This window comes from Cnephaeus nilssonii (assembly GCF_951640355.1).
Source record: "Cnephaeus nilssonii genome assembly, chromosome: X".
Lineage (NCBI taxonomy): Eukaryota > Metazoa > Chordata > Mammalia > Chiroptera > Vespertilionidae > Cnephaeus > Cnephaeus nilssonii.
This window is the reverse complement of record NC_137071.1, coordinates 11,072,914-11,217,092: the sequence shown is the minus strand read 5'-3', so window position 1 is coordinate 11,217,092 and position 144,179 is coordinate 11,072,914. Positions and strand designations below refer to the sequence as shown.

The following is a 144,179-nucleotide window of genomic DNA, read 5'->3' as shown; positions in this document are numbered from 1 at the left end:
CTTTTTGGTTTTTGAATTTTCATTGACATTTGCATTTGGATATGCCAGAGTCCCAAAATCCTCCACCTGTCAAAGACATGCTGATTAAATGCAGCCCATGAAGAAATTTCTTGTAGCTCTATATATGCAGTTTGCAGAGTGTGTCTACGCTCATTTACAAAACAGTCATATGTGGGAGTCAGGGAACCCACATTCCCCATTTTGTTCCCTTCTTGCTGATGATCTTGAGTTACTGATGCTAAGGACCTCTGCATAAGTTGTATGGGATGCCTCTACTTTGTCTCTGAGCTTACTTTTTATCGGAAAGAAGAGGTAGTTATAAGGAAGAAGCCAGAATTCTTTTCTGCTGTGAGAAGGGCACCAGGAGACAAGTGACCGCGATTTAGTATGGGTGGAATCAACACAATGACTGTGCTGCAAGGTGGTACTTTGTTCGAGGATATGATTTCACAAACAAAGCAAAGATTCAGTAGGGCTAAAGAGAAAACTAACAGAGTCACAAATAACTTGAAAACAGAAGTATCCTGGCTATACTTCACTGCAAAGACACATAACAAAGAATAATAATATATCACAAAAGGTTTAGATATTTACCTCATTTGATCTACCCAACGACACCAAGAGATAGGCTGAACAAAACGTTTTATTGAGTTTTTGTTAATGAAAAACCAAAGCTTAGAACACTATGAAAGCTCATTGAGCTTTGCAGTGGTAGTGAGTGGCAGAACTGAGGTTCTCTGTACCCTGAAACTACATCTCTCTCTCTCATAAAAGTCACCACATAAAGATACTAAACAATTGAGTGAATTCAATTGAAGCAACTTTTACTGAATGTATATCCAAAGCAGAGTGCTAGATGCCATTGGGGATAAAAAGATAATTGAGCTGCTCTTTCTGTCTTTAAAGATCTTGTAAGTTTGAAGAGAAAAAAGTGACATTCATTCAAATAACTGTATTCAAAGGCAGTGCATGAGGGATTATGCAAGTGACTTGATTTATCCAATTTTTAAATAATACAAATTAGAAACCCTATGTATGTAATGAGATCCCTTTGGACATAGAAAAATGGCATAATTTGTACTCTATTCACACAGATGCCAGCTCATCACAATAAGAATGATGCTTTTATGTCTGAAAATGAGTGGGACTAGGGCTTAGTTTGCTGTGCGTTTAAACTAAGTCTAGTCCAGCATGGTGAGTAGCTCCCATTGAAATCCGGCATAAATATTTAGAGAAGAACTTGGATTAGCTGCTACTAGATATTGTTATCACTGTATAAAGACTGAGTGCTTGAACTGAGTGGCTTTGAAATACAAGTTCGTCCTTATTATGTAAATCAGGACTCAGACTTCTCAGCTGTTTTCTCTGAGTATACACAAAGCTTGACTGCAAGGCTCAATGAGCATTCATAGTCTTCTCCGGCTGTCTTGGCAACATGAAGTCCTACAGAAGCCAATAGAATATGTTCTGCATTTGCCCGGAACAGTAAAAAAAATAAAAATAAAAAAATAGAAAAACAAAAGTATACTTATAGATGTTAATTAAGATAATGGGACAGGGATTTTGATGTGGAATCGTCTCGAATGTAACGATGTGATATCTTATTTGACTCAAGTTTAGTTTTCTAAAATAGGGCCTTATTAATGAATTTTAAACCTTTATTACATAAAAAGGCTCAATAATTTACTATTATTAAAATAAGACTGAAAATGGATGCTTGTGCATTGCAGTCCAGGGCAGGGATGCTGGTTTCACTAGCATTTCCTATCATTCAGCTTGCCACCTTAGTACTTGGCTTCCATCTGGAAAAGAGGGCGGCCATAACTTCAGTCTTCACAGCCCTGTTCCAGACAGTTGGAAGAAGGAAAGATACTTGATTCCACTTGAATCAGTCCCCTTTAAAAAGTTTCTAGAAGACCCACCTAGAAATGCTCTATTTCATTGGCTGCCACTATTGATAGTAGGCTGAGAATTGGAGGCTTCCTCACACCCCCATTTCCCCCTCCCTCCTCTATCTCTTCACACTTTTTCCCAAGTTCTTCTTTCCTTTGTTGCTACCATCTATAAAACAAGGAACAACAAAATGACAACAAATACATACCTACCAACAAGTAAATGTAAAAATCAATTGAATAAAAAATCTGATGAACAGAATGGACTGATGAATATAATAGAATTAAGGACATAGAAAGGGAGTGGACTGACAATTCTCAGGGGGAAGGGGGTCTGAGGGGTGCGGGAAGAGATTGGACAAAAATCTTATACCTATGAATGAAGTTCAAATAAGACTGAAAATGGATACTTGTGGGTTGCAGTCTAGGGCAGGGATGCTGGTTTCACAGGGATGCTGGGGAAAGGGCATGGGGTGGGGTGGGGAATCAGGTGGAGAGGAGCTATGGGGGAAAAAAAAGAGAAACACCTGTAATAATCTGAACAATAAAGATTTATTTCAAACAAGGTTTGTTATGAGGAAGAAGATTGGATAGGCAGTAGGCAACTAACAATCTCTGCTACAGATAGACTTTTAGAAAAGAAATTATACTTCTAAACATTAACAGGTAAACTTTATTGTGACCAAAGATATATATGCTCTTACCATATGTCTTGGAGTAACCTTGCTTTTCCTTCTTAAAAAATGTCCTCCTTTTTTCTCTACCAGCATGGTCACATTTTATTATTACTACACTTCAGGGATATTTTTCCTGTCCTATGACTGACATCTCCCAGAAAATGAATCCCTCAGTTTTGCATAGTTCTTTGTTGTTCACAAAATACATTCAAATTTATTGTCTAATTTTCCCTCTCAACAACCCTGCTATCCAGGAGCTATCAGGACAAAAATTATCATTCCAATTTTATAGCTGGAGAAACAGCTTTAGAGAGTTTTAGTGGTCTGTGCAAAGGCATTCAGGTAATACGTGTCAGACCTGGGATTTGAAAAAAAAAATTGTTTCATCCTTAAAACCATCTCTCTTTCCATGACAACAAGTTATACCATTTTTGACAGGGTTTCCAGGTGGCTTGTCCCAATTACTTTCTCTGAGTCTCCAAGTTGTAACTCTTCATTGCTGAGTTCCCTCAGCTTCCTGAGAGTCCACATTATTTTCTCGTAGACCATTTCATATCCTTTTGTGACCCAACTAAAGACTGTGGTCAGCTAACCCTGAAAATGGGTTTTTGAGTTAAATTTGGAGGGTTGATTTTTTCCCTTAAGAACTTGGATTTCCTCCAGCTATTTGTGTATATTGAGAAGTTCCTAGGGACAGGACACGTAAGAACAAGGTATGGGTGAAAATTATATTTGTGCAAAACTCCTGAAATAAGGCTTGGTCAGGGAAATTGCTAGATGGGCTGATGACCTGTGTCATTTCCTGTTGGCATTTTCCATGGAGATGATTGTGTTTCAAAGGCTTTCACTATGATAGAGGGTTATGTTTCTTGCTGAGGAGAACAGAAAACTATTAGACTGATATCAGACCAAAGGTTAGAAATAAAATCAATCTTCCCAAGCCTACTCAGAACTGTCTTCCAATTCCCTGAATCTTTCTTGTGATCAGAATATTGGCTTTATTTATTTATTAAAAATATATATTTATTGCCCTGACCGGTTTGGCTCAGTGGATAGAGCGTCGGCCTGCGGACTGAAGGGTCCCAGGTTCGATTCCGGTCAAGGGCATGTACCTTGGTTGAGGGCACATCCCCAGTAGGAGGTGTGCAAGAGGCAGCTGATCGATGTTTCTCTCCCATCGATGTTTCTAACTCTCTATCTCTCTCCCTTCCTCTCTGTAAAAAATAAAAAAATATAAATATATATATATATATATATATATATATATATATATATATATATATATAATTTCAGAAAGAAAGGGAGAGGGAGAGAGAGATAGAAACATCAATGATGAGAGAGAATCATTGGCTGGCTGCCTCCTGCATGCCCCCTAGTGGGGATCGAGCCCACAACCCAAGCAGGTGCCCCTGACCTGGAATTGAACTGTGACCTCCTGGTTCATAGGTTGATGCTCAACCACCTAGCAACACTGGCCAGGCTAGATTTGACTTTTAATAAAAGATGTGAGGATTGACATACATAAAATATTTCTATTTTAGAGCTAGTTAACCATATGGTTTCTCTTCATTGTGTTCATATATATTTTTCATCAGTGATCTATTTGGTAACTCCGCTGGAACCCCCAGCAGGATTTCTTCCCAGGTGAGTACTGGAGATCCCACTGGTTGCTGGAACTGAGGGCTCCCAGGGCTGAAATTGGGACCTTCTTTTTTTACTTGCAGCACTGCCAAGAATTTTCCTGTGGAGTCCATTCTGGGCTCCAGCAATCCCCGTCCTTCCACCTAAGTTGAATGAAGCATTTTTGTATGACAGGAGGAGGAATCAAGCGTGTTTGTATGGCACAAGAAGCATTTGCTGCTTCTTGTCTAGGCTTCTTTGTAAGGCATGCATTTACTGGGTGAACCTGATCAGGTTGGGTGGCAAGAGACCTCCAGCCGTCCTTGCCTGGTCTCCGAGCCCTTTGTCTGATCCACTTTGGGATGAGAAACATTGCTTTGCTATAGTGGTGTTTAAAAAACACACAAAAAGAAACAGCGCAGGGCATTCTGAGGTTTCTGTGGCTGGACAGACAAGGAGCATGGTGTGAAGCTCTTGTCTGTGGGTTTTGCGTGCCTGTAAATATAGTACGTAGAGTGTTTCTGTTGATTGCTGCTTTGTGTCTCTTTGTTGTTTGGATTAATTTGTTTAAAAATGGGGCACATCCCACTTGTCTGGGGGCCCCAGCTGCTTGTGGCAGGCTGAACCCATGGCATGGATTACAGGAACTTCCCAGCAGCTGTTGGGAGAGTTCTTTATCTTGGGGAACCTCCCTGCTCTCCCTCTCAAGCTATCATCCACGTAGCTAGTGAGAGTTTTTGTCTGTTTGTAATGCCACTTTGGTTACAGATGTTCTTTGCTTGCTTTCTTATGTTTGGGGGACCTGGTTTGATCTTCACTGTTTTATGAACACTGAGAATCCTCTGTCTCTGCTCTTTGGGGTTTGTACTACCCAGACCTTGTGAAGGTCATTTGCTATGCAGGTTGGTGTGATGAGATTCTAACGCTAGTCTCACAGTCCCTTCTTTTGAGAGTATTCATTTATTTTACTTTAGAGGTTGTTTCTGTTTCTCTTTTAAAAGGGGATAAAATCTCTTTTTTTATGCAAGATTTCATGTTGTTATATCATAAGGATTCTACTCAGAAAGAAAAATATGGGAAATAAATCTTTTAACCCCCCCCCCCACTTGCCTTTTTCTCCAGCCTCCTAAACGTTGTCAAGGTCATGTTATACCTGTTACAAAATTTGCTAAGAAAATGCCTTGAGTAATAATTGACTTTAAAATCATTAAGATATAATGAATAGGTAGAACTAAAATGAAGGGTTTTGATAAAGTTTTATAATATAATTATATTTATCTAAACACTAGAGGCCCGGTGCATGAAATTCGTGCACAGAGGTATGTGTCCCTCAGCCCAGCCTGCACCCTCTCCAATCTGGGACCCCTCAAGGGACGTCCAACTGCCTGTTTAGGCCCAATCCTAAATGGGCAGTCGGAATCCCTCTCACAATCCAGGACTGCTGGCTCCCAACTGCTTGCCTGCTTGCCTTCCTGATTGCCCCTAACCGCTTCTGCCTGACAGCCTGATCACCGCCTAACCACTCCCCTGCCAGCTTGATTGATGCGTAACTGCTCCCCTGCCAGCCCCTAACTGCCCTTCACTATAGGCCTGGTCGCTACCAACTTCCCTCCTCTGCAGGCCTGGTCACCCCTAACTGCCCTCCCCTGCAGGCCTGGGTCCCACCCCTACTGCCCTTTACTGCAGGCCTGGTCGCTACCAACTTCCCTCCTCTACTGGCCTGGTCACCCCTAACTGCCCTCCCCTGCAGGCTTGATCACCCCCAACTACCCTCCCTTGCAGGCCTGGTCCCTCCCAACTGCCCTCCCCTACTGGCCATCTTGTCATGGCCATCTTGTGTCCACACGGGGCAGCCATCTTTGACCACATGGGGCAGCCATCTTGTGTGTTGGAGTGATGGTCAATTTGCATATTACTCTTTTATTGGATAGGATAGTTTTCCAAAGTCTTTGTTAACTTATGTAATTTAACACTTTGAAGTCTTGCTGAGTTAAATAATAAAAATTATTAAATATCTAGGTATTTTGAATTAATAGGATACTGAAGTATTAATTGATCTGAGTTTGCCTAGTTTGGGCTTCTTATTGCAGAGAAGCTGGAGAATGGATTGAGCTGTGTTAATGAATGTATCATACATTTTATTTGAAATATATCTCTTAAAAAGGTGAATGTATTGCTAAGCTGAGGAATGTTAATTACTTGTCACCTAAAAATTGTTTCTAAGAGTTAAGAATTCTAACTAATTGGAAAGAAGTTGTATGGTTTTGGTAATAGAAGGCATGAGGTATGGAGATGCATTTTAAAGGAAAAAAAGAAAGTGGGTTGTTCTGAAGCTAGTTATTTCTGAATGGGTGAGAAGGTTTGGGAAAGTCATAGAAGGATTGTGAAGAGAAATATTAAAAGGAAAATACAGATATACTGAATAATAAATCTAATGAGATAAATGAATCTAAAGTAAACTAATACAGAATTTGTTTGGTTCTTTTCCAGTTTGTTAAAAGGGAAAAAGTTTTTCCTGAATTTACCTATGAAAAAAAAGGTTTTATATATTATTAAAATGGTTATGGTATGTTATTCAGGAACTTGATTACTTTAAAGCTCATCTTCTTAATAATAAGAATTGAAGTTTTACTAGCCTATGTTGTGTTTTAATATCCTTGGTTGACACTTTAAATTATTTAATACTGTTTACTACTAATAATAATATTACTAATATAATCTTTTGGTCCAATGTAGTTGACTACCTTCCCATGGTTTGAGTTTTAAGAAACTTTTTCTTGACCTAGAATTGGCTTTAGGTCATTTTAATAGGCTCTGTGTCTGTGTGTGTCATACAGGCCTCAGCACCTGAAGACATCACCAGAAATGTTTTAACTGCAGTTTTTCAGGTTGTCACTGTGTGATTTTATTTCAGCAGAAGCCTTACATCTGGAAATCTTCTCAATTGTTTTATAATTTACTGTATCCATTAATCCTTATGTTTTATGTTCTGTTTCATAGAATGTATGCCTATGTCCCTGCTTAACTAATTACTTACTCAGACAGTATGGGCCTCACTGTAAAAGCTATCTACATCACTGTGTCCTAAAAATAAGACTCAATGGTTTGGATTTATAATTGAGTCAATGAAATATGGGTGATCTATCGGCTTCACTTAAAACCTCCCTCCCCTATTTGGCTCCCTCCTTCACTTGTCAGACAGGGAGGACTTCAGGACCCCCCCACCCCATCAGCAGGAAGCAGTTACAAAAGAGACCCAATGCCCCTTTCCCTGGAAGAATTCAGAGCCAAAATCCATAAGGGGAAAATATAATAGGTCAGGACTAATACAGTCCGATAAGACACCTTCCATATAAAACTAATCTCCTATATATGAGGTGATGATACTAATGGGGGAAAATGGTAGTGGGGAAGGGCACGTAATAAGAATAGAGCCACAGCCTAGCTGGGTGTAGCTTAGCAGTTGAACGTCGACCCAGGAACCAAGAGGTCACCGGTTCGATTCCCGGTCAGGGCACATCCCTAGGTTGTGGGCTGGATCCCCAGTGGGGGGTGTGCAGGAGGCAGCCAATCAATGATTCTCTCTCATCATTGATGTTTCTATCTCTCTCCCTCTCCCTTCCTATCTGAAATCAATAAAAATATATTTAAAAAAAAGAATAGAGCCACAGTTGTCTAATAATCATTCACCTTACTAGCTATACATAAGTTTTCTTACAGACCCTGGGAAGCCAGAGGATGAAACAAGGCTGTAAAAAGATAAGATGCCTCGATGGGTCCATTACTCAGAAAAGAAATACATTTTGAGAACAGACCAAGGACAGGACACGCTTTGATTTTGTTGCTGTGCCCGGACCCTGACCCCCTCTGGGAGTTCTTTCTCTGGATCATTGACCATTATCCAGTCCCAGGAAGGGGCTGAGCTATTTGTGACATCATAGATTAGCTACCTTGTTATCAGACTTTGAGCTCCTGCAGGCGGAACTGCAGACCCTCCCTCCCCTTTCCATGTTACACTTGCAGCTCGTAGCTGCATGTAGCTATCTTCTCCCTCGTGTGTATATAATCAGCCAACTGGCAGGGAGGGTCAGGACAGATTTTTGTGGATGACCTGCTGCTCTCCCATCCTGCTGGCAGTATTGGAATAAATGCTCATATAGGATTCAACCCTTTCTCTGCTTAATTGACTCAAGTAGTGAGAGACAGCCCAGACCCCTTGGTTGTCCAGTTACAATCTCACTCAAGATAAAAATATCTTCATTTTTATAACTCCTAATACCTAGCACACGTCTGAGCATAAACACTCAAGAAATTACTGTTTTTGTTTTATTTAAGCAAACAGTGGGTATACACACACACACACACACACACACACACACACACTGAGTGGCCAGATTATTATGATCTCTGAACACATAATAATCTGGCACTCAGTGTATATCCTATATAATAAAAGGCTAATATGCAAATTGTCCTCTCAACCAGGAGTTTGACCAGCAGGCAGGCTGGCCAACCGCCCATGTCCCCTCCCCATGGCCAGGCTGGCCGGACCCCACCCATGCACTGGGCCTCTAATATATATATATATATATATATATATATATATATATATATATACACACACACACACACACTGAGTGGCCAGATGATTATGCGTTCAGAGATCATAATAATCTGGCCACTCAGTATATATATATATATATATATATATATATATATATATATATTCATATCACAGAATTGTCTAGGCTATGTCACATGCCAAATATTAAACTAAATGGTATATTTTTCCTCTATCATATCTTTGACACCTTAATATGTTACTGATGATAATTGAATGTTTTAGAATAGCTTGATTGTGTGCATTCTTGAAAAAATATAATTCCATTTGAACATTTTATTGGCAATAACATTCTTTTAATTGTCCATCCACGATTTCCCTGAATAAATTATACAAAATCTGAATAAAGAAGGATTTTCATTCATAACGTTTGTTATACTATTACTTGATCTAGAAATGAGAGGCTTGGTTATCATTTTTATCTCTTAATGGATGATTGAATTGTTTTTCTTAAGGCACAAAAGATGCCTTTATTCTTTAGATTGCATGCGCTAGATTCAGAAATCCCTTTTGTTTGTTCTACAAATACAACCAAGAACAAAATATGAATTGAACAGGAAGATACCTCTGCAGTTTGGGGATCCACGGCAGAAGGGGAAAGGTTGAGTGGAGCAAATATTCTGGCCATGGCTTTGGTAGGTTGCAGGAAGCCTGAAAGTTACTTGGTAGCTTTTCTTTTCACTTCTCCCAGCTCTTTCCAGTTGTTTTGCGAGAGGGAGATAATTGCTCATTAATGTTTGTTGTCTGCTCTGTGGCTCCCTGCTGAAATCACTACAGGTGGAGAAGGATGGCCTTCATCAAAGCAAGCCAGAGAAGCTCCCAGGAGAGAAGCCAAGGTGTTAGTTCCTGAGACCAAATGGTCACTGTCCTCTTCATTTGCTCTTCCCCAGCAGGCTGCTCTGCAGGTCACCTGGAAAATGCACTTTCCTCCTTAGATCTAGTCTGAATGTACTCACAACCGACACTATAAAAATGGCATGCCACATATACATAATTGCCTGTGTCAGCTGCCAATTGATTTTGTGAGTGACCAGTCAGCTTCTGTGACTAGAGTACAGAGTAAATTATAAATTCAATCGAGGTTACTGGTTGATTTCTCCTTTGTGGTTACATATTGGATCACCATCAGGCCTGAGTTGTCAGACCCAAGGACAAGTGCCAAGAGAAGAGATAATAGAGTATTGCAGGAAAACAGAGTAGCTAAGATGTTCTCACAAGTGGGCAGAACATTGTGATAGAGAACCTGGAAAGAGATCAAATCAAGCAGAGTACAGATTTCCAGCCAGTTTATTTTTTATTTTTATTCTTTTATATTTTATGGATTTTTTTACAGAGAGGAAGGGAGAGGGATAGAGAGTGAGAAACATTGACGAGAGAGAAACATTGATCAGCTGCCTCCTGCACACCCCCTACTGGGGATGTGCCCATAACCAAGGTACATGCCCTTGACCGGAATCGAACCTGGGACCCTTCAGTCCGCAGGCCGACGCTCTATCCACTGAGCCAAACCGGTTAGGGCTCTAGCCAGTTCATTGAGCTTTACCCCAGAAATAGCCAAAGTCAGTGGGGTGGGAGCTAGTAGGACAGCCTCCTAGAGGACCTACAATGTTAGGATGATTATCAAAACAGGGATGAAGGCAGGTGTCCAGTTATCAGAAATTGAATATTAGTATGGGGACCGAGGCAGGGTGAATCAAAGAGCTCTAAACTTAATTCAAATGACAGCTGAACCTGTCTGTAATAGTACCTTTTGCACCTAGGACTTGGGAGAGGGCTTGGTCTTCATATGGCTATCAGTGACCCTTAGCTGAAGATGGAGGAGGGGTGCAACTGTTGGGAATCATAGCAGTCTGGGCTAATGGCACTGCAAATAGGTGCCCTTAGCCATAGGGATATGGATGAGCATGTGTGTTGTTCAGAGATTCTCAAATATGACCATGTCACAGATCAACTGGAGGTTTTGTTAAAACAGACTGCTGGGCCCCACCCCACGAATTTCTGACTCAATAGACCTAGTGCCAGAGAATTTTCATTTTTAACATGTTTTAAGGTGATACTGTTGTCCATGTCCCAGGGGCCATACGTTGACAATCACTAGTGTAGATCAATTCTATATCAGTGAATTAGGAGAACAACTGAATGATACTTTTTGGACTCTGGTTTATGAAAGCAGACAAGGCCCTTGTGTTTTTCTTTTCTTCTTAAGAGGACATTAAAATGATGGTAAAGAAATAAGCTCCAATACAGAAAAGAATCTCAAATTTCTGGAAGAAACAAATGTATGTCATCTAAAAAAGATGGCAATTGGTAGATAAAACAGAATGGAAAGTAGCAGCCTAGGAAATAAGACGGGATCTTCATCATTTTTTTAAATGATCCTTGGAGAGCTTCAGGCTCAAAGTTAGTAGCAACATTGGGAAGTGGAAGTTAGAAAGGCAATTTTAAAAGGGAGAGGGGCGTGTAGGAGGGGATTACATGAGACAGTGCCTAGAGAATGATTGTGCCAATTTGCTTCCTATAATCCAACACACTGCCCTCAAAATGCTCAGCAGGAAGAGGGTAGGGTAGGTCATCCAGCATTTTAGTCTTAGACAAAAATGAAAACAAACCAAACAAAAACATATAAACCAACCACAAAGACTTGAACGACTTTTATTTAAGGAAAATGAACAAATTGCCTGGGAAGAAATAGCACTATTGTAGTGGATGTATTGTGGAGGAATGTATCCTCATTCTTGAGTCTGGGGGCCTTCTAAAATGAAGTCATCCAGTTAATATACCCCAAATATGTACAAAAAGGTGTTTATCCAAAGAGGATTGTAACGGGGTAAGATTTACATGTAGTTTAGCAATTGATTTTAATTATGAAAGTATAATCGAAGTCCACCAGGCATGTACAAAAACAGCAACAGATATGAGACCAATTGACCCTAATAGAAACAGAGATAGTGCTAGAAACAGAGTAACGTAAAGAACTCTCTAGATGATATCTTCAGAGTGATAGGAAGATAGTGAGTATAACCTAAGAGCAGAAAAAATATGGAAAAGGAAATAAAATTAAAGAATAAGAAAGAGCTCTTGGAGAATAAGCCTGTGATTGCCAACATGTAATTTTATTTTATTATATTTTATTGTTAACGCTATTACAGATGTTCCCCAATTTACCCCCACTTTACCTCCCTCCTCCCAGCCCCTGTCCCACCTCAGGCCTTCACCGCACTATTGTTTGTGTCCATTCCATTGGTTATGCATATATGTACACTGAGTGGCCAGATTATGATCTCTAAACATATAATAATCTGACCACTGAGTATATATATATTAGAGGCCTGGTGCATGATTTCGTGCATGGGTGGGATCCAGCCAGCCTGGCCAGGGGGAGGGGACATGGGCGGTTGGCCGGCCTGCCTGCTGGTTGAACTCCTGGTCGAGGGGACAATTTGTATATTAGCCTTTTATTATATAGGATATACACGGAGTGGCCAGATTATTATGCATTCAGAGATCATAATAATCTGGCCACTCAATGTATATGAGTTCTTTGGTTAATCTCTTCCCATCTTCTCCCCCGACATCTCTCCCCATCTGAGAAATGTCAGATATGCCAACATGTAATTTTAAATGGAAGTTTAAGAACATGAAATTAATGAGCACTCTCAGAATAGAGAGAAAATATGTAGAAAATAAGGGAGAAGTTAAGCAACACAAAGGATCCATCTGGGAGGACTAGCATCCAGCTAATAAGAGTTCTATAAAGATAATGAAAAACAAGTGGGAAGAAACAAAGACACATTAGAAGAACACTTCCTAAAACTGAAGAAAAGGATTGTTTATCATGTTGAAGGAATGCAATGATGTTGAGTAAAGGAATAAAAAAGACAAACGTAATACATTATAAAGTGTCAGGATACGGCTGATTAAAAAGATCACAAAAGCTTTAAGGTTGGGGCAGGATTTTACATGCAAAAAATATAGAATCAGATTTGCATTCAATTTCTCTATAGCAATCTGGAAGATAAGAGACAATGGAGAGATGAATAAAAGGCAAAACCATTTTAAATTTAGAATGGTATACCCTGCCAAGATGACTAGAAGTTAATACTACCCAAAATTGGAAGGAGGGTAGAGTGAAATACATTTTTTGGTAGATTTGAAAGATAATTCCCAGAAAAAATATAAGTTAAACCTATTATAGTTTGCTTCTGGAGAGTGTATGTGTATGCCAGGGAGTAGGAGGGATTGTTGCTTTTCATAATCCTTCATATTCTCTTTTTTAAAAAACCAAATACATATATTACTTTCCCAAAATTAAAAGGGACTAAGCAAAATCCAAAAGTCCTTTGCCACTGAAAGGGAACTGCAGCTTTAAGATAACATGCATGATGAACACACAATTTTTATTATGAATTCTTCCATTAAGAAAACATTGGCTGAAATAGCTGCCCGTTTTAGAAAAAAATATGCTAAGAATTATAGTGTGGAACTGGCTGCATATATCAGCAGCAACAGTCCCAGTTCTTTAAACCCCATCTGCTCAGCAGTATAGGAAACCAGGAGTCAAATTAAAGAGCGGTACCTTCTTTTCTTCCTATAATAAGTGGGCTCAAGGCTTACTATAATTTTGAGAACTCATAAAATGTGCAAATACAGAAGAAAAGTATTCCAATACAGAGTACCAGTACTTAAAAGGAAACCACAAATCAATAAATTAGCTTTTTTATATGCCAAAAGAAGGGAATGCCCCACCATATGATAAAATTGTACATATCCTGAAACATAGAGTATATTGCTCAATAACTAGTGCAGTTTTAGAACAAGTAAGCACTCTTTAATCTCGTTTCCTTCTGTGACAGAAAGACAGGATTGGTAAATGAAAGAGAGGCCAAAATGGTAATTTCAGTTGACTGAAGGGGAAAGCGCATAGATATGGAGGGGAATGTTGTGTGTGCTAAATTACTATGAACCGGTACCAATTTTCCTGAAGAATGTCATTCACTTAAGAGCTTATTAATACACTGCTATCCCCTAGAACAGTGGTCAGCAAACTCATTAGTCAACAGAGCCGCAGTTTGCCGACCACTGCCCTAGAAGAATTAAGTGAGAGTTTGAAGTTATAAGTTTGGAGATAACTGGTTTGATAGCCTTATCTGGGACTTGTGATGGAGTAGAGGATGTTTCTTAAAAGGGCAATTGGAAAAGAGCCGAGTGGGAGGGCAAGAGTGAGCAGAAACCTTTGACAACATCTGTAGGTAAAGCTATACATTGGCCAGTTCTGTCCCCAACTAGTTTTGACCAGTTTGACCCCATTGGGTTTTTTCCATATTAAACGAACTACTGCAACAATAATTGAATTGGCACATGTAGGCACAGATATCAGAATTTAAAGCAAAGCTGGTATAATGGAGAAGTAGTGGGAGGAAAGGATGACTAGGGAAGGAAACAGGCCCAGAGAGAACAGGGAACTTCCCTCTAGATAAAAGGACATCTGGAGGAGGTATCTGGTTTCTAACAAGTAACAAACTGACCACAGCATTGGGAGATATTCTTTGATTAAAGTGTGTTTAGTTGAATGTTCTACAATTGATTATTTATTAAACATCAAGGATTGGGAGAACATGGATAGGGTTAATATTAAAACAAATAAAGTTAAAACCTATGAGGAGAGGGTGAGGTGAAATTCTTCAGAATAAAGGAGACAACACTAATAATAGTCTTCAAGAATATGCTGCAATCTTCCATGGAGCAGAGACCTTCTTTTCTACTGAGGACAAAACAGTAGGAAATACTCAGTTAAGACTTAGGAAGAAGCTCTGCGATTAAGGCTAACATACAATGGATAGCAGTTGAGCCTCTTTTGACACTTAAACAACATGGCAGATGGCATTCCCATCAATAACTCAAGTCATTTAGGATTGTCTAAGAACAGAGGTTCTCAACCTTTTTAATGCCGCGACCCTTTAATACAGTTCCTCATGTTGTGGTGACCCCCCACCATAAAATTATTTTCATTGCTACTTCATAACTGTCATTTTGCTACTGTTATGAATCATAATGTAAATATCTGTGTTCTCTGATGGTCTTAGGCTCTACAGCAGCGGTTCTCAACCTGTAGGTCGCGACCCACAGGAACCGCTAGCAGGGTCGCCTAAGACCATCGGAAAACACAGATATTTACATTACGATTCATTAACAGTAGCAAAATTATAGTTGTGAAGTAGCAACGAAAATAATTTTATGGTGGGGGGTCACCACAACATGAGGAACTGTATTAAAGGGTTGTGGCATTAAAAAGGTTGAGAACCACTGGTCTAAGAATCAATTGGTGATTTTTAGGTTGTGATTATATTAGGGTTCTCAAGAGAATGAAACAATATATATGTGTGTAGATAGACATAGATAGGGAAAAAGAGATTGATTGATTGATTATAAGGAGGGAATTGAATGACATGATTATGGAGACTGACAAGTACCGATATGTGCAGTTGGCAAGCTGGAGACCCAGAAGAGTCAATGATGTAGTTTAATCTACAGGCTGGCCAACTCAACACCCAGAAAGAGAGATTTCAGTGTGAGTCCAAAGGCAAGAGAGAATCAGTGTTCCAGCCACAGGGAGTCAGTCAGGACTATTTCCTTCTTACTCAGCCTTTTTGTCCTTTTCAGGTCTTCAAATTATTGGATGAAACCCACCTACATTTGTGATATTTCCCAGTTACTCAGATGCTAAATTAAGATAGGACATATATTGGGAATAGCAATAGATATTTCTATTAGGGAATATTGGAAATAATTGAATTAACATGCACATAAGAATGCTTCATTAAAAATATTTTATAAAATGTAAAGCTTCAGACAAATGTCAGTGGATACAATGATGTTAGGAAAGTAGATCAAATTATCTTCTGGCTTAGCCTAAGGATTTTGAAGGCATCTACAGAAATAGATTAATACAAAGAGCAAGTCAATGAAAATATTTACAATGGTCACAGAGTGATAGAGAATGATATAAAATCAATCATACCATTAAATGTGAACAAGAAAGGCCATCAGCTATAATAAAATACCAAATAAAAAAGACATGTAAAACTAATATGTATTTACAGATGAAGAAAATAATTGGATCATCTAAGGTCTATTCTATGAATAAAGAATATGAGACTAGAGGTTGATATTTTGGTATTAGAGAAAATAAAATTTTACAAGCAAATTGAGTATTACAATAAAAGATAAATTAACCCTAACCCAAATATTGAATTCTTGTATAACAACTATGGTACCACAAACATCTAAAAAATAACAAAAAAAAACTAACGCAAAATAAAAATCTGGCCCCAAATGGACAGAATTCTGATTGTCATCAGAGTTTAATCCTGCTCACATTTCACTTTTCTCTTTGATTTTTGTATTTTTCTGCCACTGTCTGGTCACTTGATACTACACTCACAAATCCACCACAGTGTGTTATTATTCCTTTTGTCTAGTCCTGAAACTCAGGAGCCCTTGTCCACAATTGGTTTCTATGTTTACTATCATAACAAGACAAACTAACAAAAAGACTCAAACTAGGAATTACATTATTCAGTAATGGGGAAAAAATAAAACCTTGTCTTCATGTATAGAAAAATATATTTGATTTTTAAGTCTATGTAACTTTTTTAATAGAAAATAGTCACATATGTGGACACAGGATGCTGAGGTAATCTATCCCATTTTAAGATAAGTACAATTTTTTAAAGTTGTAAAACAGGGTACCCACATAGAAATAGAGTACTCTATAAATAATTCTTGAGTCAGGAAGGAAATCCAGTACAATAATGGCAATAAAATGAAAATATCAAAATTAATGTTTCAATAGATTTGCATAAATGTATCTCATGTTTATGCCAATTTATCATCATGGAAAACTTCAGGGAAATACCTTTGTTTTATAGAAGAGGAAATAGGCCCTAGCCAGTTTGGCTTGGTGGATAGAGCATCAGTCCATGCACCAAAGGGTCCTGGGTTCGATTCCGGTCAAGGGCATGTACCTCAGTTGCAGGCCTGATCTCTCGCCTGGTTGGGGCACATGTGGGAGGCAGCCAATCGATGTGTCTCTCTCACACTGATATTTCTCTTTCTCTGTCTCTTCCACACTCTGAATGAAAAACCAATGGAAAAATATCATCGGGTGAGGATTAACAGTAAAATAAATATATTTTTTAAAAAAGAAAAGAGAATAGGCCTAGATAGTCTAGGTACTTATTTAGAGAGTACACTCTTTCTCTAAAGTCACAAAGACCACGAGTAATAGAACCAAGATAAAATTTCAGGTCTGTTGATCATAGAGACTGAATGTGAAACAATGCTTGCCAAGGGCTGGGAGTAGGGGAATCAGGGAGGTATTAGTGGAAGGACACAAAGTTTCCTTTATGCAAAATGAATAAGTCCCAGAGATCTACTTTATGGCTCAGCATAGTTAACAGATCTTATGTTGTGTGCTTATCACACACAGAAATAAGACACTGGGAAGAAACTTTTGGAGGTGATGAATAGGTCTGTGACATAGATCATGGTAATAATTTCACAGGAGTATACGTATCTCTAAACTCACCAAGTTTATACATTAAATACATAGAGTTTTGTATATCAATCATGCCTCAATAAAGCATTTAAAAATATAAAAGAAAAAATTAGTATTTCAGCCAAAGCAGTAAATAAAGTTCTTTCTCACCGAATATGCATGCTAATAAAAATAGAAAAAAAAATATATGGGAATTTAGACTAAAACACAGAAAAATAAAAATGATAAAAAATAGATTAAAAAGTACAAATTGGTAGTTACAAAATAGTCATAAGGGTGTAAAGTACAGGGAATAAAGTCAATAATCCTATCTAATAATAGATAAATATGCAAATTGACCATACCTCCAACACATCCACAAGCCACGCCCACAAGCCACGCCCACCATCCAATCAGAGTGAGTATGCAAATTAACCCAAACCAAGATGGCTACAGCCACAGAGAGCAAGGTTTCCTAGGTAACAGAGGAAGCCAAGCTTTCTGCCAGCCGTTGCCAGGCCTAAGCCTCCACTCAAGCTACAAAGTTTCAATTATATAAGGTAAACAAATTCAAACAAATGGCGGCAGAATGGAGCTTGAGAGAGCAGGCCAGGGTTGCCGCTGGCAACAGGGGAAGCAAAGCTTTTCGCACACCCTGTCCAGGCCCACCTGCTTAAGGCAACAAAGTTTCAATTATAACCCCAACACAAATGGCTGTGGGCCTCGGAGGGAGCCCCAGGCTTGGCTCTGCTCCAGGCTACAAAGTTTCAATTGTAGAAGGAAAATAAATTCCAGATACCAGGGCCTCCGCTTGTGTTGCCAGGGGGTGTGGCCGGCCTGCAAACCACCACAGGCCCCTCACTCAGGCAGCCCCACGCCCCAAGGGAACCCCACCCTGATCAGGAACACCCTTCAGGGCAAACCAGCTGGCCCCCACCCCTGTACCAGGCCTCTATCCTATCTAATAAAAGAGTAATATGCAGATTGATCATCACTGCAACACACAATATAGCTGCCCCCATGTGGTCAAAGATCCTGCCCCCATGTGGACATAAGATGGCCACCACAAGATGGCCAGCAGGGGAGGGCAGTTGGGAGGCACCTGGCCTGCAAGGGAGGGCAGTTGAGAAGGACCAGGCCTGCAAGGGAGGGCAGTTGGAGGTGATCAACCCTGCAGGAGAGGGCAGTTAGGGGTAACCAGGCTGGCAGAGGAGGGAAGTTGGGGGCAAACAGGCTGGCAGCAGAGTGGTTAGGGGGTGATCAGGTTGGCAGGCAGAAGCAGTTAGGGGCAATCAGGAAGGCAGGCAGGCAAGCAGTTGGGAGCCAGCAGTCTTGGATTGTGAGAGGGATGTCCGACTGCCCGTTTAGGCCTAAACGGGCAGTCGGACATCCCTTGAGGGGTCCCAGATTGGAGAGGGTACAGGCTGGGCTGAGGGACAACCCCCAGTATTGTAATAACTATGCATGGTAGGCACAGGAAATATCAGGGGGACCACTCTGTAAAGTATAGGATTGTGTAACCACTATTCTATACACCTGAAACCAATACAAAATAATACTGAAAGTAAACTGTAATTGAAATATAAAAATAAAAAATAAGAAAAGGGAAAATTTACACAGAAAGAAATAAAAAAAAACTACAAATGGATTCATAAACAGTAGGCAATTTATGACCAAGCCTGACAAAATTTATACATCATTGGCTCAATTAAAAATATAAATTAATAAAATCACAAAAAATAATAAAGGTACTAAATAATGCCATCAAAAATAATTGAATGTGGAAGGTCTACCGCTAAAGTAGACACCAGATCCATATAGTTTACATGTAAGTTCTACCAAATCATTAAGGAATAATTTCCATATTATAGAACCTGTTTCAACATACAATGATTAGATAAAAACAACGATAATACTATTCACTGAGGTATGAAGTAAAACAAAAAAGCAGAAATTTGGGGAGTGGGAGGTGACGAATTCAGTTTTTAATATACTAAGTTTGAAAAGCTTGATGGACTTCTATTTGGTGATGTGTAGTGGGATATTGGCTTTTTATTCATTTATACATGAACTGTTTTTCAAAGGCTCTTTGTGTCAGGCACTGAATACAAAATAGTCTGCATCCACAAAATTATTATGTAATAAAAGAGACAGAGAATTGACAGATATAAACTATGCAATGCTAAAAATGCTGTTATGTCATAAAGGCCGGCAGTTTGTTGTAGTGAGTAGCAGGGGAGCCTTTCAGAGTGGCATCAAGGATATAATTATTCATCTGGCTTTAGAAATGGTCTTGGCACCTATTAATCATTAGTCTAGTGTATAGTGCCTAAAGACACTGTGGCACATGAGTCTGATCAAAACACCCAAATTAGCCAATATTTTGAGGAGAGCAGGCTCATTATCTGGTCTGTTCGTTCTAATTTTAGCAGAGATCTGGCTCTTGGCTAAGGGGCTTGGGATGAGGATCTAACCCTGGAGGGAGATTTGTCACAGTTAAGAAAATTGCAGAAATTCCTATTGTCTTAGTCTGGATTCTTCCAGAACAGTCTCTGGGACAAGTCTGCATGTGCAAGTACTTTATTTAGGAGGTGATCTCAAGCACTATGGTGAGAGATGGAGGAAATGGGATAGGGAAAGAAGGCAAAGCAATGAAATGGAAACCTGTGGTCAATTGGGCTCAGACTCTGGTTCTCTGAGAGACTGGAGGGAACATGTGTTAGAATTGATGGTGCCACTGAGGGCTGAGGAAGCTGGGTATTTATCCAGCAACTCTCATCTCTAATTAGTTGAGGGTGATATTATGTTAACTATGTAACACTTTTGTGCTGTCCCAGGAGCAGGCCCAGCAGGCTTCAACAGCCAGACAATGCCTATGGGCAGAGACACAGGAACTCATTGTAGGAGATCTCCAGGGTAGGCCCTGGGTATAGATCAGGCACTGACAGGTTCTGCAAGGCCCGTAAAAATATCTCCAGTCCTGTGTAAGGCTCCTGTTCCATTAAGGCAGAGATTCCAGAAACAGAAATCATGCCAGGATCTCTGTTTTATGAATGGTGAAGACATTGCTGGTGGTGGGATTGAGTTTTGAGGAAGGCTGCAATTTGGTGTGTGGGCCACACACATTTGTCTTAGGCACACCTCATATCAGATTCATATCTTTGAAAAGCCTGAGTCTCCTGACTCAGTGGATTATCCTATATAATAAAAGCCTAACATGCTAAGTGTCCGGTTGTCTGGTTGGCCATTCAACCAATCAAAGCGTAATATGCTAATGATATGCTAAGGCCGCTCAACTGCTTGCTATGATGTGCACTTACCACCAGGGTGCAGACAGTCTACCAGTTGACCAGTTGCTATGATGTGCACTGACCAGGGGGCAGACACTGAGACCGGTAGGTTAGCTTGCTGCTGGGGTTCGGCCGATCGGGACTGAGCGAGATGGGCTGGACATGCCCTGGAGCCCTCCTGTGGTCCCTCCCCGGCCCCAATCGTGCACCGATGGGGTCCCTCAGCCTGGCCTGTGCCCTCTTGCAATCTGGGCTGAGGGACATGCCCCCCTCCCTGAGTGCACGAATTTCATGCACCAGGCCTCTAGTAATTTAATAAAGGCCAGACATGTAATTGATTTGCCTTTGTATTTCCAGGGCCAAGTCTATGCCTGATACACATCCAGACATTTAATATGTGTTGAACTGAATTGGCTTCTGTAGTCTTGGTTAGGAACCAGATGGGACTATAATCTGCTAAGGAGGGGTTGGGAAAAACCCAGGATGACACGTTCTACTTATGACTACACACAGGGCTAAGCTGGCAGTCAGATTCATATATGACGGAAATCTTACTCAGAATTCTGATTTGCTAATGATTAGCAAAGTATATGTGGAAGAAACCTCAGCAAATACCACATTGATATCTGGGCTGCCCAAATCCATGGGGGCACCTTCCTAATCCCTTTTCCATGTCAGGATATGTTTGTAGTGGGAATAATGAAGACTGTGAGTGGCAAAAGTTAGCCCAGGAGCCCTGGCCTGGTGGCTCAGTTGGTCGGAGCATTGTCCCGTGAACCAAAAGGTTGTGGGTTTGATTCCCAGTCAGGGCACATACCTAGGTAGTGGGTTTGATCCCCAGTGTGGGAGGCAACCAGTCGATGATTCTCTCTCACATCAATCTCTCTCACTCTCTCTTTCACTCTCTCGCTCTCTTCCTCCTTCCCTCCCTCCCTCGCTCTTTCTCTAAAAAAAAAAAAAATCAATAAAAAAACATATCCTTGGGTGAGGATATAAAAAAAAAAAAGAAAGAAAAGAAAAAAGTCCAGGAAATCTACTTACTTTTGGGGTTTTTTATTTATAGATCTTGCTAGCCATATAGCCAAAAGGCCTCAGTAACTAACTTGCATTCTCCAGTCAGCACATACCTCCATAATCTGCAGCTAGTTATAGTAAACAATCCAAGCAGATCAGGTATACCCTAGGAAAAGGACTTCTTAGCTAAACCAAACTCTTCCAGGAATTTTAGCTAGTAAATTGTATCAATATAGTTATAAAGAGGTCTGGTTAAGATAAAATGGATTCAGATATCCCTCAAGAAGGAAAAAAAATCAAGTAATAGTTCCATTGTTAATTCTTCTCTTCCTACCATGGATCCAGAATTCTTCAATACAATTCCAGCATGCAGAATATGTTACTACGTTAGAATAATTTTCCACCTGGACTAAATAATTATCATCCTAGTGAAAATTAAGCTTGGTGAGATCAAGGAGTTCATTTCTTTTGTTCACCAGTACATCTCCACCAGTGCTGACAGCTGATCTCAACAAGTGTTTGTTGAGTGAATTCTTTGTGGTTTATCTTTATAGTTTACTAGGGGCCCAGTACACGAATTCGTGCACCTTGAAAGGAATTGTGGGCTGCAGTGGACACAGGGGTAGGTCTCGGCCCATCCTCCACGCCCCTGCCCAGCCCCTCCAGCCATATCCCCCGGTCCCCTTTCTGTTGGCAGCCCCGCTCTCACCACAGCTGCTCCCACTAGCTGACAGCGCTGGCCCTACTTGCACCTGCTGACAGCATGGAGCTATTGGGGCCAGCGCCATCAGTGGGTGCGAGCGGAGGCTTTGGCACTGGCTGCTGGTGTGAGCAGGGCCAGAGCTGGCAGTGAGTGTGAGTGGCGGCTTCGGCATTGGCAGCGGGTGCGAGAGGCAGCTGCTGGCCCCTATTGCCCCTCAGGAGCAGGGGGAGGTGGAGAAGCCCTGAGGGGCGATTGGGGCTGGCAACTGCCACTTGCACCCACAGGTAGTGCTGAGCAATCAGGGCCGGCGCTGGGCGCCAGTAGCGGGTGCAAGCAGTGGCTCTGGTGCTGGCAGTGGGTGTGAGTGCCGGGCAGGACTGTGGCACGCAAGAGCAAAGACTTTTCAGTAACCACCAGAGGCTCGCGCCGATGACAGCGACCAGTGTCCTGCCTTGGTCTGACACCCCTGCTCACCTGCTTCACCATCCCACTGAGGCTGACGCCTGCCATGTTCTGCACTCTGCTGCCTGCTGCTGATGCCCACCATGTTCCACATGCGCCCCCTGGTGGTCAGCGCACGTCCTAGCGACCGGTTGTTCGGTTGTTCTGCCGTTCGGTCTATTTGCATATTAGGGTTTATATATATATAGATGATACACTAATAGGTACAAAGAATACATCATTATCTCAGTGGAAGCCAAGAAGTCATATAGGAAAATATTAAACTAAAAATATTCACAGATTGTATTTAAAACTAAAGAATAACAGAAAACAATGAATTGATTGCTTTAAAAAGATAGAAGTTGGGATTGCCACATGAAACAACCCTCATTAGACATAGTATTGGAAATCCTAGCTATTGCTCCTTGTAAAGAAAAATTTAAGGACACATCTATAAAAAGGGATAATATATCACTTCTTAAAAGAAGCCAATTGTCTGTTTAGAATGTCCTAGGGTATTAACCAAAGAAATTATGATGGAGTCAACTGGTGCAGGAAAGTTGTAGGCTCTAAAGTGAACTCACTAATATTTATTTTACAATGATATATAAATGAAAGACAGCCTGAAGATGCAATGAATAAAGACTCTATTCACAATAACTTTAAAATGATTTTGGTAGTAACATAATTCAGGAAACATGGAATTTATTACAAAATAAAAACCTGTGGGAGATTAAAAATGACATACAAATAAGATGATATAACTGCAGTAGAGATGGCAGTTTTTCTAAGCTATTTTATAGACTTAATATAATCTAATACCTTCATAGGTTAATTCATAAATTTTGAAAGAAATAGTCATTATTTTCACCTGGAAGAATACATGGCTAATAATACTAATACATATTAAAAAAAATAAAATGGCCGAAACCGGTTTGGCTCAGTGGATAGAGCGTCGGCCTGCAGACTCAAGGGTCCCAGGTTCGATTCCAGTCAAGGGCATGTACCTTGGTTGCGGGCACATCCCCAGTAGGGGGTGTGCAAGAGGCAGCTGATCGATGTTTCTCTCTCATCGATGTTTCTAACTCTCCATCCCTCTCTCTTTCTCTCTGTAAAAAATCAATAAAATATATTAAAAAAAATAAAATAAAATGTAATGATGGTGGATGGTCCCCAAAAGAGTTAACACATGTATTTGAACTTCAAAATGTCTACTAAGGAGATAGATGTCAGAACTGACTGGTATCAAGTTGAATGGCAGCGGAGACTAGAGCTTCCTGACAAATATTCAAAGCATAATTTTTATTGGGGTGGGGTAATGGAAAAGTTCTGAATCAGGACAAGAATCGTGATTCTTGTCATAGCTCTGTCATGCATTGATGGTGTACCTTTGGGCATTTTACTTAAACTTTCTGAATTGTTTATTTTGTAATTTGCAAGACAAAATCTATCACAAAGAGTTACATATATTGTAGGAGACTGTGACACGCTTAATAAACCCACATGTAAACCATATTATATACATCTACAACTTATAAGAAATATATATGTGAAAAGATAGAAGCAACTGAATTATGGGAGAAGGATCACAAATTTAATATACTTGGTTGGGAAAACTGGAAGGCAATATAGGCATTCATTAATATAAATTCAAGACAAACCTCAAGCTATGGACTTCAATAAGTTTGAGTTGGAATGAAGAGTTAATATTAAAGAACATAAAAAGGTAGAGAATGCCATACTATATTTCCAGGTTATTCAGAGAGGAGATGCATTTCTGATTATTTGAGAAATGGAGATTTTGATTACAGATAAACTTAAATATATAAAATTAAATAGCTTTTGCCTTTTAAAAAGTAATAGAATAAACACAAAAAAGGAAGAAAAAATAGGGTGGGAGAAGCTCAATATGTGTCCAATGTGCCTGCTAAAGTCTCTGACTGCTCTAATATATATATATATTTATATTCATTCATAAAATTTTTCCTCTCCTAATAGATAGATATGAAGAGCTAATGTACATATGAGGAAATTATCCATGGGAAAAAAAAAGCTCAGCTTTAGTAGTAGTTAGAATGAAAATTTAAACATTTCAGAATACAATACACATATTAAACTTAAACTATCAAAGGAAAAATGCTGATAAAATAGAGAGGAATCAAGTTGGCAGCATAGGTAAATGCCTGTACTGACCATCTCCCACAACCACATCAAAATTACAATGAAATACAGAACAACAATCATTCAGAACTGCCTGAAAGCTGGCTGAATGGAAGTCCTACAACGAGAAGTAAAGAAGAAAGCATGTTGAGACTGGTAAGAGGGAGGGAGGCACCCAACAGGCTGGTCCGGCATCAACGTGTGTCATGTTTTTAATTGGGAGGAAGATTGTCCCTGTGGAGGCCGAGGTGAGGATCAAGGGGTCCCAGCCCCACTCCAGACCCCCCAGCCCAGGATTCACGAGCTGGGAAGAGAAATCCCCGTAACTATGGGCTGTAAAAACCAGTGGGGATTGGAGCTGAGAGACACACAGGCTGCTGGAGATTCAGCTGTTCCTTTTAAAGTGCCAGTGCACGAATACTCAGACTTGCTTCCTCTGAGCTCCAGTGCCAGGAGGCTCTGGGGAACCCAGGCATATATGGGGAGGAACTGGCCTATCTGGCATCGGGGCAGGAACTCTGGAGAGGCTTTCTCCCAGACAAGGGGTGCTCACAAGGGTCATTGTTTCTGTGCTGGGACCTCCCCTGTGCAAGGGCTGACTGGCTGCCATATCTGTTTGCTCTGCCCTAATGATTCCCTGAGACCCCGCCCCATCCAATTTACAGCCCCACCTAAGCTGTTTGCAGTAACTTTTCCATATGAATGGCCTGTCCTGGCTCAGGCTTCAGATTTTGCTAAAATCTCTCAAACAAGCTGCAGCTGGTGACAGCATGCCCCAAACCTATCAATGAAAGGCCCAAGACCCAGCACTAACACCAGCCTGCCTTGCTTCACAGCTTGGCCTCACCTCCTGCACAGCAGCTCTCCCACTGTAGTCACAGCTGGTCCTCACAGCCAATTTGCCTGGAGGTCAACTCCTCCCAGAGACACCAACAGAAATCAAGGTTCAACTATAATACTGTGCACACAGCCCACACAGGGGTGCACCTAGAGTGCCCAGCTCAGATGACTGGGGAGGCTGAGCCACTGGCCCCTATAGAACACCTACTACAGAAGGTCACTCTACCAATTCCAGAAGACATAGTAGCTCTATCTAATACATTGAAACAAACACAATGAAGCAGCCAAAATGTGGAGACAAAGAAATATGTCACAAATGAAAGAAATAGAAGCAAGCAAACTACTGGATAGAGAGTTCAAAACCATGTATATAAGGTTACTCATGGATCTTCATGAAACTTTCAAGGATCTCAGTGAGACTGTCAAAGACATGAAAAAGGACCAGTCAGAAATTAATCATAAACTAACTTAAAGAACAATTTACAGGGATTAAATAATAAAGTAGAGGACTCTGAGAATCAAATCAATGATTTGGAATATGAGGAAGCAAAAAACACCCAATCAGAAGAGCAAAAAGAAAAAAGAATCCAAAAATATGAAGATAATATAAGGAGCCTCTGGGACAACTTCAACATACCAATATTCCCATTATGGGGGTGCCAGAAGGAGAAGAGAAGAGAGCAAGATATTGAAAACTTATTTGAAGAAATAATTACAGAAAACTTCCCCTACCTGGTGAAAGAAATGGACTTACAAGTCCAGGAAGCACAGAGAGTCCCAAATAAGAGGAACCCAAGAGGCCCACCCTAAGACACATAATTAAAATACCAAGGGTTAAAGACAAAGAGAGAATCTTAAAAGCAGCAAGAGAAAAGCTATTAGTTACCTACAAGGGAATGCTCATACAACTGTCAGCTGATTACTCAACAGAAACTTTGCAGGCCAGAATTGAGTGACAAGAGTATTCAAAGTGATGAATAGTAAGGACCTACAACCAAGATTACCCAGCAAAGCTCTCATTTAGAATTGAGGGTCAGATAAGAGCTTCACAGAGAGGAAAAAACTAAAGGAGTTCATCACCACCAAACCAGTATTATATGAAATGTTGAAGGGTATTATTTAAGGAGAAGAAGAGGAGAAGAGTTGAAAAGATATGAACAATAAAATGCCAATAAATACATATTTATCAACAATTGAATGTAAAAATCAAAATAAATGAACAAGAGATCTAATGAACAAAAATAAACTGGTGAATAAAAAACAGAATCAGAGGCATGGAAGCGTGGAACAGACTGACAAATCTCAGAGGGAAGGGGGAAGAGAGGGTGGGAAAAGATTAACCAACGATCTTACCTATGGGCATGGACAGTAGGGTGGTGGAGGCCTGGGATAGGGCGGGAACTGGGTGGAGGGGAACACTGCGGGGGGGGGGGAGGCGGGGCATCTATAATACTCTCAACAATAAAGATTTAACAAAATAAATAAATAAAAAGAAAAAAAATGCTGTTATAACCAGTGTTAGTGGAGCATTGAAAACACCCTGCATTTAAATGATGGTAAGTTGCATATTTTTTAACATTTTAATATATTTGGGATCAGGATGCTTCTTATGATAGATGGCATCATAACATTGAGTCACTGTGGAACTGGAAGCATCTTTTACTGTATAAGTGGTGTAGAAAACAATGCTATACCTTACAACTGATGGTGCCTTAGGTTTGATTAAATCTGTTGGACATTACTATCTGCACTTTTAAAATAATTTATTTTATTTTATTGATTTTAGAGAGAGGGAAGAAGGGAAAAAGTGAGAAACATCAATTTGTTGTTCCACTTATTTATGCATTCATTGGTTTCCTCTTGTATGGGTCTTGACTGGGGATTGAACCCAAAACCTTGGCATATTGGAACAAACTGAGCTACCCAGCCAGGGCCACTACCTGCACTTTACATTGATTTTACCTTGTGGGCAACACACAGCCTGGTAATCTATTACAAGATTCATGACATTTGACCCTGGAACATATAATTTTGAAAACATAATCAGATGTAAAATCTCAAAAAGTACTAAATTATACACTAGTTGGATAAAATCACCAACTGTTTTGGGAATGAGAAAATCTGTGATACATTGATATAAGGAATGATGCACAAACATTAAAATGACCAACATATAGATAATGTTGATCCATGGAAATGTGTTTGTTAATTATTGAAATATAAAAAGAATATCAAAAATTATATAAACATTAGTTAAAACTAGTAAAAGTAATTTATATGTATAACATGCGAAGTAACTTGAAATTTATACAAATAAAATGTAATGTTCATAAGACTTTTTTCTCAGTCAGTTGAGTTCATAAAAATGCATTTTTACCAGATAGCCTTGCTTCCCTAGAGCTATATCTTTTAATATATCCATGAAAGTATTTAAATATTTTTAATATGGAGAAAAGCAGTACTTAAAATTTTTCTATATTTCTCTGGAGGCCAACTATTCAATTCAGAAACTCTAATATAAAAACAAATCTCAAAATTTTGAACACCTTGCAAAATTCCATGTTATAATAATAAAACTTAAATCTGTATCTTCCTTTGCTTCATATTTGGAAAAAAAATCTGAAAATTGCTTTGATTAAATAGTTAAAGTTGAGATTTTTCCTTCCCAATGTAGCTAGGACACAACCCTGTTTAAAATGTCTCTAAACTCTATTTTTAGATTTGAGGCAAATGGCAGAATTTACCATTTTCTGATGGTTTTGGTACCATTATAACTACTTTAGAACCCTAAAGGATTTTCCAGTCTCATTCCTGGTTATCATAACCACATCTGAAGTACCATGTGTTAAAAAGGATTTGGCTGGAACAATTCTGACAAATTCAGATAAACACACTTATTAGTAAGATAGTATAACTTTTTAGAAGCCTCTTATTGAACTGGTCCTATTGTCTATACATAGTTCATAATAAGATGAATTATTTACCCACATTAGGTGAGTAGTTCTCAGAAGTTATATTTAAAATAATAGTGTGATTAGAATGAGAGAATCCTAATGGATGAAATTAGTTACAAAATAGTCACAGGAATGTGAATAATCCTACATAATAAAATGGTAATATGTAAATTACCATCACTCCGCTACGCCCACGATTGGGCCAGCAGGAGGCGCAGGGGGCGGGACTCAGGGTGGCCGGGGTAGCTGATTGGGCCAGCAGGACGCCACTGGCGCCACGAGCTCAGCGTCTGTGTCATGGCTGCGCCGAGGCTTTCGGAAGGCCTGGTGCACCGGCGGACAGCCGGCCAGCTCCCCCGCGATCAAAAGCCAAAGCGGGGGAGCTGGCCGGCTGTCTGCTCCGGCACAAGGCCTTTCGAAAGCCTCCGCCGCGCCGGAGGCTTTCGGAAGGCCTGGTGCACCGGCGGACAGCCAGCCCACTGGTGCACCAGGTGCATGATTAAATCATGCACTGGGCCTCTAGTATGGTAATAATTATGTAGAGTGCCAGGTAGATACTGGGAATATTGGGGGAACACTTTGTAAAGTATATGATTGTCTAACCACTATGCTGTACACCTGAAACAATACAAAATAGTATTGAGTGTGAACTGTAGTTGGAAATAATTAAAAAAAATAAAAAAAATTAGAAATGATGTTTTAGTCAGCAATGCTGATTTGCTTCTAAGCCATATCTATATGTCTATGTCTATGTCTCAGAGAGACAACCTGGGGATACTTGTACAGGTTAAAGGCATATAAGTTTAGCCATCTTAGTGCCAGGGTTGGACCACTCTGAGGGATAATTTCATGTTTGCTTGATGCCTTCCACTGGTCTAATTAGGGGGGAGGGAATCCCTATGGCAGGCTGCCAATATTTGTCATCCATCCATCCATTCATCCGTCTGTCCCTTCTAATAGCACTTATAAGCCTCTGCTCTTTCTAGGCACTGAGCTAAATGCTGGGGATAAATATAAATATAAACAAGAGATGGTCCCTGCCATTGAGGAGCTCACGTGGGAGGGGCAAATAGATGACATCATTGCAGTAAAACAGGGAGTGTTAATGGAGGTGGGAACCAAGCATAGAGGATACAGAGAGGGAGCAAATATGCACTGTCTCTAACAGGGTGCTCTTGTGTAGAGATCTACTCTTTTGACTCTTCTATTAATTTGGGACATCATTGTCTTCTTGAAATACTGTTCTCACTTTGCTTTGTCTACCTAGACCCAAAGGTCAAAGTCCAGATTGGATTATATTTCCTTGTGATGCTTCCTGTGTGCCTGAAGCTTGTGTTATTTTGTTGCCCCTGTCTGGGCAGGAACTCTTCCAGATTTGTGGTGGTGGTATTTCTTATGAAAACACTTACCTGACATATACTAATATTTATTACTAGATGCCCAATGCACGAAGATTCTTGTAGAATGGGCCTTCCTTACCCTGGCTGCTGGCACAGCCTTTGCTCCGGCCTGGAGCCGCCTTTCTACCTTCGCTCCGCCCGGAGCCACCTTTCCGCCTTACCATGCTCCCCAGAGGCCTGGATTGGCTGGTGCGGTGCGAAATGCCTGCATCTTCGCCATGGTGATGACACAAGCATCCCACCCCTGGCCGCTGGGCGCCTGTGTATGCAAATTAACCCGCCATCTTTGTTGGGTTAATTTGCATGCTCACTCCTGATTGGCTGGTGGGTGTTGCGAAGGTACAGTCAATTTGCATATTTCTCTTTTATTAGTGTAGATTGTTCAAGTCATGTTGGGCCCAGATATCCATTTCTACCAGAAATGAAGAACTTTCCATTTTGTGTGTATTAAATATTGTATGTGGGTCATGTTTATGGTCACTATATTTTCTCATTAAAAGCCAGAAATATTACTTGACACAGTCTGCCCTTGAGTCGAATACCAATAATTTGGTCTACTTTATAAATTTAGTTTAGTTTTTAGAAATTTATCTTTATTGTTGAAAGTATTACAGATGTCCCCCTTTATCCCATTGAACCCACACCCTAGGGTTCACTCCTAAAAATTTTCTAGCTCTCATCTTTTCTCAGTAAATTGATTCAATAGCTGGAGGCAATGGTTTGCATGTCACTTCTGATGAAATATTTTCCAGTTCCTAATTGCTTAATGAGTATTTTGAATATTTTTGGAATGAGTGAATGAGAGTTTTATAGCATATGAAAGGAAGTAATGAAAAGATTGTAAAGAGTGTGGGTGTGTATAATCTACTTCCCAGTAAATGTGTTATTTTAGTTGTACACATTCATTTGGGGAAGCTAGTACAGCATTTATTCTCTGGGAGCATGGGTCTGATGTGGAGAAGGGTGAGTGACCCACACTAATTCTCCTTCCCTGGTGCAGACTTCCATTCACTCCTTAGATTGCCAGCACAAGAAAAGCTTTATCTTGCTCTGGCAATTGCCTAACAATATGAATGTCAGGCAATTTCATTCTTGGGGAGATTGTGACTCTGACAACTCTGTAATGTGAGATGCTCTGCCTTTGATCCCCTGCAAAGAATGATGACAACTGTAGTATATTAAGGTGACGCTGGCTGCTGGAAGACAAACCTCCAACTCGTATTGTATAATAACTGTGTATTTCTTATTCACAGTGCTGCTCATTAGCAGGCAGTTTAACTCTTAGTGCCGAAGGATCACGTGTAAGATGGCTTTTATGGGTCAAGCTTAGAAGTGGTCTGTGTCTCTTCTGACATTTTATTGGATAAAACTGATTTGATGGTGGCATTCACCTGGCAGAACAGCTGGGAAATGTAGTCTAGTTGGGTGTCTAGGAAGAAGAAATGTATAGTCAACTAGAAGTTTCTTTTAGACATAGAGACACGCTTCTCCAATTCAAGCCCAGGATAAATGAAACACTTTAACCTTTACAAAGAGAATTCAAATTTAGATCTGGAATTCTGGCATATGCTCCCTCATACTCAAAAACCATGTGATCGCATGGCAAGGGTTAATCACCTGCTGAAAAGTAGCATGAGATACAATCAGAACTATTTTGCAAGTCAGGCTTCCAGGAAATAGAGATTTGTTGAGAGACACAATAGGATTTTCCTATCTCACAACAGAGTGCCTGAGAAGCAACTCTCCCCAGCTTAGGTCAAAAGGGTAGCCCTTTGTTAATCAATATTCACTCAGAGCACCTTTTATACAGTGGTGGCTTTTAGGTTATCTCATTGTCCTCTGATGTCCTTTTACATTTTAATACATTGTGTTTTTTAATTGACTATCAATTTGTTTCTCTTTATTGTCTTATAAACATGGTTGCTTAGTTCTGTGCATTATGTATATGGGAAAAGTCAACATAGAATACCTTAAGGATAAAAGAAACCACAAGTAGTTTTTTAAAGGCCCTAAAGTAAATACCAATGCATTTTAAAGTTGGATGATGTCAAACGAGGGGGAAATTGCTTTATAGGCCACTGGCCAGGGCTTTCCAAGTTGATTAATACCTCACATTATTATTGTTGAACAATCATTAAAAATAGGCCTGATATAATGGAACTTCACTTTCTAGAATAATGACCATGTAATTCCCATGTTCAACATAAAGTTTTATGAAATCTGGACCACTGTGCAATGCCGGATGTCAAAGCCTTTTTGTGAATTTTTGCTTTCAGCCTTTGGAACTTGTTTTGCCTCCTCACTATACACATCAAAATGCTTTTTCTGTGACATAAAATAAAGTCAAAGAAGAAGCTACAGAGGAGTTGTAGTATTTTTAATAAACACATGAGAAATTAAAACCTTAGATTAAGTGATTGCAAGGGGGGAGGGAGGGAGGGAAGGAGGGAGAGAGAGAGAGAGAGAGAGAGAGAGAGAGAGAGAGAGAGAGAGAGAGACCCACCTAAGACTAGACTAGCCATGGCTTCATTTCTTCTTCCAAATCCTTGAAAAGAAGTGGGTATTTCTTCATAAACTGGGGTCAACAAAGAATGAGACATACTGTAACTCTAACCATTTTTCTTACTGAGAATATTTATTCAGAGTCAGCAAGAAGTTTCTGAAAACCCCGTGCTAAAAAATTTGGAAGTCTTAAGCAGGCTAGTTAATCACACCTTCTCTGATTCAAGTAAATCTCTGAATTTAGACTTCCTAAATCGTGATCTATTGGAATTTTGATGATTTAAGTTAGGAAGACACATAGCTATATGTAAAGCCCCAATAAGGATGGAGGAAAACACAATAAAGAATGAGGATAAAAGGAGAAATCCAAAGCACAGAATATTTGACAAGTATCTTACTGTTTATGGTGGCCAAGACATGGAAACAAACAAACTGTCCTTTGATACATGATTGGATAAGGATGTGGTACATAGAATACGACTCAACTGTAAGAAAAGGTGAAATACTGTCATTTGCAACAACATGATTGGACCTTGATAATATCATGCTAAGCAAAATAAGTCAGTAAGAAATAGGCAAGAATCATATGATTTCACTCATATGTGGGATATAAAACTGAAACTCAGAGACATAGACAATAGTATGATGTTACCAGAGGGAAGGGGGTTTGGGCAGGTAGTAAAGGGTAAAAGGGGCCAAATATATGGTGACAAAAGATGATTTGACTATGGGTTGTGGGCACATCATGCAATATACAGATCATGTACCATAGAAATGTACACTTGAAACCTATATATTATTAACCAATGTCACCCCAATAAATTTAACAAAAAATTAAATGAAAAGTATTTTACTACCTCTCCTGACAATTTTCTTTTCCAGTAGTTGGGAAGACATGGGAAACCTGCTATACTGGACTTGTTTTTAACTAGGTGCCAAAAGATGTTTGCCTCTATGTACAGAATGGGGAATTTGAAGGAACAGGATTGAACATGGTGTCTGAAAATCCATCAGCAAGGAAAGATGATTTTCAAAAAGCAAAGAAAAACACACATATAACTCATACAGAAACTTGAAAGGGGAATAGGGATGGAAGGGGTTGGGAGACTCTGAAAAATGAATTTCTAATTTCATCATTGTAAATAATTTCTTCAGGGAGGAAAAGGGGGAGGGGCACTTTAAAAAACTAATGAGGATGCCCTCACTTTTTGTCTGATGAGTGCACTTTAAAAATTAGGCTAATTATTATCTTTTTATTTTAAAACAATCTCAAACTATCAGAAAAGTTTCAAGTTCAGTAAAAAGAACCTTCATTCTGAAACCCTTTGAGAGTTAATTGCCAACATAGAGCTCCATCTTTCCTGAACATCTTAATGTGTATTTCTTAAAAGCAAGGACATTCTTCTACATATCTGCTGTACAACAGTCAAAATGATGAACAAAACACCATTAGCACTGACATGTGACTGCCATTTAAGCTTCACCAATTGTTCCAGTGATATCTTTATAGCAAAAAGATCTGGTTGGGAATCATGCAGTGCATTTAATTGTCATGTGTGTTTTCTTGCTCTGATGAGCCCAAATTTTAAAAGGACATTTTACCAAAGTTATAAGAAAAAATGCACAATCAAGGGCAAACTTTGTCCATCTAAAGGTGCATAGTGATATCTCATTATTGTTTTAATTTGCATTTCCATGATGACATATGATGTGGAGCATCCTTTTATATACTTACTTCACATTTGTATAGTGTCTTCAGTGAGGTATCTGTTAAGGCCTTTGACCCATATTTTAATCAGGTTTTTTGTTTTCTTATTGCTATGTTTTAAGAGTTCTTTGCATAGTATTTTGTACAACAGTCCTTTATCAGATGTGTCTTTTGCAAATATTTTCTCCTAGTCAGTGGCTTGTCTTTTTCTCTTAACATTGTGTTTCACAGAGCAGAAGTTTTTTAAATTTAATCAAGTCCATGCTTACTTATTATTTTCTTCATGTGTTCTGCCTTTGCTATTGTATCTAAAAAGTCATGGCCATACCAAATGTCAGCAAGGACTTCTATATTGTCTTCTAGGTATTTTATAGTATTGCATTTTACATTTAGGTCTATGGTCTATTTTGAGTTAATTTTTGTGAAGGTATTAGGTCTGTGGTCTAGATTAAAAATTTGTTTTGCATGTGGATGCCCAGTACCATTTGTTGAAGCATCTGTCTTTGCTCCACTGTATTGCCTCTATTCCTTTGTCAGAGACCAGTTGACTGTATTTATAGGGGTGTATTCCAGACTCTATTTTATTCCATTGATCAATTTGTTTACAAAATATTTTTAGTTACCTTCTATTCAACAAGAACAAAGAAGGAGTTCAGGAGAGTGATGTAATGATAACTCATAATGTGAAGCAAAGAGAACTGCATAACTTTGCAAATTGGAAAGGGTAACAAAAGCTCCATTGAGGGCAAACTGAAACCTCAGATATGAGATGATAATTTCAGAGTATTTCCTGATTTCAAATGAATTCAACTTTGTCCAGATGGATTATCTCTGGGAAACTGTCAGAATCTACATATGCATGTACATCATCACTGTTTGTATATTTTAAAGAATTACGAAAATGGCAGGAAAGCCTTAATTCTTGAATCATCATCTGTCTGGAGGAAGTTTCTAGTGAAATGTTTCAGGGCTCTGTCCACAATACTGAATGGTTCAACGTGCTTGTCAAATGTTTGTTGGAGAATATAGTTATTATTTTATTGTTGATTCTGGGATAAAAGACATACTGGCTGACAAAATGAAGATATAAAACTATTTTGACTATATAGAATGCTGGGTCCAAATTAACAAGATAAAATATTATAGGAGATATAGTCAACTGATTTTTTACAACTGACAAACAAGTGGTGAAATCTAGAATGATCTGTGTGGTAATGAATTCGTTTGGAGACATCTGTATGAACTCACATTTAGCTTAATATAGATTGATGCATTTGAAATATCTATAAATATGTGTACATACACAAGTTACTATACACACATATTTCCTTTCTCTATCAGCTGAGCAGACCTAGAAGCTATAACTCCCTGATAGCAATGAACACATCTCATGCCCAACTCTTGGTTTCAAATATCATCTACACTAATAAAAGAGAAAGATGCAAATTGACTGTACCTCCACAACACCCACCAGCCAATCAGGAGTGAGTATGCAAATTAACCCAACAAAATGGCAGGTTAATTTGTATATGCAGGCACAGAGCGAAGACTGAAGGCTCCACCCAAGCGAAGACTGAAGTCTGGAGACTGAAGGCTCCGCTGTGGCCAGAGCCTTGGAGAAGTGGCTGATTCTAGTGCTGGGGCAGGTAATGTACAGTATGAGCTTGGAGTATCTTATAGTGCCAGAACATATGAAAGTGCTTTAAAAAAAAAAAGCAAACAAATGAAAACAATGGCAATAATGATGGGAGAATGGGGACATGTCAAAAGAACAAAGGGGCCAACTGACAGAGCTGCCAATGGCTAAAGCTGAAACAATTTGAGCAACAAAATAAATAATATAACATTGGATTATAGCCCAAAATATAAAATAAATATCCAGGAGTCCAAACTAATATAAATACATGTTAAATACATAAATGAAAAGAGACAAATCTTGTGTGCTGAAGAATTCCAAATTTTTATATAGACACTCCCCTGTCAAGGAGGTGGAGTTTAAAACCCTGCCCATTAAGTGTGGGGTTGCACATCTGAGTTACTTCTAAAGATGACTGTAAGGAAAGTAGGGAAAAGAATAATTTTACAGTGAAGAAACATGACACTACGACAGCCAGGTAATCAAGGTTAGCATCACCCTGATAAGTCATATTGAAAACATATACTCTTGATAGGATAGGATGAGAATAATACTTTATCTCTGTGATTTTCCTCCCCAAAGCCCATTACTCAAGTTTAATCATGAGTAAAACATCAGATGAGTAAAACATCAGATGAGTGAAACATCAGATTCCCAATTGAGGGAATCATACAAAAGGCCTGAATAGAACTCTTCAAAGCTATCAAAATGATCGACAACAGGGAAATTCTGAGAAACTGTCACGGTCTAGAGGAGTCTAAGGAGACATGACAGTGAAATGTGATGTGCTTTCTTAGTTGGTATCTGGGACATAAAAATGGATATTAGGGAAAAACTAAAGAAATTTGAATAAAGTATGGACCTTATTATTTTTGTATCAATATTGTTTCATTCATTAGTTGTGACTAATGTATCATACAGATGTAAGATGTTAATAAGGGAAACTAGGTGTGGGGTATATAGGATCTCCTGTACTATCTTTGCAACTTTTCTTTAAATCTAAAACCATTCTGAAATACTAAAGTTTAATTAAAATGTAACCAAGATTAATACAAAATCCCTGATAATATTACTGATCATTATATTTATTTATTCATTTGTTCATTATTATGTTTCCTCTTTTAATACAGTTTTGTTTTAAAACAATCTCAAACCTTAAAAAAATGCACGTATACAACAGCAGGTTTTTGGCGTGTGTTATTCATTGTCTACAACAGTCTGGGCAGTGAACTGGTGAATGAATAGATTAAAAACCTGGCTGTTTTAATTAAGTGTAAGTTCTATGTAAGCCAATAGTGGTGTTATAAGACATGCTAACACATACTTAAATTCTGTTAATAGAAATATAATTCTTTAAATACAGGAAAGAAATAAATAAACCCATTTTACCATTGTCTCATCAACCAATTTTTGGAGCTATTTGTTCAATCCTGATTGTCACATTTTCACAGGGTCATGTACAAATTGAATTTGACCAAATAAGTGCAATCAATTGTAATGTGTTTAGAAATCGTCACTTGAAAATTAAGAGAATTGGGCATGATTGTCCGGAAGACCTGGGGAGAAGTTGATGTACTATAGACGTCTTCAAAATTTTTATTAATTTACATTCTTCAATAACTTTGATAGCCTATTATGTGCCAGGTACTATGCTTTGTCCTGGAAGTGAAATGAGAAAAAACATGAAGAAGAGAAATATTGCTTGGATACATTGCTATTGCCTCCTAAGAGCATTCCAACTGGTGGAATGTTTTGGTTGTGAAGACTTGATTTAATCTAAGGAAATATATTTTTAATAATAAATGCACTGTTAAAGAATATTTAACAGCTCATATTAGGTTCTCTGACACACTAGAAAATGCTTCAGCAGTGACTGCCTGGTTATCTTTCCTAAATCTCAGAGGAAAAATTCTTCATTAGGAAAAATAAATACTGAACCAGTTGCCTCTCTATTTGTAAATCGAAAGTTCTATGTTTCTAGAGGCTTGTGGGTTTTTTTGTGGATGATAACATAAGCTATTAAGTACAATAATCCTAAGACCCTACTTAGAAAATGCCACATTTTTCCTCCTGATGGAAATAGAATTCTTCAACAATATTTTCTTTGTGTGGCATTCTGACAGCCTCAGATGCATGAAGTATTTCAGCAGAGAGGAGATTAGGTTAACTACTGTTAAAATACTTTACAAGGAAGTGGAGGAGGTCCAAGACTTGATTTACAATCTGGTCTCCTTGGCATAAAAATAATGAAAGACAGAAAAAAGAAAGACATTGAAAATACTCTCTTCATGCTCCAAGTAGAGTTACAATCTTTCCTTCAAATGGGAAAGATAATGAAGAAGATCATGACTACTAGATTCCTGGAGCTTCAGTCCCTTCGACCTCCACTTTCACACAAGATGCCCCTGTTGGAATGGTAAAAAATACTAAACATTTACATAGTTATTTTTAAAAGAATTTTTGTGAGTAGTTGGGGAGTGAAATAGGACATATGACTGCAAATCTCTATGGTTAGAGAAACTTAAGAGTGGAAAGAGTGTGGTGTTTGGTGCTCTTTCCCTTTATATTGATAAGGAACACAGCAGTAAACATGGCAGACCCCCAGGAGTAACTGAAGAGGTTGTGTGTGTGTGTGTGTGTGTGTGTGTGTGTGTGTGTGTGTGGTGCGCGTGCGTGTGTGTTTCAATTAAGTGACTATTTACAGAAGGATATGCAGAATTAAGGGAAACAACAACGAATGGTCAAGTACTCAGTGTTGGTAACAGCAAGAAGCCATTGTCAACCCTAGGCCTGAAAGGGAAAGGGGAGGGAGATCTTACTAGAACAACTAAAAAATGTGACTATGCCTGCAATGTATGGGATGCACCAGCAGGGGGTCCCACCCACACTAACACTGCTGCCTCAGTTAAGGAGAGAAGAGTGGAAACAAGGGAAGAAGAATCAGAGTAGTCTGATAATGACATGGGCTTTGGACTTTTTAATTAAACCTCTTTTGTAACACATTAAAAAACTAAAGTCTGAAAATAAACAACCCTCATCCCACTAAATGATGTTATGAGAATACTATCTAATTAAAAAAATTACAGAATCTTGAAAGCAAAGGGGTGGGAAAACATATACTATGTAAATACCAACCCACTGATAATAGTTCTACTGTTATATAGGTTGTCCAAATTGGTTTTAAGGTAAAAGTATTATTAGATATGAATAAATTCAGTACATAGTAATAGAAGGGTGGGCTCATCATAAAAATACAGCTTTTTTATTTGTATGTTGCTAAAAGCATAGCTCCAAAATATATAAAGCGATATGTCTACAAATAACATTCTTTTAATAGTTTATCAATGAAGAAAAAAATTACTATATTCCAAACTGAAGAATGTATATTGCGTTCTTAGAAAATATATGTGATTTGGCCTCATATTAGACTACTAAAATGTATCAACAAATGTCAATGAATTGATATCTCATATTTAGAAACACCTCTTGATTACTCATACATGAAAGGAGAAATAATGTACATAAAGCCAAATGATAGTTATAATGCTAGATATCAACATTTGTGTCATGCAGCTAAAGCAATAGAGCGACATTTCTAACATTAAGTATGTACAGTAAATGAGAAAAAGTGAACTAAATGAAGGAAAAATAAAATGAAAGCAAAATAAAATAAGGAATAAAGATATAGTAGCCAAAAGCCATATATTGTGTTCTGTAAAAGAATAAAATTTACAAACCTCTGGTGAGACTGATGAAAAGAGAGAGAGAGAGAGAGGCTACAAATGTACAAATAAGCAATAAATCAGGGCCATAACTACAAATGCTAGCAAGTTTGAAAACAGGTGAAATGAATAAATTGCTAGCAAAAATATGACCAAAACTGAGTAAAAAAACACATCAATGGTCCTATAAGCATTTTTAAAAAGGTGAACCATACATATACTTTACAAAGCGATCCCCCTGATATTTCCAGTACCAACCCAGCACCATACATAGTTATTACAATATTATTGACTATATTCCCTTAAAAAAAGTGAATCATTACATGTAGAAACTCTTTCTGCCAAGTACCAAGCCCAGATGATCTACTAAACACTGCAGGAACTGATAAATCTAAACTTTCACAAATTCCTCAGCTCATTTCAGTGGGAGGTATAACCTGGCTACCCATACTAATAAGGATTGTGTAAGAAAGAAAAATTATAGGGCAACTCCCTCATGAGTATGGATGTGAAAACTGGAAACAGGTTATTAGTAAATGAAACCAACAATATACAATATTCATAATATGTCATGACTAAGTTGGGTTATTTTAGGAATACAAGGTTGATTTAACATTGGAAACATGTAGTTATGTAACTCACCACATTTAATATTTAAGGGCTGAAAAAACATCTCGGTAGATGCAGCAAACAGATTTAATACAATTCAACGATTCCTTATAAAACACTCTTAGCAAAATAGATATGAAAGGGAACTTCCTAACCTGATAAGGGGTACTGCAAAATATCAAAGGCTTGCTTAGTCATCATGTGTTGTCCAGATAAGACTGCGCACTCTCATTCAACATGATAACAGGGGTCCTAGGCCATGTATTTGAGACAGCTAAAGGAAGCTACTATAAGGGTTGTAATAGAAGAAACACATTTACTATTCTCAGGCGATATGATTTTGTACATAGAACCTACAGCCACTCTTTTGAAATAAACAAGGATGTTTGGCAGGGTAGCAGTTTCATTTAAATACACTGCAAGAAACAGAAAATAAAAGAATATGAATGGAAAGATAGCAAGTTTTACGTTTTCAAACTTAGTGAAGGGGCACAGGTGGCTAGCTCCCTCCCCCAAGCTCAGCTCTAGAGAAACCACAGAAAAGGAAGCCAGCATGGGTTAGAATGACTAAAGGAAAATTTGTGAGCAATCCCTGGGGACATGGAAGGCTCTTGGTTGGCTGCTGTAGACTGGAACTAAGGTCAGCAGATGCAGTGGTGGAATCATATTTTTGGGGGAGAGTTTTTAAGTTCTTTCTTGCCTCTCTCCCACATTGCGTGGAGAGGATTGGTGCTTGTTTCATTTCCCTGAGACAAAAATCAATAGTGATTGGTCAGGCTTGGCCTTTGTCTAGAACTGTTATAGCACTGCTGGGGGGTGAGGAACTGATGAAAATAATTACAACTCTGCCAGCATCTCTTGGGGGAACTCCTCCAATGCTCCCCTGTCAACTCATAGGACTACAGCACTGCTTCTTCAAAGTATTTACTATAGGAGAATATTTTTTAAAAATTACGTTTTATTTTTCAATTATAGTTGATATGTTATTTTATACTAGAGGCCCAGTGCATGAAATTCGTGCACAGGTAGTGTCCATAGCAGCTGCCAGCTGCCGACCAGTGCCTCCCTTCCCCTGGCTGCCTGCTGTGGACTCTGGCCGGGGCAGGCCAGGGGGAGGGGCCACAGGAGGTTGGCCGGCGGCCCCGCCTCCTGGTTGAACTCCTGGTCGAACTCCCGGTAGAGGCAACAATTTGCATATTAGGCTTTTATTATATAGGATTAGTTTTAGGTGTACAGCAAAGTGATAAGACATTTATAAAATTTACAAAGTAATCCCCCCCATAAGTCTAGTGGAGAGGCAACAATGGTGATAGTCAGAGGGAAGGTGGGATGAGTGGATGGCAGTGAATTAATGCACCTCTCCTTTGAATCTTTTATGGAATTACTATTGGATACATGTTGGACCTTCTAATTATACTCTCCATCCTCTAACCTCTAATATTTTCTCTTCATATCTCTGTATTGTTTGTACATTCTTTTTCTATTTTCTCTTTAAAATATGTTGTTTACCCCTCCTTTCATTAATTTCAATAAATATTTTTTATTTCTAGATTTTCTAATCAGTTCTTTTTCAAATGTGCCTTTTTGTCATAATTTTGTCTTTTTACTTTATGAGCTCATTATTTTATATATGGGTACTTTCAATTTTCTTTCTGGTTGCTAGTCTATTATCTCAAGTTATTGTGTTTTAATTTCTCTGTTGTGTGTTATTGCGAACTCTCACTGATGGTAATCATTTCCTATTGTGTTTTGTAACTTTGGATTGCAAACTAACATCTAGAGGGACTTTGTCTTGTCCTCCCCTCGCCCCCCGTGATGCCTGGGTAAAGGAAGCATTCATCCAAAGCAGTTTTGTCTTTGCTTTGGCCAGGAGCTTAGGGTGTCACCATCCTAGGACTAATGTTTACTGTGAATTTCTCAGATTGAGAGTTTGTAGCCTGTGTGGATATGAAAAATTAAACTTTCATGAGATGCAGAGCCCAAGCTGAGGGAGCTTCCCCCTTAACCTTCTGTATTGGTGGGCAGATCTTTCGTTGTAGATCCTTTTACTAAAGGTGCAGTCCTCCCAAATTCTTGTATTCCTTTGTCTCAGTTTCATCTTGCTCTTCACATGGACATTAAAATCCAGTCCCCTTAATTATTGGTGCCAACAAGCGCCACTACTTCCATTTGTTTACATTTTAGATATACAATAAATATCAGATGATAAGTGTATTATGGTTGATACAGGGCAGCATAGAGAGCAAATGAAGATATTTAGAGGAAAATATGACTCTCGGGTCTCTTATCCATCTATTAAATGCTAGAGGCCTGATGCATGAAAATTCGTGCAAGAGTAGGCCTTCCTTCTCCTGGCTGCCGGCACTGGCTTCCCTCTGGCACCCGCGATCCAGGCTGAATCCCTCCTCCAGCCGCCAGCAGGCACCTGGGACTTGGGCTGCTTCCCTCAGGTTGCCCACAGGCACCCGGGACCCGGCTGGCTTCCCTCCAGGAAGCTTCGTCAGGAAGGACATCTGGAATGACGGCCCAAAGACATCCAGTCTAATTAGCATGTTACCCTTTTATTATTATAGATATTACCCTTTTATTATTATAGATTAGTTCCTCACTCAATACACATAGGATTATCCCTGCAGTGTATTTCTTTCTGGGAGGGAGGTGTCTTGGGCAAATACCTTTAATTGTATACCCAGAGTTTGAGCACCATCCAGGCATATTAAATATAATACTTGGTATGAGTTCACTAAGCAGAAAAATGGTTTATTTTCTTGATAAATTCAGATATTCTAAAGCTGTTATCTAAGAGGTACAATTGTTTGAGTGATGTGAAAATTACATAGTTGAATTATTCCAAGGTAATTCAAATGCAATATAAAAGTGAAGTGTGTGTGCATGTGTGTATCTAAGTAATGCAGCCCAACTTTTCCATACTACTCTATATAAGTATCATAGGATTTGTAATGCCCAACTGATAAAGAAACATGCAGTTATAAAATTTCAATAATACAGATGAAATTTTTATTAGGGGTCATTTTATTTTTCAGGTGTAATTTATGCATTTAATAGTACTACTGCTATTAAAAGCATATCCTGTAGCATTCTACTATTTAAAAAATACTGTATATGTTATTTCAAGATGGTGTTTCTGTGATCCAATATTGCATATTATTTTGGAACTAAATTATTTATACTACATTATAATGGTAAAAAATATAGAACTATGCTCCGTCTAAGCTGTTCTTTTCTTTTTAGCTGTGTTTGCTTAACATTTATTTTTAGCAAGTCTATATCTTTATACTAGTATTCTGTTTATAAACACTTTTTAAAGTCACCTAAAGCCAGAACACGAAGCATTAAATCAAAATTATACCAAGGTTAGGACTACCGAGAGAAAAAAATGTTTATATCTAATTGAAGTGGCATTTACTTGTAAAATTTCTGTGCTTTATTAAATCATTTATAAAAATGTTAAAGTTTGGCTTGATTGCAAATGCCACTGAGATAAAACACACAGGTATATCACAATCTTCATTATTTCTAAGGTATTTATGACTCTAGAAAAGCAACCATGCTAAAATAATGTAGTTTGAGCCTGTGGTGAGTCATAGATTAAATGATGCCTGGGCTGTTGCCGATATATAGATTTTTATCAGATTTATAACCTCCTTTCTGTTTCTCTCTCAGATGAGTATATATTAGTAAGCAGGCTTTGTGTGACTATAGTTGTGATTCTGAATCATATCAATAAAGCTGTCCTGAATCGGTAGTGCTGTAGTAAGACTATTACTATGTAATTACCATGAACATCGATACCTGTTTCATTAGTGTATATGGAAATGACGAGGCTCTAGAAACCAGAACAAATATGTAAAATGACCTCTGATTTTTTTAGGGGGGGAGAGGGGTTGGGGAAGAGTATCCTCATTGGCCAAGAATCACTTTAGTGGGTTAGTGGTATGACTTGAAGACTGTGTTTGCAATGTGTGAATCAATGGCTTATTGCAGTAGTTATTTTAACACTTGCTGTTTCCTAATGGGCCTCACAGGCTTTACTTATAGACCTCTGAGATAAGTAAGATGAGATTGCTAAATTATGCCATCCGTCCTCATGGCAGCTGTTTGTAGTGATTCTAAATGGCAAATAATTTTGGAGGGAGTAGTTCCACTGAGAATTTTTAGTAAAGAAACATAGACTTTACTCTGCTTTCCTCATTAGACCAACACATCTTACTCTACAATGAAAAAAATCATAAAAAATGACTGCCTTGATAATGGCTAGGGTTTGCTCTTCTGTGAACCAAGGGTTTTGTGTTGGATGTTGGTTGGTTGGTGGATAAAAGAGCAATACAGCATTCTCTACCCTTTCCTGGGGGGGGGGGAAGGGGGAGAGATCAACCAAAGGATTTGTATGCAGGCATATAAGCCTAACCAATGGACACAGACACCAGGGGGGTGAGAGCATGAGTAGGGGGGTGGGGGTGGGGATGGTGGGAGTAAGGACACATATGTAATACCTTAATAAAGAAAAAAACAAAAAAACATAGACCTGCTTGAAAACAAAACAAAACAACAAACAAAAGCAAACAAAGTAGTACAAGTACGCTATCACTCCCACATTATGCATATTTATGCCCTGCTGAAAAAACGGTTATACACCATGAACTAGCGACCAGTGAGTAATTCCTTATTAGGATCCTGGGTCCATTTCTTCTTTTACTAAATCAAACCATTGATGCTAATGAGTAAAGATGAATGCTTCTGAAGTACTTAAGTCTTGCATTTCAGGAAAGGAATCCGTAATTATTCAGCTTTTTCAAGCACGGATGTCTATAAACAGGATTTATGTAATGCACTTTAGCTCATTAACATATGATAGCTTGAAAATTTTATATAACTAAATTAGAAAATACATGAAGGTAAAAAAAAAAAACTTAGAAGGATTTTAGGTACTCATATGGAGTAAGAACTAAAGGTCACCGTGATTGTTGTTTGCAATAGGCTGACTTTAGGATAATGTAGTTTTTGTCAAATTTTACACAAAGTAGATGTTTTCCCTTATTAAAACTCAATATATTAGAAAAGACTTCAAACAAATTAGGTATATTTTTTAAAAATCTAGATGCTGACTCATTTTCTTTTAAACCTTCCAACCTTTTCATTTAGAAAACATTCCCTTTAAAGGAAATTTCATCTTTGCTTTTGCTGTTTCAGAACAGCTTCATGTAGGTAGGAAACAGAAATTTGAACTGCAATAAACATATGGCATTTAGCAAGCAATTGACTTTTCAACCTGAACCTTAGCAGTCTCTTCCATACATGGCATTCTATTTTATTAACATAATTTAAAATAGGGCTGTTCTGGATTGGCATTTACGCAGATGAAAGTTCCCATCTAATGTACATGCAAATAACTGCTCATTTACCTATGTTATAGCTCTTAGTGACAGTCTTTATGATGGCCCTTCAGCCAGAAAATAGGGCTACAGCTCTTACAAAAATAGACAATTATGTACCCCGTCAGAAATCTTTGGGCTGGTGTCAGGACGTCCCCTCACTCAGCAGTGGGGACTCTTCAGGAAGCTTTCTTGATTGGTTGATATTATTCCAGGAACCAGCAGCAGCTCCCTCTCTCCCCCAGTTAGCTGCTTCAGATTCCAAGGAATTGACAATTTGTTTGCAGAGAGGAAAGGATTTTAACTGAACATTTTTCAATCAAAACTGTTTCTAAGTGAAATAAGTCAGTCAGAGAAAGACAAGGACCATATGAGTTCACTTATATAAGGAATCTGAAGAGCAATATAAATGAACAAACAACATAGAAACAGACTGATAGATACAGAGAACAGACTGAAAATTGCCAGAGGGGAGGGGGTTGGGGGATAGATAGAAGAGATAAAGGGATTAAGAAGTACAAATTGGTATTTATAAAATAGTCACTGTGATTCTTGTTTGTAATAGGCTGACTTTATTGATGATTGCCATTCTGACAGGTGTAAGCTGATATCTCATTGTGGTTTTAATTTGCATTTCTCTGATGATTAGTGACATTGAGCCTCTTTTCATATGTCAATAAGTCATCTGTAAAAATGTTATTTTGATATGCTATTTATCCTTTTATTTTTATTTTATTTTTATATATTTTTATTGATTTCAGAGAGGAAGACAGAGGGAGAGAGCTAGAAATATCAATGTTGAGAGAAAGTCATTGATCAGCTGCCTCCTACACGGCCCACACTGGGGATCAAGTCTGAAACCTGGGCATGTGCCCTGACTGGGAATTGAACCATGACCTCTTGGTTCATAGGTTGACACTACTCAACCACTGAGCTATACTGGCCAGGCTATCCTCTTATTTTTTAACATTTTAAAATTTGGTGTAAGAAGTGAGATGAGAGGTTATCTTTTATTTCTTTAAATTATAGACAGTTTTTCTAACATCATTTATTATATAATTCTTCCCTCAGAATATGAAAGACCATTTTTATCATACATAAAATATTATATATTTTAGAGTTTCTGAGCTTTCTATTCTAATTCCTTGATCCATGTATATATAAACTTGCAGTGGCTGGATTTTTAATTAGTGTGGTTTTGTGTTATAATCGATAGGACAAGACTATCCTTATTCTTGTCAAGCGAGTCTTGACTCTTAGTGTGCATTTATTCTTTGAACTCATCTGTAAAGTCATCTAGTCAATATAAGAATATCCTGTTTGAATTTTTATTGTAATTGTATCAACCTTACAGGTTCATTTGGGGAAAATTATAATTTTGAAACTATGAATACTCTTAGAGGAACACAGTATAATTTTGTATTTATTCAGTATTCATTTGTACTGCTAAATAAAATACTGTAATTCCTTTCATATACATTTTGCATGTTTTTGTTATAAAGATACTTTGTTACTCTCTCTTCCTAAGTTTTTTATATACTTTATTGCTAGGTAGAATTCAATGTTATTTTCACAATATTTTATAACTGGTATTTCTGGCATATGGGATATATTTTTTAATAAATTGTCACTTGCCACCCTACTGAGTCTCTTATTAGTTTTAATTGTTTTCAGATGATTCTCTTGGAATATTTGAAAGATAATCATATCATTTGCAACTAATTTCTGTTTTGTCTGTTTGCAAAATTGTATCTGTTGGTGCTTTTACTTATCATATGGCATTTTCTAGAACTTCCAAGGCAATGTTGAATAAAAACGATAATTGTTAGCCCTATATTCTCCATAAATTCCCTCTTTCACTTATTCAAAATATTTATTAAGTGCTTCTGTATTCTGGACTATAAGGTTAATGCAATTCCAGTAAAAATTTAAACAATATTTTTCATATTGACTAAATGACTTTAAAGGTCATTTCAAAGAATAACTGCACAAGGCCATAAGGGAACTTCACTGATTAAAACACAAAAAAATGTTTGCATTCATGCATGCATTACCTTCAAAGGAACTTACATTCTGGTGGCGTGAGACAGTCAACAAATAAACAATAAATACAGTTTTACCCATTAATAAGTGATACGGTTATGAAGAAAATACTATTAAGTAATGCAATAGAGAGAACTATGGACTGTGTGTGCTATTTTATAATTGGAAAAGACCTTTCGGAGGAGGTGACATTTGAGATGAGATTTATGAGAGGAAAAGCAACTACTGTATATGAAAAGCTAGTGGAAGAGCATTGCCAGAATGTGAGCAGCAAATGCAAGGACTCTGAGATAGAACCGGCATGTCCCGTTGAAGGGACAAGAAGGTTAGCGTGGCTGGAATGTGAATGGTGGCTGTGAAAAAGGTAGACTTTGGGGTCAAAAAAGTAGAGTGCAGGTGCTCTGTGCTCCTCTAACTCCAAAGGGAAGCCGCTGGAAAATTTGAAGCAATGGACATAAAATTTGGCTTTAAGAATGTTCTGGCTGCTGGGTGGAATGGACAATAGAGGATCGAGAATGGAAAAGGAGACTAATTTGAAGTTTTTGTTGTTGTCCAAGTGAGAGGAGTTGATAGATTACAATGACAATATGAGAAATGGTCAGACTCAGCATACATTTTGGCATTCATGACAATGGGATTTGCTGAGAGATGGCTAGTTACAGTTAATGAATGGCACGTTAGGGTGCAAATATGGAAGGTGCGTATATCTCTGGTCTAAGTCACTGGTTGGCCAGTGGCACCAATTATTGAGAAAGTGGAGACATGAGGAGGAGTGGATGGATATTAAGGGCAAAGGCCAATAGTTCTGGTTTACAAATGTTAAATAGTAAAATAGAAAAATCAAATAATCATGAGAAAGTTATGAATCATCAACATACAGATCTTTAAATCCATGTGACTGAGTGAGGTCACCCAGGGGGCCTACATAAAGAACAGAAAGAAGTAGGCAACATTTATAGGTTGGGAAGATAAGTGGAAATTAGTGAGACTGAAGAAAAACTATGAGCATCAGGCACTGTATTAGGCACTATGGATTTAGTCAATAGAGTGGTGGGCAAAACCCAACATGGCTTCTACTCTCATAGTGCTTATGGTCTAGCTTAGTCTAATTTTGTTTCTAATGCTGGTGGTAAAGCCTCTAATATTTCATGATTAAACATAATGATGTGGGTAGCTGTTGGTTTTGATAGATATGTTTTTAATGTCAAGCAAGTACGCTCCAATTTCTAATTTACAAGAAGATTTTACTATTTGAAAATCATGACTGCTTGTTGAATTTTATCATATGCCCTGTCAACTTTTATCAAACTGATCATACATTAATAGACATCCAAAAGTTAAACCAATTTTGCATTTCTGAAGTAAACCGATTCAGTCATGGTGAATTAATTTTAAATCCTCTGATAGACTGACTTTGCTATTAGTTTATTTAAGGTATTTTGCTTCCATGCTTGTTCGTGTTTTGGCCTCAGTTTATGCTACTACCCTTTATAGGGTTTGGTATTATGGTTTTGCTAACTTCATGAAATTGATACAAAGACTCACTTTTATTATTTTTTGATTCGCTTAAATTACACAGAAATTATATATTCCTTTAATATTAGATAATCTTTTTCTCCCAGAGAACATCTGGATCCCAATTTATTTTTAACCTATGAATATTGTTTAATTAAAAAATTTTTAACTTTTCTTGGTCAGTTTTGCCAATTTATAATTTTATATTTTTATTCTTTATTTTAATCTTTATTGTTGAAAGTATTACGTAGGTTCCCCTTTTCCTCCTATTGACTCCTTCTAGCCCACCCCTGCCCCCTGTCCCAGGTCTTCACCATCCTATTGTCTGTGTCCCTGGCCTATGCATATATGCATACACATCCTTTGGATGATCTCTTCCCACTCACTCACCCACCCTCACCCTCCCTCTGAGATTCCACAGTCTGTTCCATGTTTCTATGTCTCTGGATTTATTTTGTTCATCAGTTTATTTTGTTCATTCGATGCCACATATGAGTGAGATCATGTGATACTTGTCTTTTTCTGATTGGCTGCCAATTTATAATTTTATTTGAAAAAACATCATTTCATGAATATTTCAAAATTTTATTAAAATAAACGTGTTCATGTAATATTTAAAACCTCCATTCTTGTGTTTAAATCTTGTTTCTGACTTCTCACGTTGCATATTTGCAGTTTCTCTTGATCAGTATCATCTGATTTTCTTTTTAAGTTCTAGTTCTTATTTTATTTTTTCTAATTAAATTCTTTCTTCTTTATTTTAGTTTATTTTGTTGTGATTTTTCTAAATTGTTGAGTTGACTTCTTAGTTACTTTACTTTCAAATTTTTATATAGAATTAAAAGACCTTTAAGGCTTTGAATAGTTATCTTTGCTTATACTTTATACATTTCATATATGGGCTTCTTAGTGTCATTAATCTGTATATAGTTTATACATGAAGTTTGGGTTCTGGTTTAATTGCAATTACTCTAAATAGAATGTTTAATTTTTCAAATGACTATAATTCCCTTTTTTTTGGTATTAATGTCCAGTACATAAGTAATGTATGTAAGTTCTACAGTGATTTAAGGTCCTGTATGATCTGTTTGTTTTTTGTTAAATATTCCATACATTTTAAAAATAGAATTATTCCATGCTTATGTGATTTGCCAATTATTTACACAGGTATTTGAATTATCCCATCATGACTATGTTTTACTTTTAATTTTTTCTTTTAGTTTTAATATTTCACTTCAAATAACTTAAAATATTCAATCCTACTTTTCCAAATGGAACATTGTATTTAGTTCTGGATGTCATTTTTAAGAAAAGCAGTTCTAAAATAGATCATTCTATATAATAAAAGGCTAATATGCAAATTGTCCCCTTGACTGGGAGTTAGATCTGGAGTTCAACCGGGAGTTCGACCAGGGGGTGGGGCTGGCTGGCCAACTGCCCACGGCCCCTCCCCTCAGCCGGCCCGCCCCATCAGCCCCCCACATCGGGGTGGGCTGGCTGGTCCCCACCCATGCATGAATTCATGCATCTGGCCTCTAGTAATTATATAAAAGAGTGATCAGAGTGGTCAAGGAACCCAGGCATGTCTCTTGGTGACTAGTAAAAGGAAATAGAGGCATTTGGGTGTCAAATGAGGGTAACTGTTTTCCATATGGTAAGGTTGATCGGCATAACTTCAAATAGAGAACTGGAAAATATATGGAGAAATAAGGAAGCTGATTTTTGTCTCAGGATAAGGGCAATATTCTGGTTTCAAAATGGAATTGAAAGATCCTGGAGGTGGTGAAATTCCTATCACTGAGCTAGGCCAGGCCACGGTGAGAGAATTCAAGTGTTGGATCAAAGGTAGGATTTGAAGATCCTCTCTCTGTGTTTCTGAGGAGACTTGTTTTTCATCATTGTATATTTCTCATTCACACCTTCTCATGTGTAGATTATTACATACTTTAAAAGGCTTAATTTAGTATTGCTGGTCAAAGCTCTGCTGTCTCCTGTGTAACCTTTTGGGACAACAAACAAGGGCAGAGCATATACAGACCTCCTCCCTCTACCTGGTGTGTGTGATTGGCAGAATCTGAAATAGCAATCACTCTGATTGTGGAATTAAGAATAACAGCAGTAAATGGGATTTTAAAGACCATTTTAAATGGACTTCCCAGCCAGGCATATCATAGGCCTCAAAGCTATATTTCTCATTATAATGGTCAAATGCAGTTTATTTTAAAATCTGCCAGTTTTTTCATAGAATATGTTTTTCTCCTTACAGTATCTAATGTTTTTTAATCTTTTAAGATACTTTTTATTAATTTAAAGATTTTGTGGTGTATTCATGCCTTTTCATGTCACATCATGTTTTCTGCTTTTTTTTTTTGTCATATGAAGTTTTTCATGATGGATCATGTCCTCATTAAAAAAAAACACACAAACCTATTTCAACATCTTCAGCAGGAATTAATATGCCTGGGCTATTGAAACATGAGCAGAGTGAATTTCTGGTTGCTTTTTTTGTCACCCCTGGCGTATTACTGACTTAGGACTAATCTTTATATTACTATTTCAGCCTAGACAATCCAGCATCACTAGGGAGTACACATTTGGACTCTAAATCCATGTGTGACACCATCTTGAAATCTCACTTTCTCATGAAATATTCTTTCCATTTTAGAGTCAAAAGGCTGAGGCAAATTTTCTTGCCATTTTCCTAGGGTGGTGGAGGGGGGATTTTCCTTTTTGATATTGTTAGTATATAGAAATGTTGTATTTTTCATGAGCATTGCTAGGTGTTATTGCAAGAGCAATTTCATATTAGCCATACTGATAGTTCTAAAAATTGCAGGGACCTGTGTTTTTGGTCTGTTTCATTTGCTAAGTGGTGAGTTTATTATGGGAAATAATTTCTAGTCCTGAAAAATATGCTGGCTGATGGATATTTGATGTTTGAGGAATACAAAAAGGATACTAATATTTATTTATTTTTGCTTATTGTTTGTTGGGCAGTGTTCTAGATGCTTTCACATCTTATTGCTAATTCAGTTCTCATACCAACATTTCAACTGCGCATTATTATTCACATTTACTGTGAGGGAACTAACATTAATGGTCTGATTGGCTTTGGTTCATGCTGGCAACCAGTGCCATCTGGAATACAAACCAAGCCTTCTGACTCCAAGTCCAGTGGCTTTTGTTTGAGATTGCATTGTATCACATCCTTAACATTTATCTGTCATTAATAAAATTAAAATATGAATGTATCTTTATTATTGCAAAATATTCTTAAAGACATTGTCTATACTGTTGTTTGATTCTCCTTATACTATGGCCCTGGTAATAAACTCATTCAAATTGAATATCAGTAATGTATTTGTCTCTTATAAAATCTATTATAAAATGATGGTTGCCTACTTTGCCCTCATTTTTGGGAAGGATTTTCATGACTCTTGCCTAGGATAAAGTTTCCCTAGCTGGAGTTAGGTGCAGTCGGTGACAGGACAGATTTATAACTTCGGTGTTTAAGAGAAAAGGTATCTGTTTTCTGTGTCCTAGGTAAAGGATATCAGAAAATATATTTCAGAGAAAGTCTTGAACATAATACTTTAAGTATTTAACAGAGGAATACAATGCTTAACATAGCTTATGGGCTAAAACTTGGGAATCCATGAGGCATCATAGTTGGAGGGAGGGGGCCTTTTATGGAACACCTGCTGTTAAATCCAGGGCAGAAAAAAGAAATTTTACAAGCACCAAACTTTTAAAGATAAAGATTGTGTAACCCTCATGTACTTCATGCCTTGATTGACAGGAAGTTCAGCACTAAATTTAATGCTCAAATTACAATAAGTATATTAGGCCAGTATATTTGCAAGGAGGTTAAGTCAGTACCAGATCATGGACAAACTCATGGTGATAGACTAAGTAGTTAGGATTGTGTTCTGAAGTTGATGGGCAACCACTGAGGTGGTTGGTATGGTAATTTGTACTTTCAGAATCACTCTGTGTCATTTTGGAGAGTAAATTGGAGCAATAAGACCCAGAAATCAATAAGACCAATGAATAGAGTATTACAATAATCTTTTGGAAAGGATGTAGACTTGACCTATGGCATTGGCAAAGAGTCATAAAAATAGTGGATGGTGGGGGATGGGGTAATAGAATGGACTCTAGATTTTTGGCGTAGGCCATTTGGTAGATCTAGTGGCTATTTAAAAAGAATTAAGGAATGCAGGCAATGAATATGGATGACCACCCAAATATAAGCTAGGAGTGCATTAAAAAATCTTTCATTCTGATGATCCAAGGTCAAACGAAGAGAGAAAAGCCTTTCTCAAAATCTAATGTGCATACATAATAATAGGGGATCTTGATACTCTGGATTCTTAGTTGGTATGCATCTCTAACATTTTCTCAAGAGATGCTAATGCTACTGGTCCTCAGAACCAACTTTTGAGTAGCAAGGCTGTAGCCATCTACTGCACTCCAAATACCTAATCTTTGTTTTCACCTTCTTTGGTTCTCTTGTATTTGCTTGGTACCAAACCTTGGCTCTTAGTTCTCTTCTCTCAGTCCCTTTGATCAACAGCTGATTTTAAATGAGAATTTACAGCTTTACAATGGAACTCAGTTTGGTCAATTTTGTCCTTCTACTTAAGTTATAGATTTGGGAATCATTGTACATATATTGAAGCAGATTCTGTAGGTGTCCCGTCCATACATTCCTGGGCCTTAACATTGTGGTGCAGACTTCCAATTGTATCTTTATGACGATGGATTTTTCCTAGTGTCCAGAGCCTCCTCTACCCATGTATCCATGTTCCTAGCAAGCTAGAAGAGCCAGACCAGTAGCCCTTGACCCATGCCTGATGGGAATTGGTGCATGTATACTTAAAGTCCCTCACTTGTCAAATTGGATATCCCTAAGGCAAATCTTCTACATAGTTTCCTGGAATTCCCCAGTGGGCTTTATATCCAGTTACCCCTATTGGTAACTTGCTTGAAAATTCACCCTTTATTAGCTACTTTCTTTTCCCTATCTCACTTTTAAACTCCTCTATTGATGTTTCCCAGGATCACCTCCCAAATGCATTGCTTCTGTGGGGAATCCAACGACATGGTTGTTCAAACGGAGTGCATACATTAAATTGCCAGGAGAGCCCTAGCTGGTTTGGGTCAGTGGATAGAGCATTGACCTGTGGACTGAAGGGTCCCGGGTTCGATTCTGGTCAAGGGCATGTACCCTGGTTGTGGGCACATCCCCAGTGGGGGGTATGTAGGAGGCAGCTGATTGATGTTTCTCTCTCATCAATGTTTCTAACTCTCTATCCCTCTCCCTTCCTCTCTGTAAAAAAATCAATAAAATATATTTTAAAAAAATAAATCACCAGGAGAAGGTCTGTGGAGTGAAAGAGAATATATATGAGGAGGTAGGCATGGGAAATATGATGTATAGCTGTGTGTCAAATAAAATAAATTTGGAAAAGCAGAAGCCAGAGAGGTAGAATGGAAACAAGAGCAGTCTTACTTTGCAATTATTTTTTAAAATTTTTTAAAATTTCTTTATTGGTTATGGTATCACATAATTGTCCTCATCCCCCTATTCCCATCCCAAACCCCTCCCCACGTGTGCAATTAATTTTTTTCTGCTGAGCTCCAGACTTACATATCCCACCACCTTCTGGTCAACTCAGCTTGAACATTAAAGTTTCTATGAAGAAACCCAAGGGTTATCCTAAACTGTCCCCCATTACTAATCTAACAAACCACTAAACCCCAAGAAAAACTATTGCTTCGACATTCCAAATAGCTGTGAAATGCAGTCATCCACTTCTCTTTATCCTTTACTGCCTCCACCCTCATTGAAGCCACCATCAACGTGTTCCAAACTTTTCCCTCTGCCTCCTACTTTGACCTATTTCTCCATAAGAAAACTACACTGATCATGTTCCTCTTGCTGAAAGCAGTTCAAGGCTCTCCATTCCTTTCCAAATGAATCCCAAACTAGCTAGCCTGACAAACGTGCTCAGACATCCATCCTTTTCTCTTACTGCTTTGCTCCTGACACTCCCAAGCCCTAGCCATCCTGAGCTACTGAAAGTTATCCAAATTTTCTATTTTTTCTTTTTGCTTCTGCGCTCATGTGTATACTATTCCCTTTTATACAATTCCCTTTTCTTAAATCTCTCCTTAGATGACTTGAATAATTCTTCCAGACTCAGTTTGAATGTAACCTCCTATAGGAGTCTTTCCTAATCACCGAAGTTGGACTGGAGTCCCTCGTTATTACAGTATTTTTTTTTTTTTACTATTTTGTTACATTACCACTCTGCATTATAATTATCTGGTAACTACTTTATTGCTATTAGATTCTAAACTCCCTTGAGCTTAGAGACTTTAAAAATTAATTATTGTATTCCCTCTACACAATAATTTTTTGACTGAATGAATGAAACCATCAGTAGCTTCAAATGCTAGAGAGAGTATTCAAGCAAGATAACACTGAAATTAACTGAAGATACCTTCTGCAATGAGAAGTTTATCAGTGTCTTCAGCAAAAGCAGCTATATTTAAATATGTAGTATAGTATTTGTGAGGCTTTGGAGGTCAGTTTTGAATGGTGTATTATGATAACACAAGCCATGAATTTATTTGTTATTTTTATTGATTAATGTATTACATACGTGTACTTATCTCCCCCTTGCCCCCCACCCCCACCCCCTGCTCATGCCCTCACCCCCCCTGGTGTCTGTGTCCATTGGTTATGCTTATATGCATGCATACATGTCCTTTGATTGATCTCTCCCCCTTATCCCCATTCTCCCCTACCTTCCCTCTGAGGTTTGATGGTCTGATCGATGTTTCTCTGTCTCTGGATCTGTTTTTGTTCATCAGTTTATGTTGTTCATTATATTCCACAAATGAGTGAGATCATGTGATATTTATCTTTCTCTGACTGGCTTATTTCGATTAGCATAATGTTCTTCAGGTCCATCCATGCTGTTGCAAATGGTAGGGGTTCCATCCTTTTTAGTGCAGCGTAGTATTCTATTCTGTAGATGTACCACAGTTTTTTCATCCACTCATCTGCTGATGGGCACTTAGGCTGTTTCCAATCTTAGCTATTGTAAATTGTGCTGCTATGAACATAGGGGTGCATATATCCTTTCTGATTGGTGTTTCTAGTTTCTTGGGATATATTCCTAGAAGTGGGATCACTGGGTCAAATGGGAGTTCCATTTTTAGTTTTTTGAGGAAACTCCATACTGTCTTCCACAGTGGCTGCACCAGTTTGCATTTCCACCAGCAGTGCACGAGGGTTCCTTTTTCTCCGCATCCTCGCCAGCATTTATCATTTGTTGATTTGTTGATGATAGCCATTCTGACATGTGTGAGATGGTACCTGATTGTCATTTTGATTTGCATCTCTCGGATGATTAGTGACTTTGAGCATGTTTTCATATGTCTCTTGGCCTTCTGTATGTCCTCTTTTGAAAAGTATCTATTGAGGTCTGTTGCCCATTTTTTAATTGGGTTGTTTATCTTCCTTTTGTTAAGTTGTATGAGTTCCCTGTAAATGTGGGAGACTAAACCCTTATCAGAGATAACATTGGCAAATATGTTCTCTCATGCAGAGGGCTTTCTTGTTGTATTGTTGATGTTTTCTTTTGCTGTGCAGAAGCTTTTTATTTTGATATAGTCCCATTTGTTTATTTTCTCTTTAGTTTCCATTGCCCTAGGAAACAAAACCAGAAATGAAAGAGGTGAAATAATAACAGACCCCACAGAAATACAAAGGATTGTTAAAAAATACTATGAGGAAATGGACATATTCCTAGAAAAATACAACCTTACAAAACTTACTCAGGAAGATTCTAAACATCTCAATAGGCTGATAACTATGGAGGAAATTGAAGCAGTCATCAAAAAGCTTCCAGAAAACAAAAGCTTGAAGCCAGATGGCTTCACAGGGGAGTTTTACCAAACATTCAAGGAAGAACTAAAACCTATCCTCCTCAGACTATTCAAAAAAAATTCAAGAGGAAGGAACACTTCCAAGTTCATTCTATGAAGCCTGTATTGCCCTAATACCAAAACCAGATGAAGACAGCACAAAGGAAGAGAATTACAGGCCAATATCCCTCATGAACATAGATGCCAAAATCCTCAACAAAATTCTAGCAAATCGGATTCAGTCTTATATCAGAAAGATCATACACCATGACCAAGTAGGATTTATCCCTGTGATGCAAGGATGGTACAATATCCGCAAATCAATAAAGGTGATACATCACATAAACAGATTGAGAGATAAAAATCACATAGTCATATCAATTGATGCAGATAAAGCATTTGACAAAATCCAACACCATTTCTTGATAAAAACTCTCAGCAAGGTGGGAATAGAAGGATCATACCTCAACATAATAACATCCTTATATGACAAAGATACAGGCAACATCATATCAATGGACAAAAACTAAAACTGTTTCACCTAAGAGCAGGAACAAGACAGGGGTGCCCACTCTCACCACTCCTGTTCGACATAGTACTGGAAGTATTAGCCATTGAGATCAGACAAGAAGAAGAAATAAAAGGCATCCAAATTGGAAAAGAAGAAGTAAAACTGTCCTTATTTGCAGATGACATGATATTGTACATAGAAAACCCTACAGACTTCATAAAAAATTATTATACTTAATAAATGAATTCGGCAATGTAGCAGGATACAAAATTAACACCAAGAAATCTATGGCATTTTTATACACCAATAGTGAACTTACAGAAAGAGAAATGTAAAAAAAAAACCATTTACCATTGCACCAAAAAAATTAAGATACTTAGGAATAAACTTAACCAAGGAGGTAAAAGATCTGTAATCAGAAAACTACAGGGCACTGAAAAAAGAGATAGAGGAAGATATAAACAGATGGAAGAACATACCGTGTTCATGGATTTGTAGAATCAACATCGTTAAAATGTCCATACTACCCAAAGCAATCTATAGATTCAATGCACTCCCCATTATAATACAAATGGCATATTTCACAGACCTAGAACTAACTCTCCAAAAATTCATCTGGAATAAAAAAAGACCCCGAATAGCTGCAGCAATCCTGAGAAAGAAGAACAAGATAGGAGGGATCTCAATACCAGATATCAAGCTGTATTACAGAGCCACTGTTCTCAAAACTGCCTGGTAATGGCACAGGAACAGACATATAGACCAGTGGAATAGAATAGAGAACCCAGAAATCGACCCAAACCACTATGCTCAATTAATATTTGACAAAGGAGGCAAGGTCATACAATGGCGTCAAGAGAGTTTCTTCAATAAATGGTGTTGGGAAAATTGGACAGATACATGCAAAAAATGAAACTAGATCACCAACTTACACCATACACAAAAATAAACTCAAAATGGATAAAGGATTTAAACGTAAGACGGGAAACCATAAAAATCTTAGAGGAATCCACAGGCAGCAAAATCTCAGACATATGCCAAAGCAATATCCAAACCATGAAATTTTAATAAAATTGTTATGCATGGGGGAGATGTTTAGGAAATACTTCATGTATTCATTTTGGCCCAATTAGTGTTCAATTTGAGGTGGATGATAATGTCATGCTTTTTTTTTCACATTAAGAAACACATTTTCTGCAATGATCATTTATTTTGCAAATATGTATTGTTATCCTTTAGCAGATGGTCAAAAACTAAGAATCACTTAAACTAGGCAATTCTCCTCTCTTGGGCACTGCTAGTAACGTGACTGAGGGATATGTATTCATATATTCAGAGTGTGAGAATTCTTAGGCAGTGTCTCAGCATCAGTAAAGGATACCAAGGTTTTGCTTGAGGGGTCATTAGTTGCTGTGGAATTTTGAAAACATCCTATTTGGGGAGGTAACCCTAGCTCACTTCCTTTGGAAACATGGCACACAGGCTTGGGAACTTTATCCATTCTGTCTGTGGAGGTTTTCTAGCTTCCCGATACATAATATTAAAAAGAGGCCCCTAGAGTATGAATTATTATTGGTGTGAAGTGTCAAAAATGTGCACCATTTCAAGCATGCCTGAGGTATACTTCTTACCAATTTTACAGACACAGCTACATTTTATTCATGAAATTCCTCTTACAAAATGCTTGGAGCAATGCACACAAGTAATAAAAATGTTGGGAATATAATGAAAAGATTTTAAATTATCTAAAGGAAGGAAACAATATGTTTTTAACAGTTCTCAATCTACTTGGCTATCCTTATTTTTAAAAGATAGAACAAAAATGAATTAGAAAAAATAATCATCTAACAATCATTTCTATCATTTATATAATCTCATCAGTGAGGTTTTAAAAATATATATATTTTTATTAATTTCAGAGAGGAAGGGAGAGGGAGAGCGGGATAGAAACATCAATGATGAGAAAGAATCATTGATCGGCTGCCCCCTGTGGGGACTGAGTGGGCAACTGTGACCTCCTGGTTCATAGGTCAATGCTCAACCACTGAACCACTCCAGCTGGGTGGTCATTAGTGAGTTTTGTAAAGAACAACTTTGGCTCTAGTCTTGGAGATTGAGTAGAGATTTATCTCTTAGGGATATAATGACATCAGACTGAGATAAAATTACAAATAGACTCAAAGTAATAATAATTTTTAAAGCCAATTATAAGGATTTTGAATAGACATCAAATTATAGATCACCAGGAATTTAACTATATGAAATATAATGCTAAGTGTTTAGAGTTTCTGTCTTCTTGGTTTCTATGATAACTCTTTACAAGTGAGGTACAATTCATCAATTTATCCATTTTCATTCATTCAGCAAATATTAATTGAGGCCTACAATGTGGTAGGCACTGTTCTAGCTATAAGACGTACAGAAAACAAGCCAAAGTCACTGTCCTTAATGAATTTATAGTTGAGGCAAAAATATGAACAAATGAATAGCTATCTAATAAAAGAGTAATATGCAAATTGACCATCACTCCAACACACAAGATGACTGCCCCCATGTGGACACAAGATGGCCACCACAAGATGGCCAGCAGGGGAGGGCAGTTGGGAGGGACCAGGCCGGCAAGGGAGGGCAGTTGGAGGTGATCAAGCCTGCAGGGGAGGGCAGTGAGGGGTGACCATTCCAGCAGAAGAGGGAAGTTGGGGGCAACCGGGCCTTCAGGGAAGGGCAGTTAGGGGGGACCCAGGCCTGCAGAGGAGAGCAGTTAGGGGGGACCAGGCCTGCAGGGGAGGGCAGTTAGGGGTGACCAGGCCTACAGGGGAGGGCAGTTAGGGGCAAACAGGCTGGCAGGGGAGCAGTTAGGCTGGCAGGGGAGTGGTTAGGGGGTGATCAGGCTGGCAGGCAGAAGCGGTTAGGGGCAATCAGGAACACAGGTAGGCGAGTAGTTGGGAGCCAGCAGTCCTGGATTGTGAGAGGATCCCAGATTGGAGAGGGTGCAGGCTGGGCTGAGGGACACACCCCTCCGTGCATGAATTTCGTGCACTGGGCCTCTAGTGGTAAATAATATAATAATAGATAGTGATAATTACTATGAGGGAAAATTAAATCAGGTTAAGAAGATAAAGTAACATAGTAGAGGTGTGAGTATTATGTGGATAAAATGGCCAGGGAGTCATTTTATCCCCAAATAAATCAAAACATCCACAATTCCAAGGTATGAGTCAACAAAAGAAGTCTATTTAGAGGAAGTCAGAAATTACTATTTTGGTAGATTTCATGTTTGGTAGCATATTTAAATTTAGTGTTTTTTCTATTTTTTCCAGCTTTATTGATATACTAGAAGCCCGGTGCACGATATTCGTGCACGGCAGGGGGTTGTCCCTCAGCCCAGCCTGTACCCTCTCCAATCTGGGACTCCTGGAGGGATGTCCGACTGCCCGTTGAGGCCCGATCCTGGTGGGATCGGGCCTCAACGGGCAGTCGGACATCCATCTCACAATCCAGGACTGCTGACTCCCAACTGCTTGCCTGCCTGCCTTCCTGATTGCCCCTAACCGCTTCTGCCTGCCAGCCTGATCACCCCCTAACCACTCCACTGCCAGCCTGGTTGATGCTTAACTGCTCCCCTGCCAGCCTGTTTGCCCCCAACTTCCCTCCTCTGCCAGCCTGGTCACCCCTAACTGCCCTCTCCTGCAGGGTTGATCACCTCCAACTGCCCTCCTCTGCAGGCCTGGTCACCCCTAACTGCCCTCTCCTGCAGGGTTGATCACCTCCAACTGCACTCCCTTGCAAGCCTGGTCCCTCTCAACTGCCCTCCCTTACAGGCCTGGTGCCTCCCAACTGCCCTCCCCTGCTGGCCATCTTGTGGTGGCCATCTTGTGTCCACATGGGGGCAGGATCTTTGACCACATGGGGGCAGCTATATGGTGTGTTGCAGTGATGGTCAATCTGCATAGTACTCTTTTATTAGATAAGATAGAGGCCTGGTGCACGGGTGGGGGCCAGCTGGTTTGCCCTGAAGGGCATCCTGGATCAGGTGGGGGTTCCCTTGGGGCGTGGGGCGGCCTGAGCGAGGGGCCTGTGGTGGTTTGCAGGCCGGCCAAGCCCCCTGGCAACCCAAGCAGAGGCCCTGGTATCTGGGATTTATTTTCCTTCTACAATTGAAACTTTGTAGCCTGGAGCGGAGCCAAGCCTGCTGCTCCCTCCGGGGCGGGGCTGCAGCCATTTCTGTGGCAGTTAATTCAACTTCTATAATTGAAACTTTGTAGCCTTAAGCGGGAGAGCCCGGCCAGGGTTTGCAGAAAGCTTTGCTTCCCCTGTTGCCGCCAGCAACCCTGGCCTGCTCTCTCAAGCTCCATTCTACCACCATTTGTTTCAATTTGTTTACCTTCTATAATTGAAACTTTGTAGCTTGAGTGGAGGCTTAGGCCTGCAATGGCTATGGAAAGCTTGGCTTGCTCTGTTACCTGGGAAACCTTGCTCTCTGTGGCTGTAGCCATCTTGGATTGGCGTTAATTTGCATACTCACCCTGATTGGCTGGTGGGCGTGGCTTGGCTGGTGGGTGTGGCTTATGTAGCAGAGTGATGGTTAATTTGCATATTACCATTTTATTAGAGAGGATAATTAACAAATAAAAATTTTATATATTTAAGAGGTACAATGTGATGTTTTGAAATATCTATACATTGTGAAATTATTACCACAATCGAGTTTATTAAATATATATCAATTCACATGGTTACCACTTTTAAGTTTGTGTGGTGAGAATATGAGATGTACTCACAACAAATTTCAAGTATGCTATTATTAACTACAGTATTCTATTATTAACTAGAGTCACCATACTGTACATTAGATCCCAAGAATTTATGAATCTTATAACTGAAAGTTTATACCCTTTGATAAATATTTTGCCCCACTTAACTCCCAGCCACCATTATACACTCTGTTACTATGACTACAAATTTTACAATTGTTTTTTCTATTTCTTGAAAAATTCCATTAGAATTTTGGTAGGTTTTGCATTGAATCTGTAGATGACCCGGGTGGTATGGACATTTAAACAATTTATTTTTCCAGTTCATGAAAACAGGATGTCTTTCCATTTTTTAATGTCTTCTTCATTTTCTTTTATTATTGTTCACCTTAAGGTTATTCCTAAGTATTTTATTGTTTTTGATGCTATTGTAAATGGGATTCTTTTTTATTTATTTATTTATTTATTTTAAATATATTTTATTGATTTTTTACAGAGAGGAAGAGAGAGGGATAGAGAGTTAGAAACATCGATGAGAGAGAAACATTGATCAGCTGCCTCTTGCACACCCCCTACTGGGGATGTGCCTGCAACTAAGGTACATGCCCTTGACCGGAATCGAACCTGGGACCCTTCAGTCCGCAGGCCGACGCTCTATCCACTGAGCCAAACCGGTTCCGGCTGTAAATGGGATTCTTAATGTCCTTTTTTAGATAATTCATTGTTAGTGTATAGGAGCACAACTGATTTTTGTCCGTTAATATTGTGTCCTACAACTTTACTAAATTTTTCTACTAGTGATAACAGGTTTTTTTCTGTGGAATCTTAAGATTTTTCTATACTTATATAAAATTGTCATCTACAAACAGAGCTAATTTTACTTCTGCCTTTCTGATTTGGGTGCCTTTATTTCTTGCCCAATTGCTCTGGCCAAGACTTCCAGTACTATGTTGAATATAATTGACAAGATGGGGCATTCTTGTCTTATTCCTGATCTTAGAAGAAATGCTTTCAACTGTTCACCATCCTATCTAATAAAAGGATAATATGCAAATTAACTGTCACTCTGTCACAAAGATGGCAGCACCCATAGCCACAAGATGGCGGCGTCCAGTCCTCTCAGCTCCACCAGAGTCCCCCAGTCCTGGGGGGCTGGCTGCTGAGAGCAGGCAGTATAAGCGGCCTGGTGGAATGCTTGCTTTGTCACTGTGGCAACAAGGCAAGCATTCCACCCCAGCTGTGGAGGGCCTCTGGGCAGTGGGCACAGAGCAGCCGGGGGGGGGGGGGTGTGGGGAAGAGGGAAGAGAATGCTTGCGTCATCGCCCTGGCAATGAGGCAAGCGTTCCGCGGCCAGCCATGGATGGGTCTCTGGCCAGGCCAGGGTGCGGGTGGGCCTCTGGGCCGTGGAGAGCCTCTGAGCAGTGGGCACCGAGTGACCAGGCCCCGCAGAGAGCTACTGGTGCATGGATTTGTGCACAGGGCTACTAGTTGAGTACAATGTTAGTTGTGGGTTTGTCAGTTATGGCCTTCATTAGGTTGAAGTACATTCTTTCTTTACCTAATTTGTTGAGCATTTTTATCATGAAAGGATGTTAAATCTTGTTAAATGCTTTTTTTCTGTATCTATTAAGATGATCATATGATTTTTATTCTTTATTTTATTAATGTGGTATATTACATTGATATATTTGTACATATTGAACCATCTTTGCATCCCAGGAATAAATCTCACTTGCTCATGGTGTGTGATTTTTTTTTAACATGCTGTTTAATTTGGTTTGCTAGTATTTTGAGGATTTTTGCATTTATGTTCATCAGGAATATTGGCCTGTAATTTAAAAAAATTTTTTCTTTTAGTGTCTTTGCCTGGCTTGTCAGGGAAATCCTGGCCTCATTAAAATGAGTTTGAAAGGGTTACCTTCTCTTCATTTGTTTGGAGGAGTTTGAGAAAGATTGGTATTATTTCTTCTTTAAATATTTGATAGAATTTATTTTTAGAAAACCAGATTTGGACTGGATCCCAAACATTGGAAATAATGCATTAGAACTGAAAATAAATGAGGGACAAGATAAACTAATCTTATATATCCAACACACAAATAGAATCTATTTGAATATCATCATTAGCTAAAGTTAAATATAAAACATTTTAGAAGAATAACTAAAAGGGTGGATTGTGCTTGAAGATATTTTGGTACACATGCTATATTTATAATTTCCTAGTGGAGTAAATTTCTTCAGCTTGCCAAGTCTCAGTTTTATTATCTGTAAGATAGGTATTATAGCAATAGTGCTTATTTTGTAGGCTTGTTTTCAAGATTAAATGTGGATCAAAGAGCCTGATATTACTATGTTACTATTTTTTATTGGAGAAAGTAGTGATTTCTAATGATGTTTTACCACTTTGATTCTATTCATTTTGCATTATATAAGTAGTCATAGGACATAGATTCTTTTAAAATCACAATACAAATGAATGATAGGAAAATCTTTGCATTTTCTTAGCATAGTTGTAATTTTATGTCCACTCACTAACCACAATGAACAGCCATCATTTACTTTTTCTCCTAGAAAGGTGAATGTTGAAATGGGTAAGATAAATATTTCCTCTCATAGATTTTAAAAGGCATTGTTGATGTGTTGTCATGTTCACATATTGAAGCAACAGAACTTATTTAAGGCTTCTAAAGTACAATCTTCAAGTTGTCCCAGGAAAATGTCATTATTAGAACCTGGTCATCAGAGTCTTTTTCCCCCCATTGACCTCCCCCCGGCCTCCCCTACCCCCCAGGTACTTGCCCTCACCCCCCCCCCCCCAAGTGTCTTGCATCTATTGGTTGTGCTTATATATATGCATACAAGTCCTTCAGTTGATCTCTGTCTCGCGGAAATGTCATTATTATAACCTGGTCATCAGAGTCTTGACAAAGAATGCTGTTTTAGGAAATAAAATTTATATTTTTCGTCCATTATATAGCAAGAGGTTTCAGTTACCTCAAAGTTCCAATATTTCAATAGGGGTGATACCTATTTTCAAAAGGGGTTTCAATCATGATAATAGAAGCCTGGTATAGGAATTAATCAATGTGATAGAAATTATGGAAATTCTCAAAGAATGTGTCTAGGTTCTTTATTCGTGTTTGTTAAAATAATGGGAGGAATCACTTCCTGTAAAACAAACAGGCTTTATTTAATCATGCTTTATGTAACAATAACAAACATTTACCTTGCAGGTAAACATATTAAAAATAATGAAATAAGAATTGCATGCTATAGTTTGAGATATTATACCTCAGAAATGACAGAAACACATTCTTTATAGTATTTAACCTTTACATTTTGAAAATTATTGTTATATTTTTAATTTATTTTAAAATTTTTATTAAAGTTTTAAACACAGAAAAATATATTTCCACATATTCTATATAAATTATTACAGTAAAATGCATTGGCCATTTAGCTGTATCTTTGGGAAATTACCTCCATTTCTCAAAATAACATGTTTTTATTTCTCCTTCTTGATTTCCCAGATTTGAATATTACTGATTGACATTCCAGAGTGGAAAATGAAATTTAAATTTATTTTTCTCTATCCATACACATTCAGACTTCCTGTCATTCTCTCCTCCAAATATATAGTGTACATTAGTGCAACCTTCAGAGTTACATTAAAATATATAAACACTATTCATGACTGAGCTACATAATGCTATATATTGTGATTCTTTTTTCTGTTTCTTGCAAAAATATTTTTCCTTGAAGCTAATAATTGCCTTGTGTTATAGTTAGTTTTTCATGCACATTTCACTAATTCTGCTCCATTACCAACTTATCTGAATTTCCCCTTAATGTGTTCAAACACATTTTTGTGACATTCCAAATTGGACTGCTTACTTTCTGCAATACCTTTGCCAATGAGATCCATGTTTCCTGAATTGGATTTCCTCCTCTATCTTGGTTTACACCCTCCATCTTGGCACAACATGTTTTGTCAGCTAAATGAGAAAGGGATGATAGGAAATACAATTTTGAGATCTTGCACACCTGGAAAGGGTTTTATTTAATTGATGATTTGGCTGAGCACAGGATTATAGGTTGGATATTATGTTCCCCCCAAAGTTTAGAGGCATTGCTCCATTGCCTTCTAGCTTCTGTGTTGCTGTTAAAAGTACAAAATAGTCTGATTTCTGATCCTTTGTGAATAACTGGTTTATTTCTTCCATCTCTGAAAGCTTGTATATTCACTTTGTCCCAGTGTTGTTAAATACCATAGTCATGTTCATTTGGTGAGGGCCTGCTTTAATCTATTATGCTGGGTAGTTGGTGGAAATCTAGAAATCTGTCTGGAAAGTTCTCTTGAATTTTACTTTTGGATAATTTTCTCTCATTTTTCTTTCTGGGACTCTATTACTGTTAATCATGCTGAATGTTAAAACTCCTGACTTGATTCTCTACTTGTATTTTTCTCTCATTTTTTATTTCTATCTTTTGCTTTATATTTGGAAAAAATTTTGTCAACTTTGTCTTCCAATTTTTTAATCTAATATATATATATATATATATATATATATATATATATATATATATATATATATTTGATTTTTTTTACAGAGAGGAAGGGAAAGGGATAGAGAGTTAGAAACATCGATGAGAGAGAAACATCAGTCAGCTGCCTCCTGCCCACTCCCTACTGGGGATGTGCCTGCAACCAAGGTACATGCCCTTGACTGGAATCGAACCTGGGACCCTTCATTCCAAAGGCCGACTCTCTATTCATTGAGCCACTCCTGGTTCATAGGTCGATGCTCAACCACTGAGCCACGCCAGCTGGGCAAGAAGAATTTTTAAAGGAAAAAGTGGAGCTTAAACATAATTTATGTTGTCTGCCTAACCCAGTGGTCAGCAAACTCATTAGTCAACAGAGCCACAGTTTGCCGACCACTGGCCTAACCTATAGATTAGGTTAGGGCTAATCTAACACTTCATTTCATTTTCATTTTTCAGGATGAACCATCCAATCTCCTGCCTTGAGCATCAAAGCCTGGCTGCTGGAGCTGCTGGTCCGCAGAAGACTAGTAGTCTCAACAATCAGTAAGTGACTTTTTCTTTAATTCACCGATTACCTATATGCTAACTGTACCTTCTACCATGGAGTTCTTTTTTTGGCCTCACAAATTCCATCACTATCCTTTGCTACCCTCTGCTTTAGGAGTCTGACCCCTAGAGATATCATCAATTGGGATTGGGTTTGGCCAGTGGGAAGGACCTGACTTTATTACTGTATTAAAGGGAAACAAGGTGGCTCTTCTGTACAACTGCTGGTCTTGCTGGCTTCTAGGTACTGGATTGCTCCCCTCGCCCTTTCAGCCCTGTTGTGGGTATCCACGCTAGCTCCAGGCACATCCTTACCCCATGGATGTTAGTTTCCCATCACTGAAGTAAACAAAACAGAGATACTTAGTGTCATTCATAAAGCAAAAATACAGATACATTTTTCATTTAAATAATAAGATATATGAGTATAGAACTTGAAAATCTGTTAGCAGGTGTTTGGGAATGATTATTCATAAGGAAGGATTTATTTCTTTACATAGAATTCATCACAGAAAACACTAACTTGTTGTAAGTAGATTTGAAATAAGCTTTCTGTCATTGAAATTTAGTTTATGCCCAACTTTATACAGTATATCAACTGATTAAGGCAGGGAGGAAACTGAGAACAAAGAGGATTAGTGACAGTGGGCAAACTAAAGGGCAAATCTTCAAATTGAGTATGAGGGGTGGCAGATTTTGAATACTTCCATGGAAGAATGTATGCTGTCTAATGACTGTAGTTCTATTATTTTTTGTTTCAAAATTAGACTCTTGAATCCTTAGCTCAAATAAGTGGTTTTAGTTTCATGGAGAATAGATTGATGAGAATGCAGTTTTATAACTCTAGTGCATGCCTAAAATCTAATATGGCAAACACAGGAAAAACACAGCTTATCTTAACTTTAAGGCTCTTCAATTTATCATTACTGATTAAGAGCTGTCTGGATTGGCTCTCTTGGTCAGTCAAATTATCCCAAGAGCTATCTCATTACTGGGAAATGTTCACATGAGATGAGAATCTGTTTTATTCCTATGCATTACGGGCATTTCAGCTTTGCTTTTGGGTGGGGCTATTGGACGCTATAGTAGTACATCACTAACAGACTATGCCTTCAGTAACAAAGCTCAGAAGCCATATGTAAATTGAGTCATAGAAGAAGGAATTTTTATTTTATTTTAAAAATATTTTTATTGATTTCAGAGAGGAAGGGATAGGGAGAAAGAGATAGAAACAGCAATGATGAAAGAGAATCATTGATTGGCTGCCTCCTGCATGCCCCACACTGGGTTGAGATCAAGCCCAACCTGGGCATGTGCCCTGACCGGGGGAATCAAACTGTGAGCTCCTGGTTCATAGGTCGATACCATGAACCACTGAGCCATGCCAGCTGGGCAAGAAGAAATTTTAAAGGAAAAAGTGGAGCTTAAACATAATTTATGTTGTCTGCCAAGGATATTATCATTTATTAATCATTGCATGAGCCACATTTTACATAGTGATTAAATTCGGACTAACAAAAAGGTCCAATCTGTTTCAAGGATGTTTACTAAAGCAATTATTCTCTTTAAGTAAAATGTGTTAATAGGGGAAATCTCCTTAACTACTGGCATAGGAGAAATAATGAAGTGGCGGTTTACCTTAGAAATGTAATTGATGGTGAATTTTCTTGTTCAAGATGTCTATTAGAACCTTGTTATCCATGATGTCATCTACAAACCAGTAGCTTGGACATCACCTGAGAAATTGTTAAAAATGCATACTCTCAGGACCAATCCCAGACTTGCTGAATCAAAATCTGCATTTGAACAAGACCCTCAGGGGATTCATGTGTATGTTAAAATTTCAGAAGCATGAGACTAAAGCATCGTCTTTTTGGTCATTAAAACCCAACTGATACACTCTCAACTGGCTCAGGAGGATCATATTTTCCAGTGGTAGCAGTGCTTTCACAAATGGCATCCCACAGCCCTGGACAGGTAGCTCAGTTGATTAGAGCATCATCCCGATACATCAAGGTTGTGGGTTCAGTCCCTGGTCAGGGCACATACAGGAATCAACTAAAGAATAAATGACTAAATAAATAAGTGGAACAACAAATCTCTCTCTCTCTCTCTCTCCCTCCCTCCCTCCCTCCCTCCCTCCCTCCCTCCCTCCCTCCCTCCCTCCCTTCCTCCCTTTCTCTCTCATCAATAAATACCAATTTTTAAAAATGGCATCCCACAGTACAGAATTTTTGTTTTTCTTACAAGGGCTACATGGCAAAATTTTAACTAAAATATAAAGAACATACTCTAAGAAGGGATTATATGATATGAGATGTGGTGTTACCATTTTGAAAATGTATTATTAAAATTCTTATAGAAACAACTTTCTAAATGAGAAAAATCCCTTCCTTTCTGATCTTTCTTCACATCAACACATCTATGTCCTATTTGTAATACTGAATTTCTTCTCAAAATAAAGTCCAAGCTCCCGCTTTCTGAAGCAGGCACAGGCCATCGCATTTCAGGTCTGAGAGATTCAAATAAACTGCTTCTCTTTTCACATATCTCTAATGTGATGTGTTTGGAATAATTAATCTAAAAATTGCAAGTACAAAGAAATGATAATACCTTTTTTAAACATGCTATATAAAGATTAATGGATATTTTTGGAAAGGATAGATTTCCATTACTTTGTTTCTCCTTTATGTGAAATCTCTGGATACATAAAATATGCTAGAGTATATATCCCTGAATACATAAAATATGCTTAGCCCTATAAGGGGCAAAGTCCACTATAGCCTGGGCCTCTTATACTTCCTCCTTTGCTTCAATAAACATTTATTGGTTATCTAATGTGTACCACAAATGAGAATACAAAGAGTAAATCTCCACCCTAGAGTTGCTCACGGTCTCACGGGGAAGAAGGTCAAGGACATCATTATAATGCTATATTATAAAGGCTATAACAGTGTTGGCAATACATGATGGAAAATAGAGAAAGAAGGGGCTAATCCAGGCTTGGGAATCGGAGACTGATTCATAAAAGAAGTGATTGCTTTTGGCATCTTGTTAGTGTGTGATTTATGATACAAATATGCACAAATGTTGGCTTGTGCTTTCAGAGATAGCAGTTGAATGAATCTTTTAGGTAGAGCCAAGCCTAATATTGGCAGGTTCGATTAGACTGAACCCTGTCCAAAATGTGACTTGATGGGCCAGATTAGAATGAAATGGCTTTTGCTAATATAGTAAAAACAAAAGTAAATGGTATCTTGAATGAATCTGAATGGTTAACATTAAAATATTCACTGTATGCCCTGAACAGTTGTAATATTTGCTGCAGTGGACATAGTGGAGCTTTATTGGGATAATCATAATGGTAACAGCTGACATCTGTAGTTTACAATGTGCCTTCATATTCATTATCTCATTGAAATTGTATTAATTAAATCGACTGGGGTGACATTGGTCAACATGAATATTTAGGGTTCATGTGTGGATTTCTGTATTACAAGATCGGTATATTACACCGTGTGCCCACCACCCAAAGTCAACTATTCTGATTTAATTTTAACAACTAATAATGTAGGTGTTATTTGCATTTCCTAGTTGGAAAAAAATTGTTCAAAGTAAGGGGCAGAGCCTGGATAAATTACCTCAAACCTTTCAACTCAAGTGTTGGTGAATGGTGGTGGAGCCTTTAACGGAGATGAAGAATACACAAAGGGTTGGGTTTGTGGAGCAGACCAAGCTACAATACTGTGAAATTTGGCCATGGTTGGGCATAACACCAAGTGTCTTGAGTCAGTGACTCCTGGAATTGAGAGTCTTGGGTTATGGTTGGGTGTTGTCCATCTCAGTTGGAGGAGGATCTAACCAGTGCCTGGAACATAAGCACAGTTGGGAGGATTGGCAATTGTCAGGGATGATGTCAGCTTTTTAGTTAATACTGATCAGTGCAGAGGGATTGAAAGGCAAACCAGAAAACCAAGACAGAGGCCCAGTCCAATGGCCTGGTCTAACATGCCAAGGTCAGAAACAAAGCTTCAGGTCAATGACATGTAGGAATTCTAGTTTTTAGGCAAGACCCATTATAAATCATGTGTTCAAAATGGAAAGTTCCTCTCAGATATGTCAGGCTTATAATAAAAAGACGTGTTTTTAATGTTTTCACCATTAGGTAAGAGTTTTTGAAGCACTCCGGCATTATTTAGGACTGGCTCAAGAATCATCAGGTCTAAGTCTACGTACAGGTTTGGCCAAGGCCAGGAAAAGTATAATTTGTTGTATCTGCTGAATGGATTATCACAAAATATTTTTATCATAAAGTGAATATAATTTACATTCCATAGTGGTCACTAGAAATATAATCCAATAGTAAAAATAAAATTAACCAGACTTAATGTAAAATTATGTGATGGTATTTGTGGTAGGCATTCAGAATAATGGTCCCCTCAAAGATGTCCATGTTTTAATCTCCAGAACCTGTAAAATGTTACCTTCTATGGCAAAAGAGACTTGGAAGATATGATTAAGGTTAAGATGTTAACCTTAAGGGATAAAGAGATTATTCTGGATTATCCAAGTGGGCCTTGTGTAATCACATGAGTCCTTAAAATCAAAGAACCTTCCCCAGCTATAGTCAGAGAAAAAGATGGTAGCAGGAGAATGACTCAGTGACCCTTTGCTGGTTTTGAGATGTAAGGATCTGTGTTTAAGGAACTAAATTCTGCCAAGAACCATAATGAGCTAGGAAACAGATTCTCAAAAAAGGAACACAGCCCTGCCAATACCTTCATTTTAATCTGATGAGACTTGGGTTGGACTTCTAACCTACAGAACAGTAAGATAATAAGTGATTTGCTTTAACCCACTGTGTTTGTAGTATTTTGTTATGGCAGCAATAGAAAGCTAAATAGTATTGCTATATGATTTGTGGATTTATAGATTTTAATTCCATTATCGGCCAAGATTTCTGTTTTGTTCACTGATATATGTCAAGTGCTTATAACAGCACCTGGGAAATAGTAGCACTCAATAAATATTAGCTGAATTAATTTATTTATTGGTCATCCAAATCAACAAATATTTATTGAGTGCCTATCGATACATGGCTCTGTGCTAGATGTTGCATTGTTATGTAATGATATAGGACTTTTTAAATACAATTTGAGTCAAGAAATTTGGATCAGTCTTGGGTAATAACCAGGGTCAGAAAACTATAGCCTGAAGGCCAAATTGGGCCCACTGTCTATTTTTGTAAATAAAGTTTTATTGGAGCACAACCATGCTCATTAGTTTACATATTGTCTATGGCTGTTTTTTGTGCAACAACCACATTTGAGTAGTTGCAACAAAGACCATATGACCCACAAAGCCCAAAATGTTTATTATCTGGACTTTTATAGAAAACAACAACAACAACAATTGTCAACCCCAGAGTTAGAAACCTGTCTTTCCAACCTCTTTGGTAAAAGTATGAAACCTCTTTAGTCTTCTTTTTTCTTTTCTGTAATATTGAGTTGGTGGTGCTTTTCTCACAGGATGATCTTAAGAATTAAATGTTGAATGAGAATTAAGTGAGAGCTTCCAGTGTACAGCATATAGCAATAATTCAATAAATAGTGGCTATGATTTTCTATTGATTCTACTACTGCTACTTCTCTGCTATCACCATTACTACATAATCAAGTTGAAGAAAATACATGTTCTGGAAAAGTATATATACCACAGTTTTCAAAGATAGACTCAACTATATCTCCCATCTCATATTCTCTTTGCAATGTGATCTTGCCTCACTCCCATCAACAGGTAGAGTATGTTTTCCCTCCTCTTGAGTCTGTCCTGTCCTTGTGCATGTTTAGAATGGAATACAACTCAGGAGAAAGTGTATAACACTCAAGGACGAATCTTAAGAAATCTCATTCACTTTTGGAATGGTCTTTCTTAGAACCCATATGCTACATTGTCTAGGAGCCCAAGTAGCTATGTGGAGAATCCTATCTGGAGGAGAACTAAATCCTCCACCTGAAAACCCTGGCTCAGTATCCATCCGGCAGCCAGCCATGTGAGTGTAGCCATTTTGAACTTTCCAGATATCCCTGTCTCAGCCAACATCATCAGAAGCAGAACAAATGACTGTTAAATTCACAAAATCATGGAAGATAAGAAATTGTTTTTGTAATTCACTAAATGTTGGGATGTTTGATACACACCAAGAGATAACTGAAATACTAAGTTCATGTGACAAATAATTTTCTTCTTCAGGATCTCCAATTGCCCATAGGAATCTATGACTATAGAATTTTGTAATTTCAGATGAGGACTGGCAATACAGGTATTAAATCACCATTTGGAATTATCTTTGAAAGTTTCAAGGTTCAAAGTCTCTTTTAAGGCTGAAGAGGGGTGAAAAGCAATAAGGTTTCCAACACTGGAGGAGACATCATTTAGAAAATAGTCTGAATAAAAGTAAAAGTTAGACCTAGCTGGTTTGGCTCAGTGGATAGAGCATCGGCCTGCGGACTGAAGGGTCCCAGGTTCGATTCCCATCAAGGTCATGTACCTTGTTTGCGGGCACATCCCCAGTAGGTAGTGTGCAGGAGGCAGCTGATCGATGTTTCTAACTCTCTATCCCTCTCCCTTCCTCTCTGTAAAAAATCAATAAAATATATTAAAAAAATAAAAGTAAAATTTATTTATTTTGGTAGTAAATGTTTATAATTTAGCAGTGTATTACTGTTTTGGTTTAGTATCCTTAGAACTCATATATATATATTTTTTTTGCTACCATCCCTTTACTCATGATTCCTCTGTTTTTAAAAGGCCTCTTTACTCTTGAAGTACTTGATGCCTACCTAGTTATTGTGTGAAGGGCAGCTGAAGTGTCACTTCCCTGAGAAAAATGTCACTAATTCAGTCCCAAATTATGTATACGCCTGCATATGAGAGAATATACAAATAAATTAGTGGACAGAATAAAAACATATTGGCTAACTTCAATATATAGACTGTAGGGATGTAGATTGGGTCAAATGTCTACTTTAGTATTGCATGTATTAAGGGATTTGCACATGCATATTTAAAATCACATATAAAATACCAATTATGTCAGAAATACTACTTTGTTATAGTCTCACATTTTAAAGACAATTTTATTCAAACAATTTTATTTCAAGACAATTTTATGCACCTACACCCTCAGCGTCATTGAATTTTGTGATCACTAAAGTCACTCCTTTTGGTTTCTAACATGGCTTTCCAGAAGATACCATCTTCTCTTCCACCTATGTTGTATGATATATCCCATTTCCTGTGATGCTGCTACTAGAGACTTTGACCCAAAAATCCATTCCTGTGTGATTAGAGCAGTGTTTTATTTCTTTACTTCCATTTTTTCTTAGGCATGTATTAGTGATGTTCACAAATTAACAGCATATCATCATTTGCAAATGTAAGATCACATGCCCTAGGAATAATTACTGAATCCAGGTCAAATGTATTTGCCTCTTTAAAAAATATTTTAGCTAAAATTGATTGGCATTTATCCAAAAGAGGTTTTCAACCCTGGCCTTACCCTAGAATCACTAGAAAAGTATTAAAAACTACAAGTGGGATATCCTGGTGGGCCCCCTCCCCCCAATATTATAATTTAATTTATCTGAGATGGTGCCCTAAATTTTAGTTTTTGAAATGTCTCCCCACTGTGCAACCAGAGTTGAAAAAACCCTGACCCCAAACTAGCATTGTTAGAGTAGTGGTCCTAAAAAATGAGGTTCTAAGAACCGTGGCAACAGCATTACCTGGATATTAGTTAGAAATGCAAATTCTTAGCCCAGCTGTGGTGGCTCAGTGGATTGAGCTTCATCCATAGACCAAGAGGTCCCAGATTCAATTCCCAGTCAGGGCACATGTCCAGTTTGCAGGCTCAATCCCCAGAAGGGGGTGTGCAGGAGGCAGCCAATCAATGATTCTCTCTCATCATTGATGCTTCTCTCTCTCCCTCTCCTTTCCTCTCTGAAATCAATAACGACAACAAAAAAGAAATGCAAATCCTTAGGCTCTACCCTAGACCTACTAAATCAGAAGCTGTAGGGATAGCGTGCAGCAATGTGGGCTTTAACAGGCCTCCCAGGAAATTCTGATGTACCCTAAAGTTGGAAACCCACTGATTCAGGCCATGTCTTTCTCAAACAGTATTGCTCAAATTAAATTAATTGCTAGGATAATATGTAGTATGACAAATTTAAAAGGAATCTAATATTAAAGGGAGAGGTAATTTGGGGAAGAACTATTTGCCTATTATACAAGTATATAAATAGTAAACTATTCTATTTTTTTAAACTCCTATAGAACTTTATATGTCTTTTAAGCAAAGGGCAATGGTTGGCCAAATCATTCTTCTAAAAGGGATGGTCAGCTCTGTGCATTTTTAAAAGGCAAGCAAGTGATCTTTACCCAGAAATGCTCACTAACTCTTGAGTCCATTTGAATAGATCATATACAATACAGGTATTTAGGCCCTAGAATTTCATACTTTCATTTTTAAAAATAGGTTTTAGGATGGTACCATACACCAAGATGTCTCAGGGTATAAGAAGAGGTGAGACCACTAAAGTACAAACCTCCATTTGGATGGTAATTTTAGGATTTAGACACAAATGGCTTCTTCATTTGTACAGATTAAAATTTTACTTCAAGGTCTTAATTTCAGAATTGTAAACCTTTGGTTTTCATGCTGGGGAAGGACTCAGTAATAACTTTAAAACACCCTTGAGTTTCCCTCTGCTCACTTGTCACCCAGGTATGTACTTCATGTTTTGTTCAGTGGCATCCTTTTTCTTCTTGTATTTGACTTCTGAGATTAAGAAATTCTTGAAAGTATAGAAAAAATGAAAATTTCTCTTCTTGAAAATAGGAGCAAATATTTTTTTAAGAGAGAGAAATGAAAAGATGCAGTTATTGTTTTTAAAGCCAGTGGCAGATTGTGCTGGCAATAAAGGAGAGTTTGTGTGATGCTTTATGGAACTGAAAGTTTTGTCTTTGCTTTCCTTGCACACTTAGGGAGCCTATTCAGCTGTCTGTTCAGTACCACCAGCATTTTTATAAACATGAAAAATACAGGAAAAACACACACACACACAAAAAAAACAACCCTTCAAACCTTAATTGCTGTTGAAACAAGCTGTAGGAAAAATACAAGACTGATAATGTATACACTGAACATTCATTGCTGTGTAACATTATTAGAAGAGAACAAACACCTTGAGATGGCACCAATTTTGATCAAGCTTTTCTTTGGAGACTGCATGCAGGAGCAACTCTGTGAGTTTGCATGAGATGTGAATTGAATTTCTTAAAAAGGTTAATGGGAATCTAGAAAGCAGTTCTCTGCTATGTATCACACAAGAGACTTGCTTGCTCAGTGCTACCCCAATCTGCTTCTACTTGCCTTACAGTGCCCCCAAAGATGGGACTGTAAAAGACTACATTACCCAGATTCCCTTGAAGCCAGTGTTTCTCATGTGATCTAGCTTCTGATAAAGTGATATATGCACACTGGAGAGCGGAAAGGCAGAGGCAAGCACCATATGGCATGACCCAGCAGTTCTTTTGACAGGCATGGTGGTGAAATAATTTGGTTCTGCTGAGGCATGCAAGGTGAGGTTGTAGTGTCCAGTTCTTAGGTTCATTGAAATGAAGTAGAGGGCAATGGCAAAAACATCGGGGGTTTTTCCTGGGACACTCCTGTGATATGATGCATATTTCTCTTGACTGAATGGCTGCTGGCTATGGATCATCCAAACTTATTTGCTCAAGTCCTTCCCAAACTACTTAAAACCTCTGGCTTCTAAAGATTACAAGGAACATTTAGGGCCCGGTACAACTTTGAGATTCTAAGAAGGGAAGGGATATTGTGAACGTGAATATAAATATTTTTAAGACAATGAAATATATTTGCCATATGCTTCCACACCACCCTAAACTCCCATGCACCCTTGCTCTCCTGCAGTGTTCTACGTATACATGGCCAATGCTTGTGTATTGTGTTCACATGATATGTGGAGCCCCAGAAGCTGAGGTGGTATCTAGGCTACCCCTCTTACTGGCTATGTGACCTGTTCCTCTCTGAGCCCACATTGTAAAACCATACCACCTATTCATATCTATGTACCACCATGTTGTTTCTATTAAATGGATCAGTTAAAATAGATAGGAATCTTGATTTTTTTACTCTACTTTGCATTAAAAGAAAACTAACTCAACCATCACACACACACACACACACACACACACACACACACACACACACGGGTGTGCCTGACTGTGTCAGGTTCCTTGGTTCTCTGCTGAAGCAGGCAAAATTTTTGTTTGGAACCTGCAGCTCCCAAGCACATGCAAGTAGGGCTTACCACAGTCCTCCTATGATCTCCATCATTGGTTTCAGGAGAGGCCAGAGTTAGAGTTACGGAGAACATTTCTGTTTACCATGTAGGCTATTGAAAAAGGGGCCTAGCCCTGGCTGGTGTTAGAGCATTGGCCATGCACCGAAGAGTCACGGGTTCAATTCCCAGTCAAGGGTCTTACCTGGGTTGCAGGTTCAGTCCCCAGCCCAGCTCACGGCATGTGCAGGAAGCAACCAATCAATGTGTCACTCTCACATCAATGTATCTCTCTCTCTCTCTCTCTCTCTCTCTCTCTCTCTCTCTCTCTCTCTCTTCTCTCTCCTTCTCTCCCTTCCATTCTCTCTAAAAATAAAGGGAAAAATATCCTTGCATGAGGATTAACAATGAAAAAGGGGGGCTATAGAGGAAGAGTGAGAAGATCAGTGAAGGACCAAGGAATTTGATATAGCCAGGATATGAGTGTATGTGTGTGTGTGTGTGTGTGTGTGTGTGTGTGTGTGTGTGTGTGTGTGAGAGAGAGAGAGAGAGAGAGAGAGAGAGAGAGAGAGAGAGTTTTTTTGATTTGATGGCATATCAGGGCAACACAAATAAATTGACTCCCATTTGTTGTAAATGATTCATTATATGTGAATAAGAATGGGAAAGTATGTTGTTTTACAAAGTCAAAATAGGAGAGGAAACATTTTTTTTTTAGTTACAAAGATCATTATTTATTTCAAAAACATTTTTAAAAAGGAGAAGGTTATCTCATTGCCAATGATTTTATTTTATTGTTTTGTTTTTCATTGGCAATGATTTTAAAGCACAGTTGAAATATAACTGAGAAGGGACAGGGAATCAACAATTTATTGCTGGAGAGGAGCCATCAACATAAACTATTGTGATGACGAAAGGAAATCACTCATCTGTCTAGATTTTTAAAAAGCATTCCCCAAAGGAAGAGGAATTACAAAAGAAACAATAACTAGAATTATTCAATTCTTATTTTAGGTATTTTACTTTGAGGAGAGTGGTACTGAAAGTATAGCAAATAGAATGAAACCGATTAAGAGGGAAGTAGACAAAAAGATATGTAAGAAATAAGGCATGCTTAGCTTCTTTAAATGAATCTAGCTTCGTAACTAGATGGATTACTTATAAGAATACAGGAAAATGTTTGCATATGATAAAAATATAAAAGTTTTTAGAATTTTGGAAAACATAAGTTTAATAGTCTCCAGTTACAAAATACATATCATACCAATGACTATAACACTAATTCTTGCCTGTTCAAAGTACAAACTAGATTAAAAATTGTGTTTGGGGGATCAGGCAGTAAAACAGTGATTACTAGGATATAGCATAGGTTCACTAAGAATAAATCATGCCATACTAACCTTATTTCACTGTTTAGTTTGAATTGTAAATGGAAAGTAAGAGAAATGTATTTTGATTTAATTAATATTTGACAAAAATATTTTATGGAATTTACATAGAGAAAAAAAATGTAGAAATGCAGGCTGGATAATATCCAGTTAAATAGATTTACGGTTTGCCAAACAATTCCAACTCCTTTCTCCGCCCCATGGATAGTCCTTCTTTCAAAACAAATAAAATGTATAATGTCTCTGCCCTTGGTCTTGTCCTACTCAACATTTTAATGATATAGATAATGACATAGAAAGCATACTTATCAAATTTGCAGATGACATAAAGCTTGGAGCAATAGCTAATACACTGAGTAACCGAATCTTAACTCAAAATAATTTTGACAGGCTGGAACTCTGGCCAAAGCTAACGAGATGAAATTTAATAGTTACAAATGTTAAGTCCTATATTTAAGTTAAAAAAAATCAACTGTACAAATGCTGGATGAGAGGAAATTTGGCTTTTTTTAAAATTTAAAGAAAAGTCAGGATTTTTCTGCCTATAAATTCAGTGTGAGCCTCCAATATTCATTGGTAGAAGCCCTTTCATTGAAAAAAAAATGTTTGTTACATCCTCACTATGTGCCAGCTACAGTCTGTAACTTATTTAACAGAGAATCTCTTCAAGACAGTTATATGTTCCAATACTTTACAGATAAGAAAACCAATGAATTTGTTCACTGTACACTGCTATTAAATTTTAGAACTGCAATTCCAATTTAGCTCTTTTATTCCTAGGTTCATCATTCCAGTATAGCTTTGCTACTCAATGTATGGCCCATAGATTAGAAGAAATGGAGAATCTCAGGGGTCACCCCAGACCTTCTGAATCAAAATTTGCATTTTAATTCAGGGGACATGTGGGCACAGTAATTTTGAGGAACACTGCATTGTATTACACCTCCCTCAGGTTACCATTACAGAGACAAGATAGTAACATCATTTTGGGAGGCTGGCTGATTCACCAGTGACTTGAGCAGGTCTCAAGGGATGGCCTTATTTTTTTAAATCATGTCTGTCAGGAACCGTGTTTGTGTTGATTAGATAACACCTGAAATTCTTACTCATTTCTGTATGCCACATGGAATACTAGTAAACTAGGTCCAAGAGACGTAATTAAGAGATGAGAGATTTTGAAAACAGGTCTTAAGAAGAAGAATTGAAGAAATCATGCATGTATAGCTTTGAGAGGAGTCCCAAATAAGGCAGGATAATTTTCTTCATGTAGTTTTGGGGGGATGTCACTAGGAAACAACGCATTGATTCACCTTTCCTATTTTTTCTCATCAAATCTTTATTGGTCACCTCCCGTGTACATGTCATTGAAATATACATATAATTAAAATATTAAATAGGATAAGACCAAGGGCAGATATATTCTTTTTTAAAATTTTTCTTTATTGATTAAGGTATCACATATTTGTCCTCATCCCCCCATTCCCTTCCCAAACCCCTCTCCACGTATGCCCCCACCCCCCTGTTGTCCGTGACCACTGGTTAGGCTTATATGCATGCATACAAGTCCTTTGGTTGATCTCTCCCCCTTACCCCCACCCTCCCCTACCTTCCCTCTGAGGTTTGACAGTCTGATCGATGCTCTGCCCTTTATTTGTTTTTTTGGGAAAAAGACTATGTGTGGCATTGGGTAAGAAGCCAGGCATTAAGATTACTGTTGTGAATAAGAAAGACAAGGTGGCTGTTCTAAAGAAGTAACAAGCCAGTGGTTACACGGCACACAGTTTATTATGTGTACAGGTAATATGCACATAAGTAAACACATGCCACTATTATTTCAGAAATGGGTAAGTCCTTTCCAGGTAATAGAGACTTGGAGAAAGCTAGTTTAGTCTGAGGTCAGTTGGTCTGGGAAGGCCTCGCTGATGAGATGACATTTGAGCCAACTCCTGAGTGACAGGATGGAGCCTCCATATGATGAGCTTGTAGAAGAACATTCCAGATATAAGGAAGAGGAAATGCAGAGGCTTCGAGAAAGGAGCAGTTCCAAATGGGGCAACATGAGGATGATGAAAGGGCCAGGTGTCCAGAGGTAGATTTTGATTCATGGGTTTTGGAGGACCTTAGTACCAATGACAACATGCAACAATGCAATGGATAGTGAGCGCCCTGTTACATATTATGTTCCAGTGGAGGCTAAAGGACTAATTAGGGAAGGTCCAGAGAAGAGTTCAAAAGGAAGAGATTAGAGGGGATAGTCTCCAGGTCCTGTCCATCCTAAAAATCAAGGTCATGGTTGACTATAATTTTATAGATTTCTAAGAAAATATCTTTGTTCCTTATCATTATAGTTCTTCCTATGAAGGAAAATACATTGCTGTTTTAAAATGTCTATATTATTAGTGTCTCTTCTTCCCCCCATTCTTTCTCTCTTCTCTCTTATTCTCTACACTTTCATGATTGCATGCACAAGTCATTCCCAAGGGAAATTGTGGCTATTATTAAAATATTATATTAGCTTAATTATAGATAGCCCTTCTGTAGTTATCTCAAGATTGAATGTATGTGATGATGGCTAGAATACCTTATTTCTCCTCTGTGCCACTCTCAACTCTGGCAGCCAACTAAAAGAGTAACTGATTGGTTACCATGGTTTCCAATGGAGGCAATGTAGCATGTAATTATTGCATACAGCTATCATTACTAAATTCTTTATGGCATTTTGATGTGATTCAATAAATAATTTGAGTCACAATTCTAGAAGGAGAGTGCAACTACTTATAGGGTAATATTTTTAGAAATAATACATAAGATAGTTTTTTTTCCATATAGCTTGCCTGCCAGGAGCACTGATGAATAAAATTTGGTAGTTGGTTCTAATTGCCTTTCTCTTATCACAAGCAAAATTGGTAGGTAAAGTTGTGTTGATTCAGGTACTAAATGAAGCAAAACCCTTCATTTGGTTTTTACCATGGTATTTAGGGAATCATATTTCTTTGGGTTTGTACATCTTTAACAATGAAATAAATATGCATGCTTTGTGAAACATATAATAGAGAACAGAGAGAGACTTTTAAACTACTCTACCATCTCCTCCCTCCCTATAAATTCCAGGGCAAGTTTTCCCAATTTGTCACCAAGTACTAACTAATTAAGGAGTTGTCACTTTCCTGGCCTTCTTTCAGTGTTATACACACTACAGGATAAAAATGTGGGTGTGAGGGTAATCCTTCATTATATATGCAAGGGAACTGCCAAGTGTTTCCATTTGAATTGTTATCATTTGAAGATAAATCATTTCAATTTATTTTAATAAAAGACAAGCAGACATGTATCTGTTAAGTTTCCTGGTGCCATTGATAACCCCACTCTTAATCGACTTTCCCAATCTCTTGCTTTCTGTATTGCTGTGTGAGAAAGCCAAAGTCTTAACTAAGTCACATATTAGCACTAGCACATGGAAATGGAGACTGATGTAAATTTTTTAAAATCTTTTTATGAATTGTGTGTTCTTTTGTTATGTTTTTAATTCATCAGGAATAATCTGGAATACTTATAGAAACCTACTCATTGACTTCCCTATTTCACATTTTTCTCCTTGTTTTTCTCTAACATGTGCATGGTGTTATATGCTCTTTGTTATTCAAGATGTTGTGGGGTGGGTCCAGAGCAGTACAATAAAGGAGTATAATACACAATTCCTTCTCTCAAGAAATGCATGGTCTATATGAGGGAAATCAGAATCACACACAATATAGCAGCATAGTAATAAGAACACAGACATTGTATTATATCTAAACTGGGTTTAACATCCACTCCCATTTTACCTGAAGTGCTAATCCACCCCTCTAGGCTTCTGTTCTCTTATATGTCAAATGGGGATACTCAAATCAGTCTAAGGTGGTGCGCGTAAGGGCTCATTTCTGTGTGTGGCACATAGTGGACAATCAATAGAATGCCAACCAAATATAGTGGTCAAGGTCAGATATTTGACAGTGCTATTGAGCATTATGCATTTGGGTAGGAAAAGGGATTGGAGTGATTAGAGAAGACTGTATGAATGGAGGATATAAACTTAGACTTGAAGGAGTAGGCATGCTTTCAAGGTGTAGAAGCAAGGGGAGTATTTTGGGTGAAGGGAATAGCAGCTGTAAATGTGTGGATACCTTCACAAATGATATTTTCTATCAATCTGACCTTCAAAAGTCAGTTATGTTAGCGTTGGACAGTTTTTATATTTTTAAAACCATATTTATGTTTGCTTTTCCACAAGGTCATATTAAAATTTTAGGTTGTTTTCTTGTTATTTGAAGAATTAGTAAACACATTCTCTATTTACCATCAAGTGTTGGGTGAAAGTATCCTATGGCATTATGTAATGGGACAAATGTAAGCAAAATTTGAAAAGTGGAAGTCTTCTGCAACTGTTATTTATTTATTTTTTTTGGCCCACTCTGCTCCTATGTTCCCCCTTCCCCTATTCTGTATGGTTATTACTTTCATCCAATAGCTTCATACGGTGCCTTGAGTGTGCTCTATGATCCTGATAAAGCAATTTGATAAATGAATATTACTAGGCCTATATGGTAACTGGCCGTAAATGTAGTGCCACTCAGGGAATATTGACATTTTCAGAGTGAAGCCAGAAAGAAAAAGCAAAGCCTTCATGGTAGACCCTGTTTTAGGTTATAGATCAGTACTCCTAAAGTACAGTGCATTGGGCCCTAACCTGTTTGGCTCAGTGGATAGAGCGGTGGCCTGCGGACTGAAGGGTTCCCGGTTCGATTCTGGTCAAGGGCATGTACCTTGGTTGCGGGCACATCCCCAGTAGAGGGTGTGCAGGAGGCAGCTGATCGATGTTTCTCTCTCATCCATGTTTCAAACTCTCTATCTCTCTCCCTTCTTCTCTGTAAAAAAATCAATAAAATATATATTAAAGAAAAGTATAGTGCATTGGTGAGAATCAGCCTCAGCTCTGAATATGGCAGGTGAGCTAGACATCTATATTTAAAGTCAGGGCAGTGGTTAGGCCAAATGAGAATGGGTATCTAATGCAGCATGTTTTGAAGGAGATGAGAGCACAGGTGAAGGACTCTTTCCTTGGGAACAGACGTTTTTTGTTTTTGGATTTCATGTTGGTGTGAGAAGCGCTATGCCTCCAGAGTCATGGAAGTGTCTCTTTCCCTGTCCCTCTCCCCATTGTACCTACTGAGAGATGCTCTGAATAGAAATGTGTTGCAAGTGAATGGTGCTGAGGCTGAGCAATGCTTAAGAATTCTAGTTTGGAGATCTGAAATAGGCATTGTGATGTTCTTCCCAGATCTCCCTTCACTGAATTATTTGTTCTCTCGGTTGCTAGGAGAACTGTCAGCAAATAGGCTTCAATTTTCAGCCCCTTCAGGCATTGCCTCAGTGTGGAGGGCAGTCTTGTCTAAGTCACACCCTTTCCTGAGGTAGCTTATATTCATTGACTGATGGCTATGGGATACAAAGGCATGGCCATCTTGGCCCATGTCAGGACCACTTTGTGGGGGCATTCTAGCTTCAGAGCTAGAATGTGGGTTAAACTGAGGCTTTCATTGGCCTGAACTGTAGCTTGACTTCTCTCTTTGCCCACTCGTCCTTCCTTCCCTCCCTTCCACAAGTGTTGGTACCAGGGATATTCCTTAATAAATGCCCTGCATTCCAAACTTCACCTCAGAGGGTGATTACTAGGGAACCCAACTTGCAACAAGATCGTTTTCTTTAGGTTAAGATAGTTTCCCAACCAGTGTAACATGGGATGCTGGTTTTCCATAAATGAGATTAAAATGTATTGAGATATTAATTCTCTCAGCATTTAGCATGACTGGACCTAGTCTAGAGCAAATGGAAGCCCAGCTTGTCATCCAGAATTGCTAGGTGCTATGCAGTTTTATTTTCTATGTGAGTCATGCCATTTAAAGGTTAGGTGAACAAAAACTTATAGACACAGACAACAGTATGGTGATTATCGGAGGGAAGGGGTGGGGATATAGTAAAGGGTAAAGAGGGTCAAATATATGGGGATGGGAGATTTAACTTTGGGTGATAAGCACACTTGAAACCTATATAATCTTATTAACCAATGTCACTCCAATAAATTTAATTTAAAAAAGAAAATGGAAAAATGTAATGATAGGACTTCCTGTACATTTCTTTGCAATATGCAATGCATGTCTAATTGTTTCAAAATAAAAATTTTGAAATCTCAAAAAAAAATTGGGTAAAAGCCTGGTGTTTCAGGAATCCTCCAAAGATATGTTTTATTCCTAGGAGGTATACTTAGTTTTTACTATTAGACATTATCACATCAAGGTTGACACATTTATCAGTTAAACATCTGTAAACTGAAAAGAAGAGCCTAGATTCTGAGGGACTAAGGCATATGATAGTTTTTTTTGGTGAATAAAAGAAGTTGGGAGAACATATTGAACTTGAAAAAGTGTACAGTTAAAGGGACTTTACAGATTCTTTCCAACTAAATCACAATAGCTGAAAGTCTCTTTCAGACTGTGTTCTGCTATTGCTTTATTTTTTTTCTCCATCACCCACTCAGATGTATTGATTTCCAACAGCTGCACATAGCATTTTTCCACAATATATTATATTAATCTCAAAACTATACATTATTATTATTATTATTATTATTATTATTATTATTTTAACCTTTTGGTGTCAATTAATTATTTTTAAAATTTTTATTTAATTTATTGGGGTGACATTAGTTAATAAAATTATATAGGTTTAGGTATACAATTCTATAATGCATCATCTGTATATTGTATTGAGTGTTCACCAACCAAAGTCAAGTCTCCTTCCATCACCATTTATCCCCCTTTACCCTTTTCTACTTCTCCCCATCCATTTCCCTTTGGTAATCACAATACTGTTGTCTGTATCTATGAGTTATTTTTGTTGCTTAATCCCTTCACCCTTTTCACTCAGTCCCCCAAACCCCTCCCCTCTGACAGCTGTCAGTCTGTTCTCTGTATCTATGAGTCTGTTTATATTTTCTTGGTAGTTCAGTTTATTCATTAATTTCCACATATGAGTGAAATCATATGGTACTTGTCTTTCTCTGACTGGCTCATTTCACTTAGCATAATGCTCTCCAGGTCCATCCATGCTGTCACAGAGGGTAAACTTTTCTTCCTTTTTACAGCAGAGTAGTATTCCATTGTGTAAATGTACCACAGCTTTTTTATCCACTCATCTATTGATAGGCACTTGGGCTGCTTCCAAATCTTGGTTATTGCAGATAACACTGCAATAAAATAGGGGTACATATATTTTTTTCCAATTAGTATTTGGGGTTTCTTTGGATATATTCCCAGAAGTGGAATTGCTGAATCATAAGGCAGTTCTGTTTTTAATTTTTTGAGGAAACTCCATACTATTTTCCATAGTGGCTGCACCAGTCTGCAGTCTCAGCAACAGTGCATGAGGGTTCCCTTTTCTCCACATCCTTACTAACACTTGTTGTTTGCTGATTTATTGATGATAGCCATTCTGACAGGTATGAGGTGATACCTCACTGTGGCTTTAATTTGTATCTTTCTGATGATTAGTGACCTTGAGCATTTTTCATATGTCTATTGGCCATCTGTATGTTCTCTTTGGAGAAGTATCTATTCAGGTCCTTTGCCAACATTGATGCAGGTTCAAACTATGTGCCAGTGCTGGGTCCAAGGCCACTCTGCAGAAGTCCCAGGGTATACCAAGTCTAGCTATACCCTGCCAGGTACCTGCAGACCTTTGTGGTGGGGTGGGGTCTCAGGGAGTCTTATGGTTGAGACAAGCAGAGTTGATCAGGCCCAAACAGACCAAGATTTGGCTGTGTGAAGGGAGGGCTCTGTACTGGTTGGGACTCGAGGGAAAAATGGCCTCCATCCTAGAGCCACACAACCCAGTCAGTATCAGATTCTGCAGGGAGACTTAACACAGCGGGGCAGGCTTCTGGGAGTCAGAAAGATGGGATGGAGATAGTGGATCTTCTGTGTGTGGGAGGTGCCAATCAGATTCACAGGGAAGTTTAGGGGAATTGCTCCCACCTCAAAGCCACACAACTCAGTCACTGACAACCCGGAACCTCTACACTAACTCCTCAGCAGGGTGCGAGCTTGACAGGGTGGGGTGACAGGGAGTCTAGAGGGTGGAACTATTGCATTCTCTGGGCTGATAACCTAAGGAGGGGAGTGCTCCACCTAAGAAAGATGTCTGTGGTGTGGGAGAGGGACTCAGCACACGGATCCTGGCAGCTGTCCCTTCAGTTCTCTCCCCAGAGCCATAAACCTCAGTCTCTCTTCACAGAACTCTAGTCCACTCCACTCTGCCCTCCCTCTGCCTGAGCCCAGGGTGAGTGGCTATGGAGACTAGGTGGGCTCCTGGGTTTCTAGCCGACATCGGTCTCTCCCTGCAGACAGAATCCCCTGCAGCTTTACCCAGCAAGATGCTATGTGGGCACCTCTTCCCAGCTATGTCGCTCTGGGCTGGGGAGCTCCACATGGGACTGAGACTGCAGCTCATCAAGGGGAACCTATGCAGCTGAGATATCCCTCCCCCCCACCCCCCAGAATCTCAGCCATTGCCCAGGGGTGCGGAGCCAACCCTTTTCATGTTTCTCACCTTCCTACCAGTCTCACTGTGGCTTCTTCTGTAAATCCTTGTTTATAAGACTTCTGTTCAGCTGGTGTTTCGCTGGTTATTCAGATTGCTTGCTCTATAATTTAGTTTTAATTCCAGTTTGGTCCTGGGAGGAGGTGAGTGTATCTTCCACCTACTCTGCCACCTCATTGGGTCCTCAAAACTTCACTTTAAATAGTGACACCGCTGCTGTTTTTCATTGAACAGTGTATGACATGACCTTGGAGTATTAACTGTTACTTATTCTTCCAGTGGTTTGGGTTTAATTGCATGTGGGCTTTGCCTTAACTTATAAAAGGCATTTTTGTAAGCCTCATTAATAACTGTAATTCCGGAAGTTCAAAGTTACATTTTGTTATCACTGTTCATACTAAGGACTTTGTAAAAAAAAAAAAAGAATTCTAAAGGGCAAAACTGCTATTATTTGGGTTTTAAATATCTGTAGGCTTTGGATAGAAGGAATCATTTCAAAGTCACCAGGGAACAGAGAAGGGTTTCTCTGTGTTTACTTTTTAAAAAATATATTTTATTGATTTTTACAGAGAGGAAGGGAGAGGGATAAAGTGTTAGAAACATTGATAAGAGAGAAACATTGATCAGCCGCTTCCTGCACAACCCCCACTGGGGATATGCCTGCAACCAAGGTACATGCCCTTAACTGGAATCGAACCTGGGACCCTTCAGTCCACAGGCAGACGCTCCATCCACTGACCCAAACCAGCTAGGGTAGTCTCTGTGTTTACTTTGCCTTCCAACAACACTACCTCCTTTAGAACAAAAAAGAACTGTATGGCAGTGCTGGCAGGGGAAGGCTAATCTTGCATATTTTGAACTATTGTTGAAGTTATCACAGTATTATGTTTTAAGCTATTTATCAGTGGTGTGCTGGAGCTGTTTCCCACCACCTTGAGACAAGCTGATTGTGGTCCATCTATTCTCACTGCTGTATTTGTGACATCATGTTGGTAGCTTGGAATTAGCTGTGGCGGGAGTGTTTATACCACTGCAGAAGTTTGAAGTCAGGGCTATCTCCCACTCCATCCCAAGGGAGCTAATCCTATATAATAAAAGTGTAGTATGGAAATTGTACCCTCAACCCCCTAACAAAAGTACTTTATTTTCTTTCTTAGACTGAGTATAAACTTGACCATAGACAACACCTACAAAGAGGCATTCATTTGGGGGGGAGGGGAATGTTGGGTCTGAGGCACAGTATAAGATGCAGAGGAGTTACCTTTCCAACGATACCCTAAATTTGTGATTGCATCCAGCCTACATCAAGATTCCAGATTCTGGATGCATTTGAACTGTACAAAGTTTATCATTGCTCAGTCTGAGTTTACTACACTATCTTTTTTTAAAATTTCTATATAAGACTATAATTAGCCCTGGCCAGTTTGGCTCAGTGTATAGAGTGTCAGCCTGCAGACTGAAGGGTCCCGGGTTCGATTCCAGCCAAGGGAACATGCCCAGGTTTCGGGATTGGTCCCCAGTAGGGGGCATGCAGGAGGCAGCCAATCAATGATTCCCTCTCATCATTGATGTTTCTATCTCTCTCTTCCTATCCCTTCCTCTCTGAAATAAAAAATATGTAAAAAGACTACAATTATTACTGTGAAGGATATGAGTAGATGGCAATGGCATACTGGTAAATATTTAACAACTATTTCCTTTGTGTTTTTTTTATAATATATTTTTATTGATTTCAGATTGGAAGGGAGAGGGAGTGAGAGATATAAATCAATGATGATGTTCCTATGTTTCCCCCACTGGGAATCTAGCTCACAACCCGGGCATGTGCCCTGACCTGGAATCGAACCATGACCTCCTGGTTCATAGGCTGATGCTCAACCACTGAGCCATGCTGGCTGGGCTCCTTTGCTTTTGAGTTTGAAGGCATTGTACTTGAAGTAAACACAATGACTGATACGTGATTAAACTCGCTTGAATTTGGACACAAATCATTTTACCTTTAAGGATGTTGGTTCAGTGTGGAGACAGAGGGTGATGAAGGGGTATCCAGCATTTGGGCTATGGGAAGCGGCCATGATATGTCCATTCAGAAAGATGGCCAGAAATCTAGAAATCCCACCTCTAGTCTTTGAAATTACTCTCCCTTCTCAGGGTGTGTGAAATCTGGCATTGTAATAAGGTACATCTGAACACATTGAACTTGGCAGGTGACATAGCTACAGTTTTAACATAATATATGAAACTTTCCATGTATTTTTACTTTGACTATTACACTTGGGAGGGTCATAGTGTATGCCCTCTATATTGCTCCTCACTGAGCCCTCAGTAGTTATTTACTTTAATAGATGTAATTACCTCTATATAGACAACCCCTAAGTATTACAAAAAGATTATAAATTTGGTAGTGGATTTGATTGTAATAATTAATAATTATACTATACAAAACAAAGGAAAGCTTATAGTAATAGAAACTAAATCTCTCTATATATAAAAGCCAAGCGACCAGGATGACCAGTTGCTCTGACACACACTGAGGCTGGCCAATGGCCCAATGGGGGGAAGGCCTTCTCCCCCAGGCCAGCCCCACCCCCAATCAACCTCCTGCATCCCCTCCCTTTCGACAGCCCAGCCCAATCAGCCCAATTGGCCCCCATGGCGGGGGGTGGGGGGCTGGACCGACTCCACCCATGCACGAATTCATGCACTGGGCCTCTAGTTAAAGAATGATACACATAGAAGACTATAAGACAACAGCTAAAGGGGGCAAGGTCACAGAAAATTCCTCTCCTGAAGCCTAAAGAACTAAAGACAAAATGTAGTTTATTTGTCCAAAAAAGAGTAAAAAAAAAAAAATAAGCAGAAACCAGACAAGGGAGATGAGACAAGCTTATTCCCTCGACTTGAAACATGGCAGAAAAAAAATCTCCAAAATTCTGTGTCTTAGCGCAGCAGGAAATAACACTTAGCAAAGGTGGATTGAATAAAATCTCGAGGATTCCACTTCATACCACTCTATTTGGGGAAAATCAGAGTAAAGGGATAAATAAGCAACATGGAAAAATCAAGAAAATATATTTGTGACTATATGCTTTTATATTCTGGGCCAAGAGATTACAAATCTTGTTTTTGAAGTAAGAGTACAAAGTTCAGAAAACAATCTGAGTGATTAATTGATTCACAAGGAGAGAAAATCAGGGCAGTCTCGGAATCCTTCATATCACACTTAAGGCCATAATACAATGGCGAAATTCCTATAAGTTTCAATGAAAAAGAAAGTGTGACTCAAGAATATTACACACATCCAGGTGCTTATTTAAATAAAAATAACACAGCAGACACTCCCAGCCTGGAAAAACAAGAAGTTCATAAAAATAAAAACAAAAACTCTCAGCAATAATATCCAATCACTAGATTAAACATCTGAGGAGTTATGGTTGCAAATGCAATAATCGTGGGCAGTAGGAAGAAAAAACATTAAGCATCATGATCACCTCACCTTCCATAGTATATAGTAACATATAAAATCAAAACAAGTGATACTTGTCTTTCTCTGACTGGCTTATTTCACTTATCATAATACTCTCCAGATCCATCCATGTTGCCTCAAAGGGTAAGAGATCCTTCTTTTTTATAGCTGCATAGTATTCCATTGTGTAAATGTACCACAGTTTTTAAAACCATTTGTCTACTGAAGGGTACCTGGAGAGTATTATACTAAGTGAAATAAGGCAGTCAGAGAAAGACAAGTATCACCTGATCTCACTTATATGTGAAATCTAATGAACAAAATAAACTGACGAATAAAAATGATCTATAGACATTGAAGCATGCAACAGATTGATATATCTCAGAGGGAAGGAGGATGGCTGGAAGACTTTAAACAATGAACTTATATGCGTACATGCATAGCCCATGGACAGACAATAGTGTGGGGAAGACCTGGGGAGGGCAGGAGCAGAGTGGAAGGGGTCGATGGAAGGAAAAAGGGACATCTGTAATACTTTCAACAATAAAGATGCATTTAAAAAAATAAAATTGAAACAAGTACATTAAAAACAACTTTAATCTTTAAATGTTTTCTATTTTCTTTCTTTAATTACCTCAACTTTGGCACTATTAAAATTTTGGGCTGGATGAAGTTTTAATGTTGTGGGGCTGTCTTGTGCATTGTAGAATGTTTAAGCAATGTTCTTGGCCTCTACCCACTAGATGCCAGTAGCACACAGGTGTGATGGCTAAAAATGTCATGAGACACTGCCAGATGTAAGACAAAATTTCCCCTATTTGAGAACCACTGCCTTAGATGGGTCTTTTAGAAACATATATTTTTGCACCAAAGGAAGAGCTCCAGTCAGTATTTCCTTGAATTTCACCTGTGTTCTATTATATTTTAGTGGAATTAAATTTAGTATTTCCAAAAAAGTAATATATATATTCATTATTAAAGTAATTTTTGTTATTTATGTATATCAATGAATCTATCACCTACTTATTATTTATCTCTCTTTGTATCAGTGTATATGCACAGGGAGATTCTCATAAAATAACACTAGATATATAGTTGATGACATTTTAGTTTAATTGCTTTTTAAAGTATTGCTTGATTTTTTGAATGATAGCAAAATATAAGTGTTTGGTAAAAAAAGTAAAGCCATTACTCTAAAAATAATACAGATAGACTTCATTTTATAGAATTCATTTATTTATAACAAAGCATTATCTTTTTGTTGTGATGGTGGTTAATCCTCACCAGAGGATATTATTTCCATTGATTTTTAGTGAGAGTGGGAGGGAGGGAGAAGCATCTATGTGAGAGAGACACATTGATTGGTTTCTTCCTGCACAGGCCCTACCTGGGCTGCGGATGGAACCAGCAATCCTTCAGTGAGCAAGGTGATGCTCTAACCACTGAGCACACTGACCAGGACACAAAGCATTGTCTTAAAGTGTTTAAAATATACACATTCTTTAACACATTTTACTTCTTTCTATTTAACTGACTGAAATAATTTAAAAAATGTTTTAAAAGATTGCAATACTGAAAACTTTGAAACAGCTCAAATGCCCTATAATACTATAGTAGAAATTCAGTTTAATAAATTATGATATAGCTATTATCTGGAATTAGAGTCATCTGTTGATAATAAAAATGTAGATAAATATTACATGGAAGGGTATGAATGTCATATTAAATGAAATCATTAGGTTTTTAAATGTTTCTATTATAGTATTCCTAGTTTACTATATATATAAAGTGTTATATAGGTACTAGAGGCCCAGTGCATGATTGAATCATGCACGTGTAGGGTCCCCTACACGCTTTCGCTTTTCACGGTGGAGCTGGGTGCCTGTCCACTCGTGCACCAGGCACCCAGGTCCCCCACTTTTGTTTTTTTTGTTTTTGTTTTTGCTGTGAAAGAGCTCATTTATTGGGGTGGTGGACTCAGTGGATCCAAAGTGGAGAGCTGGTGAAGGGATCGGTGGCTTCCAGTTTTAAGCGCTGGTTCTCAGTCCTGCGGTACCTGTTTATGGATCGCTTCGGGGAGGCTGGGCCAGGTCAGGGCCGCATGCACTTTGGCATCCGGGCCAGGGATGCTCTCCAGGCCCCACAGGGTGAAGCAGCTGAAACTGGCGGAGGCACGAATAAAGCGGTCGAAGTCCCACTCCAGCGCCTCCGGGGGTTCCACCAGCTCCTGCTCCTCCTTGTCGGATCCCGCTGAAAAGTCCTGCTTCCCCACCGACTGCTCTTCCATCACCATCACGTATCCCAGCAGGCCAGGGGCACCTCCACCTCCTCGCCCCTCAGACTACGGCCCCGAAAGGACACTTCCAGTCCATCGGGACCCTGACGGATGGCCGGGGTGAAAAAGCGCCCCACAGGGGCGGGCCGGTTAACCCGGACTTAACAGGGCAAGAGGTGCAGCGTGTGCTCAGAGTGACAGGGCGTAGGTGGATGCGGTGCTTCTCCCTGTCTTCCTCATCGCTGCTCTCCATCCTCTGCCGGGTTTCCGTGGCTCGCTGACTGAGGCCAGAGCTCGCTCCCCCACTTTTGATGGTCCGCACCGCTGAGGGGGTCTCCCCTGCTATTGAGAGGCGCAGAGGGTGGGACCCCCTCAGCGGCCCGGATCTGGCCGTTGAGAGGCACAGGGGGCGGGACTCCCGCCCCCTGTGCCTCTCAACAGCAGGATAGCCCCGCTCAGTGGCAGTGGATCCGTGCCTCTCAATGGCCGGATAGGCCACCCTGAGTCCCGCCCCCCAGCCTCCGCCGCCCAATCGTGGGCGTAGCGGAGTGATGCTAATTTACATGGTACGCTATTATTAGATAGGATAGTAAACCCCTTGAACTATACACATCATGGTTTTTATCTCCAGGTGATAGATAAAAGGTGACTTGTATTTTATTCTTCTTAATGTTTATATTTTCCACATAAGAAACTTTATTATAATACTATTATAAATGTAATGTTTGTAGTAAGTGTTATGAAAGGCACTTTTAATTCCAAAATGAAAATACCATCAGAGTTAGCCAGGCTCTTCAGTTACCCTTGATTCCCAGTATTAAAATGTCACTCTAAATTTCCTCCAAACCTCCTTTGCTCAAGATTGCATGATGAAAATGGACATTAGACAAGAGACAAATTTACAGGAATGAGTGTTGCTAAGTTTGGGGCCACAAAATTGAATGACAATCCAATAGAACAGATCAGACTCTGAGAATAGCTCCTCAGAAAGAAAAGCACCATCAGACTTCCAAGGAGGAAAAACATGGACAACAATAATTCAATACCTAAATTATAATTGTGAAAGAGGCACAAGGTCAGGGATAACCAGGGGAGGGAGGATGGGCTCGGGGCTGAGGCACCTATCTTTTGATCAATCATATTAGCCAGTTTTCTGCTTTTCCACCATGAACATGGGTGTGCCAACACATGTGTAGAGCTATTGGTGTGCAGAATCCTACAAAGAATGCACTAAAGCAGTCAGTTCCAACAGCCATGGAACCCTGTGCACATCAGAGATGTCTCACAGGATTTCCGGAGCACCTTGTTACAGCTGAAAACTGAAGAAGCTTAAGTCATCATGCAAAAAGTCTGTCATGCACAGAGCCCATGGTAGAGATCCCCAATTTAGCTGCCAACTAATTGGAAAGTCTGTTTAACACAAGAGACTGGAAGATTGCTCCCAAAGTCCACCTCTGTGTTTGTGATGATGCAAACATGTTCTTGAATACAAGGAAAGAAAAGCATGTGCCATCTTTTAGTCTTGACTGGAGAAGAACAGGATTCCAAGTGCATGTCTTTGTTAGCAGGATTCCATTTCCTGTGGGCTGTTGGACTAAAGGCCTCAACTCTTTTGTGTTTGTTGACTGGAGGCTATTCTCTGTAATTTAGCCTCTCAAAGCTAGGAACGAGAGAAGAGAAGAGAAGAGAAGAGAAGGGAAGGGAAGGGAAGGGAAGGGAAGGGAAGGGAAGAGAAGGGAAGATGGGAGAAGAGAAGAGAGGGGAGAGAAGGGGAGGAGAGGGGAGAGGAGGGGAGGAAGAGTTAAGGAGGATAAAGAAATCAGAGAAGGGTGAAAGAAACTGTTGAAAGGCAAGGTGGCCAGGAAAGGCTCCACTGGGAGGGTGGTTTTAGAATAATGGCCTGAGGGAGGGGAAAAGAAATGACCCAGGTGTCTCCTTGCAGGAATAAATTTTCTGGCACAGCGGGCAGCAAGTGCAGAGGTCTAAAATAGAAATATGTGTGGCGGTTTAAGGCAGAGTAAGGAGGCTAGTATGACAGGAGCAGAGTAAGCAACAGGGAGAGAGCTAGAGATCAGTAAAGAGGGGTAACAGGTGGCAGAGGCAGATTTGCTGTCAATAAATCTATAGAAAAACTCATCATCTTCTATAACAGGTGTCCTCAAACTACGGCCCGCGGGCCACATGCGGGTGTTTTTGCTGTTTGTTTTTTTTTACTTCAAAATAAGATATGTGCAGTGTGCATAGGAATTTGTTCATAGTTTTTTTTTTTAAACTATAGTCTGGCCCTCCAACGGTCTGAGGGACAGTGAACTGCCCCCTGTTTAAAAAGTTTGAGGACCTCTGTTCTATAATGTATGTTAGTGTTTTCAATCTTTATTTTGGAGAGAACATTCTTCTTGTATTTAACTCAATCCATTTGTCTACAATTTTACACTGTTGTAGCTTGGTCCCTGTTAGGTCTGATCAAATAATGGAAATGATACCCCCTCCTCTGGAAACTGACCTTTAGCCCACTTCAGAACCAATATTCCCTTTTGCTTACATCACATGCCACTTACTAATACTATTATCTCTCCCCTTGGACTTTCCCAGGATCCGGACCCACCCAGACAGTTCCCTACTGCAAAAGACCACCTAGAATCCTTTAAAACCTCTGACTCCCCATCCCTGGGTGCTGGCACCATTTTGGGGCTCAGCCCATTTGGTACCCAGATGACCTAATCTATATATATAAAAGCCTAAGTGACCGAATGACTGAACGACTGAATGACTGGTCGACCGGCCACTATAATGCGCACTGATCACCAGGGGGTAGATGCTTAACCCCCGGCCAACCTTCCAGCACCCCAATCGCTGGCCAGGCTCAGGTACCCCACCCATGCACAAATTTGTGCACCGGGCCTCTAGTAAATTTATAATCCCTTATCACTTTCGCTTCACGGGTTTCTCTTTCAGTGACCCTAACAGTCCCCATTTCAAATGGCACACTGTTCTTCAGCTACTAATCATTTTTAGCAATTGAAGTTGGTTACTAAATTGTCTCTTAGTTTTTCTGATTTGTTTCTCTGTAAAGATCTTATTTTGCAATGCTGTTCCCATCCTTGCCACCCTTGTTTCCGAACTCTTTGGTGAGTTCTCTACTCCCTCTTCTGTTGTGCAGCCCAGCACAGGACTTGAACTTTTATTAGGAATCTGATCTGAGGTTGAACATAATGATGAATGATTCTAGTTCAAGTTTAGATAGCACAAAATTAAAGCCCATTTATTTTCAGTTATAAACAAAAGCCTGAACTTTTCAGAGAAAAGGGATTTTTTAGCAGTTTTGGGGACAGGTCACTTTTTAATTGGTACTCAGCTCTCGAAATTGCCACTTGAGGTGAAAACAGTGCACTGGTTCTCTCATTTGAAATTTTCAGTGACTGAATATGAGTTTTTTTCTCTGCTCTCCTTACAGACTAAATACTGAATATTTATGATTTTTTAAGTACATGGAACTCCCTAAACATAGCTGGAGAAAATCCAAAATAATGTGATGATTCAAATTGCAAATCTTTTTCAGATGTTTCCAAAAAACCTGCTTTTAGTATATGAATTATGATGTGTAATATAGAACCCATTTATTTCACTAAGTGTTAAAACAATATGTGTCAAGAAGATAAAGTTCTATTTTCCTATCTTCCATAGCTGGAGCAAAGCCTTGAATGAACTGATGGGCATGTCTTTTATTGGCAAGGAAGAAGGAGGGGACTTATTCTTAGCAGTAGTAGGTACTAAACCAATAAATTATCACCACACTGCAGAGGAGGGGAGATCCTCACAGATCCATTTAATGCATCCATCTTTCTTTCTTCAGAATGTCTCATGATGAATATATGCCAGACAGATAAGAGCCTATCTTATTTTTAAAGGCCTATTTCTTTTTTTAAAAAAAATATTTCCATTGATTTCAGAGAGGAAGGGAGAGGGAAAGAGAGATAGAAACATCAATGATGAGAGAGAATCATTGATTGCTGCCTCCCACACGCCCCACACTGGGGATCAAGCACAACCTGGGCATGTGCCCTGACTGGGAATCAAACCTTGACCTCTTGGTTCATAGGTCCATGCTCAACCATTGAGCCATGCCACCGGGCAAGGCCTATTTCTTTTCCCAAGAAGAATTTCTCTGTGGAAGGGGCATTGCCCCTGCATCAGTAAATAAACACCACGTGGCTCCTTGAGAGGGAATGTTTTCTCTGTTGGGATTCTATCAGATAAATTTTTCAGATTAGTTTCCAATAAGTGCCAAAAGAAAAGCCAAGGTTGTACATATAATTTCTTTCTAATATCACATATGTATACACATTTAATATATACACTGAGTGGCCAGATTATTATGATCTCTGAACACATAATCTGGCCACTCAGTATATATATATTAGAGGTCCAGAGCATGAATTCGTGCATGGGTGGGGTCCAGCCAGCCTGGCCAGGGGGAGGGGACATGGGCAGTTGGCTGACCTGCCTGCTGGTTGAACTCCTGGTCGAGGGGACAATTTGCATATTAGCCTTTTATTATATAGGATTTACACTGAGTGGCCAGAATATTATGCGTTCAGAGATCATAATAATCTGACCACTCAGTATATAGTAACCAGCATTGATTTTATACAGAGAGAGAGAGAGAGAGAGAGAGAGAGAGAGAGAGAGAGAGAAAGAGAGAGAGAGAGACTTTAAGAAATTGGCTCACACAATTGTGGAGGCTTGGTGAATCTAAAATCTGATGGGTTGGGCCCTGACCAGTTTGGCTCAGTGGATGGAGCATTAGCCTGCGGACTGAAGGGTCCCGGGTTCGATTCCGGTCAAGGGCATGTGCCTTGGTTGTAGGCACATCCCCAGTGGGGGGTGTGCAGGAGGCAGCTGATCTATGTTTCTCTCTCACCGATGTTTCTAACTATCCCTTTCCCTTACTCTCAGTAAAAAAATCAATAAAATATATTTAAAAAAATAAAAAATAAAATCTGATGGGTTGGGCTAGGAGGCTGAAGACCCAGGAAAGAGTTGCAATTGAGTCCAAAGGTATTGTGCTGGCAGAATTTTTTCTTGCCTGAGGGACATTCAGGTTTGATTCTATTAAAGCCTTCAACTTATTGGATGAGGCCCACTCACATGATGGAGGGTGATCTGATTTTTTTTCAAAGAGCATTGATTTAAATGTCAATTTTATCTAAAAATCACCTTTACAGACTTTGAGCATGTTTTCATATGTCTTCTGGCCTTCTGTATGTCCACTTTAGAAAAGTGTCTATTTAAGTCCTTTGTCCATTTTTTGATTGGATTGTTTATCTTCCTTTTGTTAAGGAGTATGAGTTCCCTATAAATTTTGGAGATTAAACCCTTATCAGATGTAACATTGGCAAATATGTTCTCCTATGCAGTGGGCTCTCTTGTTGTTTTGTTGATGGTTTCTTTTGCTGTGCAGAAGCTTTTTAAAAGAAAAACATGCTCAAAGTCACTAATCATCTGAGAGATGCAAATCAAAATGACAATGAAGTACCATTTTACACCTGTCAGAATGGCTATCATCAACAAATCAACAAAGGACAAGTACTGGCGATGATGTGGAGAAAAAGGAACCCTCGTGCACTGCTGGTGGGAATGCAGACTGATGCAGCCACTGTGGAAAACAGTATGGATTTGCCTCAAAATATTAAAAATGGAACTCCCATTTGGCCCTGTGATCCAACTTCTAGGGATATATCCCAAGAAATCAGAAAGAATATATGACTCCTATGCTCATAGCAGCAGAATTTACAATAGCTAAGATTTGGAAACAGCCTAAGTGCCCATCAGCAGATGAGTGGATTAGAAAACCATGGTATATCTACACAATGAAATACTATACTGCTGTAAAAAAGAAAGAACTCTTACCATTTGCAACAGCATGGATGGACCTGGAGAGCATTATGCTAAGCGAAATAAGTCAGTCATAGAAAGATAACTATCACATGATCACACTCATTTGTGGAATATAATGAACAACATAAACTGATGAACAAAAACTGATCCAGATCCAGAGAAGCATCTAACAGACCTTCAAACCTCAGAGGAAAGGCAGGGGAGGGTGTGTGTGTGTGTGTAAGGGGTCAACCAAAGGACTTGTATCCATGCATATGAGCATCACCAATGGACACAGACACCAGGGGGCGCGGGTAGGGGAATGTTCTGGGGGTTGGGAGCAGATGGGGAGAGGTCAATGGGGGGAAAAGGACACATATGTAAAACTTTCAACAATAAAAATTTTAAAAAAATTATAAAAAAATAAATTAAAATCACCTTCACAGAAACATCTAGAATAATTTTTGACCAAATACTTGGGCACTGTGGCACAGGCAAATTGATACATAAAATTAACTATAACAAGTTTATTAATAATATTGTTTACTTGTTCATTAATAACAGGTCCTTATAAAAGTGATTAATTATCTCCTTATGTTAGGTTATTTAATTTGTCATTTCTAAGGAGATTAAAAGTATAGTTTTGAAACGAGTAGTAATTTATTAGTTAAAATATTAAAACCTAATGTAAAAGGTGGACAAAATTGAGGACATGAAATATAACTCCTCAAAAAGTTAAGATTAAAATGCAGTGCAGATATATTTTTGATTTATGAAGTACATTTGATGTTGAAATGTTACAGATTCTAATCCTAAATGATGACATGAATCTATTTTTAGCTACTTCCAGGGCTACTGCCAGTACTAAATGTGATGATGGAAACTCAGGGGAACTGTCTCCCTTAGAAATTTATTAGAATTTATCAATTACTTCTGAGGAGTATTTTTTTGTAGGACCCAGGACTGAAGTAGGCCCATGTGTAGCCCTCTGTGACATATTTCCATAAGAGATTTAAGAAAACCATTGTGGAGTTGTTCCATAGTTAGATTCTCATCTTCTAGTGACATTTCATCATAAAAGTGTCCCAGAATCAGGCCTAGGCATGGTTAGTGGCCCTCAAGAGGGTAGAGTTCGCCAGTAATAGCTGCATATAAATAGTCAATTATTTGGAAGGGATGATTCAAATGGATTCTTCCCAGGAGGAATAAACTTTGAGATGAGAAAAGAACAATGCCTAGATATTCTTTGTATAAGAAATTGAGAAGTGGCCCTCAAAGCAATATCAAGCTGGCCTCCAGAGAGCTTACTGCTTGCTATAAATTGCCTAAAATTTAAAATGCTAATGTCTGTGTCACATTTTGGGTTACCTTCTTCGTGCACTGAATAGCTAATAGTTGCATTAGTAAAGAAGGCAGGTCTATTGTAAATTGTGGGGGAAATTATACTCATTTCTCCCCTTATGCCAAGTTTGTATTTATTTATTATATGTGCAAAGCACTATTAAGATGAAGCTTACGGGAGTTCCTTTTTTAACCTGTCATACGCACTTAATAAAATAATAGGAATGCTATTTATCTAGAAATGGAGATAAAGGAACTAGTCTGGTAGAGCAGTAATTCTCAAAGTTCAGAATCACTTGGAGGGTTTGTTCAAATACAGATAATTGTGCCCTATGAATAGCATTTCTGATTTGGTAGGTTCAGGGTGGGGCCTGAAGTTTGGAATTTCAAACAGTTTCTGATGCTGCTGGTCCTGAGAGTATACTTTGAGAACCAGGGCTGAGGGTTTGACACATTCAACATTGTGAGCTATTGACCTTGAAAAAAGTCCAACAAAGACAAATAATAAATTCTCCTTTGCTAAAAAGATATTATTTGATAGGGGAAATTGCTACTTAGGTTATTAATGTAGGATGGGAAATTAGTATGTATACCATGCGTAGGTATGTTTTCAAATTTCAACTTGAAAGTTTAGACTTGAACCCTCCCTGCCACCAAATAATGATGCTCTGAAAAATAAAATCACGGTGCTACTTTCTACCCAAGTCATTTGACACTTCTTTATCCACAAGTAGTATATATATATCTCCTATATAATAAAAGGCTAATATGCAAATCAACCAAATGGCTGAACAACTGGTCGCTGTGATGTGCACTGACCACCAGGGGGCAGACGCTCAATGCAAGAGCTGTCCCCTGGTGGTCAGTGTGCTCCCACAGGGGGAACGCTGCTCAGCCATAAGCCAGGCTCATGGCTGGCAAGCGCAGCGGTGGTGGCAGGAGCCTCTCCCACCTCTGCGGCAAAGCTAAGGATGTCCGACTGCGAGAGGGCACAGGCCAGGCTAAGGGACACCCCCGGCCAAGTGCATGAATTTCGTGCACCAGGCCTCTAGTATTTTAATAATGTTTAAAATTGTGGTTGCCTTAAACCTAGGGCCATGCTACTGAAGTATGGTACTCAGATAACCAGCATAAGCATCACCTGGGAAATACACAATCCTGGGCCTTGGCCCAGATCTACTAAATTCAAATCTGCATTTTAATAAGATCTCTAGGTTAGTTATTTTCATATGAAACTTTGAGAAGATATGCTCTAGAAAGAATTTCTTAAGAAATGAAAGGGGAGGTGGGGGGAGGTGGAGGTGGGCAAAGTGGGGTGGGGGGAGAGGGACACCTACAATAATGTTGACATTAGACATTTTAGTAAAAAAAAAAAGAAAGTGGTGGTTTTATTCAGAAGCAGAGACTTTGTGAAGAACACAGTGTGAAGCAACGGTGCACGGGCAGCCAGGCTGGGGGTCAGACCTAATAAGGTGTCACAGCTGGGAGGCAGGGAAGAGCTGAGCAGTTGACCACTCTGACTTTGGTCATGCTGAGTTTTTCTATTTGTGTAAAAGAAACCCATTAATTAAATAGCTTTAGATTCTAAACAACAGGGAGAAAAATCAATTAGAACACCTTGGAGAGTGAGGCAGTATTGGGAAAATTCGTTATCAGATAGGCAGCACATCTTGAGAGGGAACGTGAGATATGACCTCTCCATATCAGCAAGTAATAATGCTCAAAAAATAATCATGGGAAAAGTACTGCTTTTACCCAGGGCAGTGGACACTTTTAAATCCACAGAGAGTAACTGTCCTAAAAATACCTTGGTTTCTTTGAGCCGAAGAAAGACGCATAAACTGGCCTGTGCAAATGAGAAGTAAACAGGTTCAGCGCTATTGTTTTATGTTTTTGCCACTACTTCCTTTTTACCCTGTTTTAAAATTGTATTTTTTGATCACAGTTGCCATGCAATATTGTATTAGTTTCCGGTATACATCATAGTGATTAGATATATGAGGTGATTCCCCTAATGCATCTGTTACCCATCTAGCACCGTACATAATTATTGCAATATTACTGACTGTATTCCAGGTGCTGCATTTTACATCCCCATGGCTGTTTTTATAACTGGCAATTTGTACTTCTTAATCTCATCTTTTGCCGGGTTCTGCCTTAAACATGGCTTGTTTAATAATAGTAAATAGAAATAATGCCATTTGCTGCATTTGAGATTTCAGTTCAGAGTATCTTATTTTTATGAGTCCTGGGAAACTATCAGAATGGCTATATAAAGCATCAATGCAACAAGGACAGCTTCCTACAATCTCCCCATTTCTCCTCCTGTACTCCTAAAGCCTTTTCTTCATCCTGTAGTTGGATGGATTCTTTGAAACATAACTTATGCCATTTCTCTGGTCAAAACCCTCCTGGGACATTCCATCGCACTTAGAAAGTAATTCAGAATTTTAATCGTGTCCTCCAAGGTCATTATCAGGTCCCTGGTTGCCTCTTCTATCATTCGCTTGTTTGCTATTTCCTTTCCTCACACTGTCCTTGTTCTCCTTGATTGACAAGTATGCTAGGGCCTCAAGGTCTTTGCACATACTTCCTTCACATGGCTCCTTTTCTTAATTCTTCTGCGTTTCTGCTCCAATTGCCTCCATGCTAGGACTTTTCTGGACACCCAATCTGAAGTTGTATCCCCTTATTTTTGTAATCTCCTAAACTTTGTTAGTTTTATTCATCCCAACATTATAGTAAAGAGTACTTCTTTTGCTTGTTGTCTTTCTCCCTTTAGACAAGCCTTGGTCTGTTTTGCATCCCATTCTAATTCTATGCCTAGCATATAGAAAGGGTTCAATAAATATTTATTTAGTGAGTTATAAAATCCAGTCAACTCATCATTCTGTTTAAGTATCTATGGGATTTCTTCTTTGACCCATTGTAGCTCCGTGAAGATAATTGCATAGCAGTGGGCTTTTGTTTCTTCTTCTGTTTGAGGGTAGGGCCACAGGAAGAAAACAGCTATTTATTTATTAAATATTGCCTGGTACATTTATTACCTCATTATTTTTATCCATAACAACCTTGTGAAGAAGGCATTATTGCCCTTCTTTTATGAATTAGTAAGTGGAGTTATTGAGCGTTTAATTGGTTTATCAAAATACAGAGAGAATAAAAACAACAACAACACAACACAACAAAACAGAAATGATGCTATTCTGTAGAGTGACACCATAAAGAAAGTGAAACAGCCCTAACTGGTTTGGCTCAGTGGATAGAGCGTCGGCCTGCAGACTGAAGGGTCCCAGGTTCGATTCCGGTCAAGGGCATGTACCTCAGTTGTGGGCACATCCCCAGTAGGGGCTGTGCAGGAGGCAGCTGATCGATGTTTCTCTCTCATCAATGTTTCTAATTCTCTATCCCTGTAAAAAAAAAAATCAATAAACTGCATATTAAAAAAAAGAAAGTGAAACGTAAGGTACAGATGGCAAGAAGACACTAGCAACCTTTATAATTGACAAAGGATTAATATGCAGAATCAATGCAGGACACTTGCAAATCAAGTAGAAAAGTATAGGTGGCCCTACAGAAAATGGAGTAAAAGCTATGAACAGCCAGTTTACAAAAGAAGAGTTCTGAATGGCTGACAAACAGACAATGTTTCACCTGACTAGTAATCAGGAAACTGCACATTAGAAAAAGATACCATTCACACTCATCAGACCAGTAGAAAAAAAGTCTAACAATATCAATTACGCGGAAACAGGAATGCACATATGAAACTACTAGTGGGGAGTGTAAATAGATTTAACCACTTTGAAGAGCTGTTTGGTAATATCTATTAAAGGTGAAGTATGTATCCAGGGGTGATATTCGAAATATTTAATAACTGCTATCAGAGGTATCAACCAGCCAGAATAAACATATGCTGATTTAGCCTGGTCATATTGATGTATTGCCTTTGAATATCAGTCCTGTATATGCATTAGAGAAATTCCTATACACATGCACAAAGAAAGGTGTATAAGAATATTCATGCGCCATTGTTTATAATAGAAAAAACCTACAAATAACCCATGTGCCTATCCCTAGAGTAAAGAATAAATTGCCACAGAGTCATAGAATGGCATGCTATTCAGCGGTTTCAATGAATTAATCAGGTATACATAAATCAGCTTTGTTAAATTTCACTACATAATGAGAAAAAAATCAAAAGAATTTATATGGCATGGCACCATTTATGTTAATTTTAAACAAGAAAAGATTATATATTATTTATGGACACATGTAAATGTAGTAAACATCTACAGTATACATGGGTCTCTGGCAATTAGGGAAGTGCAAATTAAAACTACAATGAGATGCCACCTTACCCCCATTAGAGTGGCCATTATCAACAAGACACGCAATAATAAGTGTTGGAGAGGTTGTGGAAAAAATGGAACTCTCATTCACTGCTGGTGGGGATGTAGACTGGTACAATCACTATAGAAAGCAGTCTGGCAATTCCTCAAAAAATTAAAAATAGAACTATCGTATGACCCAACAACCCCACTCCTGGGTATATACCCGAAAAACTTGAAGTCACTTATATGCAAACATATATGCACCCCTATGTTCACTGTAGCATTATTCACGGTGGCCAAGACATGGAAACAGCCCAAGTGCCCTGAGATAGAGGCCTGGATAAAGAAGATGAGGTACGTGCACACAATGGAGTACTACATAGCCATAAGAAAGGATGAGATAGTGTCATTTACAACAACATGGATGGACCTTGAGAACATTATGTGAAGTGAAATAAGTCAGACAGAAAAAGCTAAGAACCATATGATTTCATTCATATGTGGGATAGAAATCTGAAACTCATAAACACAAACAGCAGTGTGGTGGTTGCCAGAGGGAGAGGGTGGGGGGAGAAGGGGGTCCTGATGTAAGGTGACAGGAGAGGATTTGACTTTGGGTGGTGGGCACATGGTGCCATATACACATTCTGTAACTTAGTAATCCACACATAAGCCTTATCCTATATAACAAAGAGGTAATACGCAAATTGACTGTCAAACCCTCACACAAGATGGCTGCCCCCATGTGGTCATAAGATGGCCACCACAAGATGGCCAGCAGGGGAAGGCAGTTGTGGGTGATCAGGCCAGCAGGGAAGGGCAGTTCGGGGCGACCAGGCCAGCAGTGGAGGGCAGTTAGGGGCAACCCGGCCTGCAGGGGGAGAGAGGGCAGTTGGGGGGACCAGGCCTACAGGGGAGTGCAGTTGGGGGCAAATAGGCTGGCAGGGGAGCAGTTAGGCATCAATAAGGCTGGCAGGGGAGTGGTTATGGGGTGATCAGGCTGGCAGGCAGAAGCTGTTAGGGGCAATCAGGCAGGTAGGCAGGCAAGCGGTTGGGAGCCAGCAGTCCCAGGTTGTGAGAGGGATGTCCGAGGAGTCCCAGATTGGAGAGGGTGCAGGCTGGGCTGAGGGACACCTCCCTCCCAGTGCACATTTTTTTGTGCACTGGGCCTCTAGTATGTTCATGTTGACTAATGTCACCCCAATAAAATTTAATTTAAAAAAGTAAACACAGTGAACTACAAAAAAAAATAAATAAAGTATATATGGGAAAGATACACACCAGTTTCAAGGAAGTAGTTATCCCCAGACTGCAAGGAAGGGAAATAGAATAAGGTAGGGGAATTGTCACTCTCTCTCTACTATTTAATTTCTTAACAAAATAAATATGACATATTAACATTTGCCAAATTTAGATGTAGATGTCTGTTATTTTAAAATATTATGTATGTTAGAGCTTTTCAAAGCCTAAGCTCCTGAAGAGAGACCCTAGCCCTACCTCATAGATGCTGCTTTCTCTTACCAATACTGCTGGGAATATGGTGGGATATCAGTGTCAATATAGTTATTTATTTAGTCATCATATCCTCAGAGGCCCCTGATCTATCTTAGGCCACATATCTGATATCCAAGGAGTACAGGTGGTTAAATGATGGGATTACTGACAGAATAATGAATGCTTTCTTTGCACATTCCAGAGTCAGATGAATCAAGGCCCAGCTATTGCCAGATTTGGGATGTTTATACTTGCCAGAGAATTTCAGAAGTATTGCCATCACTCTAAACATGGGGCTTTCTGCATGCACGTTTCCTCACTTTGCTACTGCGGAGTAAGGCAATAAGAAGGCCATGTTGTGAAGTCCAGCTAGTTGCGGTGTCCTTGCTTCTGCTAGATTTTGCACAAGAGCACAAGCATTTCAATTGGGTCCTTGTATGTCCACCGGCTCATGTCTGAGGCTCCAGGAAGCACCATGGTTTGCCATGGAAACCTGCAGAGTTAGGTTTCTAAATAAACAATGGGCCTTGACTGCAGTGATACAGATCATTGGCCCTGGCAATCTAAGCATGTAAATCCAGTGGTCTAGGCCATTTTTTTTTTCTACACAAAATGATGGTTGAGTTAGGAGCCCCTGGGGTTTAGATTTGGGATTGACAGGATGTATATAAATCCTTCAGGGAGAGAGAAATGGGGAGATGTTGGTCAAAAGGTACAAAGTTTCAGTTATAAGATAAGTTCTAAGGATCTAATGTATAGCATGGGGACTATAGTTAATAATGTATTAAATACTTGAAAGTTACAAATAGAATATGTCTTAAGTGTTCTCATCAGAAAAAAAATAATTGTGTGACATGATGGAAGCATTAGCTATCTATGGTGGTAATCATTTTGCATTACATAAGTATCAAATCAACATGTACAGCCTTAACTTGCATGTTGTTCTCTGTCAGTTATATCTCACTAAAGCTGAGGAAAAAGCCCTTCAATGTCTAGTCCTACCATAATACCTGGTATGGTTTTCTCTCAAAAAATATATATATAAGGAGCTATTAATATGATAACAAAGAAAATATTTGGCAAGAAAAATTTCATGAAAACTCTCCTCTGACCCAGCCAATTTTGCCATTGAAACATTCCCTCAGTGGTTTGGTCCACATTTAACCACATAGTTTATTTTCCTTCTTTTCAAGGTTCTTTGACCTCAAGTGATATTTTGTAAAATCTTAAGATTTATATGTTGGCACATCCAATATTGTGCTCTAAGATATTTTCTGAAGCAGCCAATGTGATTAATATTTATTTAGTGTTCTACATGGGCTACTTAAATCTCAGTGTAGCATACTTATATATTGAGATGAGACATAAAAAATAAATGAACAAGATATGATAATGAATTAGATCTGTGGTAAATAAGAAAAAAATCTATGTTGTATTGAGAGCATGACCCTAAATCAACTTATTTGTGGTTTAAGATGAAATGAAAAGTAGATCCAAGAAATAGCCTTGTCTTACTCAAATCACAAGTAAGATTAATATATATTTTTAGCACTAATATATAAATTTCTAAATATGATAATACCATATTTTATATAAGTTTCATAAAAGTGTTTTGGGGCCAGATGAATTTAAGTGATAGGAGTTGTCTTAATTTTTTTTTAATTTTTTATTTTATTTTTATATTTCCTTTCTTTTTAATTTTTCATTTGCAGCTTACATTCAATATTATTTTGCATTAGTTTCAAGTGCACAGTATAGTGGTTAGACAACCATATATGTTAGAAAGTGTTCCCCCCGCCGAAACCGGTTTGGCTCAGTGGATAGAGCATCGGTCTGCGGACTGGAAGGTCCCAGGTTCGATTCCGGTCAAGGGCATGTACATTGGTTGCGGGCACGTCCCCCGGTGGGGGGTGTGCAGGAGGCAGCTGGTCGATGTCTCTCTCTCATCGATGTTTCTGGCTCTCTATCCCTCTCCCTTCCTCTCTGTGAAAAATCAATAAAATATATTAAAAAAAGAAAAGAAAGTGTTCCCCCCAATATTTCAAGTACCCATCTGGCACCATAAGTAGTTATTAAAATACTAGAAGACCAATGCATGAAGATTTGTGCAAGAATGGGCCTTCCTTTCCCTGGCTGCTGGCACCACCTTTCTGCTCTGGCCCCGGAGCCGCCTCTTTCCACTCCAGCCCCACCTTCCCATGCTTCCCAGAAGCCCTGAGCGGCTGGGGCGGTGAGGAACATCCTCGGCCGATGGGCTCCTGTGTATGCAAATTAATCCACCATCTTTGTTGGGTTAATTTGCATACTCACTCCTGATTGGCTGGTGGGTGTCACAAAGGTATGATCAATTTGCATATTTCTTTTATTAGTGTAGATTATTGGCTATATTCTCTGTGCTGTACTTTACATCCTCATGACTATTTTGTGACTACCAACTTGTATTTCTTAATCACTTCCCATTTTCCACCAAGTCCCCCAATTCCCCTTCCCTCTGGCAACCATCAGTCTGTTCTCTGTGTCTATGAATCTGTTTCTGCTTTGTTTAATTTGTTCTGTAGATTCCACATATAAGTGAAATCATGTGGTATTTACCTTTCTCTGCCTGACTTATTTCCCTTAGCATAATACCCTCTAGGTCCATCCATGCTGCTGCAAATGATAACATTACATTTTTTATAGCTAAGTAATATTCCATTGTTTATATCTACTACCACTTTTTTTATCCACTGATCTGATGGGCATTTGGGTTACTCTAATTTATTAACTGTTGTAAATAATGCAGAAATGAACACAGGAGTGCACATATTCATTAAAATTAGTATTTTGGGTTTCTTCAGATATATACCCAGAAGTAGAATCACTGGGTCACAAGGAAGTTCCATTTTTAACGTTTTGAGGACACTCCATTTTGTTTTTCACAGTGGCTGCACTAGTCTGCATTCCCACCAACAGTGCATGAGGGTTTCCTTTTCTTCACATCCTCACCAGAACTTGTTTGTTGATTTGTTGATGACAGCCATTCTGACAGGTGTGAGGCGATACCTCATTGTCATTTTAATTTGCATCTCTGATGATTATTGATGTTGAGCATTTTTTTTTCATATGTGTCTTGGCCATTTGTATATCCTCTTTGGAGAAGTGTCTATTCAGGTCCTTTGCCCCCCTTTTTTAATTGAGGAGGATTTTATTTTGGCCATTGACATCTGTAATACTTTCAACAATAAAGATAAATTATCTTTTATTCCTTTTAAATACTTTTAAAAGGAAGACATCTGTAATACTTTCAACAATAAAGATAAATTTAAAATAATAAAATAAAAATTTTATTATTTAAAATTTATTTTTATTGTTGAAATCCCCTGAGGGGTCCCGAATTGCAAGAGGGCAGTTCTCAGGTGATGCACCCTGGAATCAGGCTACCTCCTCTCTGGATCCAGGGTACATCACCCGAGAACCGCCACTGCCAAGTCACCATAGCTCAGCAGCTTCTGTGTTGAGTGTCTGCTCCCTGGTGGTCAGTGCATGTCATAGCTACTACCGGTCGGAGTGTCTGTCCCCTGGTGGTCATTGCGTGTCATAGCTACTGGCCAATACATAGTATTCCATTGTGTAAATGTACCACAGCTTTTTTACCCACTCATCTACTGATGGGCACTTGGGCTGTTTCCAGATCTTGGCTATGGTAAATTGTGCTGCTATGAACATAGGGGTGCATATATTCTTTCTGATTGGTGTTTCTGGTTTGGGTGCATATATTCTTTCTGATTGGTGTTTCTGGTTTCTTATGATATATTCCTAGAAGTGGGATCACTGGGTCCAATGCCTCTGCCCATTTTTTAATTGGATTGTTTTTTTTGTTGTTGTTGAGTTGTATGTGTTCTTTATAAATTTTCATATTAACTCCTTATTGGATGTATCAATGGCAAATATCTTCTCCTATTGAGTAGGTGTCTTTTCATTTTGTTGATGGCTTATTTTAATGTGCACAAACTTTTTAGTTTGATGCAATCTGATTTTTTTATTTTCTCTTTGATTTTCCTTGCCCAAGAAAATATATGCATGAGAAGAAATATTGCTAACAGAAATGTCTGAGATTTTACTGCCTATGCTTTCTTCCAAGAGTTTTATGGTTTTGAGTCTTACAGTTAAGTCTTTAATCCATTTTGAATTTTTCTTGTATATGGGGCCTGTGGAACTTTGTGGCAAGGCCGAGTCTCAGTCAGCAGGGTGAGGCCAGTAAAGTTCATCAGGTAAAATAGGTTAATATTTGGCTGTGAGGACAGAGGGCTCTGCACAGGAACTGTGGTGCCAATTGGGACATGTGGGGGACAAATGGCCCTCACCCCAGAGCTACAAAACTCAGTCTCCCTGTGAATCTCTGACACCTGCCTGAGTCTGCCTGGACCTTCTCCCGAGTCTTCCAAGAAAGACCGCAGTGGGCTGAGGCTCCCTAAAGCAAGCTGATTCCTTGGTAGGTCTCGAGCTTGGCAAAGTGGGGCCACAGGGAATAGGGAGGATGGGGCCAGTAGATCTCCCCAGGCAGACACAGTATGGAGGGGGGTGCTCGACTCAGGAAAGATAGCATCTTTGACAGTGTAAGAGAGGGACTCAGCACAGGGACAATGGTGGCTGTTCCTTTAGCCCTCTCCCTGAAGCTGTGCAACCCAATCTCTCCCTGTTTGACTCCAGTCTACTCTGAACCACCGTCACTCCACAGAGGCCAGGGTGGGTGCCCACAAATGAGATTGTGTGTGCTGGCCATTTAAGAGGGTGCCTGGGTTGCTAGCAGACTCCTATATCACCTCAGTGGATGGAATCTCTGTTGGTTTTCACAGTCAGATGTTATGTGGGCTCCTCTTTCTGCCACTAGAACTCCAGGCTGGGGAGCCTGACATGGGCCTAAGACTCTTAGCTTCTCAGAAGGGACCTTTGCAACTGAGATATCCCTGCAAATTCCCAACCACCACCAGAGCAGCCCTTTTTTCATCCCTGCCCTTCCTACCAGTCTCCACATGTCTTCTTCTGTATGTCCTTAGTTATAAGACTTCTGTTCAGCTAGTCTTCAGTTCCTTATTCAGGTTGATTGTTCTATAATTTAGTTGTAATTCTGATTTAGTCCTGGGAGGAGGTAAGTGTAACTTCCGCCTACTCCACGAACATCTTGGATCCTTGAGTTGTCTTATTTTAGTCATGACATTTTATTAATTGAACAATTTCAGATTTTACAAAGAATAGGCTTGGAAAATGATGTTATAAATATTATTGTGAATACTGTCCTTTGAAAATGGTTATTAAAATTAATTAGATGTCGATGTTGTTCATCAGATGATGTTATGAATTCTTCCAGGAATGGGATAGTTAAAATATGTGATAAAATAAATAATAATTGATATACCAGTGACTTGATTCTCTAGATAGTATAAAAATGCTCATATTTTAGATAAATGCCTAAAAAGAATTTTGATAGTTTCTGTGTGATAACTAGAGCTACTAACTGGATATGTATATAACATCATTAATATATATATGCATTTTCATTATATGAAAAACTGTTTAATACTGTAGCCTCTTAGGTCCTTTTTCTCTGAAGTTTACCTTCCCTCAAATATAAGGATGAGGTCCTAGCAGCTATGTTTTTGTTATAGGGCCCTACACCACCAGCCCTCCCACTCAGGATACTTGATTGGGCCATGAGTGGAGAGCTGATCCACATTGGTCCAATCACATCGTCTCTTATAGAGATATAAACTAGGAGCTGAGACAGTCTAGCTCACTCTAGACTGGTATCATGAATGGATGTAATACAAACCAGAGAGCTATAGAATCAGCCATTTTCTACCTTGTTCATGGAAAAACAGCAAAAATGTAGTTTGGGGAGGAAGAAGAATGAGGCAGACACACAGAAAGAAACAGTGTTCAAGAACATTCACATTTCACAGATGGAGACTCTCAACAAGTGCCTTCTCCATGGAAACACCTCTCAAAACAAAACTATGATGTTTTTGGTAAGCTTTTGTAACACATTAACATTTATTATTTGTGAGGGTAACAATTAGGATGAATTAGCCTCATCTCCCCATACCATCTTCTCCTGTTTATTAAAAACCTATTGAGTGTACTGTTGATATTATTTTTATCCTGGATGCTTTATATGTATATAATTTAGCCTTCATAAGGAAGAAATTAAAATCACCATTAATCTTTTACAGCTAATGAAACCAAGATTAGGTCCTTTATAGGAATTACCCAAATTCACATTAACTGATTGCGAGTGGCCAAAATGAGACTCATGTGGAGGTCTTTCCGCCTCTTAAGACTTTACCCTTAATCATTATGTTATACTTGAATCTGAGGACAACAAGTATCTTCCAAAAAGGAGGAAATATCTTTATCCCTCAGTAACAGGAACAGTAAATTCAGCTAACTCTACATATTGGGCATGGTGTTCAGAGCTCCGAATAATGGAGTCAACTCTGAAGGAAATAGTGTCCGGGCAGGCTGGATGTTCTCAACAAAACTGGACCCATGTGTGTGTGTGTGTGTGTGTGTGTGTGTGTGTGTACATTGTAGAAGGCAAGAGGAGGAGATTCTTTCCTAGAAGCATAAAATGCTTATTCCCTTTAGTTAAACATCATTTCACATTCTCTTACCCATGAGGGAGTAAAGTTAAAATGGAACGTCATATGGCGCTTCCTGGGAAGGCACTGTGAAAGAGTGTGTGTTCTCTGAAAAGCCCACAGACAGAACCAAAACATAAATGCCTGGAAGAGATGTAAGAAGGCCACATTTATTGGTTCCAAAGAAAATTAAAACATTTTTGTAAAATAACATATGGGTCCTCACAGGACACAAGCCTAAAACCAATTAGTTCCGGCTTCAAAGGGATTTTGTTGAATATGAGAAATGGGTTCTAATTGAAATTTTAATTAGGACCCCAGAACACATCAGTGTACTTATTACTGAAAGTTCACCACAAATTGCAAGCTTTAAATGATTGGATGGACTTTATTTAAGCTGAGAAAACACCACTGCAGAGATTTTACCCTGTTGGAAGGCCTAGAATAAAACAGAAGTTTGCAGCAGCAGAAGGGACCTGAAGAGTAACATTTACATGTGGTGGAAAAGCAAGACAATGTTTTCACTACTGTTTGTGTGTTGGGTGAGGAGGGGATGTCATCGGTTACTGTAGTTTAGAGGCACTGAACAGCTTCAGCAGTAGTTGGGAAGAGAAATGGAGGAGTCAGCATAAGGGGAGAGATCAGTCCTTCCATTTTTCCCAAATAATGATAGATTTTTATTCAATCAATACACCAAGAAATCCTGAATTGCCATTTTTCATTAAGGGAAGGGCAATCAGGTTATAGGAAAAGAGGTTTGGGAGAGGAATATTTTGCCGACTTTGTTTTCTTTTAGAAAATACTCTCTGCTTTTTAAATTTTTATTTTAAAAATATTTTTATTGATATTTTTTACAGAGAGGGAGGGAGAGGGATAGAGAGTTAGAAACACCGATCAGCTGCCTCCTGCACACTCCCCACTGGGTATGTGCCCGCAACCAAGGTACATGCCCTTCACTGAAATCGAACCTGGGACCCTTCAGTCCTCAGGCCGATGCTCTATCCACTGAGCAAAACTGTTTAGGGCCTCTCTGTTTTTTTTTTAAATTGGAGTTTCAAGCTCAGGTGGAAAAACAAAGATGGTCCATCGGTTTCTCTCTCCTTATTCCCCTTCGGTGTGGAAAGTTTTTTTAAAATTCCTTGTGTTCAAGAGAATATTCCCATTGCTTTTGGCTATGTATCTCCATTAGGTAGAATCATTCACCCCGAGCACTCTGTGTTGTTGATTGTAAGAAATTCCCTGGTCGGCTACATTTCAAACCTGTCAGAGCCAGTGATATACTCCAGGTGCAGCCGAGTGTGAATGCTGTTGAAGTTATTGGTTCAGATGACCTTGATATTGGGTGTCTTCAAGTTTTCTACTCTGCTGGTTTCTCCTTCTGCTTCTTCCTCTAATTGCTGCTGAGTTTTCAAAAGCTGGGCTTGTTTCATATGCTTCCAATTTGTTATAAAATTACAGCAATTCCCTATAGAATTCTGTGTTTTTAGTGTCCTCATTAAATAAACATCTAGGGGAAGAACTTAATTTGCTTGTTATAGTCAACTCTCTTCCTAGAGTACACCTCATTGGAGCCTCTTCTCAATAATGAAAAATGTACTGCCTCAATGCAAGGTACTACATGCCTGTTTTTCCAATTTACCAGTTAAGATGCTTTGAGCTGCTGGTAATACAATATTCAGCTAATAATGACTTAAATCAGTCATTTTTCAACCAGTGTGCTGCAAGAATTTTTAAACATGCAATACTTATTTAGTCAGGGGCACTGGCCTCTTTTTCCTTAGATTATCAAATTAAAAAGTGACAACAGCCAACACAACAATAGCCATCTGGTTGTGAATGAACCAAAATTATACCTATTTTTTGTCGGATCATCAAAAAAAAAGTAGACTGTCAAATTACAGCGGGAAGGCTGGGGAGTATTGGGGAGAGGGGGAAAGAGATCAACCGAAGGACTTGTATGCATGCATATAAGCACAACCATGGACACAAGACACTGGGGGGTGGGATGAGGGCATGCAACAGGGGGAAGGGGAAGCTGGGGGGTCAATGGGGTAAAAAGGAGATATATGTACTACTATGTGTAATACTTTAAACAAAAAAATTAAAAAAATAAATAGAAGAAAAAGGTTTATTTGAAAAATATATATATATTTGGCATGCCACAGAATTTTAGTAATTAGTGTATGTGTGCCATGAGATGAAAAAAAAGCTTGAAAATCAACTGACTGAAACAATAAAGACACTTATTATTTCATATAACACACATTCCAGAGGTAGGGGATTCCTGGATGTATTCCTTGGGTCCAATATTTATTGGATGCCAGCACCTATGAAAGATAAAGAGGAAAAGGATGCGGGGTAGTCAGAGAATTTGGACCATGGCTCATGTCTGTGAAAGGGGTGGGAAAAGGAAGAAAGACTGAGGAGGAGGAGCCTAGGACTGCTGAGAGGCTCTGAGAAACCACAGCCAGCTTAATAGGGAGCTCCACCAAAAATATGGCCCGCAGAGGAGTCCCATGTTGGGCAGAAATGAATAGGCCCTAGTGCTCCACTGTTTTTAGTTATTGGCTGGCACTTCCTAGGAGAGCTTTGCCTCCATTCGGATGCTACTATGGATTGCTTGAAGCTGGGGGCTGTCAACTAATTTTACTCCTTGCAACTGATCAGCAAGCTCTTTCTTGAACAGAGGTCTGAGTGTCAGACCTCCGTAGTTGCCACATAGGATTTAATTCAGCAGCACAGTTATGCCATTGGTATCCAGGTGCTTCACAAATTGACATTCGGTCATGCTTAGCATGTTGGTATTCTTCTGACTTATTTTCCCAGGTTTTATCAATGACTGTCACAACCTCATGTCTTCACACAACTATGTGCAAAAGCAGGAAGAAGAAGGTATCCTCACATGCCTCTGTTTTTAAGGGAGGAAGGTCTTTCTTTAAAGGTTTCAAGCAGAATTTTCTGTCAGTCCCATAGGCCATGTTTCAGTCACATACCTGGTAGCTGTAAGGGAAGCTATGAAAGTGAATTTCTGGCCTTTCCAACTTATAATAATAGGAAGTGAGTTATGCCAGCAAATAGGAAGGGGCATAGGAGGAAGGTGGTGGGGGTAGCTGATTTGTGGGTAAACCACCAGTGCCTGCCACCCCAAATAGTGCTAAGGTGGTACTTCATAAGTTTATTCCCAGGAATTTGGACATTAGAGGTTATAAATTGATTACTGAATTTATGACTTGTTATACTGGCAGGTTCTTTTGCTTTTCTTGCATTCCCCAAATATTCCCATCTCTCCTCCCAACCAAGAATATAAGGCTTTATTGCAGTCTTTCCTCATATCATTTTTTTTACTTTTCTTTTGCTGTTGTTGTGGTTTATCGTTTACTAAATGCCCAGCTGAAGAGATAGTTGACCATATTTTTAGGCTAATCTTTTAAAAGGGCTCTAAAATGTCTGATTGCATTAATCAATTATTATAGTTCTGTCATTTTATTTATTTTATTTTATTTTACTTTAGAGAGAGAGGGAGGGAGAGAGAGACATAAATGTGATAAACATTGATCAGTTGCCTCTTGTACACACCTGGTTAGGGGTGCAACCTGGGCATTTTCCCTGACTGGGAATCGAAGCAGTAACCTTTCAGTGTACCGGACAATATTTCAACCAACTGAGCCACTCCAGCCATTGAAATTCTGTTATTTTAAATTTTCAGTTTATGATGCCGGCTTCTCCAGTGCTAGAGAACTACAGACACTTAAGGCCCAGGGATAAGAGTAGGAAAAACATTGCCTACTGTGAACATACCTGTACAGGGTACATTTTTGGTACAAAATGAGGTACACATATGTTTTCCCTAATAATGTCTTTCTCATTTTTCCGATGTTTCTGTCTACTCTCCCGTTTCTTTACTGAATTTATAATTTTCAGCAATGAACTCATCAGCTCTACTATTTACCTACTATTTGAACTTGGGAAAGCTATGTAACCTCTCTGAGCATTTGTCTCCTGATCTGAAAAATGAGATAAAAATGCTCCTTCATGTGGGTTCCATAGCACAAACAACAAATCATCATTTCCTCCTCTCCCCTATCCACCCTTGCTCATTTATTTATGGCATTAGAAGCTATTTATTAACATGGACAGAATTCATAATATAATCTGTACAAGTGGTTGTCTTTCTCTTTTTACTTTTTCGTGCAATTATTTGATTCATCCTAAAATAAGAAAACAATTTAAATTTTGTAAGTAAAACAAAAAATAATCCACAAATTTTATTTCTGCACAAAAGTAGATTTCTGTGAGGTTCTGCTGTTGGTTTTTTTGACAAAGATAAAATATTCAAATCTTAGACTTAGTGTTGATAACATACCATCTCTGGTATTCATGCATAAAATGTCATTTACAAAGTAAGAGAACAACGTAATTGATTGTTTTATCCAATCTCACTCCCCAGAGACAACCATTATTAATGTTATTGTGTGTCATGACAAATTTGTCCCGATACACTGACAAACATGAATGAGTATATGTAGTTATGTGAGTGTTTTTAAGCAAAACGAGAATCATAATCTTCAACAGTATTGCAAGCGAAACATCATTTGTTTCGTTTAACAATATCAACTGATCATTTTTGACTCTTTATTTTGATATATGAGAGTGAGAAGACCCCGAGTGTGAAATCCATGCAATTATAAAAACAAAGAACAAAAACAGAACTGGAGTTTCCATTGGTCAGATGTAAAAGGACAACACATCTCTAAGTTGGAAGCCATGCCCTATTCTTTCTTTCTTTTTTAATAACACATTTATTGAAATATTATTGATAGACAAAGAATTGCACATATTGAGTGTGTACAATTTGATGAGTTTGGACATATGCCAACACCCGTGATACCATCAGTACAATTAAAGGAGTAGAAATGTCTAAGACCTCCCAGAGTTTTCTTGTGTCCCTTTGTCTTTTTGTGTGTTTGTTTCCTGTGTGTGTGTGTGTGTGTGTGTGTGTGTGTGTGTGTGTGTGTAGTAAGAACACATAACATTGTTCTTATTATTAAACAGAAGGTGAGGTATAAGCCGACAGGTATGAACAGACAAAACAAGGAACAGAAATAGAAAATGCCCAGCCAGTGTGGTTCAGTGGTTGAGCGTTGATCCATGAACCAGGAGGTCATGGTTCCATTCCTGGTCAGGGCACATGCCTGGGTTGTGGGCTCGATCCTCAAGGGGGGGGGGGGGCGGGGAGCGGTTGTGCAGGAGGCAGCCACTCAATGATTATCTCTCAACACTGATGTTTCTATCTCTCTTTCTTCCCTTCCTCTCTCTGACATCAATAAAAGTATATTTTTTAAAAATCCTCGTAACTTTAGGAAAAATGAACAGAAAAGCTTACTTTGGCTCAATTAAAATAAAATAGTGAATTTATTTTTATTCATTCATTCATTCATTCAGATATTTAGTGTGTTCCTACTATGTTCCACAGGCATTGGTTTTAGCACTTAAGATGCAGTGGTGAAAAATAGAAAAGTTTCCTAATAATGATGTTTACATTCTAATTGGGGAAACAGAAGAGATGCTTGTATTTTGAATACCTGAACTCTAGTATTTCCTGAAATAATTTATTCAGTCAATTATTCATTACTTTACTTTTGAAGCATTTATTCAGGAGTAATGCTCAATATCCTTTTTTATCATTATAATAGTGATATTATTTTGTAGAAAATTTTAGAAAAGAAAGATAAAAACCATCTGGACTAAATCAGACTAAAAATTTTTTTGCGTATCAAAGGAAACCATCAACAAAATGAAAAGACAACACAGTGAATGGGAGAACATTTTCACCAATGATACCTCTGATAAGGGGTTAATAACTAACATTTATAAAGAACTCAACTCAACACCAAAGAAAACAAAAAATACAATCGAAAATTGGACAAAGGCCCTGAATAGACACTTCTCTAAAGAGGACATACAGATGGCCAAGAGACATATGAAAAGATGCTCAGTATCACTAATCATCAGAGAAATGCAAATTAAAACCACAAATATCACCTCACAGCTGTCAGAAGGCCTATCATCAATAAATCAACAAACAATAAGTAAATGAGGATGTGGAGAAAAGGGAACCCTAGTAGACTGTTGGTGGAAATGCAGATTGCACATTCACTATGGAAAGCTGTATGGAGTTGCCTCAAAAAATTAAAAATGGAACTGTCTTATGACCCAGCAATTCCACTTCTGGGAATATATCTGAAGAAACCCAAAACACAAATTTGAAAGAATATATGCACCCCTAGGTTTATTGCAGCGTTATTTATAATAGCCACGATTCCAAAGCAGCCCAGGTGCCTATCAGTAGATGAGTGGATAAAAAAGCTGTGGTACATTTACACCATGGAATACTACTCAGCCACAAAAAAGAGGGAAAGCTTACCTTTTGCAGCAGCATGGAGGGACCTGGAGAATATTATGCTCAGTGAAATAAACCAGTCAGAGAAAGACAAATACCACATGACTTCACTTATATGTGGAATCTAAGGAACAAAATAACAAACAAAGTAGAAACAGACTCATAGATACAGAGAACAGACTGACAGTTGTCAGAGGGAAGGGGGGTTAGGAGGCTAGGTGAAAAAAGTGAAAGGATTAAACAGAAAAAAAAACTCATAGACACAGACAACAGTATGGTGATTACCAGAGGGAAAGGGGGTGGGGTAGGTAGAAGAGGGTTAAGAGTGGGTAAATGGTGATGTAAGGAGACTTGACTTGGGGTGGTGAACACACAATACAGTACACAGATGATGTATTATAGAATGTACACCTGAACCTATATAATTTTATTAACTTATGTCACCCCAATAAATTCAATAAATAAAAAAACCCGCCTGTAATTACATAATGTAGATAAATGTGGCTATCGTTAATGTGTGTCTGTGTATGTCCATCTCACCTGGTTTTTCTTCTGTAAGGATATATGGACTAATGTTATTGTCTAAAAACAAAAAAGATGATCTTATATTATAAACTAACTAGAGGCCCAGTGCATGATTGAATCATGCACATGTAGGGTTCCCTACACGCTTTCGCTTTTCCCGGTGGAGCTGGGTGCCTGTCCGCCGGAGGCTTCTGAAAGGCCTGGTGCACCAGCGGACAGGCACCCAGCTCCCACGCTTTTGATGGTCCGCAGCGGCTGAGGGGGGCTACCCTACGGCCACTGAGGGGGGCTGCCGCAGACACCTGGCTACCCTGCCGTTGAGAGGCGCAGCCGGGTGTCCGCGGCAGGCCCCCTTAGCGGCCTCTCAACAGCAGGGTAGCCCGCCTCAGTGGCAGCAGATCCGTGCCTCTCAATGGCCAGATAGGCCACCCCGAGTCCCGCCCCCCAGCCTCCCGCCGCCCAATCGTAGGCGTAGCGGAGTGATGGTAATTTACATGTTACTCTATTATTAGATAGGATTTGCTTCATACTTTCAAAATTGTTTTTTGTTAATCTTCACCTGAGGATATTTTTTCCATTGCTTTTTTAGAGAGAGTGGAATGGAAGGAAAGAAAGGGGGGGGGGGAGAGAGAGAGAGAGAGAGAGAGAGAGAGAGAGGAGAAAAGAGGGAGAGAGAGAAATATCAATGTGAGAGAGACTCATCAATTGGTTGCCTCCTGCACAAGCCCCCACTGAGGCTGGGGATTGAACCTGCAACTGAGGTACATTCCCTTAACTAGGACTGGAACTTGCGACCCTTCAGTGGGTGGGCTGGCGCTCTAACCACTGAGCACACCTGCCAAGGCTAAATATTCTTTAAGAACATAATTTCTTCTATTCCAAGTCAGAAAAATATAGCTGCGGTTTAGTAAACTATCATTGAACACTGAGGATTTTTCCTGTAATATTTCATTATTTTAAGTAACCCTACGGTAAATGGCCTTGTATGTGTATATGTGTATCTGCTTAGGGTAAATGTCCAGAAGTGATATAATTGGGTCAAAGTCTATTAAATATATACATATATTATGTACAATCTCTACCACCCCTCCAAGGAATATAATTTTACCAAATTATAATTTGTCCATATTTATTTCTCTGCTTACTTACTAATAGTAGCCATTTCCAGGTGTATTTTTCTAATCATAGCCAAAATTTCTAGAGGAAAAGTGATATCATTTGTTTAATTTTCATTCCTTTCATTATAAAGTAGTTAAGCACTTTTCACATGTTTATTATTCACTTGTTTGTTTGTTTGGTGAATTGCCTTTCACATTTCTTCCCATATATCTATCTTGGAATAAATGTTTTATTTTTTATTTGTAAAAAATATCTCTATATTAAATATAAATAACTATGATTGTATTATATATTTTAGATCATTATCTGGTGTTTCCTTTGCCTTTTATGGTATTTTTTATATTTCATTTTTACATTGTTAAACCTATTAATATTTACCTTTAATTTTTCTGTGGTTTCTTCTATGTTTAAATTTGTTTCCACTTTTATATCAGAAATTGTTTTCCTATATGAGCTTTAAGTTCTTTTATTTTTAAATAGTAGTTTTATGAACAATTGTCTTGATGTGTGTGTATATATGTATTATGTATTTTTAAATTCTTAAACTTGATTTGGAATAGACTTTCCTTTCTTCATTGATTTAAAATTTATATTTTTATTGTATATTGGTTCTTAGGCAGATTTAGCACAGAAACATTCTCTTAGGATTTGTCAGCCATGCAGAATAAAACTGTTTTATCTGTCAGATATTTTATAATGTATTGAAATATTTGATAGTGCAATTTCTCAATTAATTTGAATTTTTCAAAATGGTCTCTGTAGGAATGCAAGCTAGTATAGTGCAGATGTCAACATTATTGGTAGATAATGAAAGCTATAGAAGTTTTGAAATGGAGGAGAGCAGATGGGATCTTAGGGAAGATGTGGTACTTTGGCTGGACCCAGAATGATAAATCTGGTTGTCCAGGCAGGGAGGAAGGATAAAAGGCATTCCAAGTAGGGGAAACAATGTAACAGCCTCCAGATATGTGACCAAGCATTATGCAGTGGGAGAGGCAGGGTGGAAGGGAACTAATATTTGCTGAGTACCTACTGAATGTGAATCACCATGCTAAGCATTTTGTAGGAATAATTCTAAGGTCAGCTGAATCCTCATACTTTATCATCTGTGAAAAACCATATTCAGTGCCATCTTGTCACATTGTTCCAACTTGGATGCAGAACTCAGTAAAAAGCAATTCACACCCTAGCTGGTTTGGCTCAGTGGATAGAGTGTCAGGTTGGGGACTGAAGGGTCCTGGGTTTGATTCCGGTCAAGGGCACATGCCTGGGTTGCGGGCTCAATCCCTAGCAGGGGGCATGCAGGAGGCAGCCGATCAGTGATTCTCTCTCATCATTGATGTTTTTATCTCTCTCTCCTTCTCTGAAATCAATCCTATATAATAAAAGGGTAATATGCAAATCGACTGAACAGCTGAACGACCAGTCGCTATGACGCACACTGACCACCAAGGGGCAGACGCAGGAGCTGCCCCCTGGTGGTCAGTGTGCTCCCACAGGGGGAGCACTGCTCAGCTGGTGAGTGCAGCGGAGGTGGCAGGAGTCTCTTCCACCTCCGTGGCAGCACTAAGGATGTCCGACAGGGAGCAGGCCTAAGCTGTCAGTCAGACATCCCCCGAGGGCTCCTGGACAGCAAGAGGGCGCAGGCCAGGCTGAGGGACCGCCCCAAGTGCATGAATTTCGTGCACTGGGCTGCTAGTAAAAACATATTAAAAATAAATAATAAAATAAAAAGCAATTCACTCACAAAAACTTTGTCAATCACTGTAAACCAGTTTCTTGACCTCAATAACATAGATGTTTTAGGCTGAAAAATCCATTCTTGTAGATAATCCATAGTCCTGTGCATTATCTTTATCCCTGACTTCAACCCACTACTGGATGCCAGTAGCAATCCTGCTGTCTTAGTAGAACAACCAAACATGGCTACAGATACTGCCAAATGTCCCCTACAAGGCAAAATTAATTCAGAAACTTGTTATAGAGTATAACAAAGCTAGGAAAGTTGGTGGAGGGTTTGATATAAGAGAGGATATGAAAAATAAATATCCTCTTTTTGTTTTTGTCGCTGAACTTCCTTCTTGGTTTCTCTGCAATTGAATTTGGGGACAGGGCGTGTTGTGCTTCATCTATTGCAAGGCTTCTCAACTGTGGCTCTGCTGACATTTGGGCCACATCATTCTTGGTTTTGAGGGGTTGCTCTGTGCATTCTGGGGTGTTTAGCAGCACCACGGGACCCTTCCAAGGATATGCCAACACCCCTTCCCCGAGTTGTGACAACCCAATCTGCCTCCAGACACTGGTAAAATTGGCCCTGGTGGAGAACCACTGATATAGACTAAACCAAGGATAGGAAGGGTATAGGATTTCATTCTGCATAACCCACAAGACATAATTTTAAAATTCTCTATTTTTATTTTCCTTTGAAGTCCTTTCTTGGTTACGATACACTTAGTTTTGTTTGCTTCTGCTCTCTCATGGATTCTCCATCTCAGCCCTATTGATGTTTGGGACCAAATCATTCTTTGTTGTGTGGGGCTGTCTGTTTAGCAGTACCCTTGATCTCTACCTAGTAGGTGCCAGTAGTACCTTGCTGTATCACCTCCATCCTCTGTAGTTGAAAAAACCAATACTGCCTCCATATATTGCTAGACATCTCGAGGGGTGGGGCAAAAAGTTCCCCTGGTTGAGAACCACTTATCTACTTCTACTTTAGCCCCATACAGTGGTTCTTTTCTGCCTTTTCTTTTAGAAGTGTATGTTTCTCTCCTGTTTTTACTCATAGACATGGAGTGGTAATTTTGTTGTTTCTTGAACATGACTGAGGAACCTCACTTCCTATCTCAAGTGGTTTAATTGTTACATTTTTATCTAAGAAATATAGGATTGCCCCTAGGAGGGGTTCTAGCAAGTAACATATACTCCAATTTGCTAAACATTCATCATTTCTGCTCTGAGCGAACAGTAACAGGCCATTTGAGCTTCTGACATGGGTTTGGCTATAGACTGCTTTGCTGTGGAGTAAATTTGTACATGCCTCTCTGTTTCACTAAATCCAAACATGTGGGCAACCTCAAGACAAGCATATTGTCTTGCACCATAGGTGAGTTAGTTCCTCTGACCTTGTTTCATCCTCTGTAAAATGTGGATGAGATTACCTTCCAAGTGGGGTTTTTGATAAAGATTATAGGTTATAAGATAAAGCACCTGGTATATATCAGACACTCAAAAATGTTAACCATTATTATTAATTTTTTTAAGAGACTAGAGGCCTGATGCATGAATATTCATGCAAGAATGGGCCTGCCTTCCCCTGGCTGCTGGCACCACCTTCGCTCTGGCTGGAGTCGCCTTTCCGCCTTCCCATGCTGCCCAGAGGCCCGCCTGTGTCCCGCCCCTTTGACGCCTGTGTATGCAAATCAACCTGCCATCCTTGTTAGGTTAATTTGCATACTCACTCCTGATTGGCTGGTGGGTGTCACGAAGGTACAGTCAATTAGCATGTTACTCTTTTATTAGGTGGATTGGCTGGTGGGTGTCACGAAGGTACAGTCAATTAGCATGTTACTCTTTTATTAGGTGGATGTTGAGGCCTATATAAAGAACCTTTAAAGCCAGAATTTAAACCTCCAACACCTATACTTAGAGTGTTTCACTCTTTATTTCATTAATTTCTGACTTAGTTGTTGTGGTCACAGCTGAGGCATGCTGGAGAAAAAAGATTGTTGCATAAATTTTTTTGTTGTTGTTTTGCCAGAAATTTTAAGGCTTTGCTAATTCACATGTTCTCAAAAACACTGAAATTTAAAACTCAGCATCGTTGTATTTTTTCTTGCAATGTGAGAAGATGCAAATTGCGTCTAAAGAAAACATAAGAGATAGAATTTTAAATTAGGAGTTTTACTGAAATTGGTTTCTATGGCAAAAATGTCATTTGGTTATCTTTTACTGTTTTTCCCAGTAGATTAGATATATTTTTCTTTCACGTTTTTTTCCCCTGAAGTATGTATGTGGTTTTGACCTTTTCAAGACAAATTGAAAAATAAAATCTGATGAAAAGAAAATAGACAACTTGTGAGTCACATCACAAAAAAAGTCAATAAAAAAGCAGAATGGGCTTCTTTTCGAGGAAACACCAAATGGCAGATGACACCAGTGCTGTGAAGAGGCTGGGGGGCGGGGAGAGGGTGCTGTAAAGGAGGCTACAAGGGCTTCAGTGGAGGATTTGGCAGCTGCATCAAGGCCAGATCTCTGGCTGCTGAGGTTGGAGTAGGGGCTGAGTCTGTGGAGCTCGAGCAGACCAGGACGAGTGGATTCCCAAGCTGGGCCTCCTGGTCAAGGACATGAAGATTAAGTCCCTAGAGATCTATCTATTCTCTTGGCCCATCAAGGAATCTGAGATCATTGACTTTTTCTTGGGGACATCCCTCAAGGATGAGGTTTTGAAGAGTATGCCTGTGCAAAAGCAGACAGATGCTGGCCAGAAGACCCGGTTCAAGGTATTTGTCGCCATTGGGGACTACAATGGACATGTTGGTCTGGGTGTTAAGTGCTCAAAGGAAGTAGCCACTGCCATCCATGGAACCATCATCTTGGCCAAGCTCCCTATTGTCCCTGTGCAGCGAGGCTGCTGGGGGAACAAAATAGGCAAGCCCCACACTCTTCCTCGCAAGGTGACTGGCCGCTGTGGCTCTACCGATGCACTCCATCCCTGCCCCCAGGAGTACAGGCATTGTCTCTGCCCCTGTGCCCAAGAAGCTATTGCTGATGGCCGCTATTGACGACTGCTATACCTCCGCCAGGGGCTGCACTGCCACCCTGGGCAACTTCTCCAGGGCCACCTTTGATGCCATCTCTAAGACCTACAGCTATCTTACCCCAGATCTCTGGAAAGAGACTGTGTTCACCAAGTCTCCCTATCAGGAACTCACTGGCCATCTTGTAAAGACCCACACCAGAGTTTCTATGTAGAGGACCTAGGCTCCAGCTGTGGCCACTACGTAATTTTATACAAGAAAAATGAAGTGAATGCAGCCTGCTAAAACACACACACACACACAAAAGCAGAGCCCTAACTCAGTGGTGGGCAAACCGCGGCTCGTGGGCCACATGCGGCTCTTTGGCCCCTAGAGTGTGGCTCTTCCACAAAATACCATGTGTGGGTGCACACGTACAGTGCGATTGAAACTTCGTAGCCCATGCGCAGAAGTCGGTTTTCGGCCTGGGCGAGTCTATTTTGAAGAAGTGGCATTAGGACACTCAAGGGGCCAAAGAGCCGCATGTGGCTCGCGAGCTGCGGTTTGCCGACCACTGCTCTAACCGGTTTGGCTCAGTGGATAGAGCATCAGCCTGCGGACTGAAGGGTCCCAGGTTCGATTCCGGTCAAGGGCATGTACCTTGGTTGCGGGCACATCCCAAGTTGGGGGCGTGCAGGAGGCAGCTGATCGATGTTTCTCACTCTCTATTCCTCTCCCTTCTTCTCTGTAAAAAAAAAAAAATCAATAAAATATATTTTTAAAAAGTAGAATGCACTATTCTGGTTATTAAAAGGGGGTTCACTTTTCAATTTGTTACACAGGATGTACTCTTCCATAGATTAGAAAAGTAAGTGTTAATATAAGGCTGGGGTATGTAATTTTGGTTATAATATCATAGAATTTAGAGGTGAAAGGGACCCCAACATTATTTAATACAACCACCCAAATTTACTAGTGTAGAAAGTGAGACCTCCAAAGGCAAGACCTCAACATTTTTACCCATGGTTGGTAACAGAATTTGTATGAAAATATGACTTGCACTGAGTCAGGCACCCTGTTCTATAAGTCACATCTATTGGGAAAAAAAATAGAATTTGGGAATCTAGAAGATTTAGCAGTTATCCTATATAATAAAAGGCTAATATGCAAATTGTTCCTTTGACAGGGAGTTTGACCGGGAGTTTGACAAAGGGGCGGGGCCAGCCAGCCAACCACCCATGTCCCCTCCCCCTAGCCAGCCCTGCCCCCGATTGGCCCCCCCACCCCAATCAGGAGTGGGACCAACCGGCCAACCACCCCTAACCCCTCCCCCAAGCTGGCCCCACCCCTGATTGCCCTCCCAATGGGGGGCGAGCCAGCCAGCCAATCTCCCATATCCCTCCCCCACCCCCCCGCCCCCTGGCCACTCGACCCGATGGCCCCGATTGGGGTGGGCTGGCCAGACCCTACCCATGCACTGGGCCTCTAGTTTTCTTATGAATTAAAATAATTAGGTAAGTACAGTGGAGATATTTTTAGGGATTATTGTGGCACTGATCACTGGGTGAAAATGGAATATATTGACTGTGATAAGCTTGATAAAAACTATATTTCAATTCAGTACAGCTATTTTAAAGCAAGAGAAGCACCATTGTTATCTACTACCAAGTCTTTTAGAGAAGACACAGATGGACATGGCAGGCTATAATAGAATCTAAACTTTAACCAACACATAATATCTATTTTCCCCCCACAGAATCTCTCAGTCTGTCATTTTCAAATCACTTGACTTTATTAAGGAGCTTACACAATATTGAAAGCTTAGTGGTATTATTAAACACTCCGTTGTCTTCAAACTACCAGTATGTTTCCAATACTTTCCAATATGTATCTTGAACACTGCATAACTTTAACATATCTTGAATCTTCTGGTAGTATGCCACAACTTCTCTTCACTGCAGATCTTATTGAAATTCCTTGGTTTTTTGTTGAAATAGTTTTGATTTTCTTCCTGTGTCTTCTTTTTGTTCATCTAACTTGTATTTTTTGGCCATTGTTACAAGAGCTTCTGGGATACTTTGATTTGATCTTTCCAGAATTTTAATCAATTCAGGAGCAATCTTCCAATCTTTTTTAGTCATAAGGGTAATGGACATGCCAGTCTTCCCTGCTCTTCCAGTACGCCCTATTCTGTGTACATATTCTTCAATATTTCTTGGGAAATCGTAATTATATACATGTGTGACATCATCAACATCAAGACCTCGGGCTGCTAAATCAGTAGAAATAAGTATTCTCACCTTTCCAGTTTTAAAGTCATCTAATGCTTGCTCACGTTCACTTTGTTCTCTGTTTCCATGCAGGGATTGTACAGATAGGCCTTGGATGCTTAAATCGCTGGATAAGTCATCAGCGACAAGTTTTCTACTGACAAACACGATGACTTTGTCTTTGGATGACAGGTTCTGTAGGAATTCTTGGATAAGAGATCGTTTTTCTGCTTCTGTGGTAACAATTATATTTTGCTTCACTGTATTTACAGCAACTAGATCCAGAGTACCAACATAAACCATCATAGGCTCTTTCAAATAAGTTTGTGCAAGTCGACGAATGGGATCTGGCCAAGTTGCACTTGTCATAATAGTTTGCCGATCTGGGCGCACATCTAATAAAATCTTCATTATCTGATATTGAAATCCCATATCTAGCATTTTATCAGCTTCATCTAAAACTAAGTAGGTTATGCTTCTAAGGTTGACAAAATTATTCATTTGCAGATCATGCAGTCGCCCAGGAGTTGCAATAATGATGTCTATGTCTTTGGCAATGTCTTTTATTTGTTGTTGTCTATTTCCACCACCATATATACAAAGACTTTTAAGATTTTTATATGAATACTTAGAACATTCGTTTCCTACCTGGAGAGCTAATTCTCTAGTCGGTGTAAGGACTAGCATGCCAGGACCTTTCCTTTGTTCTCTGGGTGTTAGTTGAGAATTGATGTGAATAAGCCCAGGCAATAAATAGGACAAAGTTTTGCCTGTTCCAGTTTGGGAGACTCCTACAAGATCTATCCCTTGTAGAACAATTGGCCACACCTGTGATTGAATTGGCATTGGCTTTTGAAACCCTGCTTTTTGAATGTTTTTCATTAATTCAGGATAATTCTGGAAAGCGTCTTCAAATTTAAAAGTTGGATTGGGGAAAGAACGTTTTTCACCATCTTTCAAATCCTCACAAATTATGTTGAAATTTTCTTTCCTCCAAATATCTGCCTGCATTTGAGACAGAGAACTTGTTGCTTTGGATTCTATGTAAAAGTTTTTTCTAATTGGTGCTAAATCTTCCCATCTTCTTTTTTCCCAGTCTTTCTCTCTTGCCCTAATTCGATCCCAGTCTATCGGTGGTCGAACTTCTCTAACAGTGTTATCTGTGGTTAAGTCTCTTGCAACAGATGGTTGCGATGCAGCATTATTAACAATGCATTCTGAATACTGGTAGTTGCTTCCTTCTTTTTCAACAATAGTTTCTATAACTGCTTTGGCCTTTGCTTGCATCTCCTTGCTGCCAAAAATGTTTACCTCTGCTTCGGAATCACCCTGGCCCGGTATGATCTGTATTTTCGTGTTTGTCATACTCTGGATGTCTCTTATTTTTGATCCGCCATGACCAATAACTGCACCAATCAGACTGTTTTTTATCTTAAAAACAAGAGGAAGGCTTCGGGGGCCAGGAGCCCTAGGCTCCAGGTGGCTGGAGGAGCTGCCCCAGCCCTGGCCTCTGCCATCTCTGCCACCTCTGCCTCCCCTGCCATCTCTGTAGGCCCTGCCAGCCCTGGGATCCCTTAGATTTGGCTCTGCCCACTTCTGCTTTGGGGCCCAGGCCATTTCTACATGGTAGAATTGGTACAGACTTATCGCCTACCTCCAGTTGGGAGATGTGGCCCGAGGTCTCTTTCTCTTCAGGCTCTGGAGCAAGAGACCATACTGACTGGTAGATAGTTATATAGCCGTTACCTAGGGAAACATTTAATGTGATGTCACAGAGGGCTTTGATGACCTGACCAATCACAGGCCTTGGACTAGGGCAAGGTAAGCAGGTATCTCATAAGCAAAATTTAAAGTGACACTCACTCTCAGAGGTTGAGCCTATAGTCCTTTCTAGGACCTTGAGAGTGAGTGTTTCCGCAACATTGGTGTCATAGGTGCCTCCATTGCTCATTTCTTGCTAATTCTGGCTCAGTTTAGGAGCATATTTGAAGCAAGCCATGAACTTATCCACATAGTTGTGCTTTTTTTAAAAAAAAATCAATTATTTCCATAGGAGGAAAAATAGTGGATTTGTTTGTTTCCTTAGATCCTCCTTCTTTTGCCAGTTACATGTTCATGGCATTTTTCTCTCTTCAGCAAAAGTTGAAGTTACACCGAATAGGTTTGATTCTCCTTGTATCCTTATATATTTAAGGACCACTGTCAAATCCCCTTAAGGTTTTTGTTCATCAGGGTTAAATTCCTAGTTTTCTAAAATATTTCTTGATATGACATGTTTTCCAAGATGCAAATCATCCTGTTCCTTCTCCTTTGGAAATGATTCATTGAGGAGCTTTTGTGATATGGCACATAGAACTAAACAAATCTGCAGAAATGGCCTTAACTTTATACGTATTGATTACTAAGCATGACAGTTGTACTCATTCTACCTATGAAGTCAAGACACAAAGCCCCTCACCAGAACATGATGGGCATTTGAGTCCATTCTTCCTCATCCTGTACTTACATGATTGATTTTTTATTTCTCCATTTAACTAAAAGTAGGCTATATATTTATCATTTATAGTCATCCTATGGTCAATTGCAGCAGCCCATTAATATAACATTAATGCTGATTCTCTCATTCATCATTGTATCTTCTAGTTTTAGTCTTTTGCCAGTTACATATTCATGGCATTTTTCTCTCTTCATCAAAAGTTGCTGATTAAAATTTGAACCTGATAAGATATTGGGTAAAAGTCTGTGAAACACTGGGAAAAACATTCTCCATCTCAGCATTTTTCTGGAAAGCTACTTTCTAAAGAAAGAATAGGTAGCTGGCCAAATATGTTGGTAAATATAACATCCTATATCTCTTATATTATAGTCACAATGCATATTAGGTATCTCAGAAAACTCTGATAATTACAGGAATTGAGATACTCCATTGGGCATTATTTACCCCAAAGTTTCCGAAGGAATTTGCCAGTAGAACCTCTTCTCAATATTTTAATCAAACTTTTTGTGTGGAATAATTTTAGATTATGGAAAAATTACACAGATTGTACAAGGGGTTCCCATATTCTCTTGAACCAGTTTATGTCCTCCAATCTTATCTCACACTACTATGGTACATTTGTCAAATATAAGAAACACACACTGGTGTGTTAATATTAACTAATCTCCAGGCTTTATACCACCAATTTTATGTTAATGTATTTTTTCTGTTTCAGGATCCAGTCTTAGAAATTGCATTGCATTTAATTGTCATGCATGATTTGTAACAGTTTTTCAGCCTTTCCTTATTTCTCATAGCCTTGTCAGTTTTGAGGAGTAATGGTCAGATATTTTGTAGACTATCCTTCAAATTAGGTATGCCTGATGTAATTTCTCATGATTACACTTGGGTTGTGGTGTTGTTTTTTTGGAACAAGTTTTAAGCTTCTTATGCCTTGGCGCTGCTATCTGTAGACTGACATAGTAAGGTGTATCTCATACACACAGACACAAACTCACAGTTACACTACTTGGTTCATAGGAGGAACTCTTTAAGTCCCAATTACCTATGTTATAGAAACAATAGTTATATAGAGACAATTATGGAGGTTCCCAAATGCCTGTCTAGGAATTTCTCTGAGAGTTTCCTCTAGTCTACACCAAAATGAAAAGAATAAGGATAAGGATAATAAGGATAAGTTTTTAAAAAATAAATCTAAATTTATTCAACTTAAATTATTTTATTCTAACATGGTGCTCTTCTGTTTTTGTAAAATATCCTTTTAAACATGAAATGAGGATTTTAAATGGTTTTAAAAGGTCTTTACTAGAACAGAAAAAGTAAAACTAATACCAGTAGCCAGATGAGGTTTTGAAATATCACTGGTAAGCAAAATAAAAGGCTTTATAAGCACTCATCTAGCACATTAGCGATTACATACAATTCAGCATGTTATCAGATATTAATGATGATGGCAGACAAGAAGGGCTAGAGTGAAGTCTGGGAGGCTGGAGAGTAGAGGCAAAGACTTATAAGGTCTGAAATTAGAGATCAGATGATGTTAAAGTTTCAGGGGAAGAAACCAATGTCACCTTGGGAAACAGATGAAGGCAGCCTGGAGTAATGCCGGTGGTCTTGATCTGGCCTCTAGAAGGGTTCATCAATCTGGAGAAGGGGCTGTGCATAAATTAAATAAGAGTCCAGAGATGAAACATAATTTTGAAAGGCATATTCGGAAGTCAGAGAAAGACTTAGCTAAAGGAACTAAGTTCTTGTCTCAGGATCCCTTGCTTTTTATTAACATAATTTGTCCTAAAGCAAGGTGGAGATATAAACATCAAAGGGTAGGGTTAGGTACAGAATCCATTGTCAGATTGGAAGAATTTGCCCATGGCTGTTTAGGTGTTTGGCCAGTAGGAGGCAATAATGTGTACATTAAGATGCCCTGAGCCTTCTGGCAGCAAGCAATCATCCTTTTCAGGTTTGTGGAAATAACTTTCAGCCATCCCAGATGATTCAGCCCTGCTGACATGCTGGAATTGGCTTCCGGCACTGGAGGACTAGGATAAATGATCCAGATTATGGAGAAAAGCGGAAATGGAGAAAGATAGTCTAGGTCAAGGGAAAGGAAAAGGGAACTGTCAGGAACCATAAAGACAATAAAATAAATTTGCCAATGAAAGGGAGTGCACTTAGAGTGAAGAAGTCAAATGACGCTGTTTGTATTAATTAAGGAAGCAGGTCCATAGGAAGAAAGCAGGATGCAGTGAAGTATAGGATGGGGGCTGTGTTTGTGGTATTATAAGTACATTAGACTGAGAAATTTGAACATTGTGGCAGTGGTAATTCAGAGAAAGTAACAGCTAGGAAGAGGAGGGAGCCAAGTAGCAACGAACATTTTCTTAGTCCTACTATATACACAAGAATAAATTCAAAACGAATAAAAGACTTAAATGTAACTTGCAAAACCATAAAAATCCTAGAAGAAACCACAGGCAGTATAATCTCAGACATACCTTGGAGCAATATGTTTGCTGATATATCTTCTAGGGCAAGAGGAACAAAGGGAAAAAGAAACAAATGGAACTGTATCAAGCTAAAAAGCTTCTGCACAGCAAAGGAAACCATCAACAAAATGAAAAGGGAACCCACTGAACAGGAGAACGTATTTGCCAATGAGGCATCTGACAAGGGGTTAATTTCCCAAATATGTAAAGAACTTATACAACTCAACACCAGGAAGACAAACAATACACTTAAAAATGGTCAAAGGACCTGAATAGACCAAAAGAGAATATGAAAGATATTCAACATCACTAATCATCAGAAAGATCCCAATTAAAACCATAATGAGATATCACTTCACATCTGCTAGAATGGCTACCATCAATAAATCATCAAACAAGTACTGGCAAGGATTTAGAGAAAAGGCAACCCTTGTGTACTGTTGGTAAGTATGCAGACTGGTGCAGCCACTGTGGAAAATAGTATGGAGTTTCCTTAAAAAAAAAATGGAACTGCCTTTTGACCCAGTGATCCCAATTCTGGGAATATATTTTAAGAATTCTGAAACACCAATCAGAAAGAATATATGCACCACTATGTTCATTGCAGTGTTGTTTACAATAGCCAGATCTGGAAACAGTCCAAGTGCCCATCTGTGGATGAGTGGTTAAAAATGCTGTGGTACACTTACACAATGGAATACTATGCATCTATAAAAAAGAAGGAACTCTTACCTTTTGGGACAGCATCGATGAACTTGGAGATTATTATGCTAAGTGAAATAAGCCAGACACAGAAAGACAAATAGGATATGATCTCACTTATATGTGAAATCTAATAAACAAAATAGAACCAAAGGCATGGATATATGGAAAAGACTGACAGAGGTCAGAGGGGAAGGGGAACGGGAGGAGTGGGTAAAAAAAGTAGAGGAGATTAGCCAAAGAACATATGCATATGCATAGCCCATGGACACAGACAACAGTGTGGTGATAGCCAGAGGGGGATAGATGGAAGTGGGTAAAGGTGGGAAAGTGGGACATCTGTAATATTTTCAACAATAAATTTAAAAGAATACATACATTTAAAATGCAATTATCAAATTATTTCATTTATTTAGCTCATTTAATCATCATAGAAATTCCATGTATTTTTCTCCTTCTCCATGTGAGAACAACGAAACTCATAGATATTAAATAATATATCCAAGTTCATGCAAAGCTATCCTCCTATATAATCAAACCCTAATATGCAAATCGACCGAATGGTGGAACAATTGGTCGCTATGAAACGCACTGACCACCATGGAACAGACGCTCAATGCAGAACCTGCCCCCTGGTAGTCAGTGCGCTCCCACAGGGGGAGCGACGCTCAGCCAGAAGCTGGGCTCATGGCTGGCAAGCGCAGCAGCAGTGGCAGGAGCCTCTCCCACCTCCACTGCAGGTGGGCAGTAAGGAGCAAGGCATCCCGGACTGCGATAGCCCTGGACTGCGAGAGGGATGTCTGACTGCTGGCTTAGGGCCTAAGCCAGCAGGCGTACATCCGCTGAGGGGTCCCGGACTATGAAAGGGCACAGGCCAGGCTGAAGGACCTCCCACCCCCAGTGCTAGTGGTAAATAAGTTAGCTAAATTTAAACACAAGTCTAATCAGCTCCAAGGCCTTTCCCACTCCTCTCCATTCCTGTTTGTAGGGGAAAACATGCTGGATTTGGTGCCTAATTATAGAGATGGAATGAAAGAAATGTTAAATCAGAGATAACTTAAGTTTATAAATTAAAGAGTCATTGAAGCAAAGAATCTTGGAGCCATTTTACAAAACAGTTGGACTGGAAGTCATTGAAAAGGCAAGAAGTGTTTGGTTTCAGACATTTCCAGTTCATGGTGTGGTGCAAATGGAAATGTTAAGTAGGACTGGAGATTTGGGACTGTAGTTCAGATGAGGAGATAAGGAGTAGAGATATGAACATAATCAGCATAGAAGCTGTAGTTGAAGCTGAGAATGGATATTCTTCCCAAGAAGTAGAATAACAAAAGACAGGTTGAAGAATAGCTTACAGGATTAACAAATTCATATTATTAGATAATGAGAAGGACAGGGAACCAAGTGAAGAAACAAGAAATATTTAATAGAATCAGAAGAAAGTGTTATAATATGAAATAAGGGTAAAGAACGTGTTGAGAAGGCCTGGTAAGTAGAATACTGAATTTGGAAGAAGGAAATCACCAATGACTTTCAGGAGGGCCTTTTTTGTTGAACACAGGAACACATATTACAAAGGAAGCAATTGGGATGAGACAACTGAATCACTGGGGAACTTTGTATAATGGGGACAGAACTTTACATCTTGTACCAAAAGCTGACAGGCACTGTCTTAATTTTTAAACAAGGCTTCTAGTAAGTCAGGATTTCATGGCCAAGTTACTAGGATTGTTCTGTGAATGAGCTAATGGATTTCAAGATTCATTATCATGAATATTGGAAGAAAATGAACTTTAATAGCCCTTCAAAATATGTGGAAGAAAAAAAAAACAATATGTGGGAGGATAGGATGAGGGAGAGAATCACAAGGAAACAAGGACCATTCATTAATAGTTTCAGAAAAGGAAAGTCTTTCTAGAAGGAGGGAGAGGGAGTACTGGGAGTTCTTTCAAGGAGATTACAGTGCTATTTTTAGCTACCCATTAAACCTTTCTCTATCAAATTTAGTTTATTCTTCACAGAGTGGGGGGTGCATTATTTAGGTATATGAAGAAGTAAAGCTATTGAAGTAATTAATTCTCCTTTCAGCACAAATAGTAAAAAAAAATATTGTGAGCTGATTAGCACCTGCAATAAGCTCCTTTGGAGAAAGTCTTGCTTACCAGCCACTTCCTATGGAAATTTTAACATGTTGGCATTCATTTAAAAATAATAACCTTCAATTATCCCTTGGCTCTATTTTGAGGTATTTGAAGGGCTTTTCAGGACTATTTCATTTCTGATAGCTATGATGTAGGTAAGTGGAAAGAACAACAGTATTATCTACATCATTTGCATTATATACAGAAGCCAAACAATAATCCTTAGAATCATGGGATTATAGAGATGGAAAGGACAGGCTGGAGAACATCTATTCTTAACCCTCTCATTTGCAAGTGAGAAATCTAAGGTCTACAGAAGCTCTGTCCAATAGAAGCATGATGCAATTTTAAATTCTCAGTGGACACATTTTTTTAAAAAAAAGTGAAAAGAGAAAGAACTCATGGATGCAGACAACGTGTGGTGATTCTAGGCATGTGTAGAGGTGGAAGAGGGTATAGGGGAGATAAAAGGTGATGGAAAAAATAAAATAAAGAAAATAATAATTATTATTTAAAAGAAGCGAAAAGGGGAGATTTCTAATTCTGGACAAGATGGTGTAGGCAAATTTCCCCCTATTCCTCCTGCTTATTTATTCCATATATAAAACAAACAAGGAGACTGTAAAATATGCAGAGAAGGTAGACCAGCGAAGGACTTTGGAACATGAGGAATGACAAAATGGTGAGTTATCTGGGTTTCCTTTTTGCCTCCCTTACATTATCCAGGATTGGGTGCTGAAGAAGCTTTCAACTCAGAAGCACCCACAGGCACGGCCAAAAGTAAAGCCCTAATAAAAACCTGTTCTTTTTGTTGTTGTTGTTGTTAATATCTTACTGTGTCTAATTTGGAAATTAAACTTTATCATAGGTATGTATGTACAGGGAAGAAACATAGTATATATAGTGTTCTGCACTATCTGTGGTTTCAGGCATCCAAGGAAGGGGGGTGTGTGTCTTGGAATGTATATACCACAGAGAAGGGGCATTACTGTATATCTGAGATCCATTTTGAGTTAATTTTTGTATCCTCTTTAGGGTGGATGTGCAAATTCATTCTTTAGCATGCAGCTATCCATTTGTCTCGGCACCATTTGTTGGGAAGATGTACCAGCAGGAAATGGGCTGTGAAAATTGCTGTCTCCAAGGAGGGCTTTCTTCCTGGTACCACTTCAAATGTGGCCATGGAAGATAGAGAACAAGGAAGAGCCTTCCACAGTGTGGCGTCACGGGCCGCAGAAATTTATGATAAGGGGTATTCATCCTTGAGAGCAGAACTAGGATATAATCAGAACCTTTAAACCATAGGCCAGGAAAGGATCAGCCTTGCATGAAAGAAAACTTTTTGATAATAACTGCCTTACTCACACATCACAGAAAACAAACAAACAAACAAAACAAACCCAGTGTACCTCCCCTGGCTCTATCAGCAAAAGCCAAATGTAGAGCCTTTATTTCCACTCTCATCCGTTGGTAATGAGATATTCTTACCTCGCCCCATTGGGGTGGTGTCCAAGGAGCCAAAGTCTCCAAGAATATATTTTCAACACTACCCAGAGGTAATAAGATGCCCTCTCCACATCCCCTCCATCATGTCAGTAGCAACCACAAGGGGAGTCTGGACTTCTGCCCTCACCTAGCAGTAATGAGGCATACCTTACTTTCTCCACAGTGTATGTTAAGTTTGAATGGGGAGCTTGGACTTCCACACTTGCCTGGCAGTAATGAGGCAGGGCCTGACTTCCCACAATGCATGGGGTCGGTAGAGACCTTCTGAAATAGAAGATTTAAATAATATCCAAAGTCCATAATATAAAAAATACCTAAGACAGAATTGTAAATCACTCATCATACCTAAATTCAGGAATAATGAGGAAAAAATAGGTTACAACACTGTTAAAAAACAGATAGTGGAATTATCTGAAAAGGATTTAAAGGCAATGATTGTAAAAAAAAATGTGTCAGTGATCAATTATGCACATACTAGAAACAAATGAGGCAGAAAGTGTTAGCAAGAAGTAGAAGATATAAAGTAGAACCAAGTAGAAAGTTTAGAACTGAAAAATACAATAAAATAATCTCCCTGCATGGGCACAGTGAAAGAATGGAGATGAGAGAGGAATGAAGCAGTGAACTTGAAGATGGAATATTAGAAATTAACAAATCTTAACAACAGAGAGAAAATAGACTGAAAAAAATAACAGCCTGAGGGACCTGTAGATAATAATAAAAACTCTAGTATTCATGTCATTTGGGTTCCAAAAGAGGAGAAAGAATATGAGTATGAACAAATATTCAGAATAAGGACTGAAAATTTCCCGAATTCATGAGAGGTGTAAGCCTACAGCTTCAAGAAAATTAGTAAACCCCAAACACAATAAATCCATGCCAAGACATATCATAATCAAACTTCTGTATTTTGAAGACAATGAAAAACACTTGAAAGCAAATAGAGAAAAATTACACATTACATATAAGGGAATAACAGTTCAAATTTAGCAGATTTCTCATGAGAAATCATGGATGCCTGAAGGAAGTAGCATAATATTTTTCAAATGCTGCATAAAAAATATGATCAACCAGAATTCCATATCCTGAGAAAATACCCTCAGAAATGAAGATAAGCCCTAACTGGTTTGGCTCAGTGGATAGAGCATTGGCCTGCGGACTCAAGGGTCCCAGGTTTGATTCTGGTCAAGGGCATGTACTTTGGTTGCGGGCACATACCCAGTGGGGAGTGTACAGGAGGCAGCTGATCGATGTTTCTCTCTCATCAATGTTTCTAACTCTCTATCCTTCCCTTTTCTCTCTGTAAAAAATTAATAAAATGTATTTTTAAAAAAGAAAAAAAGAAATGAAGATAAGATCAAGATATTGTCAAATGAAGGAAAATGAGAATTTATTGCTAGCAGACCTAACCTAAAACAATGACTAAAGTACATTCTATAAATAGAAAGGGAATGAAAAAAGAAGGAACTTTGGAATATCAGAAAGGAGGAAAGAAAACAATAAGCAAAATATGGGTAAATATAACAGAGTATCCCTCTCGAAACTTTTCTAAATTGTGTTTGACAATTGAAGCAAAATTATAAAAAATGTCTGATATGGTTTTAAATAGTGAGAGGTAATAGTTAAAATAATTATAATTGGGGAAGGGAAAAGGGAAATAAAAAAAGGTAAAGTTTCTACACTTCATCAAACTGTACAATAATGATGCCAATAGTGCTGCAGTCTTTTCGAGCAAGGGTTCAGGAATCTGGAGAAGAGCTGCACATAAATGAATAGAGTAGACAAGAAATATAAATTTAGAAGGCATTTGGGGAAATCTGGTGGAGGATGCACTCTCTAGTGAAGTGGGCTCCCTGAATGTCCAGACCCATGGCTTTTTATTTACACATTTTTCCCTTTAGCAAAGCAGATATACATATCAAAGGTAAGGTTTGGTAAACAACAAAGGATTATCAGGTTAGGGGAATTTCCCTCAGCTGTTTGGCAGCAGGGAATAATATGCAGATTTTCAGCCCTGCTGCAGCCCTAAGGCCCATCAGCCTTCTGATGAACTTGCATAATTATGACCTGCTGGAATTTGCCTCCAGCACAGTAAACTATGATAAGTTATGGATGTGTAATATAATCCCTGGAGCAACCACCAAAAAGCCATATAAATAATGCACCCAAAAGCACTAAAGGTAAATTAAAATGAATTCTAAAAAAAAATTCAACTAATCCACAGGAAAAAAGCATGCTCAAAATTATTAGTTTTAAGCATAATGAAAATACTCCACAATGAGATACTATTTCACATCAACTAGGATGGCTATAATAAAAAAGGCAGACAATAACAAGTGTTGGTGAGGGTATGACAGAGACATTTAAACCATTGTACATTGTTGGTAGGACTGTATTGTTAGTGCAGTCCCTTTGGAAAACATTTTGGCAGATTTTGAAAAGGTTAAAACATAAAGTTACCATAGAAATAAATAAGTAAATAAAGTTACCGTATGACTTAGCAATTCCATTCTTAGGAATATACCCAAGAGAAATAAAAATGTATTCGCACAAAGACTTGTACATAGTTGTAAACAACAGCAGCATCCATAGTAGTCAAAAAGTAAAAATAACCTCAATTTCCATCAATTGATGAATGGCTAAGTAAAATGTGCTATATCCATGAAATGGACTGTGATTCAGCAATAGAAAGGAATGGAGTATTGATAAATGCTATAACATAGATCATCCTTGACCACATTATGTGAAGTGAAAGAAGCCAATCACAAAAGACCACTATTTTATTATTCCATGTGTATGAAATGTCCAAAATAGGCAAATATACACAGAGAAAGTAGATTAGTGGTTTCCTAGGGCTGAGGATGGGAGTGGGAAGTGAAGCAGACTTGGGAATAAAGTGGGAGGAATAATGGGTAGTGACAGCTATAGCGTTTCTTTTTGGGTACATGTTCTCAAATTAAATGGTGGTGATTGTTTCAAAACTGTGAATATTCTACAAACCATTGACTTGTTCCCTTTAAATGCATGAATTGCATGGTCTGTGAATTATATCTCAATAAATTGTAAAAATAAATAATACATGGAACTCTATGAACCTTACGTTTCCAAGTAATTTGCCTCACTCCTTATATGGTATTTAATTTCATCACCTAATTTTTCCCTCTAAAAGCAACACGGTTTACAAATGAGCAAACCAAGGCACAAATATTTTGTTATTTTTTCCAAGGTCACACAGCTAACTCTTGAGCTCCATGAAGCAAACTCAAACAGATTTCCTGACTACACTCAAGGGCGATTAACAATAGGCTTGGGAAACATGAGGAAGGTAAGAAACGGAAACCATTCCCAATAAACATATTCAGTGGTGATAATCTGGGATAAAAAAGGCAATCCGGTGCGACAGAAGTTTGTAATGCCTTCCTTGGGGGCTTTGACACTGCTTGTAGTTAATAAAACTATTCAAATGGAGGATTTTTGGCAAGGGCTTATGTTCAGTTCTTTGCAGTGTGCATTACTACTGAGGGAAATAGGTGACTTAAGTCTTTAGTAAGAATCGTTGTAGGGAAAGAGAAACACAAATAATAGTGTTAACAACTCCCAAAGCTTCTCTTGGGGAGTTTATTGATATTCCTAAATGATAGGAGTAGAAAATTGATGGAAGAAAGGCAACAGTCTTTAAGGGTGGATTAATTTGGCAACTTGTTTTTTGGTCAGTCTCATTATAGCACTTGACAGGAAAATAGATGAGTTTGATGGCATTCACTCTTTTCAACATAGCCATTACTTCAGAAATATTATTGCTTTTGATTTTTCATTTTTTGCTGAAATGGTGTTTGATTTAGTTTTGTTCTCATTATGGAGTCTGTCTCAATTTGCTGAAAAAGATTGCAACCCCAGTGAAGTATGGCAGAAAATGAATTAATGTGTATGTGGCTATTTAAAGATCACTCAAGGAGATCATCAAGTGGTATTCTCTACACTGTCTGACTTTGATATGAATATTCTCTTCTTGGAATGGCACAGGTTTCATGGATGGCAGCCATGAGTTAAAACCTAGAAAAAATTTTGGAGGCTTGCATGTCCTAGCTCAGACAGATTGAGGTCCCCAAGGATGGGCCAGTGGGGAGGGGGAGCAGGTGAGAGAAAGGGAGATGAAGGTGAGGAAAACTGGCTTGGGTATGGAGGATGACTCCAAAAGACAGCCAGCCTTTCTCCTGTACAGAGTCTAAAGAGATGTTTATCTTAGACAAGGTCTAGTTTCATGGTAGATAAAGATATTCTAATCCTATAGCTGTAATTCGCACAGCTGTGAGTATAAGATGTTTGGGATGAGAGGCTATTGTGGCTCCAGACAACTTGGCAGTCAGAGTCAGGGAGTCTTTGGGATTATTCAACTCTCAGGAACAAGTGATTGGTGAGATGTCAGGAACCCACCGAAGAAGGGTATGATTCAGGGTAAGGTTTTGTTGCCAATGTAACATTGAAGAGTTGGACAGAAGGGAACAATATGAAAGCTTGTTGTATAGACTGTTTCAACATGAGGCGGAACTTATGTGAGGTAGAGCCCATATGCTACACTTGATATTATGTCAATGAAAGCAATGCTGATTCCAGCCCATCAGATAGTGGGCCAATGTTACTAATAAATGTCATGCCATGATCAGGCCTTGTGGAGGAGCCAGCTTTTAGTGAGTCCAGGTGGGCGTATCTGGCAAAGACAGAGGCGGACACCCACTCACAGATGGGGCCAGCAATCATTACTGTTATGTAACAGAACACATGCAATGAGATGCACTAGAGTCTAATGATTATGAACAGAGACTGTATTATATAGGTTGAAATTTGAATGTCAACATTTCTACTTATTATTTGTATAACATGGGGTAAGTTACCTAACTGCTCTGTGCCTCAGTTTCTTCTGTTGTACAATGCAGTTAAAATTATATTTATCTCCTAGGATGGTTGTGAGGATAAAAGGAGACAATTCATATCAAGCATACATAATAACATGTTAGTAAATTCAGCTATTTTTACTGCTCCTATTATTAAATTGTCCCTTCCAACTCTGGTCACTGATTTTTTTATCCTCATCTGAGGATATGTTTTTTATTGATTTTAGACAGAGAGGAAAATGAAAGAGAGAGAGAGAGAGAGAGAGAGAGAGAGAGAGAGAGAGAGAGAAAAAGAGAAAGAGAAAGAGAAAGAGAAAGAGAGAAGGAGAGAAACATCGATTGGTTGCCTCCCATATGCACCCTCACCTGACTTGCAGTCAAACCCACAACCTAGGTATGTGTCCTGACTGGGAAGGAACCCACAACCTTTTGGTGTTTGGGACGATGCTCCAACTAACTGAACCAGCCGGCCAGGGCAGGTCACTGATTTTTTCATTCAGGCTTTGATCTAGATAGAAAGATGGAATGTTTTCCTGTTAAATCTGTTCAACATGGTGCAGTATGATATACTGCCTTGCTATTCAGTATGGCCTGAAAACCAACAGAATCACCTGGGAAGTTGTTAAAAACACAGAATCTTGGGCTCTATGCCAGTCATGCTGAGTCAGAATCTGCATTTTAATAAGGTCCACCAGATCATTTCTATGCATATTAGGATTTCAGAAAACTTCTATAATAGATTACCTTATGATTTGTATCCTGCTTTCACTTATGATTGGCTCTTTAAACTTGTTCAAGTTACTTAACTTCTCTGAGAATATTTCCCCATCTGTAAAAATAAAACAATGAATATGTGTTCTGATTGTGAAGAGTATAAGAAATAACACATGTTAGAGTTCTTAACAGTACTCTAACAGTGTATATGTAGTGCAATCTCTGATTGCTAGGAAATAATAATGACAATTAATTTTCACGACTTCAGGTGTGATCAGCTATTGTTAAGACTTTGGCTTTATATGTCCTTCACCATGAAACTAAAACAGATAACAATAGATCTTTAGTGACATTAACTAAGTAATTCCTGTTCCCACTGCACCCCAGCTTTATTGAGGTAAAACATTATATATATTTAAGGCATGCAATCTGATGATTTGATGTACGTATCGATTGTGAAAGGATTACCACAATCAAGTTAGTTAGCACATCCATCACCTCACATAGTTAATATATATATATATATCCCAAAGTGATTATAAATAGGAGACAGCAAACTTTTTTCTATAAAAGCCAGATAGTGATTATTTTTGGCTTTGAGGGTCTCACGGTCTCTGTTGTGACTACTTAACTCTGCCCTATTAGTGAGAAAGCAGATACAGACAATATGCAAATACATGGGCATGGCTGTGATCCAAAAAAAGTTCAGAACAGGTGGCATGACACATTAGATTATAAGGAAACAAAAAAGAAATTTGAGGCAGATGTTAGTGTGCATTCCAAGCCCTGTCCTCAAGGTCTTTGGGGACATTGGAAGGAAGGTGA

General features: G+C 38.9%; 1 protein-coding gene and 1 pseudogene across 2 annotated transcripts; one reads left to right on the top strand and one right to left on the bottom strand.

Moving 5' to 3' along the window:
- The first annotated feature begins 81,289 nt into the window (after nucleotides 1–81,289).
- Nucleotides 81,290–126,455, top strand: LOC307096086 (small ribosomal subunit protein uS5-like; annotated as a pseudogene). The gene is made up of 3 exons: nucleotides 81,290–81,410; nucleotides 116,196–116,261; nucleotides 125,713–126,455. The product of its transcript is annotated as a small ribosomal subunit protein uS5-like (transcript).
- A 1,658-nt stretch (nucleotides 126,456–128,113) lies between these two features.
- On the bottom strand, nucleotides 128,114–130,036 carry DDX53 (DEAD-box helicase 53; the record flags this gene model as incomplete). Its single annotated transcript, XM_079765658.1, has 1 exon — nucleotides 128,114–130,036. The coding sequence occupies one exon, from the start codon at nucleotides 130,034–130,036 to the stop codon at nucleotides 128,114–128,116; it is 1,923 nt and encodes a 640-aa protein (XP_079621784.1).
- Nucleotides 130,037–144,179: the final 14,143 nt, after the last annotated feature.